The sequence below is a fragment of the Haemaphysalis longicornis genome, unplaced genomic scaffold, assembly GCF_048455015.1.
Source record: "Haemaphysalis longicornis isolate Haplotype H1 unplaced genomic scaffold, Haemaphysalis longicornis Haplotype H1 scaffold_4, whole genome shotgun sequence".
NCBI classification, from domain to species: domain Eukaryota; kingdom Metazoa; phylum Arthropoda; class Arachnida; order Ixodida; family Ixodidae; genus Haemaphysalis; species Haemaphysalis longicornis.
Window position 1 is genome coordinate 224,777,931 of NW_027526361.1, and position 144,179 is coordinate 224,922,109.

A 144,179-nucleotide genomic window follows, 5' to 3' on the forward strand; every position below is an offset into this window, starting at 1 on the left:
TAAAGCTGTGGATCCCAAGGGTGCGTGTTCGGTTCTCATCTGCGGCGGCCGCTTTTCAGTGCAGGCCATAGGCAAAAACATCCATGCGTCAAGGTTTCAATGCATGTTAAAGACCCCCAGTTAGTCAGAATTAATTCAGAGCCCTTGGCTTTGGTGTGCCTTACATCCAAGTGTAGCTTCAGTGTAAGCATGGTAAGGCATGTTTGGTAAGCTGGTTTTCGATTCCTGCGGGTTCGATTCCCGGCTGCAGCGGCCGTTTTTCTGATGGAGATGAAAAGCAAAAACACCCGTGTGTACGAGATTTCGGCGCACGTTAAAGATCCCAGGGTGTTCAAAATCAATCCCGGAGGCCTTTACTACGGTGCGCCTCATCACCTGTGTGGTGTCCGCGCGTTAATTTTGCATGTTTAAACGTGAAACTGCGCATGCGGAAAGAGGGCAGGGAAAAAGAAGCGACAGGATCAGTGCAGACTCAGCTAGTGTATTCATAAAATAAGCGTGGCTATAGCCCCTTGCTGCCTAACATGCACACAGACGTAGCAATCTGTGCGTGGAGCGCCCCAAAGATCTGGATGTAATAATGTCGGAGGTGGTGGCTTGTTCCCCCCCCTCCTTTGTGGGTGCAGACCAAGCGGGTGGAGCGGTGCCTGGAGCGGCTGCTGCACGCCCTGGAGAAGGACCGCAGCCACACGCTGCACGCGTACCGGCAGCACGGCGGGGACGCCGAGGAGGTGCGCGCCCATCTGACCTCCCTGGACCGGCTGGCCAACCAGAGCATCGAGCAGCTGCCGCAGGCCCTGCGCGGCCGGCTGGGGGCCCTGTGGGGCACCCTGCGGGGCGCCACCAGCGAGCCCCTCCTGCCGCCGGCCGCCGAGGCACCCACCACCACGCCAGGTGAGGGCGATGACGGGAGGGGCGGATGCAATAATAAAGGGGCCACAATGAAGACGAAACGTGCCTATTCGATCTGAAAGAGCGAGTCATTCGGAATGTCAGGCCGTTGCATGCCTGCAATCAAAGCCAGTGGGGTTGTCAGGACAGAGCACACGTGCATTGGCAGCCACACGATGCTTTAACTCTTTCGGGACCGCCGGAAAAAGTGATGAAAAAGGGAGGTCTCGGTAAAAAATTTTTATTACATGAAGCAGAGATACCATCCTGCTTTAGCATATACCAAAATGCAGCTAATTATATGTTCTTTGACATACAATACCGTGTTTTACTTCAACACTGACGATAGCACCATGAAAAAATCAGAAAGTAAGAACTTCGCAAAAAAACTGCTGAAGAAGATAGAAAAAAGCGTAAATCTAAGAATAATTAAAAAGAATAAAATTATTTCAGGATATGCAAAATCTAACACAATGCTTTGTTTATTCATCACGAAAGTTTGATGCGGCTAGGTGTAACTGGTGTTTTGTTTTGTGTGTGATTTCTTTGGCACTAGGGCCATGGCTACGTCGTCGCCCAGGTACACGCCGGGCTCTCGGCTCGGCAAAAACTTGATCCGTTTCTGCGCTGGTGGCAGATCACCACAATACGTAGTTAACACCCTAGCGAACAGATATAAACTAGCCAGAACATATTTCGAGCGCACATGCCTACTCCAGAGCCAATTGAAACCGAAACCAACACCCACCTTTGAGCGCGATTCATGTTCCAGGCTGATCGACACCCGAATCCTCACTTGAGCTGAAATGCGATCTCTAAAGTCGCATTTCGACTCTTCACTGCCACTCTCATCGTCAAAATCCACAGTAGAAGGCGAAGATATGCGAGATGAGACGACGCGGATCTCTTATCGCGCTCGCGCGTGAGTATGTTTACATTCGGAACCACCGCCCGTCAGAATAAAATATCTGATGCGTTGCCGCCTGGCGATAAAAAAAGAAACTTCACAAAAGAGAAAACTATAGTTTTCAAACTATCTCCTAGATGTCGCTAGGTGTTCCATCGAGCGAAAATTTTTATTCTGCAGGCTCGCGAAACCATCGATCATATGTGACCGATGGCCTATAGGAGCGGTCCCGAAAGAGTTAAGGGGGTACATGGGGATCAGATTGCGAAAAGTGACCAGAAAAATCTGGTTTTCAAAAACATCATTTTTGGATTGTACGTTTTATATTCTGTGTGTTTACAAAGTTTCCCTGCCGAAAATGATTGCGAAGTGTGAAAGAAAAACATTTGTCAGCTGAAGTGACAAAATATTTCCGCAAAATGACGAAAACACGGTTATTTTTGAAGCGCTGTATCTCCAGAACAACGCCACCAGGCGCCGCCATCTTGGCCTCGCTAGATCAACTGACTCTTTAGCTGCCTTTTTCTGGTTGCTCCTTTTGCCGTCGCTCACTCGCAAACGCACAAACAGAAAAAGAAAGTGAAACGAAGAAGTCGATAGATTCTAACACGCGATTGGCTATCAGGCAGCATTCGCTGAAACGGCTCTCCTGATTGGGCGTTGCCATGACAGCAAAAACATGGCCGCCGGGCTGCCGCATCACTCGCACTGCGCTCTGCCGATGTTTTCAAGGTTTCCCAGTTGACTCGGTTCCAGTTTTGCCGTTTCATCTGCTGTGGTACTGAACAGTGATGTTATTGTTATCATGGTGATAATGCTTGAGATTGTGCACCAGATAGGGAAGTGCGTGGCTTGAAAGACACATCGAAAACGTGCCCGTGACATCGCCGCGGTCCGTTCTTTGAATGGGAAACGCGGTGCATGCGTGCATTCTTGAAGTGAACTTTTTAAGTTGGAAATGCGGTGCAGGGGAACTTCTGGACTCATTGCCATGTTATAATCTCTGAGCTATTGCTGTGTTTCACTGCGAGCTCGCGAGCTTCTTGAATGGAATGATTGACTCGCCAGAAGTTGCGGCATGTGCTTCATTGCCGCAATGTGTCCGGGCAGCGGCCGATAGTGGGATTGGTTGCTGTTGCAGTGAAATTTAGTGGTAAAAGTCAAGTCCAGGTTACTTAAATTATGATCGTGGTGAACGTGTGTGTAAGGGATACTAGGGGGGGGTGGGGGGGCTGTTGCAACGAAGCATCACCCAGCTTGGTTTGAGAAACTTTTGCCGTGGCTCTAAACTAGTTCGTACAGTAAAGTCTGGGATTACAAAATATTATCTTCAGCGTTCAATTATTTAGAAAATACAGTCTACACTCGTTACAGCGGATCCGGCAACAACGGACTTTCGGTTACAACAGACCATTTCTGTTGGTTTGTCTGGTCCCCATGCATTTTAAATGGAGTCCACTCCGCTCATAACGGACCCAGCTAGAGCAGACTATCGGCTACAACAGACTAAATTTTAGGGGAAAATTGTGTCGACTGAATGTTTATAGCGGACTTCTGCGGGGCCGGCACCCGATATACTTTCTTTTGTTTATTTTGGCAAGAAAACTTATGTCTGGCAACTTTGCTGGCAGCCGGGTCGTTGGCGCAGCCAAGCCAGTGCCAGTGGCTTTTTTTTTGTGCGACCAGCGGCGTAAGCGTCAGGGAAGCTGATTTCACTGTCGGATAAATTAAGCGTAATTAACGCTGTCGAACACGGGGGAAAAACAGGCCGACATCGCCAGAAGTACAGGCCTGTCTAAGCAGATGGTCCGCTCTACCGTCAAGAACAAGGCCGCTGCTGATTAACGCGACTCCGGCGAGATTGGAAACAGGGCTATCGAATACTCAAAGTTGTGCACCCGGAGGCGAGTCTTCTCTCGTCAGTTTTTTTATGTAATAAAAATCTCGGGTTCAGTGAAGTACGGTCTTTATTATTCCCACGCATGCATCGTTCCCGTTCCGTTCGGTGAAAAAGGTAAGAAATGCCTCAGGTAGGGGGGTTGTTTTCCATCCATTGTGTGCAATCTGCCGGTAACTGTGCGCGGTCCAACTGGTCTATCTTCCGATTTCACAGCTGTCCGTCATCAGATTATTTCATTACAGCTGTTTCAATGGCCAGACTAAAATCGCTAAAAATGTGGAAGCTTCCTCGGGGGAACGTCAGGCAGCGATCCGGTTTGATTGACGAACGGTTTCGGGAAAACCTGCCACGTCGTGGAGGGATTTAAAAGAGCCTGGTTAATTCAGATGGCCACGACTGATGTTGTATAGCTGGTTAATAATTGCACCTAGTTATACTCTTGCTTTATTTGCTCAGCTTATCATGCGTCTTTACACGCTTGACCACATGCGCTAGGCCTTTTGCAAGGGCCGGTGCTAAGCTTTGGAAACGGTGTTTACGCGATTTTTTGCCCTTGTGCGAACACTGTGCAGAGGTGCTGCAGGCGTGCAGAAAGAACAAAGTGTATGTACTATGCATATGCAATATCGTCAAAGTACCCACTTCAGGGCTCATCCCCCCCCCCCCCCTTCGGTTGGATACTGCATACTTCGGCTATAGCGGACGTTTTTTTTCCGGATTCACGGATTCAGAGGGTCCGTTGTAACGGGCGTAGACTGTACACTGTAAGGTAGCAGTGCTTTACAATTTGATATTTTTAAAGGCATATTATGTTGTCTATTTTGGCAATGCTGCAAGCATGATTGTTTTGCCTGAAGGAGAAGAGCATATGCTAATAATAATTAATGTTGTAACTGTGTAAAAAAAGTATATATTCTGGCTTTCAAATAGTTCATCTTATGCTTGTGATGCCCTGGTATAACCCTTTGACACTGAACTGCCCCATGTACTAAGCTGTAGCTTCAGCAAGGCTGCGACAGCTAGAAATCAGCTGAAAGTCTGTTGGCACATTAATATAAAAAAAAAAAGATCATGCCCTCATTTTCATTTTGGAGACAGCTATGCATTAGACATACATCAAGCAGGTACCCTAGTAACCCATAGTAATCTTTTCGGTACACTAAGCGTAAAACTGGTGCTTCTTCATTGTGAAGGCCTGCTCATAAAAACCTCCTATGAGCCAGGAAGACATTCGAGATGCACCAAATCAAAGGGCAAGGGTCTGCGAGGTTGTCCCTTAGCAAGGACAGCAAGGACTATGCTGCTGGTGCAGTTTGAAAATCAGGAAGTCTCCGTAAACTTTAAGAGCAGTTTTCTCAGAAGTGCATTTTACGAGTTCTTCGTTGCTCATGGAAAGGATAGCATGGCAACCAGTGTGCACATTTTGATCCTGTCTGTTTTATTTCAATCCTTGAAGAGCTCTGCAGGGTATGACATTCTTGGATTTTCATTTTAGGGCCTAGTTATTTTTTAGTGTGATAATTACGGCCGAGTCAGTTGCGTACGACTGGGTATGGGTGAAAATATAGTTCTCTGTAAAAAATAACGGAGGGTTTTAAAAAAAATTCTAAGAATGTCATACCCTGTAGTGTTCTTTTGACTACAACTGTAAAGTATTCAGAACATCCTACCGTGTGTCAATACGTTGCTAGGCTTCCCACGAGCGGGCAACATGTAAACCTCTGTAACACAAAAACTACTGAAGGTATCATCATGAAATTTTACATTTCATAATTTGGATGGTTTTACAATGTGCCTACCAAATTTCATTACTCTGCGCCAAAAAACAAAACAAAAAAGTTTGCTCCGATCACCACCTCCCCCCTTAATCAAGTCTGTCATTTTTCCACTTTGCATTGTTGTCGCGACGGGAATGCCTGAGATGACGAGCCAGATTGCGGAAAGTTGTGTGGCTCGAAAGGCGGAGGGTCAGTCGAATGCGCGTCGTGCCCGTTCGAGCGGTCACGAACGACCGACTGTTCACCTTTCAGAGGACTCTGAGTCTGTGGAGGACGAGAGCATTCTCCCGGCAGCGACCAGCAGCAGCACCCCCGCGCCCCCTCCCCCCGCGGCCCCCGTGGTGGTGTCGTCGGGCCCGACGGCGAGACCCGCACACGCCCAGAGCCAGCTGCTGCAGCACTCGGAGGCCGCCTACACCCTGCGGCGGCCCTCTCACGCGGACGCCTTGGGCCGGCTCAAGTGGAGCGGCAGCGTCTACATCACACTCGCCTTCGCCGGTGTCGCCCTGCTCACCGCGCTCCTCGTCGGAGCCGTGCTGCTCAGGCGCCAGCGCTCCCCCCACGCACGCGGATTCGTACAGGTCGGCCTCTCGGGCTCCTTTTCTCGGGAGTCGTAAAGACGCAATGCAGCCGTGTTCAGTCTTAGAAGAACTGGCCTCTGGTCACTCACTCGGGTCCGTTCCAGCCCCGAAAGATGCTTTTTTAGCCGAGGAAAATGCGAGAAATATTGCAATACGGCTAAACCTGGATGTAATGAATTTTATGTAATGAATTCCTGGATTTAATTAGATTTAACGAAGTATTTTTAATTCCCCGTTGCAAGCCCCGTTGAAGTCCGTGTGTTCGCGTTGTGACGAATAACCTTGATGTAACGAATTCGCCATGCTGATGAGTAATTTTTTTACGCTTTTTCTCTCGAAACATTGGCTGGAGAAATGGACTAATTTAGCTAATTTCGCCCGCACCACAATCTACCGTGCGTTTCCACGTGAGTGTGGTGTTGATTAGGTGCTGATTAGGCCTGCTTGTCGGCGTGTAGTTGCGCGTCTCCACTGCTATCTGTGATGTCGGTGTGTCAGTGGTGAGTTCTGCTGAGCGAAAACAAAAAGTTTGGTCTTTTCAAGAGAAGCTCGAAATTTTAAATGGCGTCTCCGCCGACGAGAAAGAAGGATGTCGCCGACCTGTACAGTGTCCCAGCTAGCACCCTCTCACCAATTTTGAGTGCGGAAAAGAGCATGAATTAAGCTCGTGAAATGGCGCCCTCTCAGTATAAGGGCAGTCCTTCAAAACGTGTTAACGCACCGAAAAGTGTTAATAAGGCCAAAGTGATATCAGAGTCCTTCAATGCTTCTGTGGTCTGAAACTCCCGGCCAAGTTTCGTACGGGGACAAAGGCTACCGCGAGTGGCGTTACCGCAGATCGGAGGGCATCGGGTGGCCGCCCCTGCTCTGTAGCCAGACCGGCAGGCAGGAACGCAGCAGCAGCATGCCCGTTTGCACCTAATTTTTTCGCCACTCACAAAATGATAAGTCCGTTTGAGTGGCCCACGACACGTAAAGTGAAAGCGCACTGCTGATAAGGCGGTGAGCGTCTGTTTTATCTTACTCCGTGGTCCGTTCCCTGCCAAACACGCTCTGACCACGCCCCCGGCTGCCCTCCGATCAACACCAGCGCTGTGGCGTGGAGCGGCAGTGTACGAAGCTGTCCCATAGTGTGATGGCGAAGTTTCATGACCAGAAAGGCATTGAAGGACTCTGGTGATACTTATGTTACGTTTGTGCACACGGGGTAAGCAACCCTGTTTCTTTGGAGTGTCGTGTAGTGACTAAGCTCGTGGCAAATCAGCAGGCGGAAATCGCGCAATTTTTCACTCTGAAATAAATCTTTCAAGGATGAGTTCACGGTCACTGATGTCTAGCATTTCGGTTTCGTTTCTGCTTCACTCACACGAGCCTTAACTTGAAACAAACCTGCATATAATGAAGAATTGCGAATTTTCGTCAGTTTTCTTATATCCAGGTTTAACTGTACTTTAACTGTACCGGTAGCGCCCGCGTTGATTTAGTCGGGAACGCTCTTTGGGTTGGCTTTTACGATAGTAAGTGAAATAAAGTGGCAGTGCAACGCCGGCACGCGTGGGAGGAAAAGCAAGCACAAAAGGAACAGAACTCCACTGGTGGAATTTCAGTCAGGGGGCGCGCAAGCACTGAGAAGGCGGGAAATTTGAATTGCATTGGGTGGTAGCAGTGAGCGGATAACGGCGCTACAGCCTGTTATGGCAAGTCACTGCTCTGCACTTGCGACAGCTTTCACACTGAATGGAATGGCTTTAATTTTTTTGCTTCTTCCTCGCAGGTGGGAGGGGGCCCAGCGGCCTCCCCTGAGGAGCGCCACCTGGCGGCCATGCAAGTGAACGGCTACGAGAACCCCACCTACAAGTACTTCGAGGCCAACTGAGTGCGGCGGCGTCCCCTCTTTTCTCTACCTGTACATAGGCTCCATTTGCGGCCGCATAGGCGTCTTTTTCAAAAGTCCGGGGCTGGCGCTAAAGGAACGCAGGCCACAGGGGGAGCACCCACAACATGGCACCCCCCCCCCTTCCTGCCACTTTCGGGGGGAGGAAACAATGGACCCCTGAAAGTGTGCATGGGATGCGAACACCAGCAGGGGGGGCAATGTTCGCCCCCCAAAGAGGGGAACCATCACTGACCGCACTTAATTTAACACGCAGGTTGTTTGTAGGCTGGAAGCTGGGGTGGCCACACCTAACCGTTTTTTTTTTTTTTTTTTTAGCAGCTATGCGTCGGCAGCTTGTGTATGTGCATATAAGGTGCCCCCAGCTTCCACCCGTCTCGCGCCATGTCGGGCTGCCGGAGTGTAGCCCAGTGATCAGGCCAGTAGGTGTCAGTGTTGGGGCTTGCCCCGAGAGAAGATGGTGGGCGGTTGCGGGCACCTTAGGTGTCAGCTCTCGGATTTATTTCGTTGAGTTGTGTGCCTCTACTTAACAGGAGAGTTTCCTTCCTTCATTCCGTGTTGTGAAAGAAGCGAAATGCACGGGACCTTTTGAAGGGCAGCTTATTAAGGGAAGGGCAGCTCGGCTGCGGTTCCCACTACTACCGTTTCCGTAGCAGCACTGTGTTTATCATCGTTGTGAGATGACACACACACACAGGAGTCCAGTTTGTACACACGTTTACTGTAAAGATGATGTAGCTACAAGGGTAAACCTGTCACTCGATGTTTGAGCGCTTGTGTCACTCCCCTCTGCTCCTCGTTTGGTCGGTGTTTCTGTAGCGCCAGTGTCTTTGTTTTCGTTTTCTTCTCTCTCTCTCGAACCTCCAGGTGTTTTCGCACCGATGAGCCCAGCTTGTGCAGCATTGGCTTAGGCATCTTTTTGTACAGGTTGTTGTTGTCCCCCCCACCCCTCGGCGTACTGCATGCCTCTACCCCCCCTCCGACATGACCTGAAGTGCGTGCGTGCGTGTCTGTTGATTTTTTCTTCGTTGGAGGCCAGCGTAGCAGGGCTTGTTGCAAGGGCAGTTTGTGTGGTCATTTTTGTCTCAGTGAACATATCATACGTCGAGTGTTGTTGCCACCACCACCACCCCCGTATGGACCTCCTTCCCCCTGCCTCCGTATCTCCCGTACGGAGCTCCCCCCGTTTCCCGTATCTCCGTTTTATTTCTCGCACACTGCCGCCGCCGCTGCCTGCTTTTGGCTCCAGTTGCTGTGCAAGTGTTCCCTTATTTCGCAACACACACAAGGTCACAAAGTGTAGCCCACTCTGTGTAGTGTATTTGAACAACCAACTGGCTGAAATAAAACTTCGCTGCGGCTCGATCGACGCTGGCTGGAGTGGTTTTCTTTGTACAGTTGAACCTTGTTATAACGAAGTAGTTTTGGTATAGCAAATTAGTTCGTTATATCGGATATTTGTTATAACAGTAGAGGTAAAAATCGGCAGTAACAAATCGTTGATCTGGCTCGCGCAGAAATACTTGATACAAAAGTGCATTTTTTTAGGCTTCGAAAACCCAGTATAAACAAGGTAACCCTTACATTTCTCCGCGTTGCATTTCAGGCTCAATGAACTGGAAACATGAGTACGTGTAATCATCGCGAGAGAACAAAGTTTGCTTGACAAAACAGGCCTGTGTCCTTGATTTTTTGATGAAGGATGTGACCTTCACCTCGTGGCTGCTCGCCCCACTGAGCAGGATGTTTTCCAGTGTCCACGAACAAAGGGCCCTTTATGCTTCTGCAGTTTTGGATGCCGGAGGGTTTTTGCGAGTAGCTTCTCAAACTCCTGGTCAGATATTTCTTCGTTACATCCGATATCGCACGTGGCTTTAACGGTTTCAGTTCCGTTATAAAGGAATGAGTGTCGTTGAAATAAAGCGTGACCAACCAAAGTTCGTATTCAGTTCGCTATAGCCGATAATTTGCTATATCAGTGTTCGCTATAACGAGGTTCAACTGTAGTTGTTCTTTTCAAGCAGAAGCCTCGAGTGCCCCGTTGGGTGAGCGAAAAAGCGGCGGCGTCCAGTAAGTGGCCATCTCTGCTGTTAAGAGCAAAAAATGTAAAAATGTTGGAATTTGTAACAACGTGTGGATGCGGATTAATTTCAGGAGAGTGAAAAAATGTAAAAATGTTGGAATTTGTAACGTGTGGATGCGGATTAATTTCAGGAGAGTGAATTAGTTTGAAAAGAAAAGTAGATACGTTGGAGTTCGTATGAGAATTGAACCTGGGTCTTCAGCTGAGTGCGTTATCGCACCAGTGGAGTAAGCTACAGCACTGACTCGTCATGTGACAGGTGAACATAATGGACACATGAGTGGAGCAGGTGTGCCCCAGCTGCGCAGAACTCCAGATTCCCGGGAAGTTGCACCCTGAAGTGTTGCTACTCTGCCTGTCGAAGGAATTTACGCCGAAAGGCTAGGAAACGAATGTGAAGGAGGCGTAAATGCATTGTAGGAGTAAACAAGTCTGAAAAGTGTCGCCAGGCGGTCTTCCTTCAAAGCGTGTGAGCAAACTTGAGTGCGCTTAAAAACTCAAAGGCTGCTCGTCACTTTTCAATGGTGCTAATCGTGGGCTTCACATTTTGTCGCCATAAGCCCAGCCAGCCTTGCCATTCCCATCTTTAACCTTCCCTCCAAGGCGGTACTAGCTGTTGGGTGCTTGGCCAACAGCTTGGATACAAAGCTGAACGTGTCTCAGAATCTGCCAAAAAACGCTGGTCGAGAATGTTATTGCACCAAATAATGTATGTAAGTGCAGTTGTGGACAATTAAAATACGAACTGCGGAACGCACGGCTGAAGATACCAGTTCCGTCACCTGGCAGTGACGATGGACAACACACGGACATGCGCAGTAGAGAGATTGGGAGTGAGGGTGCCTGTCCCACTGCGATATGTTGCCCTCTCCTTGCTCGCGTGCATGCCTTGCCGCCATGCCGCAAGAGCGCTGAAAACAACTGTTAGCGATTTGGACACTGCGCGCTCGGAACACACGAATGCCCACTCCTCGTCTGTGACGGTGGCACATAGTGTTGCATGTGTGGTGCATGGATACTTGAGCTAATAATGGTGGACAGCTGGGTCCCGTCCAAAACCATGTTCAGTGCTGCCTGCTTGAGTTCTACAAGAAATGAGGTGTCTGTGAAAAAAAACAATATCGGGCCGCCAACCGTGTGGTGCAAGGGCAACTGGCCTATAGAGTGGTTGGTGCTGCCTAACTTGTGAATTTTTGTGAATATTAGAATTCTGCTAGTAATTATCCCAGCCACACAATGCTTGCAGTTAATGTATATCATTGGAGGCGAATTCTGGTGGTACATTTATTGTTTGCTACAAGCACCGAATCCGTGAAATGACTCACCATTCCTGCGTCAAACAAAGGTGAGTGCTTGCTGGCCAGCTCATGGTTAAATTCTCAAGACCATGCATCATGAATGCAAAACAATACAGTGCCATACAGTTAAGTTAAAGTTTAAGTTAGTTATTGGTTTGTTAAGTTAAAGTTAAGTTAAACAATACAGTTAAGCGGCATGCTTTTTGCCTCCATTTCTGTGTGCTGGTTTTCTTCAAGAAAGCAGGGTTAACTCTACAGTATGCCTTCCGAGAGCGTGCTCACGTTTCGCATGCAAGCACTGGCTGCAGCTGCAGGCAATTGTGTGCCGCCTTGCTCTCCGCATGACCAACACCCTCAGCTATGGCAGCAGTAGTACTTGCAGTGCTTGCAGTGCTCTTGTGGCCTGGCGACAAGGCAAGCATGTGAGTGAGGAGAGGGCAACGTATTGCAGTTGGGCATGCAGCCTCGCTCCGGACACCTCTACTGCGCATGTCCGTGTTTTTTCCGTGGCCGCTGCCAGGTGACAGCACTGGTATCTTTGGCCGTGCATTCTGCGGTTCGTATTTCAGTTGTCCATGAGTGTACCTGTACATCCTACATGCCCAAGCCTTACACCAGGCCTCATTTGCAGGGTGTTGGAACGAAACGAAAACCAGAACTGAAAAATGAAAAAAAAAAAATGATATTTTTGGCCAGAACGAAAACGTAACCGGAACGTTGCTTAATATTTCGTTAGGGAGCAAAACCGAAAAAATTTCATTTCGTTTTTCGGTTCCAGTGGAAAGTTCAGTTATTTCGACACTCATTCCAACTTCCATGGAGCGAGGTGGGAGATCGCCGCTGGTTCGCTGGTATATAAAATCGCCTTTCATTTCGCTGGCGAATCTTTCCTTTGGCAGGCTTGCTGTGTGCTTCCCTACTCTCTCCATCTGTCACCACGTTCTACAACTCTCTAGAACACTATATGTGTCTCAACTGTCCGTGCTTAGCTCCCCACTTGATCACCGCCCACAGTTGTGGCCCTGTTTACATGTTACGGCCCTGTTTATTATTTATTTATTTATTTATTCATTCACTCCTTTATTTATTTATTTATATAACCTACATTCTCCTAAAGCATTGTTGTAAGTGGGTGCTATGCTTGAATAAACAAGAATTTGTAAGCACGGCGTAAAATAAAAGAAAAAGATAATGCAATGTTAGGCGGCATTACAGCAGCATGCACTGATTGCAGGCAGAGTGCATCAAAAACTCAATTCGCACTTCTTGTGGGCTACCACGAACTGTTGTGTACCGTTATGAACCAATGTTTTTTTCTTTCCGGAGCTGAACCGTAACGGAACTTATTTATGAAACGAAACAGAAACCGGAATGAAAAACATTTCGTTCCGACACCCTGCTCAATTGACATACCACAGAAAACTCCCAAAGCACTACGAGGCTACAGGGCATCACATGCAGCACAGGACACTGTGAATTCGAAAAAAATTTAGGGAAAGCCACACTCCACATGGCTTGCACCTAAATCTAAGATCAGCGCTTTTAAATTCCCCTTTCTTAGCAGTTGGGATTGCGAAGCCTTCAGTGGAAGCCATGCCTCAATCAACTCCACATCCCACCTTTCTCCCAACAGATCTCCAGCCATGGCTGCTTAATGTCCTTCTCCTTTTTATATCTTTTGGTAAGTGCTAGCCAGTGCAGGAAGTGTGGTTAAGTTGAGATACACTGGAGAGCCTGAGAGAATACCACATTTCGGGGAATATCTGTAGGAGCAGCAAGTCGTCCACCACTGATAACTGGTGCCCACTTTCGCTGGTATAGCAGTGTAAAGAGTGAAGCAGAGTCTTGAATTAACCATTAACGTTATGATCTGGCTAGGCAGAAAAAAGCATAATGACAAATTCTCTGCTGGCTACGAACGAGAATACTACAAACGAGGGAGAAATATAAATTGGAACGCTCCTTACACCACTAGGGAGGTCAGTCGACTGTATCCCAGCATTGTGTACAGGGTAGCATCTCTAGCGGAATGCGAGTCGATTCGCAACTAGCCTCGATCTTTGCGATTGTCCTTGAAATTAGTTACGTGGCGCGGGAGATTTTGACTGCCACATAATTGGAGCGTCTTCTGATACCGTGGTTCGAAAACAGTGGCGTTCGCAGACGGCGAAGGTTTATCCAGAATTTTGATTTTGGGGGGTACGTGTCAAAGTCCTCCTAGGAGGGGGGAGGGGGTGTACAAGTCTCATGGTTGTGCAATATTTTTGGGGGGTGTAGAAATCTTTTTTAGGAAGTATTGGGGGGGGGGGGGGAGGGGGGTATAAATTCATGGGCACGTTGATCCCGAATAATGGGGGTATGGTCTGGTACCTGCCAACTCCAAGTAGCGGGGCCCCGTAGGAGCCGGCATTGACTCCAACCTTCCTGCAGGATCAGTGACCGGACTATGAGCCAAGTGGTAACGTTCCGGGAAGCTCATTTTATACCCTTCCTATCCCTGCGTTCCTCGTTATAAGCGTGCTGCAGTGCATCGCCCACTAGTGGCTCTATCGCCAACCGGCAGCGCCCGCCTGATCGGCGGCTGGCTGCACACGTGTCCGTGAAGTATTTGCGGCGTAGTCTTTTTCCCGGGAGGGAGGAAAAAAAGGCATTACTGTCCTCTTCGTTGCGTTTTGTTCCCGAAGAACACTTTTTTTTTTTACTTTGAACGGCACATGTCGCGGCTGTGTTGCGCTTATTCTCTTCTTGGCTTGTGTTTCCTTTTTCTTCTATTTGTTTGCTTTTGGTGATTGATTTGCCGTCATGGCTTCGGCGCCCACTTTTGATCGAGTATTACAATGCCTGCATCTGCGTTGTTGGCCGAAATCACGCGATTTAGCGCGGCTCATTTCACGACCGGGAGGGCCTCAAACACTGTTTTAAATATCGCGCGGTTTCTTCGTGCAAACGTCGCCAGCATATCATAAAGAAATCGCGGTTCCGCTAGTGTTTCAAAAGTACAATGCATTTGAAACGTTGAGTCGTGAATATTAAAGCAAGACTTACATTTGCTTATTTTTTTTGTTACACTCTGCGCTGTTGTAATGTTTTAGATGCAATAATAATGTATTACCAACGCCGCTCAGTCGGCGTTGCTCGCGCATACTATCACCATCATTGCAAGCAAAAAAAAATAAAAAAAAACGGAGATCGCGTTGTATTGGTTGTACGGTGTTCCGCGCATCGGCTGTGGCTGAAGTTCAGTAACCTTTCAATCCTTTGAAGTGCTTTCAACGTCTGTTGTGCGTGGTTGTGATTCGCATTACCAGGTACTGCGGAAGTTCGTCGTGTTGCTGGCAGCGCGCGCACCAGCGTGCGAGGCTGGAAAGTGCGAGTGCCCGGTGAGCCGCGCACTCCAACAAGTCCACCATCATGGAGCCGGCCAAGGAGAACCCTCTGAGCATCTCGTGGCACGACACGGCCTGGCTTCCGGCGCTGGACCCGTCGAACGTGATGGACTACTTCTCCGAAAGGAGCAACCCGTTCTACGACCGCACGTGCAACAACGAGATCGTCAAGATGCAGCGTCTGAGCGCCGAGCAGCTGACGCACATGACGGGCCTGGAGTACATGCTGCTGCACGCGCAAGAGCCCATCCTGTACGTGGTGCGCAAGCAGCACCGCCACTCGCCCACCCAAGTGACCCCGCTGGCCGACTACTACATCCTCGCGGGCGTCGTCTACCAGGCGCCCGACCTCGGGTCGGTCCTGAACTCGAGGCTGCTGGGAGCCGCGCACTCGCTACAGGTCGCCCTCCACGAAGCCATGGGCTTCGCCCGGTACCACCCGTCGCGGGGCTATTGGTGGCAGTTCAAGGACAACCCGGCCACCACCCCGGCGGTGACTCCGACCCCTGCGGCCGCCACCAGCTCCACCGGGGCCAGCCTGTTCCAGCGCCGGAGGGTGGACATGCTGTTGGCGGAGTTGGCGGCCAAGTTCCCGCCCGAGCCGCCCAAGCCGGAGCCCGCCGAAACGAAGCCAGCGAAGACGGAGAAGAAGCAGCCGCGACCAACCTCCTCGTAGCCGAGGCTGCGTGATCGTAAACAGTGTTTGTAACGTTTGCGGGACAACGTTTTGTTGCGTGTAATGTGCGTTGGATTCATAATGTGGTGGCTGTGCAAGACTGAAAAATAAACTGCCGGTTTGTGTTCCCCACCTTCCCGTTTGCGAGGGGTGTGCTGCTCTATCATAAATTGGCGAATATTGGGCCCGGGCCGTTTCGATTCACCTGCGCCACGTGAACTAGCTCAGACATTGAGCACTTCGTTCATTTCAGACTAGTTTCAAGCAGTGCAGACGAGTTGATGGCTTTGCCTGAACTCCTTACCGAGTAAGGGACGATGCAGATGAAGAATGCACAGGTATTGTGGCCATTGAAGAATCAAAAGCGCACTCTTCTCCAGGGTATGATGAAATCCTGTATGAGTTGTTCAAGAACTTGGAGGGGGAGGCCGTGGACGCACTATTTCATTCGTTGAATGATGTGTGGGTGAAAGGTGTCATTCCACCCGAGTGGAAACGCTCCGTGGTAGTGCCTATCCCCAAACCAGAAAAACCACCCAAGGGTATTAATGAACTCAGACCTATTTCTTTGACACCGACAAGATGCAAGATATTTGAGCGAATAGTGGTCACTCGATTATCCTGGTGGCTTGAGCACAACAGGATATACCATCCTGCTCAGATTGGCTTCAGACCGCACCTAGATACAGAGAATGGACTCTCTATTCTGGCTTATATCTTGCATGTTTCACCCCACAGCCACCTTGTGCGTACTGTGGTGGCCACCGACATTTCCAAGGCCTATGACAGTGTGGACCACAGGACGATACTCGGAAACATGGAGTCCTTACGGATTCCACTTCATGTACTCAAATTGGTACACTCCTTGCATTGCTCAAGGACGTTTTCTGTAAAAGTGAATGAGAAGCTGTTCGACCTGTTTACATCGAATCGTTGGGTGCCGCAAGGTTTCGTGCAAGCACCGCTACTCTTCAACATCGCATTTGCACCCTTGGCATGGAAGTTACAAAACATCCCTTTGTGAGATTTCTCATCCACGCGGATGATGTCACACTGTGGTCCACAAACCGAGACCTCGGTTTGCAGCTGTGTCATCTCCAGCAAGCCCTAGATGTTTTTCATGCCTTTGCGGAATCGGCCGGTTTAGAAATTTCATCTGAGAAGTTGTGCTACGTACAAGTGGCTAATAAGGCAGGAAGGAAGGAAGCCTCCATGGCTAACTTTTAACTTAAATAAAATTGGTTCAGCTGCCATACCAGCCACAGAAGAGCTGGGGGGGGGGGGCTCGGACTTCTGATCCACCAGTCGGGTTCTGGTATTAATTGGCACCGAAAGGCACAGAAGGACTCCTCGAAAACCTTTCACTTGATGCGCCGGATAGCAACGCGTAGTGGAGGAGCCTGCACGGAGGTGGCTAGACGACTCGTACGTGCTGTTCTCCAGCCGCGCCTACTCTACCAGGCACAATTTCAGACCATGCAACAATGGGCGCAACTTGAGACTATAAACAGAGAAGCCATGCGCACCATCACGGACGGCACTTCCTCGTCTTACCCCGTTCCCACCTTACAGGAACACGGCCAGCTCAATACTATAATGGAGTTTATAAACCAGCGCGAAGAAAGAAAGAAGCTCAAGCGTTTATATATACCAATGGCCGCTGCGCTTCATTCACATTTTTGTAATGAGCCTTTCGTCACTTCAATCTTAGACGATCTTCCAGCGTGGCGGTACACAACAGTGACAACCAATGAGACGACGAAGCATCGTTGCTGTGACCAGCCAGTGCCAACCTCCGATACCGCAGCTGTTCTGCTGGACGGAGGACGGACTGCTTTTGTCAGTGCCACGCACCCGGAAATTAAAGGCTCCGGACCCGCTGCTACTGGAGCTCCAGGTTGTACATGGCGCAGTCAGTGCTGCAAGTGCACTCCATAACATCACAGAGCTGCATCTATACACAGACTCGCTCAGTGCTGTGAAACATCTGAAGCAAGTAAAGAAGACACCTCTGATCTGCCAAAGATTCACAGCCTCCACAAAACATCAGAGTTAACGATCCGTGTACATTGGGCACAGGGGCGCGGTCAGAATATACTGAACCAATTAGCGGACCATCTTTTCCACTCTTATTCCCTCCCTGAATCCTCCCCTAGCCCCCTTCCTTGTGACCCGCGCTCCCGTCTCTTGGCCCGGAAATCTCTTTGTAGAAGGGACACACGTGCCTTAATTCCCCTTTGTGTCTGCTCTCTGCCCCCTAATCTTTCCCGGGTGGAGGAAGTTTCTCTCAGGAGGCTTTGGGCTGGGGCGGCCCTCACACCTTCAGTCACTTGGACTTGGGGGCACTCACAAGACGAACCAGGAACGTGTCCCAAGTGTCCGGCGGCTGAAGCTGATGCCAAGCATCTTTTGTGGACGTGCGCGGGAACAAGGACAGCTGGAGACGACGTGCTCAAAAAGGTTGGTCTCCGGTGGGATAAACTGGATGAAAACCTATCGGTTTCGTGACCATCAGTGCATTTGGCAGCCTCTCTCTCTCTACTTTATTCTCTTTCTCTTGTTTTCCTACTTCTCTCTCTTCCCATCTTTGAACCTCCTCTCATATGCCGTGCTGCAAAAACACGAAGTTAAAAAAAAAAAAGGTCTCGTTCCACTGTTTACGCAGGGTGGCAGAACCGTGACCGGCTACAAAATATAGCCAGTCGCAGGCAGAATCAAATGGACCTATTGAGTGTACAGTCGCGATTGATGTGAAGGTGATCACTGAAGCGGTGATCGAAACATCCGGCAGTGCAACATCAGAGTAGCTTCCCTCTCTCCTTTGTTCTTCCTTGAGTAGCTGTCACTGCCTTCTACCGAGCCGCAGCGTTTCATTGTTTTTTTTTTCTTCTATGAATTACTAGTCTGCTGCGTGTTGGCGGTAGTAACAGTGTTATTGAAACCTGTGAGTGCAGAAAACCACAGCCCGGTTCTTCAAGCAACACTGAAAGAGCTCAACAGCTCTTGCCCAGAGGAATTATCGTTAGCCAAAAGTCGAGGCAACACCATGCACACATGGTTGCCATGAAAGGGAAACAAACTCAGAAAAAAGGTGCTGAATCAGTTACGGGGTGATGGTTGTAGCCCAGAAGAGCTCACGAGGGGGAGGAGGCAGCGGGATTTTTATCTTCGCAGTAGCTGGAAAGGCCAGCCAATCAATGCTGAAGGGTTGCACTTGTGGTATACACTTCCTTCGTCTTCGTCTGAGTTCGCGCTGGTTTTATCCAAGAATGCCAATCGATGCTCCTGCGATCACCTTCAAATCGACCACGGCTGCATGTCGCTGGCTCCGTCACCTTATTGGCAATTGGTGAAGTGCCGGTATTCTGCTGCTGTTGTGCCGGCACTATCCCCCACTCATTCAAAACAGGCCTGGCTATTCCTCATGTTTGCGAATTGCTGGCACACTGCGTAAAGCCCCAGCACAGTGCCTTCGTACAAAGTTGCAGTGCTGTTGCCACACCGCTGAAATGGCTCAAATTTTTCTTACAATTAACCTTATGCAAGGGTTAGCACGGGGACCAGCGAAGTTGGTGGCAAGAGCCTTCTTGGCGTTGACACAACACCCTCCAACTCGCACACGTTCCTTGCCCGAACGAAACCTCGAACTTTTGCACTACTGCGTTTGTTTTTTGCAGTAATGTTCTCAAACAACAGGCCAAGACACTGGGTTGCAGTGCATTTTCCCAGGTGCTCAGAAACACTGCTCAAGGAAATCATTATCATCATCAGCCTACTCGGGTCCATTGCAGAAAGAGTGCCTCTCCCCTTGACCTCCAACCCCCCCTTTCCTGCGTTAATCGAGTCGACCGTTTACCCCCGAATTTATTTCATCGCTCCATCGTGTTATTGTCCATCCCCTTCTTCTGGACCCACTTCTTGGTACCCAGTCTGTTACCGTAACAGTCCACCAGTTATCGGATCGCCTCACTGCATGGCCAGCCCAAGTCCATTTCTTTTTCTTAATTTTGAACTATGATATCTTCTACTCAAGTTCGCTCCCTAATCCAGGAAGCTCGTTTCCTATTCTCAAGCATTACTCCTATCACTATTCGTTCCGTGGCAGGTTGGGTGGATCTAAGTTTGCTTTCTAGTTGTTTAGTAAGGCGCCAAGTTTCAGCTCCGTATGTCATCACCAGCAGGATGCATTGATTGAAGACCTTTCTTTTTAGGAATAGTGGTAGCTTGCTTTTCATTAGTTGGAGTGCCTGTCGAGTCGAGTGCTCCCCAACCCATTCCTACTCTGTGCCAGATTTCTTTCTCGTGGTTGGGACCATCACTGACCCAAGGTAGTTTCCAAGGTAGTTGTATTCTCCTACTTATTCCGGTGTGTCGTTACTTATGCTGAAAAAGACTTGTTCAGCATGTTTGTTTATCACTACTTTATATTTATTCATATTTATCTTTAGCCCCACAGCAAAGCTCTGTGATTTTAGTTCCTCAATCATTTTTTGGAGTTGCTGTGCATATTCACTGAGCAAGACTATGTCATCTACTAACCTCAAATATCTCAAGTATTGCCTGTTTATATGTTAACCTAAGTTTTCCCAGTCAAGCCTCCTGAATTCCTTCTCCAGACATGCTGTAAACAATTTTGGTGAGATGGTATCTGCTTGTTGTGCTCCCTTTCGCACCGGAAAATTTTCACTTTGCTTGGGAAGGATTATCCTGTCCGTGCATTCCTCATATATGTCATCCAGGAGTCCTATGTAGGTCTCCTCTGTTCCTTGGTCCTTTAAGGCGTCCATCACTGCGGCGGTGTTTACTGAAGTGCTGGTGTAGCATCATTCCACTATTTTTATTAATTCGCCCATATTGTGTGTAATGTTACCCTGTTCGTCTCCGAGTACGTACATTCTGTCTCTGCTGATAGCCGGTGTCCTTTTCGTTGTCTTCAAGCTTCCTCCTATTTCCAACGTTTCCTCGGTGACTGCCACGTTGTGCGAACGAATGTCATTTGTTTTATTACTTCTGTTCATCAATTTTGACAGCTCCGCTAATTCAATTTGATCCACTGTACTCGAAAAATTTCATGTTCTTACGGTTCCTATTAAGTTGCTGAGTTAGTTTTCCAATTTCTGCATTACTGCTGAGCACGATGTCGCGGTTCGATTCCCGGCCGCGGCGGCCGCTTTTCTGATGGAGGCGAAAAGCAAAAACGGCCATGTGTACGAGATTTCGGCGCACGTCAAAGATCCCCAGGTGGTCAAAATTAATCCGGAGTACTCCACTACGGCACGCCTCATCGCCTGCATTGCGTCGGAGCGTTAAACCGTATAATCAATCAATCAATCAGTTTCTGCATTAGCTGCTGCTTCTCCATTAGCTGTTGCTGACTCAGTGTTTGCTGTTAGATTGTGTCAACGCTATCCTCATTCTCACCATCTAAAAGCGCGCATTTGTTCTGAAGGGTGTTTTTAAACTCCTGTGTCCTTTCTCTGACTTGGTGCTGGGTTTCTTACTTTTTGAGTTTCCCTCTTTTTCTTTTGAGATTCAGCCTTACTTTGCACCTAGCCATCCTATGATCACTGCACCAAATCTTGCTTAGAACCTTCACATCCTGCACAATACCTTGGTTGTGACTTAAAATGAAGTCAATTGCGTTTTTTTGTCATCTCATCCGGATCTTTTCATGTCCATTTCCTACTCTTTCGTTTTCGGAAGTATGTGTTCATTAGCCTCAGGGTATTGCTCCCCACAAATCCAACCAGTGTATCTCCTCGACTGTGGTGGGTGCCTATTCCGAAATTTCACACTGATTTGTCTCCTACTGTGTTTGCACTTACTTCTGCTCTAAAGTCTCCCATTACGATTGCGAACTGTGTTGTTCCCTTATTCACTGCTAACTCGGCGTCGTCATAGAAACTGTCTATGGCTTTATCATCGTAGCTTGCTGTTGGCGCATAGTCTTGTACCATCGTTAACCTGTATTGCTTGTTTAGCTTGATCACGATGACTCCGACACTTTCGTTAACACTGAAAAATTCTTACACGCTCCCTGTGGATCGAAAATCCCACCACATGCTCTTTCTTTTCGTGAGGTCCTCGGTAGTTCAGAATATGCCCACTACTCAGTTCTGTGGAGCTGTCTCCTGTTCTTCTGACCTCGCTTGATGTCCTATTTACGTCCATGAACTAAGCCTAAGTACAGCTAAGCTTCCCTTGCTAGACAGAGTTTGTGCATTGAAGGTGCCAAGTTCAAGCTCCAGAGGTGGCCCAGAGATTCTTAGAACCCAACGATTCTTATACCCTCTGCTATACGTATCAGCAGCAAGGAAATCAGCAAGAAGCCTGAATGCGCGAGCGCCCTTGCATTTCTGGCTGATGTGATGTCAGTACTTCATCCGTAGCCGAATGTCAGCACTTCTCCGACTTAAATGGCCTTGTTTGCTTCTTTTAAAAATATATTACTTCTGTAGTGGAGTAACGCCTTTTTGCAGACAGCGACTACCATCTAGTGAAAACTTGTGCAACTAAAACATGTTTCTTGGTTATTTCAGTACAAAAGTAATATGTTTCTAAAATGAGCAAACTAGCCCATTAGGAACATTTTCATGGATTAGTAAAACTTTTGGTACTGGTGCACGGTGGATTTTAAGCCCTTGGGTCATGAATTCATCAGTCTCATAGGAGTGTGGTCAGGTGGGTCCCCTGTAATTGACATCGTGCATCACACTGGGAGTGTCTGGCCTTTACCTATCTTGGAAAGGAACCAGTATCCTTTTAAAGCGAAAGCTTCCTTAGTGGGACGTTCTGTCAAAGAACTAATGCATTTCTCGATAGACCGGTTGGTGGACCCAAAAGCCCCAATATGATCATTGAAAACACGTCACGTGCATGAAAACATGCTTCCAAGGTGTCTAAACAGTTACTTGAACATCGTGAAAAATGAACGGTTCTAGATAAGACTACATGCTTTGAACATGAAGGAGTACAATACAGTCAAACCTGGATATATTGAATTATTGCATATATCGAACAGTCCAAACATCACCTTGGAAATCCTATGCAAAAGTATAGCACTTTCGTATGCATGTATCGACCTCTCGTTCACCGTCACGTTCCATATATCGAACGCCGCGCCGCAAGTACCCCTGAAACTGTGCTTCTCCTGATGTAATTGTCGCCAATGAAGATGACTTACCGCCCGTCGCGTTGCTTTGGGGGCCTTCAGTACTTACAAATTAACTCTATGCCTTCAACACCTGCTCGACACACTAGCATGGGATACCCTCATGACAACGAGAGCGCAGGGTGTGATTGGATGTGAAAAGGGAAGGGGATACCGACCAGAGGCCTATGACCCATACAGAGAAACTATGTTGTGACCCAGCGGCGGCTCTGCTGGCATAGAGACTGGCGCGGCGTGGTGCGGGTTTGTTTTGTTCTCGGCGGCGTGTCTCCGGAGACATGGTCGCGGAAAGAACATAAGATTTTGGATTTAGCGATGAAGGCGGACATCATTAGACGGGCAGGAGGCCAGTCAAAAGTAGTCGTTTATTGCAGAGGCATTTGAAATTCCTCGCAGCCCGTTTGGGCACAAAACTGCGCAGCAAGCCGATGTGAGGCGAACACAGTGCAGAACGGCCGTCCTGGAGCGTTTCGTGTGCGTGTTCCTTCAGCTGGTTCTGCAAAGCAGCTTCGTTACGGCTCCAGACAAGAGGCGTTCAGGTACAAAAGACAACGGCATTGAGTACCCTGAGTGACTGAGAGAGCTGTCAGCATTACCATGTGAAATCCCGGGTGCCACAACAGCATCTAAGTTCGAAAACTGTTGACGATGACGTGCAAGCAGTGGTTGATTGCGACGATGAGGCGATCGTGGCGGGGATCGCCGTTATTGAAGAAGCAGACCTTAGCGACCCTGACAATGTTACCAACCGCCTACGGCAGTTGAGCTGCGTCTGCATTCAGCGTGATTTGCGGCCGTGGCAGTGCAGTGGACGGCGACGAGCTTTCTTATTTGAATGGCATTGGTAAGCTTGAAGACAGTTTGGTGAACTTCATGATGAGAAGATAAAGCAAGCGGAACTCACGGAATTTTCTCGTGCGAAATAAAGTGCGAGGGTCATCGCGCTGTGTTTCATATTTTCTGTTACCTTGAAGAACAAATCGAGAAGCTGTACCGCTTGTCGCCGCCTCTCAAAGCTCTCAGTGATGTGCGGAGTTTTCAGACAAGCTCCAGGTGGGCATATTTTATATTTCGAATTATCGCTATATCAAACTATTTCGTGATCCCCTTGCAGTTCGATATATCAGGGATCGACTGTAGTATACCTTCATCTCATAAACCACGTATCAATACACATTTACCTCGTTCGTTTTACTTGGTGCGCAAAATCGTAGCATGGGTTCGTTCTCCGTTTGCAACTTAGGTCTTTGAAGGTTTGTCGATCGATTGGACGCACTTTCAGCGAAGGTTTTGACATGCTCTTGATGTCGGAAAGCTTTTGCGCTCCTCTCAACTTACTTTAGGAAGGGACTGTAAAGTTTTTCTTTGAGTTTCTTTTTTCAATCACCCTTGTTAGGCCTGTATCAACAATTCACATTTGATAGCCCTCATGTTATGTCCAACAACATGGCAAGCAACATCAAGCTCGTTGTACATCAAGCTGTGGGCACTGGGTGACGATGTTAAACGGCTCGACGTCGAAGTGTAATTAATGTTAGGCCTAAAGTCAGGCCGCCACATACCATGCATGCTGTTAACTGTCCAAATGAACGCTGTGCTGCTTTTCTTTGTGCTGCCTTCACAGCCACATAACATGTCAGCCAACTGGGAGGTGAGGCTAAGAACCACTATTCTATTTGATAACCAACAAGTACATATATTATGGCATGTTGCTTTCGTACCGTTAGCCTGTGTTTTAAGAGTTTGACTGCAAGGGTCATTTTGGACGATGAACAGATGCAGCAGGCTGAGCCATTACATGCAGGAATTAAATCTAATAAATCTTTCATTGCTGCACTGACAGACAGACAGACAAAAAATTAAGTCCAAGATATGCAGCTGTAAGTGGGAGAGCTGTGGTTTCGCTATCTTCCAAAATGAGCTTGTGTGAACATAGGTAAAAAAAAAATATACAACACTGATGTCTGCACAATGGGCACGTTACGATTTTGTTGCATATTTTCTAGCAGTTGTGAGAATCCAGATTACTGCACAGCCTTTTGGTGCAATGTAGGCTGCAAACAGATGCTGAAATAACAAAAAATTAAAGCAACACGAAGCGAAGCTAAGCATGTTTTTGGCAGAAAAGCACCTTTCTGTTCGAGGCTTTTAAAGCTAAGCTCAATGTGGCTAAGTGAAAAGAAAATCCGACACAGTTTTCTTTACGCAGAAAACTCCTTCGGCGCAGCCCAATGAGCATGTATGGAAAAACAGGTTGGAGAGGAGTTTTGGTCAAGATGAGAGAGACTGGTTGGGTTTATAGATGGTGTAGATACTCTCTCGCACCTATCAATGCTGTAAGTGGGGACGGTGCATCGGAGGGAGCGAAAAGAGTCTCTCTCTCTCAGCCCAGCGTGCGTACAGCGAGCTAGCTACTGTGTGCGGTGGGCTACAGCTCTGCTGGTTAACCGTCTGTGCGGAGTGTCCAGGCGCATTTTTAAGGGGGCACGTGGCAATTAAAACTATTTTTGTTATTTTTGACCAACTTTGGTCAAATTAGGAGTTATATAAAGTTAACTATCCCAATAACAAAGCTTAAATCAGCTTAAGAATATCTTCCACACTTCTTCAGTTAGAGGACTAATTACCTCCACAAAGTTGCCCCAAGATTAATGAACCAATCAGGCAAGAATTTTACAAGATTTTTATGCCAGTGTGATCAGTAAGGTCTTTTTTGTGCCGTGCAGCTACTAATTAAATCATTGCTTTATTTCCTTTAGGTATCCAGAAAGAAAGTGGGAATTTTACTTTCTTTTTGACATCCAACTATTTCTGGTTTCGAAAGGAAGGTGTGCAACTTATCTTAGTAGTAGTAAGTTTATTTTCCATAAACTGTACAAGGTTGTCAACTTTACAAGCTTATGAGGAATCTTGTTGTTTTTTTATACCGAAAGAGAATAAAACAATGATAACACCTTCTGGCTCTCCGAGTCTGGCTCTCTCAGCCCAACCCACCCCCGAGTAGGCTGTTGAAGATGATGATGCCTTGCACAGAAAAGACATTCCTGACCACACTGACATAAAAATCTTGAGTTCTCGCCTCATTGTAGTTATTTATGCTTAAAGCAACTTTCAGATAGTTAGTGTTGCAACTCAATAAGTATAGAAGATATCCTGAAACCAATTTTAGTGTTGTTAGCATGGTTGGTTACAACAAAGCTCCTAATTTGATTAATTTCGGTCCATAAATACAAGTCGTTTTACTTGCCACGTCCCCCCTTAAAACAAATGCTTCCCTAGTGGGACCGATGGCGTCCTGTCAAAAAACTACTGCATTTCCCCATAGTCCAGTTGGTCGACCGAAAAGCTCTGAGAAGATCTCCGCACACACGGCGCGTGGGTGAAACCGGGCTTTCATTGTGTCAAAATGGTTGCTTGAAAATAGCAAAAAAGGAACGGTTCTAGGTTAGACAACACACATCGATCATGAAGGAGGAGTACAATAGTATGCGTTGTGGGGATCGCGACTTTCACGCGAACCCCTTTCTAGCTAGCTTCTCATTGCGGCCGGAGTGACAATACGCCTCGCTCGCGCGACGGGAGCCATGCGGCAGGGCGCCAGCGACCGGAGGGTTCGTCGGCGCCAGGGTGGAGGCGTTGACCCTTTTCCCCTCTGCCTTACCCGAGAACCAGTTCTTCCTCTGCACTAGCGCCACGGTTCGGTGAGGTCTGGTGGGTTGTCGCATGACGAGGGGACGGTCTCTTGTCGCTCTTGTCTTGGGGATGCGGTCGCGCGCGGACCTTTTGGCGCGCCGGTCCGGACCTGGGGAACGCGCCACAATGGGATGCGTCCGGGCGAGCTGGGAGACTGCAACCGCGCTCACATGCGCAGCGCTCCGCTGCTCCGGTATGCCATTGGTGAGTCAAACCATCTCGATCTCTAGCGTTGTTTAATGCCTTGCTCAGTGTTACCGTTATGCCTACGATCAGTCTGTATGCAGTGTATTTGATTCGCACTTTGCAATAAATTCTGCCATTGATGTTTTGCCCTCGCCGCCTCCTGCCTTTCTCTGTCTCCGCAAACAACGAACCCGTGCGCAACCGGCGCTTGCAAGGTATGTTTGCTGAGTGCGGATGGCTGCGGGGTGGGAAATCACCAGTGTGTGAAATGTAGAACCCCACAGCCTTTACCTCCGAAACCGCGTATTGGCGTACATTTACACAGTTTGTAGATGCGCGTACTTAGTTCGCGAAAACAAGCTGCATGGGCGCATTCTTTGTTTGAGATTTGTGTCTCTGAAGGCCTGACGATCGCTTGGACTCGCTTTCAGCAAAGGTTGGATGCACTTTTGAATTTGACACAGTTTTGACATCAGAAAACTTTCGCGCTTCTCTTAACTTTCTTTAGGAAGATGGCAAAGCTTTTTATTCCCAAGTCTACGTTTTCTCCTAAGTGCGTCTCGTGATGCAGACGCGTTCACCCGCCACAGCTTCAGGAACGCCTACTATAGTGTGCTCAGTTCGTTGGTCCCATGTAACGATGCCAACGTATGAATTCAGCTGTAAAAGATGTGCACTAATTCTTCGGGAAGGTAAGCTCGGGATTAAGCAGTCGGTCTCCACGAATCTGTCACTTGCTTCCAGGGGAAAGGTCACTTCGGTAGGACGTCAACTTTGCAGGCGTCTGTTAGCTGGCCCTGGTAATTGCTTTGGTGTTGCCACACTGTTTCTGCATGCAGAGTTACTACGGTAAAGCTCCCAGCTCATTTTTACAGAGTCCACCGACGGACCTAAACATGCTGCACTCAGTTGCTCTTATCACACGACATGGAGGCGACACTGAGCTAGCCTGTCACCTCTTCTACAATAAGACTTCCGGTTTGTTTCTACCGAGTGTTTAGCATACTAGGTATTGTGTTTCAACCTGGTACAACCCCCTGCAATACACACTATACTTGCCATAAACACAACCTTGACATTTTTAATTGTGCCTCCACCTGTACAGTATAAACATTTATATTAGGGGTGTGCGAATATCAATTTTTTAATTTCGAAGCGAATTCGAATAATAAAAACAAAGTTCGAATCGAATCGAATATTTTTCGAATATTTTTCGAATACGAATACTTATTGTTTTTGGTAAAATTAGAGTTTTTACCATCTAGAGACACAAAAACTGCAACTTTATTGCACAACAAATCACACAAAGTAAAATTAGGAATTACACAATGCCACTGCACTCAACAGGTTAAGGTCTGCACTCACTTAAATGTTAATATGGAGAAAGGTTAGCTGCTCGACATGTTCGGGGAGCAGTGTACGGCCACCCCACTCCCTTTCCCCTCTTCCCCAACTAGGCTAACAAGCCCCCCGTATCATTAATAAAGTTTCATTCATTCATTGCTCTGCTCGCATTCATCGACGCGCAGCGAGGCATGCCCGAGCCCGTGCACATTGCCGCGCGCTGATACAGTAAAATCTAGATGATACTAATCTCGCGGGACCGCGAAAAATATTCGTATCATCCGAAATTCGTATGAACCAACGTTAAGACAGACCAAAAAATTGGGCACTGAAAAAAGTTTTCGTTTATTTCTTTTCTTACTTTCGCGTGAAGAAATTCGTGATTTTTTTCTGCTTTTTTTTAACCTCCATGTCGCAAAGCAGCCCTTTCTGGAGTGGCTTCGCGCTCGTCTCCTCAATTGCTGTGCCCAAGCTCGCTACAGGCCGCAACAGTCAAGCGTGAACCGCATGGTGCGTTTTTGCACGCGATTCGCTCGCCTCGACTCGGTGAGCGCTGTATTTTCACGCCCGCATCGACGATTTCGCGCCCGCGGTAGCGCCTACCTCGGTCAGAAAATGACGCACGACGCGCGCGGCAGAATGGAGGAGCCTGACTACTTGCGATGAGATCAAGACAGCCGGCTTGGCTCCGCCGGAGATGGTTAGGTTTAGCACCCCGGCAAATATTTTATGGGCGCTTTCACTAGCGGCGCGGATGATGTTTTATATAACCGTTTTCGCATGCATTATCAGCTCCTTTACCACACAATCAACTTCGTGTCTTCATTGAGCCGCATTTTAAAGAGCGGTTAGAAGCGGTCGATCGAGCGCCCGCACCACTTCGCGGCTGAAGCCGACGTCATGTTGACGCCGCCGGCCGCGCCGCGCGCAGCGTGGGAGTGGTTTCGCGGCGGTGTCAGCGCGCGTTGGGCGTGCGCAGAGCGTTTTCGCGAGCAGAAAACAACAGCCCGGCCGTTTCTGGAGAAAGAGTGACAAACAGGGGAGCGAGAGCCGTCCCTTGCTCGTTCGGCAGTCGCGTGCCTCGCCGGCTCGTTCGTATCTTGCGCCGGGCCGCGCAGGTCCGTTCGTAACAGCCGAAATTTTTCCCATTGCAAACAATGCAATTTCGCCGGGACTTTTCGAAAATTCCTATCCTCCCGAAATTCGCACCCCCAGAATCGTATCATCGAGAGTCCACTGTAACTACGAATAAACACCGATACAGTATGCGAAAGCACGTGCCGTTCGCCGTGTATATGCTTCGCGACTTTGCTGCTGAGACACGCTCTCAACTATTTTTTTTTTTTTAGGTTTGGGTGGTTCGAATATTTCGAACAATAAAATGCCGTTCGAATCGAATCGAATACCAAAAAATTCGAATCGAATATTCGAAGTTTCGAATATTCGCACACACCTAATTTATATGTATCAACTTTACTGAGTAAAGGGTTTTAAAAATATAGACACCAACACACCCCAAGATTGCTGAAGTGGTACATTCTTATTGCCTAGACTACACTAGGAGTGGTGGGAGAAAGGTAACTGAAAATGGCAATTTGTTGCAAACTATTTGACACCATATCGTGATCAATGAACATTACGATGAAATTATATATTGAATTATGATTTTCGATTACTTATATTCAATCATTTTTCAGGCGCACCAGGGCATGTAAAAATGCTCTGGCAATTACCAGGAAAACTAACCAATAAGAATAGCCGTAACAGCCGAAGTTCTTGCGCACGCATTTGCGACGCGCGGCCACTCTGCAAAGACAATCGCGCCAGACCAGAGGTCGGAGAAAAATATTTTATTGCCCTTAAATTACAAGTCTATGATTTCGGCTCGCGTGTGTGTGTGTGCGCGCGCAAGGGAGCTGGGGGAGGGGAGAAAAACGACAGGCTTTGGCATGGCAGCTACGCTGAGTGGACGTACTTTGAGGCGCACACACACACCACACGATCCAGCCAACAACGCGGATAGACGGGGGAGAGAAAAAACCCACAATAGTGCGCCTCCTAGTGGCGGAACAAGCGAGAGGGAGCGAGAATACTCTGCGGCGACCGACCGAGGAGAGCGAGTGCCCGACAGGCCAGCTGTCGGGACTTGGTCGGCGGAGAGAAGCACGCCTCGCTTATTGGCACGAGCCCGGTCGTCGTCATTACTTTTGAGGGGGCACAACCGCTTTGGGCCCCCTGCACAGCAGGGGGCGCTATCACAAAATGGCCGGTGGGGTGGGGGAGGGGCACGCATTCACAGGAGAGAGAAGCTGCCCGACTGAGGAGGACTAGATGCCCAGCGACCGACGCGTCATAAGTCGCCACCGGCCGGCAGCGGGGCGACGCCCGGTGGATTGTGGTCGCCAGCGGCGACCGGAGGCGTGGGCGGCCGGTCGATCTGCAGGCTTTTTTGCAGCTTCTCGAGCGAGGACTCCATCTGCACGCAAGCGGCAAAAAGGTTGGGAGCAGTAAGCGGCAGCTGCTAGAAACGGTTCGACTAGAGCATTTATGTATGGAAGCTACAGCTGTGCTAGTAGATTCTTATTTACGCAGACTATTCTCCAGGCGGGTACTCCTGTACAAGTTTCTGCACGGCGACTGTCCCATCCCGGAGGGTTACCTGCGGCGTTCAAGACGGGACCCACTGAGACTCGAGCAGCGCCTCGCACGCACCACCAGTGCCTCCTACTCCCTCTTCATCCAAGCCCCTGAGCTATGGAACTCCTTGCCAGTTGACGCTACGAGGGCCCAAAGTGTCGGTGAATTCAAAGACTTGGTGCGGTACAGAGATGCGAGACCAACTGCACTGCATCTCCCCTCACCCGTATATACTACTGTATATATAACTATAACTCCCCTCATCTGTATATATGTTATAATCGTTTTCTCACGTCCTATTCATTGTTAACATACAGCTGAGGAGGCAGCCAGCACTCTGGTATATGGGCTCCTGCCTTTTTTGCTGCCTCTGGCTCTCAGCTGTATAGAAGTTATGGCAATAAACTCCTATTGAATCCTATTGAATAGAATGCTACAGATCCAAAACTAGGATCTTAGACAGATTCCTAAGCTATGCTAAACTAATACGGCCTCTTCTGTTTTTATTTTTCATCAGCAAAAAGATAGCCACTGGGGCCAATTTGTGACCTCATGTTCAGTAGTACAGTTCTGACGATGGCTCACTCCCATTGTGCTTAAAAGGGTACTGCAACAATTTCGATGTGATGCAATTAACACCACGCATCCGTTTCTGCAACTTCGCAGAACGCAACGGTCAAAGACAAAAATAATTTGGCAGGCGCAAACAAACATTTAAGGTACCTAACTGAAAAGGTAGGTTGCTCTGTGGCTTTCCTTTCTGACGTAGTAGTTTGTCAGAGAAGAAATCAGTTGTATGATTATCTGGTCCACACTACCTATATCTATACTCTCTGGCAGTGAGGTCATTGCCATGGTAACACAGGATATATACTGCACCACAACCACATCGCATGGTTGCCTTTTGTAACACTGAGCTTGCTAGGTGTACTTAACGCTGCACATTTACTATTTACTTAACTTGGAGCTCAAGTTAGGGAGTGACCAGCAAATAAAATCTTGTTTTTCAGTCTGTTCTCACTCAAACACGTGCTATGTTAGTAGGTCTAATAGGTACATACGAATGTGTTTCCCACAAGTTGTCATAACGCGCGAGATCTAAGCCAAAGTCATGGAGGCAGTGCCTGGCTGACAATTGCGTTACAACTACACAAGACACATTCGAGGCACAGCAACACTGGCACCATCACAGTAAATTAAAATATTGAGCATTCAGAGCTCAGTGCTGCTACTAGCTGCACGGCAAGTAAATGTCAAAATGAAAATGACACGGTAAATCTACGTTTCGGGGCCCCTTGAATCCCCACACAACGGCCAACTACCAGGAATGGTAACTGAGTGGAATGCCCGAGAGTTCTATTGCAGAGATGGCAGGAGAGTCCCATCAAGGCAAACGGGCAGATCAAGTGCACAAATGAAAATTGCATGAAAAATCTACGTTGCAGGGCACCTTGAAACCCCACACACAGCAGCCCACAACCTGAAATGGGAAGCCAACGGAACACCCGGGAGTTTTAGTGCCGAGACAACCGGACAGTTGCATGAAGGCAAACAGGCAGATGCAGTGCACAAATGAAAATTGCGTGGAAAATCTACGTTGCAGGGCCCCTTGAATCCCCATACACAGCAGCCCACAACCTGAAATGGGAAGCCAACATCACGTCCGGGAGTTTTATTGCCGAGACAACCGGACAGTCCCACCAAGGTGAACAGGCAGAGGAACTTACTGAGCGCAGCAGGTGCCGCAGTTCCCGCACGGTGCGTTCCCAGGCGTCAAGCCGCTGCCGATGAACGGCCTCCTGGTGAGATACCAGGCGGGCCCATTCCTCCGGGCTCTGCGGGGGAGGCCTACGCGAAAGGGGGGAAGCACCACTGAGGGCAGGGACTGCTTCTGGTGAAGGCTACTCGATTAAAAGGTTTCTAGGGGAGCACACAAGATGACACAGAAACAACCGACGGAAAAAAGAAAAGCGCCCCCTGCCAGCAACTCACTCGAGCAGCCAGACGGGAGGACTTGCAGCAGGTGACGCCGCACTCCAGAACCAGTAGAGCAGCACCATGTTCAGCAGGAGAACAAGAGTGACCCTGCACGCATTCAGTCACAGTCCAGTTAATCAATCAATCGATCAGTATACACTGGCAATTCTGCCCCACACATAGCTGGGATTCATGACCTTAATATTTTGCTCTTCACCTTCAGCAAAGGAATGACCTTGCACTACATCTTTTCAGTACAATGTAATGATAGCATTAAGAGTGAGAATATTTACTTCCACCAAGTGAAATGAAATCCTGTGGAAATTTTCAGGCGGCAGGCTGCATACTCACAGAACAAGGAGGAGCTTGACAGCTGTGCTTGTGGCTAGGCGGCGACCATCAGAGATTCGGGACATCCCTGTAAGCAGGTTGGCATGTGGCAGTCAGAAACACTATATTGGGAGAATATGGTTGGTATTCACCTGCAACTCTAAAAAAGCGGAGCTGACATCCCCAGCCCGTAAGCATGTGTTTTACAGAAAAGAAACAGCTCTAGTAGAAAACACATCAGAATCGCCTTTGCGGTAATGTACGCCTGAGTGCTGCCGGGGTGTGGAAAAATTCGGAGCAGTTTTGCTTTTTTTAAACCGGACATGAATGGCAATAGGCCCAAAAGGCCCAAGCCTACCGCTATAGTACTTTTTACCATTAGGAACAATGTGCAATTTGCATATATTGTGCAGTTTCTAAAGGCCTTTGTGTTTCTGTTAAAGGCCTGTCAATTGGAGATACAGTGCAGAGCACTCAGTAAAGTGCAATCAACTAAAAGATTTTCGTCATGCTCTCAGTAAAACTACCCGAGTCCAGTGAATAGCGGTCATTGAACATAATTAGGGTTGTTCGTTTGAGTAAAACCCGATTTTACTTGATTCTTACGCCCTGAACATTGTAGCAGGTGGACCGCGTTAAACATGATTTCTCCCCGAATGGACCCCGTAAAAGTAGCGGTCTGCACAATCGTGCGCCAACGGTCCGCCATTCTCAACCAGTACCTGCTGGAAGCAAGCTCCACAAACACAGCTTCCGAACTCATTGAGTGTTGGCGTCAGCCTACCGCTCGCTACCTCAGGCTAGCAGATGGTGCACTGACATTATTGTGTCTAGCTAATGGAAGCTCTGATGTCCAGAGAACTTTCTCCAAGTTGAGATATGTTCAACGACCGGACCGGTCTCGAATGAAGACTGACAAGTTGCGGATGGAGATAGTAATAATGTATGTAAACAAGGATGAGCGAAATATCGATGACCAGCTTTTCATGAAAAAAAAAAAAATGTTTCATTTCTCAGAAGTTACCCATCAACGCTCTTTACTGTCGTCATTACTGATTCGTTTCCAAACAAATGCCAAATTTTGGAGAGCATTTTCTAGAAAACCCTGTTGCGACTCCAATCACCAGCTCGGAATAAACACCAGTTTTAACGCGCCAGAGTTAAAAAGCTTGTGGTACCTTCGAAAATGTACGCTTAACCCAAAAAAACCTGAATGTCGGAATGGTTTTACAAAAAACCCGATTTCTCCCCCGATTATGCGTTTGAAAAATAGCACGCGATTTTTACCCCCCGATTTTAAAAATATATATATAGCCGACAACGAACAACCCTAAACATAATTACCGTAATGTTCCCAGAGAAGCTACTGAGGCATCAAGTAAAAAAAATTCGAGGTGGGGGAACTTTTGCGGTCAGTTGTGCCAAAAACCACAAAAATGTGGTTGACAGTGACATTTCTTCCTCACTCGTCATCACCGAGCACATTGAAAGAGGCCTTCAGTATGGAACAGAAGATGCAGCACTTCACCCGCAATCTTTTCCCGAGCTTGCAGACCCATCGCCGGTTCACTGCTGAATTTCTTGTCTTCAGAGCCGTCGACAAATGCAATTATGCCACGGCAATCAAAGGACCCGACAGAGACACCCAAGCCTTGGACGCTAAGTGCATATTGCCGATAGGACTGGCAGGACGCAAAGTTGCTATCAGTGCAAACTGCTGACTTCATCGTAATCTTCCCCTTATCTCTCGGCTAATCTGTTCTTCCCATGAAGTGCCCCTCCCCCTAACCTGGACTCCCATTGAGGGGGCAATTATCATTGTGATAAACTTTCCATCTCTTTCCAAGATAATAACTCTCCCCCATCTCTCCTTTTAAACCGCACAGTTAATAGGGTGGTGGTATCTCCTCTTTTGTTCGATACTTAGCCTTGATTGATTGTAGGGTTTAACGCGCCGATGCAACGCAGGCAATGAGGCTCGCCGTAGTGGAAGGCTCTTTAATGAACGTGTGCCGAAATCTCGTACACGCGGCCGTTTTTGCTTTTCGCCTGCATCGGAAACGATACTTAGCCTTAGGCGGTGTTCACGGACAGATCATTGAAGGTTTTTCTGTAAGGCCCACTCGAAGTTCTCGTGGAAGGTGCTTCCCAGATTGTAGTGGTCACAGATAGGGTCACAGATGGACACCACAGGAACTATCTGAGGTAGAACTGATTGATTGATTGCTTATGGGGTTTAATGAACCAACAATACACAGCTGATGGGGCGCACGATAGTGGAGAGCTCCGGATAAATTCTGACCACCTGGGGATATTTACGGTGAGCTGAAATCTCAAACACACGTGCATTTTCGCTTTTCGCCTCCACCAGAAAAGCGACCACCACGGCCAGGAATCGAACCCACGTCCTTAGGCTCAGCAGCACAAGGCCTTAGCCACTGAGCCACCGTGGCGGGCATCTGAGGTAGAACAAGCGACCTTTTGAACCCCACTACGATCTCTGCAGATGCCAGTGAGTAGCCTGTATGGCTCAAAAGGTGCTCGAATCGTGTGCTGGTGTGAATGACCCCCCTCCCCCTTCCCCAAATTTACCATTCGCAGACGGAAGAGGGTGCTCACCGAATGAGGAGACGAAGCCCGCCTGCGAGCTGCTGGAGCGGTCGCGGATGGCCCGCTGGTTCCCCTGCTGGAGCCTCCGCCTGCGCTGCTTGAGGGCCTTGCCCCCTGCAGGCTGCAGCCGCTCTGCCTCGCGCAGAAGGGCCGCCTCTGCACAACGAACACAGCGGGGCACACAACAACACCTTGGGGCACACCGCCACGGGTTATTCGAATAATAACTTTGAAGGAAAGCGACAGCATGTGAACGAGAGGGCAGGAGAAGTGAACAAATGTACCGTATTTACACGATTGTAGGTCGACCCTTTTTTTCAAATTTGACAATCCAATGTTGGGGGGTCGTTTTAGCATCGAAATCGAACCGTCTACTGCTAGTAATGGCAAGAGAAACGAGAACTAGGAGGTGCTACGAGGTGGAGACAGCTTTGCACCCTCATTCCCATGGTTACGGTCTAAAGTGTGAACCGCATGGGGTGTTTTCTGCTCAAGAAAATGCGCCGCGCTGACGCTGCCGCAAATACCACCCGCATGCTGCGCGCTACGCAAAACGAAGACGTTTGTGCCGGAAAGGAGCTGATAATGTGGTCGAAAACGACACTATAAAGCACCATCCGCGCCACCAGAGAAAGCGCCAATCAAATATCCACCACCGTGGTAAACCTAAACATCTCTGGCAGCGCCAGCCGGCTGTCCCGAGCGCTTTCTAACTGCCGCCATGAAGAGCACGCCTCCCCATTGGGGCAAGTCGTTAGGCTCCTCCCACTGCCGCGCTAGTCACGCGTAGAGCTTAAAAAGCTTAAAAAGCAGTAAAAGCAAAAATCGCCCGCGCAACGCCGACGTGCATGAATCGCGTGCAAAAATGCGTCAAGAAGTGTTTTATTCGTCTCTAATAAACAAAATGAGTATTAGCGAATCCCTTGATTCAATGTGCGGCGCTAACGTAGCCAAAATAATATCACATTGTTCAGTACACTTCCGAACGCGATGGTGGGAGGTTAGTTGCTCAAACGTAAATTGCGCGCGGCCGCTTCCGTCAGCTGCCATGCTGTTTGTTTTGGTATCGCGCGGCAGTGGCCGCTGCTGGTTGCTTCGATGGTTGTCATCTCGCCGCGAATGCGTTCTTCCCACTCAACCCACAGCGCATGGTTATTCCGCGTGCTTATACAAAAGCTTTTCTTTTTTTTTAACATCCACCGCACATACCGCGAGCGCACGGCTCTCGTGGGGGAGCATCGATCATTGATGGTAGAACCGCCATGTGGGCTGATGGAAGCGCTTCTCTTTGCGATACGATTTTATAGGTGGCGCTCGCATTTTTTTCTTTTTTTGAGAGATGCAATTTTTTGGGGTCGACCTACATTCGAGTCGACTTACAATCACGTAAATACGGTAAGTGCAAATGTTTGTCTACTTTTCTTCCCATCCCGTTTGACACGCTGTTGCTTTCTTTTTCAAGGCTACGTACCAACCAGCCAAAGTTTCAACTCTTTTTAAAGAATAGCCCCTCACAGGCAAGCGGCTCAAGAACACACAGCAAATTGCTGTGTGCACCATGGTTAATATATCACAACACATACGTGCCTTTAACGACCTTCTGTAACTCCTATGGCTTATGTTTTAATCATGCTAATGGTTGTATACATATTTTTGATTTGCAAAGCCGGAGCTCACAATTGGTTGACACGTGCATGGGCTTTTGTGTATTCTGAACTTTTCTAAATCGCCAGTGACTTTTCCTTTACCCACATTATTTTCACTACACTGCCGGTTATTCTTACGAGGGCTAGTGCCACATCTCTGCAGCAGGAAAACAGACGAGACTAACTCACAGGCGCTTTGTACGCATCAAGCTAAAATATCTCTCTTAAGGATATTCCATTCAATTAGTGGCTAGCTTAGGCTCTGCACAAGCCAGCACCGATGACAGGCACAACAGTACGGCTGCTGGAAACTCACCGAGATCATTGCAGAAGCCATCCAGCCCCTGTGAGGTGTTTTTCTCTATCACAGCTGCAAACAAACGAGAAAAGTTTCAGCGTCGACCCTTCTTTTGAAGGAGCTGCCAAAGGGCAGTTGACCTTGGTGTGCGTGCGTGCACAGTGCCCACCTTTGACGAGCCCCCAGACGGACTTCTTGTAGCGGACGCAGCCGAAGACGCGCAGGCGGCAGCGGTTGTCGGACAGCCGGCAGAGGCAGTAGTGGGACTTGACGCAGAAGGCGTCGCTGTAGGGCACCCCCGTGCTCTGCACGTCGCAGTCGATGGCGTACACCTTGCCTGGCTGGCTGCTTTTGTGCAGTATCTGCGAACAGGGCCCTCCTCCTTGTAGAGCGCACACCCAACTTCCGAGGGCTCTCGTGAGACAGAGCCAGAGCAGTGCCTGCCTCCTCTCTCACATACACGACTGCTGTCACTGCTCATCAGTTAAAACAGAAACAGATTAACAAATGAAAACAAAAAGACGTGTTAGAAACGGCGCCAAAGAGAAACGAGATAAAAGCAAACATCGAAACGAAAGATGTCGGCTCGGGTTAGTCCAAGCACAAGAGAAACAAGAGCTGCCAACAGATGGCATGCGAGCGGTGTGTGAACGCAAGAAAATTCAATTCAGGAAACCTCCACTGCATTCATCACAGGAGCAGCGACAGGGGAGATGAACATGAGGGGCGAGGGTGGGAGAGAGGAGAGACCGTTACATCGCACAGGCAGCAGAAGACTATATACAGTAGCCGACAGATTTTTCAGACTTGAAGGGGAACGAGAAATAGCCTGAATAAAAGAGAAGTCCAAAAAATCTGCGAGTCGCAAAAATGGCTTTATTTTAATTTATATAGGAGTGAAGAAGTGGCGAATCCTTCCTTGCCTTAAAATCCTCCATCGTATGAGAATGTCTGCTTGCATGCCTGCAAATGTCATGTTTTCTTCGTAAACACTGGACAAGAACGCCAAAACGTTGGCCATATCGTGTTGACGGTTGCAGTCGGTCACGAGTGTCTTCGTCGGAGTCAGAGTCGGTTTGCGGCAGCGCGTTGATTTGGCGCAAGATCTCATTGTCGGTTAGCTTTGCTCACAACACTAGGTCGCTGTCCACTGCAGCTACAAGTTCAAAGTTTGTTACCCTGGCGGGGGTGAAGCCAATCCCTATCCAATCCGACTAGCCACGTGGCTTAAGGCTCAAAACGGCGTCATCCAGAAGTCGCACAGCGGCTCGGTAGCGGGAAATTTTGTCTGGAAATTCGAACTGCGGCTTTAGTTTGTCTGAAACATCCGTTGTTCAAATACATTGCTTCTATGGGACCACTGGAGGTTCCTCGGGGAAGTCCGGAATGTCTAGCAAGCCCGAATTTTCAGAGTCCAAAAAAGCGGTCGGCTACTGTAGTCTGTCGACGACATTCACCGCAAAGTAAGCACATATGCGGCCAATTTTTTTCCCTAAGCGTCTCAACAAACACCCCACAAAAGGCGGCTGGCGAATATTAACAATTTTGAGTACTTTATTATGAATTTTTTTTCGGAGTGCCTCCAATAACACTGCAACAACAAAACCCCTCGCGCATGGACAGCAACACGGCCCCACCCCCCGTCACCTGTGTCTCGGTGGTCTGGGCGGTCTTGGCCATGGCGTGGTTGAGGGTGACTGTGTAGGTGAGCTGTCGCAGCTTGTGGCCCGTCTCGGGGCAGGGCTGCCAGTTGCTCTCGGTGACGTCGTAGGTCTTGCGCGAGGTCAGCAGGTCGTGGAAGAAGCGCGACCCCGTGAACAGCAGCGTGAACAGCTGGTCCACCGACAGCGGCAGCACCAGCGTCAGGGTCTCGCGGCCCTCGTGCTGCGACGGGCAGTCTGCGGGCGGCCCTCCGCTCTCGGCCGCCGCGTCGCCGCTCGTGTCGCTCAGGTCCGTCGGAAGGTCCGAGTGCTGGACGGCCTCTCGGGCGCTCGCAAACATCTCTGGCCCCGAGGCCTCCTCCTCTTCCTCCTCTCCGTTGTGGAGTTCCTCCTCCTGTGCGAGCATCGCAGTGGGCGTGTGAACTTCACGTGATATTCCGTTCCAGCACCCACAACATGGGCGCTGCTTTTTTTGTAACTTGGAATTTCAGCTAAACGTTCGCAAATCATGCGAGAACATGCTAAATATAGTAGTTTAAATAAGTTCACAGCCCTCCTGTCATGCGAGACCGTTTACTATGCCGGCATCTATCTGCACCCCTGTTGTACGACACCCCGGTCATACGACGCTTTCTCGCGGTGCCTTGAAAGTCGTATTAGCAGGGCTTCACTGTATTTTTTACGTGAAAAAAAAAAAAAAAAAAAAAAGAACTGCCTTACTCATTATTTTTATTTGTTAGGGCTGAATACTCAGAAATTTGTTAACAGTGAAAAAACTTTGATCCAAGCAAAAATGTATTATTTGTTTGAATATTAAAGGAATAGTTGCATACGTGCCAGAAAACACATAAAGTAGAACTGAGTTTGAATTTCTTGTTCTGTTTGACAATGAAAGGTAAGGGGAGGGGGGCCAAACAGTTTCACGTACACTTATTTACCGCTCGTTATAGCTCCAAGCTGCCCTTGCACCCTAGCATGCTTTTTAGCAGGCGTAAATGTGTCGGTTTCCTAATTTACCTTTTTTCCTAATATGCATTAACGATCTACCCAACAACATCTCTTCCCAGATCTGACTATTCGCAGGCGATTGCATAATTTACCGAAAAATAACTAATACGAATGACTGCTCAGCACTTCAAACTGACCTAAACAGTGCTTCCTCTTGGCGTGAAGATTGGTTAGTGACACTGAATGTGTGTGAATGAAAAGCTACGACAATTACACCTAACTGCAACAACAGCATTCCCTACTGTTACCGACTAAACAATAGCTCTCTTGACGTGGTTAAATACGTGCAAATACCTTGGTGTTCACATAAGCAACAACCTCTCGTGGCAAATGCATGTTGATCACGTAACCAGTAATGCTAACTGCATGCTTGGCTTCCTCAGCCGTAACTTTTCTCTAGCCCCTCTTTCTTTAAAACTACCGTTACACAAAACCTTAATCAGATCTAAACTAGAATACGCCTCTTCTATTTGGGACCCGCATTTATTATTCTTGTTTAACTCCGTTGAATCCTACGCTACCCGATTTATTGCGTGCAGCTACTCTCAAACATCCACTGTATCTTTAATTAAAATGCATTTACCGTATTTATTCAAATCTAAGCCGATAGTTTTTTTGAAATACTGATATATCAAACTCCAGGGTCGGCTTGGATTCGAGGATTTTGAAACACTCGCCAATTTCCAAGTGAAATTGAGGGAAGTGGCGCGCAGCTAGCGCCACCCAGAAAAGAAAGTATTGTAGCCATTACTAGACGAGCCAGTAGCCACTTAAGGGGCCATAGCTGGGGGCGATGCCGCCATTTTGAACTGTGCGGATAGTCAGTGGCCTGCGTGTGTTGTGGCATTTGGTTTTGACAGCACAATGGCCCCAAACAAGCGGTGCCATTTTAGTGCCGCTTTTAATAGAAAAGTTGTTTTAGCCGCGAAGTTGTCGTCGAACATTCAAGCCGGGCGGGACTTCAGTGTGGATGAAAAAAATGTCCGACGTTGGAGGACGCAACGAGGATGACATTCACCGGACCACGAGAAGGCCGTCACCACGAAATGGAGATGCCATTGGCTGACTTCGTTCGGACGCAGCGAGCAGCTGCCCTTCCAGTAACGATGGAAGTGCTCCAGGCAAAAGCAAGGGAGCTTTCAAGGGAACGAGGCTTATCGCGGGCACACTTCAAAGCCAGTCGGGGCTGGCTGCAGAAATTCATGAAGTGCTTCGGCTTTCGCCTCTGTCGTCGAACCTATCGCCCAGAAGTTGCCCGGTGATTTTGAAGAGAAACTGATTGAGTTCCAGCACCGCATCTTCATGTTCAATAAACGTGTTTTCTTTTTGTGAACGCTGACCTCGCCTTTTTGTTCAGCCTACATTCGAAGTTTTTTTTTTTTTCGTGGCTTCGTACTTTCGGGGGTCGGCTAAGAATCGGGGCCGGCCTAGATTCGAATAAATACGGTACACCTTCCTGACCTTTCAGAAAGAAGAAAAATAGCCTGGTTGTGCCTTTTTCATAAAATTTATTTTACTAACCCTGACATCAAGTGCAACCTTTTTGCAGTTCCTTCATATGTTTCCTCACTCATTGACCACAAATTCAAGGTTGAAGTGCCATCCTGCCACACAAACTTGTTTTTTAATTCCTTTGTACCAAAAACTGCGTCGGAATGGAACCACCTCCCCGCTTCCATCGCCAGCGTCACTAATCCTTCATCATTTAAGACGGCCATATCAAACTTAAAAAAAAAAAAAACTTGTATTACCTACTCCTCTCTGCAATGCCCTCTAGGTCCTGAGAGTATTGTAATAAATAAATATAGCACCCCGTAAAGTGCACGCCTCGAGCCCAGAGAGGGCGCCACTCACAAAGGGGCTGGGTGACTGGGGCCCGGCCTTGAGCGCGGCGGTGAGGCGACCGCGCCGCGCCTCGTCCTCCAGGTAGGGGGGCGCCACGTAGTCGTCATCGTCGCTCGTCAGGCCCAGCTCGTCCCCATAGCTGTAGTGCACCCACTGCCACAGCTCTTGCGTCGACATGGGCTGAGCCAGTAAGTCACACACCCCCAGGGCACGCTGTTTCACACCCGACACATCACAGGTGCCGACAGACAACACTCCTGCGACGACGCCTTTCAGCGCAGCATGCACTTAACTCCAGCTTTGCAGTCAGTACATTACAGCCAGATATAAAAACTTGCAGGTTAATTGCTTTTAGCATCTCAAACATCTCTTACACCATTGGCCTCCTTGACTACCAGTCCTGGACCACCGCTCCGAAGGTAGTCCTCAAACTACCTCCACACTATCCAGGGGCGGAATTATATTTCATGTCCGTTTCAAAGTCTCCGTTTTGAGCGAGCCCTGATTGGCTCAAAGCAGAAGATCAGGTGTGATGCCGCTCAAGCAAGCCTGCGGTTTTCTGCGTTTGGTTTCTGCGGTCATCATTGATCAGAGGGCTCGCGAGTGCACCTGCGTCACAGCTGAAATGGTCATGAAATGGACTCATTTGAAAGAAACACAAACTCAGAATTTCGGCCCTGGACTGGTAAATCGAAAAAGCTCCTTGCAGTATGATGCGAACAGTGTGCGCTCTAAGGAGCTCCCTTTGGGGCTACCCTGTCAGGCTGGGCAGCTCGCTACCCAGCAATGGTGGTGGTTAGTGTCACTAGATAAGGTTTCAGAGTATCAGCACTCTTTTTTTCGTATTGTTCCGCGCTGTCGCCATAACCATTCGTCAGTTCGCATAATGTGACATTTGTTTACACTGCGACGGTTCATGGACGCCGGTATTTTGTTGTTTATGCGTTTTAGTTGGTCAACTCTTGTAGGCTTAGCTTGTCCCCCTGCTCTGGAGCTGTGCATGACTGACGTTCGTGCCGAGCGAGAGTCAAAGATAACACGTGTAGATTCTGCTGCTAAACACGTGTCCAGCAGCAGAAGTGTGTCTGAAGATGGCGTTTTGCTGTTGTTAACAAACGACCCAGTCGAAGTTAGCGGCGAGGCCGTAGAAGTGGCAATCTCGCAACACTCATCGACACCAAAGTGGCCGCCGTTGCTGACTTGCGTGCCTCAGTGGCGGTACCCTGATACCACATCTAGTGACACTAGTGGTGGTGGTGGTGGTACCTGCTCCATGAGTGCATTCTGCCAGATGCGGAAGAGCATGAGGTAGGTCTTGTCCCGTGCCCCGAAGGAGGTGAAGAAGTGCTTCTCGTGGTCCGTGCACACCTGCACCGCATTGGGGATCACGCGCGCCGTCTTCTCCTTGGTCATGCTCGTCACGTCCCGGCACCGGATTACCACCTGTGTGTTGTGGGGGGAACAGCGTCAGGGCCAACCAGCCCACTTGGGTGCAAAGAACCGCACAGTGTAGGGCAGAAAATTTGGGCTTCGGGGGAGGAATTTTGTAATTCAAAAACAAATCCGTCCCCCCAACCTAACCACCACACATGCATTTTCAATTATCAAGAGCGCTGTACCACTGAGGCACGTGCACCAATGACGCAACCAAGGTGTTAGTTTGGATAACCTGCTAAGTTATCACATTGAATTGTACTTTCAGTGGCAGAGTTCAACATCTGACACGATGGTACTATCCGACTTGAGATTATTTTTTTAGTCTTTGTGAACACGCTAGGATGGTACTATCTGACTTGAGATTCTTGTTTGTTTTCGTCTTTGTGAACATGCTAGGATGGTACTATCCGACTTGAGATTGTTTTTTTGTTTTTGCTTTGTGAACACACTGTTGCTCCGTATTTCACACGGAATGAGGGCACGTGTTCAGCTGTGCACTCACATTCGTCTCCCAGCGAAAGATGTTGGCGTAGAAGCAGATGAAGTTCTGAGTGACGTAGAGACGGCCGTGCACCAGAATGTCCCTCTGCAGTGCACATGAGTAGTCTGCGCAGAGAATGTCACAGTGGGGCCAAGACGAAACTTCCAACTTGAGAGAACTATGTAAATGGATCCTTGTGTATGCAAAAAAATTTCCCAAGAAACTTGAACTGTAACTGTTTTGTAAAACATACTTTAAATAAATTTCCATTTTCGTATTCGCAAGACAGCTGCGAAAGGAGCCCCTTTCAACACAAGTGGCTTGCATGATGTTACTAAGGCTTGGCAGCTGAACTGTTCTGGTTAGGCCTTACGGACCAGAGGGGAAAAAATGGAATACGAAAAGATTGTGCTGGATAAGTTTTCCCGCATACACAGGAGCACCGGATTTTAATATCGACTAGCATATATAAACCTTCACTTTAAAAAAATCGATGATTATTATACTCTCTTATGTGAAATTTGTGCGAGCATGAACTGTAGTCCTCTTGGTCAGTCATCGCGTGATCAGTGAATGCACTGCAATGCGCGCTACTCTGCTGTTACCTCACAACGCGTCGCTGCCACCAAACATGACATTGGAAATCATGTTTGAACCTCCCACGCAAATGTCACGTGGTTCAAATGAGCCACAAACAATGGAGGCGCAGCTTGATTTATTTCTATTATTGGTAACAGCTGCCATATTGTGGATTAACGGAGGGATACCAACATCGTCTTTGCTGTTAGATTTCGCGCATGTGGTGAAAGTGTGAAGGGGACGGCGCTCTTTGGCGGCGACACATGGGCAAAGTGTGAGGAGAAGGCAGTGAGAGAGACGTCACAGCAGCGCGTGCCTCTTTCCCCCTCACTTTTGCCAGATGCTCCGACGAGCGTCTCACGCAGGCTCAGCATACTGCCGCCCCCCTCACACTTTCACCACACTTTCTTCCGCCATTTTTGTTTCTGTCTTCACTGGCTCGGTTAAAACACCGTCACCATCACCGCTGCCAATTTACAGTAGCAACTGCCACAGTGCTGCACGCTAGAACTTTTCAATCACAAGGGGAGACATTCCCAAAAGGAACCCTGGACGTACCTACGATGAGTCGCTCCGTCTCCGGTAGATCCTTGAAAAGTCGCTTGAAGTCTTCACTACGCGACTTGTACGTGGGATTCAGCATCTGCAGAGCACCCACACAACGGTCACTGCCGGATGCAAGTCCATCATCAACATAATAATTTACAAACAGCATTTTTATTCCATCTGTTTTTCTTGCACCACCGTTTCAATGGAGCAGTTGATTCCTGTAAGCCTTACAATTCCGGTACGGCAATGACACAGCAAAGCAACAGCGTCTAGAATAGTGACAAAAATTTACAAAATAGGCGCGAGAGCCAAGACCGGCTTATTCTGTGTTATCAGGCCTGCAGCTGTCGGCAACCAATTAGGGGGAGGTAATGTATAGCACAACAGTTCACGCGATGAACACGAGCATGCTAATAGGGCATCCTTCCCACAAACTGAGAAACAGAATCGTTTGTTCTGTGGCAAAGGTTGTTTGCTTAAAATGGGTCAGTCGTGGGTGCTCCGCAAGGCACGTCATTCCAAAATAGCTCGCTAATCACCTTACACAGTGAGCCTGCAAATGCAGGATTTTTGTTAGGAAAGTGGGGTGCTTCAAAGCAAAGTGGAATAGCGAGTTGGGATGAGGTGAGTGGGTGCCTCACAGACAAGTGGGGTGAGTGATATGTAGAGTGGGGTGCCCAAAGCTGTAGGGTAGTGAGTTGAGGTGGAGTGAGTGGGGTGTGGAGTAGGGTGCCTTAAAGACAGGTGGGGCAGTGAGTTGGGGTGGAGTGAGTGGGGTGTGTAGTAGGGTGCCTCAAAGCCAAGTGGGATGGCGAGTTGGGGTGAGGGGGGCGTGGAATGGGTGCGTGTGGAATAGCAAGTTGCTTGGGGTGTTTCTGCACAAAGCGGAATAGTGAGTTGGCGTGGAGTGGTAACGTGTGGAACGGGGTGCCCCAAAGAAGAGCGGAGCATGCACTCACGTTGTACCAGGAAGAGGTCTTCTTCTTCTTCTCGAGCAGCTTGTTGGACACCTTGCCGTCCGACCCGGAGGACTTGTCGAGGCTCCGCCCGCCAAGGGGCTCGCGCGTGCCCTCCGGGCTGGGCCGGGGCGAGGTGCCGCCCTCCGACGGCGGCGGGAAGCTCAGCAGCGACGCAGGCAAGGCCAGCGGCGGCAGCTGCACACCACAGCCCAGTGCGTGCACAGAATCCACGCACTGTCCCGTGCGCCTTTTATTCACACGCACACACACACCCACACACGCACTCCCACACGAATAAAAGGGGAACACACGCTACACCGACGCCAGCGGTGATTGCAAGATCAAAGTGCCACAGAAGCAGCCGTACATGTGCTTCAAGGATGTGTGCCTCATGAGGCGACCTTTGGATGAGGGGTCATTTTTAACCTGCCGTGTTTCAAAGCATTCGGTGTGTCATTGAGTGAAAATGCCGCCATCCCCGAAAAAGTAGCGCATAAATGAATTCTAATTGGCTGCAACATGTTCAGCACTACCTGCCTTGGAAATAAAACGTCAGGAGGGGACGCTGGAAGGCAACACGTGGGCATGCACAGAGCCGTGTGGAAAAGTGGAGAAATTCGCTGCCAGAGTTCCACGTTCCGGCCGTTTTACGCCCCTCACCCGGCGGCGCAGCAGTCATGAATGAGCCAGCATGCTTTGCGAAGTGCAGAATGCCTGGCGTTGAGTTGGACACTCGACAGTGTTCATTTATTATTGCTCTCGCATTCGCAAGTCTTAAAAACTGCATAGATGTCTCAATTTTTTTAAAAGCACCGAGAAGACTTAAAATTTGAATGGAAACTGCTGTATTCCACACTGATACTTTCAAACAGGAATTTCAGCTAGACTTACTCGCTTCTGTGCAACGTTCATGATACCCGATTGGTTTTTGCTAACTCTTCATGCCACCCCCCCCCTCCCCGGTATAAAATCCTGCATATGTACGCCGCTGCACGATGTGCAACAGATAGGAGTTCGATACCGGAATTAATAGTCCATCCGCTCCTAGATAGAACATTTACTGAAATGCTGGATATGGTGTTATTTCCACAACTACCAACTGAAAAACAGCACCACTGTACCGCGAAGTATTATTGTGGCACATTTGTATGCAAGGCGAAGGCTTTTTAGCGCAACATATTGCTTTTGAAAGGTGGTCCTATACACGGTTCCACAGTGCTAATTCATAACGCGCTATTCGAATCACCTGCAACCACTCCTAAAGTATTCCACAAGGCATCTTTTTTTTTTCGGTGTTTAGTTTTCGTTTCTGTTTCAAGCGACAAGCTTGCCCTGTAACGAATGTTGCCTTGGACGGTTCCTACCACAATCGTGCCAAAACAGTGCCGAAAATTAAGTACACGTAGCCAAACAGCAGCGCGCACTACAAGTCGCCTGTTGTTTTCAAGGGACGATGGACGGGCCGGCCACGCTCCGTGTACGGAGCGCGCGTGCCCACAGAAAGCAGGTTTCAATGCGAGCGTGCGGGGGCGAAAGCGAACGCGAAGAGCTCGGCGGGCGCCGGCGTTGCGTTGTCGCCCCAGAACGCCGATCGGCACCGTACCGTGCCGACTCGCCGGTCCCCGCGCACGCGATAAGCGCATAAACGTGAGTGCGCATACACAACCACCAAGTGCATACAAGTGCATACCTGGGAGGAGCGCGATGAGTCGGAGCCCCTGTCGAGCGAGCCCTGGCTGTCGCCCACGGCGGCGTTCTCGGAGGAGGCCTCGAGCGACGGCGGCCCCGTACCGGCCGGGGAGGGCCGCTCGGACGCCGCCGCGTCGCAGCACGGAGACCGGCCACCGCCCAGCTGCGGGCTCTGGCTCGGGCTCGTCGGAGACGGGCACCTGCGCGCGCAAAGGGGCTCTGCTAATCACCCCGGGCGCGGCGGCGGCGGTAAGAGCCATAGGTCGGCGTACTCACTCGTGAGTACACTCATTTGTACTCATTTGTACTCAAACTCACGAGTGAGTACGATGATGAGTGATCACACACCCAGAAAAAAATAGTGAGTACGATGACGAGTGAGTATAGGGGTAAGTCCACTACTCGTGAGTACAGTACTCATGAGTACACTACTCATGAGTATGAGTACTCATGAGTACAGTATTCATGAGTATGAGTACTCATGAGTTTGAGTACTAATGAGTATGAGTACTCATGAGTACACAGTACTCACGAGTACACATCACTCATGAGCACACAGCACTCATGAGTACAATACTCATGAATACTGTTTTTGCGAGTGCTTGCACTCTTGAGTATATGCACTATTGAGTACAGTAGTGCAAACAGTAGTGCAAACAAGAAAACGGACGACAAAAGCTGCCACCCGAAGACACGCAGATAAACGCAGTTTACGGCCATGGCTGCACCGACAACCCCCGAGCTCCCCTGAGCCCGACCTGGCCTGAGAACAAGAGGAGACACCAGACGCAACGCGAGTGCTTACGTTCCGTTTTGCTTTGTCACATGTACTTGCCTTCGCGCAGTAAGTCGCCCAACAACAGTGCACCGCGTCAGACGTTTTCTTCCTCTGTCCTGATTTATATGTAACCTGTGTTTTTCTAATCAATTAAACAATTTATTTTTTCTACTTAGTCTTTCATTCGAGCGACGACCTAGCTAACAGTGCAGATAAGTTGATTATTCGTGAGTAATACAAATTGAGTACTCATGAGTACAGATTGAGTACTCATGAGTGCAGATTGAGTAATACTCATGAGTGCAGAATGAGTAGTACTCATGAGTGAAAAATGAGTAGTACTCATGAGTACAGATTGAGTACTCATGAGTACAGAGTGAGTACTCATGAGTACAGATTCAGTACTCATGAGTACAGATTGAGTATGAATACTCGTGAGGACAAATGAGTTTGAGTACAAGTGAGTACGATTACAAATGAGTATTTGATGAGTGAGTACGAGTGATTTTGTGAATAGACGAACTTTTTGAGTCTGAGTTTGATTGAGTACAGCGTGAATGAAAAAAATTGTGATTGAGTTTGAGTGAGTTCTTTCTGTTTTGCCGACCTATGGTAAGAGCTGGCGCCCATTTGGTTTGGCGCCTCTACAACGCTACCCGTCTCCCCGCAACACCGCTCGCCCTTTCCGCAACACCGCCTTCATTTGCCGTCATTACGCGACACGCGATATGGGGGTGAGGAAAGCGCCCGACGTTGGGAAAGGCCCCGCACAGATTTTGCCAACAGCCGGGTTTCCTCTCTCGGCAGGCGGCGTAGAAATCAAAACACCGAATGCACGTTCCCTTCTCGATTACAATATGAGCACGCAACTGTTTGGTGCCTATATGCGCAAGTGTTTGTCTCTTTCTTCCGCTGTTCCGCACCCACGCGCTCACACTTTCGAAGCTAAAATTTGTTTTCTTCGTCCTTCAATTCCTTTTCATTCACTGACCCCAATGACCCTAACAGCCGTTACATACTTGCGTGGGATGGAAGTACACAAACGTGACAACATAAGAACAGGAAAAACGTTAACAAACGTATTCAAGTCGGAAGTTAGTACAATAAGCACATAGATAACGCGACAGTAAGCGTCACACAAGTCTAAAATAGATACATGATTGAAACGGACACAAACACTGAGGAACAACTAACTTCTCAGAGAATGAGCTAGTGATCGATGATTTTGGTGATGTTATCTGGGAGCTGATTGCAGCGATGATAGGAAAGAGAGAGCGGTGATAGGAAAAATACATTAGTACGCGCGAATACAGGCCGAATGCATGGTCCAGGCGAGGAAAAAGCGCCATTAGCGGGTACTGTTATGTTCCGGGATTCTTTGATTGCTGTTATGGTTGATCGTCATGAGTATAGTTTCCGAAAATAAATCGGGATGCTTTATTTTGTAATCCTTCAAAATTATTTACGAGATACGACTGATGACAGCTCGAAGTAACTGCTGCGCATCCATCTTTTCTATATTTCCGCGTTCTATATCATACGAATAGTTTGTACTAATGTTGTACTAATGACATTATGTATACTAATGTTTGACAGGCCAGGATCTTAATGGACTTGCTGACCAAATGCAGATGCCTAATAAAACCAAACGATTTGGATTCCCCGCTGGTTATGGTATCAATGTGTGCCCAGTTTTCTGTACTGTGAGCGAAACAGTCACTCACATCTTATAATTTATCGAACGGGGGCCCGTAAGCATGCCTGCCCGAAATAGGCTCTCGATTAGTATTTATTATTTTTAATTCCTATTTTAGCCTGTTCTCAATCGGAAGGCATCACAGTGAAGAATATTGCGAAGAAATGGTTTTCTATCTTGTGGGAGTTGTGTGGACGCTCGTAGCGCAGGCGAGAATCGCCCCACCACAAAAGGGGGACCACGTGTCATCGGGCCAGGAGGCTCATGGGAAGAAGGCACCCACCTGACGACGTCGCCATGTCTGTGCAGAGTAACCTGCAGCGTTGGCGAGCCACCTTCGGGTTTCCTCCTGCAACACCACGGACGGCCTTAATCGCACCTTGCAAACTAAACGCGTTGGAGTCAGAAAAGAACCCATGCAGCTCCTTGCGCAAGACGTGACCGCGAGAATTCTATCATTGCCGCGGCTACGTCGACGTTGCCGACGTTGGCCTCAATTGCTTCCGAGAGGCGTCGTTTGCGTCTGGCCTCCGCTGATTGTAGACCCACATCTTCCGTAAGCATGCACACCGTATCACGGTGAGAAAATGTTGGAGAGAAAAAAAAAATGGGGGAGGTTTTGCTCAACGTTTAGCGCTGTTATATGACCACGAATGCTTCGTTCCACGGCTTATCGAGCAAGCGTCTTTTACAATAAAATGTCACGGTTGAAATGATTTTTTAGCCGTAGTGAACTCGCACACACGCACGCTGCGGAGAACATAAAACACGATCTCGACATGCAAAACGCACCACAAAGATTGCGACATACTAGAAGAGTCATGCACATACTTGAAACAACACAATCACCACACTGCACATACACACAGAAGTCATCACAAGTAAAACTCTGTAGCGCCGGCGTAGTAAGCGTGGATGCCGCTTAATCCACAGAGTGGGCCTGATTTCACTGTTAAATACAAGGGGCTGCACTGAGGGATCGTGGCACTCAGTTCCCTCAACATGCCAGTTAATTGGCTCGGGAAACGCGTTTGGGGCGGGCACCGGGCGCGAATGGACTGTTAGGATTTTTGTCTGGTACTGCAAGTTTCCTTGTATAAACGCGGAAAGCTCGTTTCTTTTTAAATATTTGAATTTCGGAGGGCTACTTTTTCGCCAACCTAACTGCAGAGCTTTCCTTCAAGTCATCATGCAGATGGTTATAGAAAGAGCAACGGTTCGGGGATTCGCAATGCCACACACAGCCAAGTACGAAGGCTGTGACTTCACAACCCGCGGTTTCCCGCGTTCTTAGCCTATCCTTTCCACTTCGGTATCGAAAAGCGTGGTCCACCGCAAATGCCGCTGTGCAAGGCCAGCGGCCGTCCAATGTCGCACGGTCTAACGGTCAGAAATACGGGGGCGACTGCGACTTCTGTTTCTGCTCGGCAGTCAATCGAAACGGTTAACAGTAGACTTCATTCACACGCATATTTGATGCGCATTTACGCGGTGCTGAGCTTTCACTGCCCAGGAAAGAGGGAGGATTTCGACGAGTGAGGTGCAGAACGAGGTCATGCGTTAATTCAACACCGACTGGATAAAAACGCCATGCTAGCTTTCACGTGATGCGCTTCCGTTGGTTACAGCTTAAAATAACAGCCTCTACCAGAGACAACGGCCAATCGGAACTGCGGGATCTGCCTGTTATATAGCGTCATATTTATATTACGGAAATAAGGCAGCTCTCAGGCCTTCTCTTTCCGAGAGGGTGAACGTTGCCGATTTCTTCGAAGTACGGACCTTCGCGATCACCTGAAGTGCGCAGTTGTTTCCTGTCGCGGACGCCACAGTTACTTCTACCACTTTCCGCGCGGTTTCGGCGGGCGCGTACCAGGGCGTTGTTAACTCCCTTTTCGTTGCTGAGGGCGAGGGAGATCTGCGACGAAGCCACGGCCAGACGCACCTCAGTTTCCGCTTTGCCACGACCGACCGACGCACCCGCGTTTTCAATCCGCCTGCCCAAAAATGTAAAACCAATCCGAAATAAGATTGCGCCGGTTGAGTTTTCTGCGTACACAGGACCACCGCGTCTTCATTTCGCCTAGCCATCTAAAGCTTTCCGTCTACGCGTTAGTGCTTCGAAGATACCTCGTTATGGGTGTTTTGAGCAAAGCACGCAAAAACAAGGAGATTTTCTAAAATTTGTTTCCCGCTGACCGCAAGGCCAGTGGTAGAGTAGCGCGCATCCAGGAAGTGAGCCCGCATCGCCCTTTCAGGGACCGCCTGGACGCACTCACTTCTTGCGGCGCCGGTTACGCTGGTTGGTGTGCTCGGCGACGACGCTGCTTCCGGTGCCACTAGTGGGCGTGGTGGCCTCCGGTTCAGCCAAGGCTGCCGCCGCGGCCGCTGCCGACGCCGCCGACGCCGCGGCCATAGCTGTCATGGTGGTCGCCGCCGAAGGCGTGGACAGTGTGGCGACTCCAGCGGCCGGCCTCTGGCGCGACCGGTCCGCTTCGACGACCGCCGCCGGTGCTGGGCTAGGAGGACGCAACGAAGCGACGACTGGCGCTCAGAGCCTCCCCTTCCGCATTCGTGAGGCAGTTAAGCATATCCTCCGGAGGGGAGCACTCTGGAATCTTGCGCTTACGGTCTCCAACAATGACACAATGAATCGGCAAGCATACGAGTGACAAGAAACACACGGGACGTGCAACACGCTTCAAAAGACACAAAACGCAACGTCCACACGTCCACTCAGTAGTTGGACACTGTGGCAAAACATGAACATTGAGAAGGGCCTGAAACACAAGTGAACGTCTTTTGCGTGGTTACCGCTATCTCTGTCCGAAACCGTGCACGAAACGTGGTGGCCCTTTCCCGGCCCAGCTATAGATACACGCTCCCTACACCCTCTTCCACCGCACGCAGACAAAATGACTGGTTTTCCTCCCCTACCTATAGCTGCGATCTAACATAGGCTGCTGAAAACAGCACGGCCACCGACTTCAGTGGCGTGCTCGAACACATTGCACCGCACGATCTGGCGGCCGGCCGCGAGACATTGATCCGGAAGGGAGTGTTCTCTGGCACAGTCATTGTTTACTTTTGCCCTGTCGTCCGCCACGCCATGTCGCGGGCGCGCCTTTGCACGCGGATCATCCCTGGCGCGCCGCGCGCACCACTGTCACACGAAACTTCAGGAAAAGACAGTGCGGAAACTTCCTAGGTCGAGAGTCGCTAATTAAGAGCTAGAACAACAGAAACTTTGTCGTTCCGAAGTGCCACCTGCAGGGTCACGCCAATTCTCGTCTCGCCCTATATATAAGGTAGTAGTGCAAACACTAATGGGGTAACTCAAACTACTTATACCGAACCAGTAGCAGCACTGCGGCTCTGCAAACTCGAGTGACCGATGAGTAGAGTGTCCAGGAGACGGCGCGCAGAATCGGCAAAGGGCACAGATTCTGCTGACAACGTGCTTCCGGGTTTCTTAACGAAGTCACCGGTGAAGAACCCTGTACCACTTTTGTAGCCACACAAGGTATCCACACAAAACAGTGCTCTTACGCTTCATTGAAATTGTAATCAAAACCTTACCTTACAACGGGCAGCGCGCCGTATCAGAAACTGTTGGGAGAAGACGAGGACGCGCTTATACGACGCGCAAAAAATGAGAGAGAGAGAGAGAGAGAGAGAGAGAGAGAGAGAGAGAGAGAGAGAGAGAGAGAGAGAGAGAGAGAGAGAGAGAGAGAGAGAGAGTGTGTAGAGCACACGACGGTTGTTTCACGTCAGCGTTGCGACTATGTAGGGCTGGATCCAGGCGCTGCATATGCCTCGCTACTGGGTCAGCGCTCCTGTTTACCCGCGTATTTTTCAGCAAGCCCCAGCATACCTAAACGACACTATCAAAAAAAAAAAAAAAGAAAGAAAATCTTCCATCACAGCGCAGAGTCGAAAGGGCCGAACACACGTGCGGAGAGCGACGCGTTTCCGCACGCGTTTTCCCTCGCACAAAAGCGGTCCGGCAACGGTCAGGAACAGGGAATGCAAGATACAGAACCGGTTTCGGAGAAGAAAAAAAAAAAAACGCGTTCGAAAAGGCGTCGCTCTCCGCACATGCGTTGGGCCCCCAAAACAAGTCGGAACGCGCCAATGTTCCGTGCACGGACACAGCCGCAGGGACGCGTCTCTGGACGAACGGGCGCGCAGTGGTAAGCGAGGTCAGGGTTCGAAGCGCTCGAAGTAGAGGCCGTTTTTAAGCAACGGTGACTGATCGTAGAATTTGCTAAATGCACCAGCGATTGTTGACCCAAGCTGCGATCTTAGGTGCAGTGCTCAGTGTGACGCTAAAAATGATGCACCGCTCCGTCTCACGACGGCGATGGTTGAACGCGAAGCCTTCTCGCGAAGGACTCCTCTGTTGATACGAACACCTAAAGCAGGCTTCACATGTGAAAGAGTATATTTGGGGCAGAGTACGCTTTACGGGTGGAAGTTGGCTTTCCTGCAGCGCGTTTTGAGGTGGACTACAGGCGTCTTGAGTGAGAGATAGAAAGCTTCGCTTTAATACCCTTCTGGCGTCTGTGTGCACCGTACCAGGTTGGCGACAGATTGCGACGTGGGAGCTCGCCGCTACGCGGTGGGTGAATACACCATGACGTCATCGTTGAGGGTGAACATGGCGTCGCCGTGCGACCATGCCGTCATGCTTCATAGATTATTTTCAACGGCTAGGCTCTGTACGCTGTGTAGGCTACAACTCTGACATCAGAACAAGGGCAAAAGAATTCGAACACGAAAAAAAAAAAAAAAAGACAGCGACATAGGACGGACGCTAGAACGTGCGTCCTGTCTACTTCTCTTTTTTGCGATCGCGTTCCTTTTCCCTTAATAGGAGGACAATGTTCGGTTATCACCAACTAGCCCAAACTACTGCGTTGAATACAACTGCTGCGCCGCCAACTGGCATAGCCTACATGTTTGTTAACTGATACATAGACGGGAACGTGGACGACCTTTCGCTAACCTTTTGCACATGCCTCTGCTTTCGCCCTTTTCGGCGTGACGCCCGCGAGTAACGAAAGCGAAATTTAATACACGAATCGGCCTGAATTTGGCCGCACTTTTATGTAGTCCTTTTTCGCGAAGACAACAGTACGCAGAACAAAATGTAGGTCATTTCGAGGGCAGTACGACCTTGGCAGTTTGCCAGCGCTGAGAAGGATGTATACGTTTCCTGCAAGCACAAACGTTGGTTCCGCACGCTAGAAGAAAAGAATACAACAACAACGACAACAACAACCAAACAGATCGACAAAACTTTTGACGCACGAAGTTTCGGTGTGGCACCGCAAATACGGACGGAGCATCCGTTCTGAGATGGTTCGTGTAAGTCATTTAAAGCATAGGGGCGAGATGAACTAGTAGTTTATCTCATAGAAGGCCCACTCGGCAAGATTTGTCCATCTCGCTCGTCCAGTGTTTTTACGTTTCTACACGAGTGCAGTCTATAGTCCACTTATAACAATATCCAAGTGCCAAGGAAATCCCATCGCTATAACCGATAATCGTTATAAGCGGGTTGCGAAATAAAAAGACGGAACAGAGCTCAAAACATTTTATTCGCATGCCAGCAAGGCCGTACTACTACTAATTTGCGGAAATAGAGCCACAGTAGGTCACCTTTGTTTGCCGCGTGTGAAGCTAGCGCAAATCTTTTCCAATAGCATCTATAGGTGAGGACGAAGATGCGGTCACTGACCAAGTCAAGGTGAAAACACAGACGTTTTCGGCACACGTTTCGGAGACGTTTCGGAACCCGTACGGGTTCCTTGATCACACTCCGAAAGAGACGTTTCCGAAAGAGACGTTCCGAAAGAGACGTTTCGGAACCTGCACGGGTTCCGAAACGCCTGTGTTTTCACCTTGACTTGGTCAGTGACCGCATCTTCGTCGTCATCATGATACCTGACCAGACGAACTTTCGTCGAACTCTTGACTAAGCATCTGTAGGTGCTTCAACTAGCTGAGGTAAGTGTCCTTGGCGGAAACAAAGTCCCCGAGGGACTGTGTCACGCATTGGGCCTCCTACGAAGACACTACCTGAATATACTACGCAACCGCGTCATTAGCTAGAGTCATCACTGTTGCACTTTTGGTGCACAATATAACCGGATTCAATCGTTATATCCGATATCGTGGCACAGGAGCAGTGTAATAAGCGGTTTATTTTACCAGAGAAAGAATACAAAAGTTGACGGTGCCATAGCTTTTCATCGTTATATCAGATATATTGTTGTAAACGGTATCGTTAAAAGTGGACTCGACTGTATTTTCGGGGAGTGGAAGGGCGGAAGGGGGGGTGGTTCGGAGTTTCTACAGGGCAGTTTCCCCAAATAAAAATCCTTCAACCGTCCGTCTGACGACAGCGACGGTTGAACGCGACGCTTTCTCGTGATGGAATCTCCTTGGTTGTCGTCTGAGGCCTTTGACTCGCAGACGGTTTGAACTTCGACTCGTTGAGCGACGACTTTGACTCGCACGCAGCTTGGACTTCTGCTCGCAGCGGCTTTGACTTTGATGCTTCGCCATTGGGTTTCGCACGAAGAAAGCTTCGCGTTCAACAACCATCATCGTTGGACGGAGTGGTGCATGATGTTTCCGTGTAATCTATAACGTCCATGCACCCCTCTCCAAATCCAAACTGGTTCGACCGTACCGGAATGACGCAATCGGATAGACGTGGGTTTCATAACGCGAGGGACCCACGTTCGATTCCGACCTTCCTTCACCCACAATCTTCCCCTCACCCACCATCGTCAGAGAAAGTTGGCTTCCTTGCAGTGCGTTTTGGGTCGACTACAGGCGACATCAGTAAAAGGCTGAAAGCTTCGCTTTAAAAAATCGAGAGGTACTAAAAGGATGACTATCCTTTCTGAAGCGAAATGAAGTTGAGAGAGAGAGAGAGAGAGAGAGAGAGAGAGAGAGAGAGAGAGAGAGAGAGAGAGAGAGAGAGAGAGAGAGAGAGAGAGAGACTGAGCCATGAAACACGAATGCACAGTTTGATTGATAGTAGAGTTTAACGCGCCGACGCAACGCAGGCGATGAGGCGCGCCGTAGTGGAGGGCTCCGGATTAATTTTGGCCACCCGGGGATATTTAACGTGCGCCGAAATCTCGTACACACGGACGTTTTTGCTTGTCGCCTCCATCACAAAAGCGGCCACCGCGGCCGGGAATCGAACCCGCGTCCTCATGCTCAGCAGCACAACGCCTTAGCCACTGAGCCACCACGGCGGGTCGAATGCACAGTTTTCTTTTAAATCCAAGGTTTCACGAGACTATTTCTGCAGCTTCCTCTAAAATATCTAGCGCCATAGATCAACTGATGTCTTATCATCATCCACACAAGAATGCAGCATCTCGAGGGCTCGGAATTGTTTAGTTTTGAGGCAGCCAGGGCCATTCTTTGACAACCAGCTCGCAGGAAACAGCACTGGTACCCCGCTAAAAGAGCTATAGCGGCAACCCGATAGTCGTTCCCGAATCTCTCCCCGCCGCCCCCGTTTTCTCCCTTTCCCTCCTGAACGCCTGAGAAACCGGGAATCGATTTCGCAGTGGCTGTACGCCCCGCGCGATGCGGTACGTGAGGAGGCTTCCAAATCGGCTCCCCAGACGCCAGTTAGGACCGCAGCGACAACGCGTTCCGCAAGTTTTCGCCGGGGGCGCCGCATGCAGTGCAGAGCGAATTCCCTTCCCGACAGCAGTCCAATTCGTCGAACTCGGACGCAGCTATATGTCCAGAGTACACGCAGTACGCGCTTGGCATAAAATACTTCGAGGCTCTGAAAACTTTGTACGCCAAACATATTTTTTTAACACCCCAGCCGTTTCGGAGAACCCCCCTTTTTTATTGGCCCACGTTTAATCGTACTGCATCGATACGCGTCCACGGCTCCACAAGAGTCGGAACTCGTTTTATAATGCATGCTTAATGGACCTAATTAAAAAGGACGGGCCGCCCGTCCTTCCGTCTAAATGCGTAGCTTAAACCTTAAAGCTAACTCTGTTGCAGGAGACACGTAATGGACGTGTAACGTCAGAATATTTGCCAATGACAAAAGCGGTGACGTCAGGGAATTAAGTCGGTCGACGTCTAGAAGACCAGCTTCTTTACCTTGCAATAAGCGAGTAAATTTGGATGTACAGTGACAACAGCTATATATCGACAAAAAAAAAAAAAAAGGATTGAGCGGTTGCGCGTTTCGTCGCCTTTTCCTCTTCATGAAGAGGCCCTCCAGTTCAAAACGAGGTATATGGAATCGCGCACCTTTCAATGCTCGCGACCTCCTTTTCACCGAGCGGCCGTGGCTCGGCAGTGCACCCTCCCGACTTGCCCCCTCACGTACTCTGTCGCGGACCTATCTTTGAAGCAGCGCACCCCGTTAGACCGACCAAAAATCCCGGGTCATCACCACGCAAGTGAAACCTGAAGGGCGAAGAATGCACTGTATAAGTCTATTCAAAGATTGTAACTCTCTCTCTCTCTCGATGGTGATTGATAATGGCATCCCCTTTGTAGCGGGGTGATAACGCGTCATCTTACAAAAAAAATAAAATAAAATAAAATAAAATGAAACTAACATACCCATGTTTTACACTCTTCGTTTAATACTACCGATGCTCTTAGGGCGGGCACAAAAAATTTATTAGGCACAAAACACTTTTTTTTCCCCCTGCTACAGGTGGTAACTGTCCTAGGCAATATTCCCCTCTCTGCTTTTCGTCCACCAGCATTCTAATCTTCTTTTCGTCTCCTCGACAGCCTCGAAGTTAACTTCCTCTGTGCTACCCTTAAATCCTCGGGCTTCTGGAAGCCGAATATTTCCCTCTTGTAGATTTGGATGGAAACCCTCGCATTCTAACGCTATATATATGTGCCGCATAATTTCTGCTTCTTTTCCGCAGACCACGCATACCACATCATTTTGTGCATCTTCCCCACAAAGTTCTTAGTTCGCAAGCAACCTGCTCTAGCCTCAAAAAGAATTATCGTAGAAATTTTCCTGTCTGATGTCTAATTGCTCAGCCCTGTACACCTATAACGAAGTTTTAGCTTCCATTTAGTCCTTTCTACCTGCCTTGCATCTTTTTTGGTTACCGTGGCTGTTTTGGATTCTCCACTGTTCTTTCCGTATTTCATCGTCAGCCGTCTAGTGCGTGTCCACGCTTTTCATATATGCGTACCTAAAAACCTTAGCTGCCCACCTTCGTTGATCCATTAATGCTCTCAACCTCCTCTCAAAACATGTTTTACTCTGCGCTTCTCGAACTTCAAACGACGCCCAGCCCATATCTCCCTGCACTGCTTCGTTAGTTGTTTTTCCATGCGCTCCTAAGGCCAAACGGCCTACCGTTCTCTGGTTCACTTCAAGGCCTGCTAGAGCGTCTGATTTTAAGCAGAGTACAGCATTCGCAAATGTGAGACCCGGAACCATTACTCCTTTTCCACATTCCTCTTACTACTTCATTATTGTTATACCCCCACCACGGCCCCTCGATCAAGCGCACGCTTGATCGAGGGGCCGTGCCCCCACGGAGCTCCATGCTTCATTATAGCTGCGTTTCGCTTTCCCTTAACCTTAAGTTGCTCCTCGAAAGTTCTTAAGTAGTTATCCCCTTCGTTTATCCACACTCCCAAATATTTATATTCCTTGACTCTGGGTAATTCGACATGCTGGATAGACACTCTCTCTTGCCACACGGCGCGCACTGATTGGGCGCCGGAGAAGCGCCAGTGGGGGGAGCAATAGCGCGCTTGCTGAGGCGGTGGCGCCCTCTCTCGCAATGAAACGGATTGAAGCAATTAAATGAGACAGATTGTTCGTAAGTTGTCTTCGCGTCACACGCCGCAGAATGCTAACAAGTATGCGTTACAGCAGAAAACCTGGAACTTGAAAACAATTTCGAGACAGAATTTAACAAATTTCTGTTATTATTGCAATTAAATTCTGTTTATTCCTGTATTTTAAATTAGTTTAAATCATGGTAGTTTGTTTTGAACCGGTTTCATCCATTATACACTTGTTTTTTGACCATCGTTTGACAAGTTGATTTACCGTGACGACATGAGACGACGACGACAGGAGACGCCAACAGCCCGAGCCCCTAAAGTTCGCACCTAAAAATTGCCAAAGCCTAGGCAAATGACACTTGGATAAAGCGCATGCGATGCACACAGTACCGTGCCCACTCGCTACGCAGGTAAACGGAAAACTTATAAGAACTGGCGATACCCGACTATAAATGCGTGACTCAGAAATTTGAACAAAACTTTATTGTTCGTCCTGGCGAGTGTTGCAACGGTTCGTCACTATTGTTTAACCGGCCAAAATCCTTGCCAATGAAAACAATAGGAACAGGCAGCAGCCAGTCAATATATATATCTCTTAGGTCGTACGTGTACAGTGAATAAGAGTTGAAAAAAAAAAGTTTAACATATACTTAAGGGGCGTTCATTTGAAAGCCACATTTACAATACAAGTTCAACCGACAAGGAAAATGTCCACGCGGAACAATAAGTATGCTGATCTCAAACTTCGCCTTGACCACGGCGCAAACTTAACCTCACTCAACCTCAGAGCCGTCAGCTGAGCCTGAGGTCGCCATCCTCCAACTCGGCTCCTGACCTCACCGGCCATTATGAGGTCGATCGATCACGAGGCCGAAACCCCGTAAGGTGAAACCCCATAAAGTTTCGTCCCTCCTGCTTCTGCGTGGTAACATATGCATCGCGCGATATAGACTCGAAGAAAACACTATCATTTGCAGATAAGACGAGTCGGGGCAGAACATACTTTAGGAATGCGTCATCGGATATGAGTCGAGTACAATGTGTGCCAGCAGCAGCGACTTTTGGTTTAACGCGTCGAAGCGTTTGAAGGCGCGCTGTGTACATATGGGCGCAGGATACATCCAGGGATCGTTCGTGCATATTTTACACTGTTTTACGGTTCTCTCTCTCTCTCTCTCTCTCTCTCTCTCTCTCTCTCTCTCTCTCTCTCTCTCTCCCTCTCCGTAAAACAGTAAAATATGCACGAACGATCCCTGGATGTATCCTGCGCCCCTATGTACACAGCGCGCCTTCTTCAAACGCTTATATATATATATATATATATATATATATATATATATATATATATATATATATATATATATATATATATATATATATATATATATATATACATAAGCTGCCGCCACGACCTGGAATCTAACCTCGGCTACTGCGGCGGGCAGAAAAAGGGAGGTATGTTGGTGAAGCTATCGGGCAATAATTTGCTTCGTCACTTTGTGCAGCTTTCAAGGGAATCTTCACAGGATTATTTAGTCTATTTATTAACGTCAAACCAACTCGTCTAAAATCTTCACACCGCCCTCTACAATTTTACCGAAATGCACGCGTTGCTGATTAATCAGGTCTTGAGGAGCTGTAAAAATGCTTCGGCATTATCTCTCATTTTCTACCTTCGGCGGAAGCAACACCGCAGGCGCGCAAAAGCCGACCTCACTATCGCGTCCCTGCAGGACGCCAAGGCTTCGCTTGCGCTCTATTGTGTCGTCACTCTCACCCTTGTGTTACGCATTGCGACCCCTTCTACAAGCCTATATCGCCTGAGACCTGGGTAAACAGGGGCGCATGTGCTTCGTATATTGCTAAGCCGTTTCACCACAGGGGTCTATTTGAACGATTTCTTTTGGTGTCAACAGAAGTCACACACAGATAAGAAGGCATGGGACGGCACAAGTGGCTTCGGACATCCGTGCGGGATATGTTTCGGGCAAGCGTTTTTCACGCAAGCGTTTTAAAGCAAAGCTTTTTACCTCTACCCCCCAAGGGTTCTTTCGCGACCGTTGGTGTCACCAGAAAACTCCAGCGAACAAATAAAAGAATTTACTGGCACCGCCGGGAATCGAACCTGGAACTAATAGACTAACAAGGCGAGAGCCCGTTGTCTTACCGATTTAGCTACGAGCCCACGCGAAGACTGGGAAGACAGGTGGTGTACTCACCAAGCACATCTACGGGTTTACCCCCTGCGTTGTCGCTGAATGCCACGTCAAAGTGTCACGCGACCACTCACGCCCGTCAAGCGGCCCTGTGCGCACCCTTCGATGTGCTAAGTGTTACAAAAATTAAAGGAAGCTCACACCAATGCATGGCATCTCACTGCAAGTACGCCAATGTGCTAAAGCCTGTGGCCTCCCGTGTTCACGCAAACAATCACAGATCCTTGTCGTTCGCCCTAATGCGAAACCAAGGAATACATTCAAATACTCCTTGATGGCCAGGCCATCACTTCAAGCCCCAGCATCAAGATTCTGGGCCTACATCTCGAGGCTAACACCAAGAGTGATGTCTCCCTGCAGCGCCTCAAAAACAGCATTAATAAAATCCTACACATGATCACGCGAGTTGCCACCAAGCAGCGAGGCCTAAAAGAATCCGGTACCTTTCGATTAATTGAAGCTTTTGTCCTCTCGAGGGTCACTTACGTCAACCCCCTGTCTTCTTCTCGACAAGGAAGACATAGAGATGCTTTATATAATGATTAGAAAGGCGGTCGAGCAGACCATTGGTCTTCTCATGAGTGCGTCCACACAGAGGCTGCTTGGCATGGGGCTCCACAACACGGTGGAAGAGCTGATGGACGGCCATCTTTCTAACCAGAAGGTCCGACTCAGAACTGCGATGGGTAACCGCATGCTTCACCAGATTGGCTGGGCAGCCCAGAATGTCACTCCGCTTGACGTACTCCCAGACTCTTGGCGACTAAAACTAAACATGGTCCCTTTGCTTAGAAATATGAACCCGTCACATGACGAGGGTCACCGAAAAGCACGGGCCCAAGCGCTAAGCCCCACCAACGGTGGGGACAATGCAGTTATCGACACAGACGCCTCCAAACATCGAGGGCAGCAATACGCCATCATCGTGGCTACCTCCAGAACCAACCTCCTTGCGTGTACCTCGCTTAGGACCCAAGAAATGACGACAGCAGAAGAGGCAGCCATCACCTTGGCTCTCGCTCAACCAGGGGTTCGGAGGGTAGTCATCGATTCCCAGCAAGCCTACTGGAATTACCAGTCGGGTTGGGTGTGTTGACCTACACTGCGCGTGCTAAAAAACCACTCCCCAAACGGTTCCATTCAGCTCATCTGGACACCGCCTCACGCTTCAATGGAGGGCAACAAATACGCCCACCCAACAAGCCTGCGCTTTTACCTCCCGTGCTATGGAGCTGCACGAGGACAGTCACCCGCTTGTCACGTTCAGGGAGATAACCCAGCATTATCGCCTTCTGAGACAGACCGTACCTTTGCCTTACCCTGGCCTTTCCAGAGAACAACAAACAACCCTATGGCTCATACAATCCGGGCTCCTTCCCACAGCCTACGCGTCTTCATTTAATGTATCCGAATCGCTACGACGCTGAATGTAAATTTTGCTCTGAAGTAGGAACACTCCGCCCCATAATCGGGGTGTGCGACTTTAGCCCTGAGCACCCTCCTCTCTTTCCGTCAACTACCCAACAAGAGCAGTGGGAGATGCTGCTGTCTAGGCCCTCTCTACCTACCCAGCTTCAGTGGGTGGACAGAAAACAGGCCGCGCGGACTGCATATGGGCCCCACAGAAGAAGGAATCACTCCCCAGGGCTGCACTCTGGGCCGTTCAGAAATCTGAACAGAAGTATTTCTTCCTCCTCCTCTTTCTCCGCCGCAAATCTCGTCGCCTCCGTCCGCGGAGCAGAGACGGAGAAAACAGATCGTCTAACACCGGGTTGGAGCTTAGTTTAGTTTTATAAAAAAAGTTTCCACTCTTGTGCTACACCAATACAACTCAACCAAACACCGTTCATGCTTCATGCATTGCTTTAACCTTAACAAGAATACCTCTTTGAAGTAATAAATGGTGTGGTTAAGTGAATTTCACTTCTCTCTGGTTTTGCTATTTGTAGAGCGATGTGAGTGAATTTAAGTGACATCGCATGGGTAATCGTTATGGGTGCCGTTTACAGCTTTGCTTTCCAACCACATTCACGGGGTGGATTGGCGCGATTTTTTTCAGTGCGCGCTTCTCACGCTGCGTCGGCGCACCTGCTCATGCAACTATATGCGATAGCAGCGCAGTATACGAGACGCCAATCGAGGAAACCGTGCAGTTTTGCACTTGGGCGCAAGCCCGAAGAGAAATGCGCTAAGTCCCGAATAATTCGGCATTCAGGAGACGTTATTGCGGGCATTTTCTCAATCGTAATTCCTCCACTATGCACACCCGAACCATGAACGATCATCATTATAGTGTTCGGGCCTTCTTCGTGAGTATTTCGCTCATCAAATAAACGCCATCCACCAAGCTTCCTTGCCTAGCCTCCAAAGCTGACTGGCCTCTCAAAAAAAAAAAAAAAAAAAAAAGAGAACGATTTTGAAAAAGCTCTAAAAGTTGGGCGTTATTGGCGAACCTCACCCAGTGGTCACACCTTCAGTGTTCGCAACATAACGCGTTAATACCACGGAAAAAACCCGCTTAAAACTAAATAAATAGAATCCAAGCTTCCAGTGAAGGGTACACGAAATAGAAAGGACGAAAAAGAAAAAAAAAAAAAACTATCGACGGTGACGCAGCGCGCGCCCCATACGTAGACTCCTTCCCACTACGCCTGTATACCTCGGAGATAAACCTAATAAAACCGCCAATGACCACCAACGCTAAATTGACGCGCCTAATAGGGAAACTACCGCAGGGACCATCTGGTTTGACACTGTTGGCAGAATTGAAGCGATTCACAGGTCTCCGCGAAATGCCCACGCGGCCGGCGCCCGCCAGTACACACGTGTGAATGCTAGGCCCTTGTAAAAAGCTGGGGACCGCCAATCGCGCACGGCAATAAGTGGACCCGCGAATATCAAACCATGGGCGCTCCAGCCACCCGATACGGCGGAAAGCGAAGTTCACTGCAAACGGCGTGCAGGCTGCGTGCAAAGCGTGCACTCACCGGCCGAGAACACGCATCGACTGCCCCAGAGGTGTGCTTCCCTACATCCACGCGCACCCCGCCGGCCTTTACGGGTGACCCATATTCCGGTGACGCAAACCGCCGGCCACTTTCGCGGCGGCCGCCTCGGACTCGCGCTCCAAGACAGAGCCGAGCCGTGCTGCTCTCTGGGCCCCCACACCACGTCAGCAGCGGCGCAGGGCGATCGAAACCGAGTGCGCGTGAAACAAATGTCCCGACACGGGCTTGACCCGCTCGCGGGGAGGGAATTAGGGAAGAGATGAGGCCATCACTATTCAGGCGGCGGCGGTGCCTGGCCGCTCCACGCACCGCCGGCCAGGCAGGCAGGCAGGCAGGCGCGCAACAAACATGCGCCTGGCAGGAGAAGAAGGGCTCAATGGCGGGTGTCGGCAAAGGTTAGCCTTTTAATCATGGAATGTGATGCCCACCGGCGCTCTTCAGCCAAAGCTTCGCCCCTTGGCACGCCATACTACTATTCCCGTGGTTATCACAAAAAAAAAAAAAAAGGGAAAAGAAGAGGAAAGAGTTCCACTCCCTGGAGGAATAATTCGCCAGGGAACTTTCCACCAAACGGCCTTACAGTTCCAGGATCAAAAAGATATGCGAGCACGGTTGGAGCACCACGGAGCGGCGGAATGTATGCTGCTCATCAAAACAACAAGCGTGTGTGAAAGAGGGGCGGGGCTTTACACGGATACCTGAGGCGCGCGCCCGCCGAAATTTAATACGCCCACACGCGTTGTTGTATTAGGCCTCCATCAAGGCTTTTGCACTGCCCGAAAAGGTTCCGCTAAATCCACTGCTCCCTATAGCCGCACAGGTCGGACGCTCCCTGCTAATGTGAAGTCAGGATGTAACCGCAGACTATCAGGCTGCCGTCGATTAGCAGTACCGCATGGTCCCACAAAGGACTTGCAGGGAAGCAATCCCTGAATTCAGGACTGTGTCATGAAACCCTGTCCTGGACGGAGGATTCGGAATCCTAGGTTACGATGTGTTATTACTGACTGCGAATACAGCCCGATACTACTAAAGAACACGACACTGCGCACCCTCCCCTCCCCCCTCCCCCCCTCCCCCCCATATTTACTTTTTTCTACGAAGCTGCTTACAGGTAGGGTTTCGTGCATTTCGGTTCGGCCCCAATAAGAACACAGTTCACACTGCGTTTGTCCGCACTCCAATCCCACGTGTGGCTAGTTTCCTCCGGTTCCGACAAGGTGGCGGTAGTCGTACCCCGGAGGCGCGGGCTGGCTGCTTGAGAACTCGAACCTACATGAGCAAATATTCGTCCCAGGATGAGACATGTGTTGTATGTGGCAGGGATAAAGAAACAATCGACCACATAGTAATAGGATGCCAAAAGATTCAGCCGGATAGAATTGGGGGGAAAGTCCTACTTCCTGAGGCACTGGGCTTCGCAATTGATGGAAGCATTAAAGGGACACTGAAGTGATTTGTAAACATTGCGGGATTACTAGCGCAAATTGTAGTTTGGAGTCCGTAGGCATTGTTTCGACCACTCTGGCCGCGTTTACGCGAATTTATTTAGTAGAAAAATCAATTCGAAAATGCTGTCCTCCTCTCTTTACGCTCGCCCATTTTCTGTGGCGTTTTCGTGTGACGTCAGCAGGAGATGAGCTGGAAAATGGCTGCGCTACTGCGCGGTTCGCCGACCAGCCGACCTACCGATCGAGTCAGTCGGCCCAGCGTTTCGTCCGCCGGCGGGTCGTCGCTATTCGCTCGCTCAATTGAAACTACGCCACAACACCTTTGTGAATGAAAGAATGTGCCTTTCCTTACTTTGTTAGTTTGTACACTGTGTCAAACTCAGAGTCCGGGTCGCTCCACACAAGCACTGCACAAGTGCACATGCGACGCTTCGCTGACTTTACGCTAGTAGGAAAATCTAAGGCCAATTGAAGGCGGGAGAAGAGTCAGCGAAGTCAATATAGGTACTAAGAAAATAAAATCACCCGAAACTTTTACCGTACAGCGCAAAACTAGGGAGCAGGAAGCACTTTTTGCGCTGGGTAAACAAGCACAGCGGTCAGCAGCACGACCGCACATCTGCGAACGCTTTTCCGTCAAAGAAATGCAATTGCTAGACGTGAGATATTGTGGAAGTTTGGGGGACACTTACTGCAGGAGTGATATACAACAAATAGTCACATAAAGTACCTAAAATGATTAAAATAAATAAAAGTGTAAACTGGTCATACATTATAAACCTTATATATCGAAATCGGCCAGCGCCGGCTCGTGGCCTAGCGGTCTGAGGCGCTGGAATTTGTTTCGAAAGTCGCAAGTTCGAATCCCCGAGGGTACATGTATTTTTTTTTTGTAAGTTGATTTTTTCGTATGCGGCCGATGTTTTCTGAACTGAGTTCACCATTTTTGGGTCGTAACATTCACTGCTCCACGAGTGAGATCGCAGAACGCGCGCATACTGTCAATGACGCGTTAGCGAGTTCTCGTTGGCGTGCTGTTGCCACAAGCACCGACTGCTGGCGGGCAGTGGGCCCAGGCCTGAAGCAGCACACCCTTGGCCTGGTGCGAACTAGCTTTTTACGAACAGACATGAGTGAGGCAAGCTTAGAATATGCGGTAAAAGCGCATGGCATTTGAGAGTCTGCGGTGACGCGGAGGGCGTTCATCCACTGCGTAGGCCTCGTCTAGTGATTTCTACGATTCCAAGCCGCCCTGGGAGGTTTATCTTAGACATTTGACAGCCGACAACATGGCAAAAGCGCGGTACGGCGATAATTGAGAAATCGAGAATGCCCATCCAACAACGCCATCAGATGTCAAGCATGTTGTTTTACAGAACCGAAACCGAAACTTTTGATTGCTAACCTTGGGCATCGTCCAATCACGGTGCCCCCCCACCCCCACCCCCTCCTGACGTCACAGCCTTTAGTTGGTGCGGCCGCCGCAAAACGCGCATATTAGTTTTTCTTCTTTCGCGCTTTGTAAAATAATTACCGATTTGTCAACCGGATAAACGATGAATAGTGTGTTAATTTGAGCTAGTCTACACAGTGCAAGGAAAAGCGTTAGCTTGACAAATTCACTTCAGTGTCCCTTTAACTGGTCAGCAGAGGTATTACGAAGCAGCGGCTAGAGTATTGGTGGAAAAAAGCAGGGAAGTCAATAAAATAACATCCCAGCCAGGGGTAGCGGCAGGGCAGAATTAGAAAGAAATCTGAGTTGAGGGACTAAATTTAAATTCAAACTACTAAGATAGGCTAGATGGCGCACGTCGTCACCCCGATTCAAAGGGGAGGCCTTTAATCATCATCATCATCATCACCACATTACCTAGTCTGCATCTGTCTTTGAAGCGCAAGGCCTTCCCCAGAGCAAGGCGTTGGTGGGTGAGAGCTTTTTTGCGTGCTCGCTCGCTTATAGGCTGCCGCCGCCGAAGGAAGTGTATAGAAATGAACTGCCGAACAAGTACGCGACAACGGCGCCTCACAATTGGAGTTATCGTCACCGCAAATTTCCACATCAGTACAGCCCACGTGCTACTGTTAGGGTTGGTGTGATTCCCCGATTGCAATTCCAATAGCACGGAAAAAAAAAATCGGCCTTTCGAGTTCGCATATTTTTTTTAGAAATTCTGTGATGTCAGCTTCGCTGGTCACCCACCTTTAGAGAGTAGAATGCCTTACACCCCTCTCTCAGCAAGAAAGAGGAGCGCTACTGGCGTCTCCTGCAAACGAACATCTTTCCCCATCCTACCAAGCCGCACTTTATCTGGCCTACGCAACACGACCCGCTGTGTCGATTCTGCAAATAACCCTGCACTCTATACCACATGGTGTGGGAGTGCCAGCTCAACCCCTCACTTTCCGCGATTTCGAACCCCTCGGTTGAGCAGTGGGAAGGAGAACTGGCCAGCTCGAGCGCCAAAGAACAGCTTCGGCTAATTCACCTGGCTGAGACGGCTGGACGCTCCAACGGGGTCCTGGACTGGGGAAACCGACCACTAGGCTCTTTTAAATGCAGAGCATTTCTTAGGCTCGCCTCTTCCTGCGTCGGACGGTGTCAACAGCTCCGCGTCCGCAGCAGGTGCGCCTCTCCTCCTTCCCTCCTCTCTCTCAACAGCAGCTGGCGCGCGCATGCGTCGTAGTCAGCCCGTTCGCTCCGTCGCGGTCTCGGCGTAACAGGTGCGTGATAGCAGCGCGGTGGGGCGTGGAAGGGCGCGCGCTGCTTGCGCATGCGCGCTCTCTCCCCCGTACTGCTCTCACTCTACTGCGCGCGCTGCAAATATAAAGCGTCTAGCGGTCGCTCGTGCTTCAGTCACTGCGTTGCTCCTTCCTTCCTTGGTTGACGCTCGCCCCCACGTTTACTCGTGTCTGCTACTCCAGCATCACGGAAGAAGAGATTGAAGTTAACACTGCCTTCAACCAGTACTGAGGCCCCAATGCTCTGCATTTACTCGTGTTCCCCTCGCGGAAAGGCGCGGGAATTTTTTTTCTTTAATAAAGTTTACTCTCTCTCTCTCTCTCTCTCTCTCTCTCTCTCTCTCTCTCTCTCTCTCTCTCTCGATTTTTAATCGCCCAAGAGTGACAGAAACAGAGCCTTGGGATGAGCCCCTGTATTATTACACCTTAAACGAAACGAAGTTGCGCACGAACACAACTGAGAAAAAGAAATACTTGCGGCTCCACAAATGCCTTGGTGGGTTCAGATCGACAAAACAGGCATGTTGTTGACCTATGACGGTTATGCGTCTATACTTCCGGCGAGCGCCTTCTCCAGAACACGACCGGCTTTATAGATAGCGTCGAACCACCGGCTTAAAGGAACTCTGAAACACTTAGGATAAACCCTTTCACTCTTTCCTTCGCGTCTGGGCGCACTGCGAAAGCTATATCGCCAGCACGGAGCGGCACGGCGTGATTTGCTCGTCGCACCAGATACCCCTTCCGCTTCTGCTTTGGTCTTGTGCCTTTTTAAAGTGGCTATTTGAAGTCGGCCAATAGCCGCTACACCGCTGTAATGACGTAATTCGAGCGGCCGATGAACGCCAAGACCGGAAAAGGGAGAAAAATCTGCGAGCAAGTTTCTAGGTTACCTGATGGGCGTAGAACAGTAATTTTTGGCTGAAATTTACCTTGCGACCCCCTAATCTAAGTATGGATATGTTGGTTGACTACGTTCTGCAAGCATTTACGATTTATAAAAAAAAAGTTGAAGAAGGTGTTGCAGGGTTCCTTTAATTTTCACAACGAAGGATAACCTTTGCAGGTCGCTAATCCCGGAAGTCGAAGCACAACCCGTTTTCAAGAATCGTCGTTAACGGGGCTTTACGCCGTAACCCATCTCGCACGCCTTTATTCATTGCCGCTCACAAAGGGGCAGACGTGCAGAGCGCGGTTAACGACTCCACGCCCCGCGAGACAATAAAGCAAAGCCACGTCAGCAGCCGCCGACGAGCGCAACTTCTATCGGGGAATTCCGCAGCGCGGTTCCAGAGTTCCTTGCGCTCAAACTTCGCTAAAGGACGGGGACTGACTCGCGATCAATCACCCGAGCTCTTTTAACGTCTCCGCCGTCGCGGAGGGCGCGCCTGTCGTCTGCATCGGGGGCGTGGCCCTGGGAAGGGCGGGGTCAGAGGTCAGGGTACTACTTCCCGAAACTTCGGTCCCCACCCAAATTCATTCATCGCTTATCACATTCTCACGCTGAGCTTTAAAGGGTCTGTTCTGGCGGTAACCAATCCTTCACGCTCGCGTAAGTGGTTTGGCAGATGTAAGATTAATTGCGGAAACACTTCGCTTGTGACGCATGCAGGCTGTAGAAATGCAGCGAGGACTCATCTCACGACATATACACCAGCCCCGTTGCACGAATTTTTTGCATCATATGTTTATGTATACGTGACTGCGGACCGGCCTTGGAAGATGTGCTTCCATGTCTATACTATACAGGAGGGTGAGAATATCGCACACAGCGCTTCGTTCTCTTGATAGCTGCACGAACATATCCTTACTCGTTTTCTTCGAGAAGAGAAAAACAACAGAAGTCTTTGCCGCCTTCAAGAATATGCTTGCTGCGCAGCGAACATTCCATTAGCGACGTTTCCAAATCCGAACGTACGACGCAAACATTTACTGCGGTCTCTCCCTTCTGTGCAACGTGTTTTTCTGCAAGGTGCTCCTTTCCACGCCAGCGCCTGAGAAATTGCCAGTCGCGAAACCGCGGCGACATAACGTCGCTCGCGGGCGACCTTTTCTACCGGCGCCGCATGCAGCAGCAGCAGCTATAGCAGACGCCGCGGCATTATCAAATGTCGCACGCGTCCGACAAAAGCAATCTGTAACGCAGCGTAAACGGTGCCTGCCCTTCAAATTGTTTTTCGACCCGCGCGACATTTGCCTTTGCTTCTCATCTAGAGATGGCGTCCACAGCGCGGCTATAAACAAGGACTGCGAGGGAAGCCGGCGTGTTTGCACGTTCCCCTATCATACGCTAATGTGGCGGTGTCCGTCCCATGCCCTTTTTGCGAGGGCTGAAACGAGGTAGGCGGGCCGTAATGAAAAGCGTGTTTGTTTCCCCCAAGTCATTTGCACTTATTTAGCCCTAGCGCCTACACCTAAGTGGTAACGATTCTTCTACACTCGTGCATGAGAACGTACGGCGCATTTCCGCCAAATTTTCATCAGTTTTTGATTATAATATGTGTTAACGTTGCGGTGTTCGTGCATTTTCGAATACGATAGGCTTCTTAAAACAGCATCTTTGTTCCGCTGCATTTAATTCGCTTATTACAGTACACTCGTACACACTGAACCAAAAGACTGATCCAGTTTTTCTTTCGCTAAATAAAGCACGTGTACGGCAGTTTGTTTTTACTTTAGGAATTTGGAAAGCATCGCGTTGAGTCTCACTAACTTTTCCTGCGTTTTTTAATGCTTTAACAAGGCCGACTACTATTTCCTCGTTGCCACCTGACGTCTCAAGTCTACACCTCCCTTTTCTTCTTAAATGCACCACAAAACTCACACAGCCTCGCTCTGGGCGTTAGAAAGATTGCCTCAGAGAAATAAAACTCGTGTCAATTATAAGGGAAGCTTTAATCCGATAATCTTGATGGAAAAAGCGTTAAAAAAACGCACGAAGACAAACCGGGACAACACTGCACCGTGTTCTCCGCTTCTATCCTCGACCACCAAGATAAATCGATACCAAACAGCCCAACTTTCCGTTCTGTTTCATTCCAGTTCGCTATACAACAAGCAAAACGGACGAAAAGAGCATGCCGGCTTACCAGCTTCTTTCCCGCATTCAATTTCTGTCGCCGTAAAACCATGTTCGCGACTTACTGATGCCCGCGAAAAAAAGAAAATCGAAACCACAAATTAGGATGTATGGTATCACGGGCGTGCAGTTCGAACTCAATGCTGTTTAGAGCCAAAATACCATTATTTTGGGAAAATAAGGCGATTAACCAGCGGCTCCGGTGCGAAAACGCGCAAGAAATATAGGATTCGGAGTCAAACGACAGCAGTGCTGAGTGGCCCTGATAACAGCGCCACAGCGTTTGAAATATAAGTAACAAAAATAATGCCATAATTCGCCTGTATTTTTCTAAGTGGAATACTAAGAGTTTCCGGGTGCTGAGCCCGTCAAATACGAACCAGTTTTGTCGTTCGAGGCAAGAACACTATCCATTACTACGCCAGCTCTCATTGTTAGCCGCTTTCCCTGTGTATTCATCGGTCAGTATACTTGATACGTCAGACTATTATAGAGAGAACGGTTAAATCGAAATGCAACCCTCGATTTGATTAGTCCCTTTGATTAGATTGACACTTGGCATTCAATTACAGCACCTCTGTGTACGCCTATATAGTGGTACCGCCAAAGTGAGGTGCAGATGGGGTAAAAAGTATGGCATCTGGAGGCTGAGGGCACTGCTGCCTTGCTAGGCGCCTCAGTTTTCTTTTTCAGGTTTCTCCTTAGCCGGCGAAAAAAAAAAAATTCTTACATTCGAGCCACTTGTTCAGTTAAAACGAAATCGGTGCGGTTGCATTTGCTTTAAGGTCATTTGGATAAAATGTGCGAACGAAAGGAACGACTGATGGTTAGGCACGCGTGAGCAGCCGGTACCCTTTTTCTCGCGAGCTTGTGACTCGGCCGGCGGGATACGCACGCCTAGACCCGGCTTTAAAAGTTCGCGACACGGCGGGCCTCGCAAGTTTGCTCGCTTGCTCGCTTTGGCAGCAGTATTGGCTGCCCGTCGGTCCTTTCGTTTTAGATGCGGAGCATCTCATGCTCGGGGCTGTGTCCCTCCCTCCCTCGTTGCCGTTGTCCGCACTCTACTGCGCATGCGCGTCTCTACAGCCCCGTCAGCGTTTGGGCTGACGTCAGCGCAGTACACTATAAAACGAAATAGTTAGGAGGCGCCCGGTTTCGGTCCCACGACTCTTTGGCCGCAACGAGAGGTACGTGGCGCTCTTCCAACTGCGCTACAAACCGAGACGGAAACATGTGCTACGGACGCGCCTTATGCCCTTCACTCATTCAAACTACTGATACAACGAAGGCACGCGAAGCTGAACGTCAACTGAAACGACGAACTGAAAACTAACGGGAACTTCAGTCGACCCCATGGCTGCTTCGCATACTACTCAAGGGAGGATGGTGTAATTTTTCCTAGGATCTATCGTTTCTGCCTTTTCCTCGTGTTGCATCGCTTACCATGGAAAAGCACCGCGTTCGATGGAATAAATTAGTCGGGAGTCGGCGCTGCGTCTGTTCTGATTTCCGCGTGCGGGTTTAATTGGTGTAATTTTTTTTTTCACCAGACCCGGAATTTTGTCGCCGCCATTCCCATTCTTTCCCCTATGGCCGCCCTGCACTGGCTGCACACTCATTTTACAACGCCCACAAGCGCTACTTTAGTCACGGTACCCGTCTAGTCGGCATCCGGCGGGCGCATCAGCAGAGGGCGGCGTCAAACCGCGCCTCGACTTGACGTCCCCATGGCAACGTCGGCAGCGGAGTGGAGGCAGCGCCAACGCAGCCACGCGCTTTAAACAGAGGAGCTGTTGTTGCTGGCCGCAATGTGTGCGCCGTCATCACAAAGCCCTGGTCATAGTTACTCTCACCGTTTACCGCGCACGTGAGCACGCGTTTTAAGAGGAACGCCCGGCGTCGTCCAGGCTTGCGCGTGGCGCTCGCAAATAAATGAATGAATGAATGACATTTATTAAAATGGGGGAGGCCACATGGCCGTAGTTGGGGAAGGGGAAGAAGGGAGGAGGGGGGAGATCATCATTCAATCGTTAGAGATGACTCGTTGAATATAGATGATCAGTGGTTTCTTTGGGGAGGGGGGGGTGTAGACCCCATCTCAAGGGGGGCGCATAAGACAGCTCGCGCTACGGACGCCCAGTTCGCAAAGCCACTTGCCGCCGGTTCTAGCGCGTGCTGACGGGTTGCACTATGGGAGCAATGTGAAAGCCTGTGGACAAAACGATCCGGGCCCACCAGTCATGCATGAAGAAGACGATATAGGGTGATATGACGATGACTGCTACCACCGTGAAAAGCGACGACGGAACACGTAAAAAATTACGCCCATCTTCCCGCGAGGGAACCCTGATGTGATGCGACGCATCGGGGGGGGGGGTTCAATTAACGTTTACATTGGGTTGATTCTCTAAATCGCGTGAAACGTGTTGTGGACGCGTATGATGCATTTCCATCACATGCAAGTCAAGCACGGAGGTATCGTCAAGCAAAGTCAAGTCAAGGGCGAGAGCGAGCGATTGACTGTGACTGATCCGGCGCCGTGCGCTCCCCCGCTTATATTCCCGCTTTTGAAAGGAGAGGAGCCGGGGGGAGAGTCGCGCGCATGCGCACGCTTGCGCGCCGGAGCAGACACAACGTAAGCGAAGCGCGCGCACACCAGCTGTTGCTATGATAATGAGAGGGAGCGACAGCACTGCGCACAGCTGTCGGAGAGAACGGAGGAGAGTTGCGCATGTGCAGTGAGCATGCGGACAACGCCGCGACAACGACGCTGGAGGGACATACCCGCGAGCAAGAGATGCGTCGCATCTAATAAACAATTTCGAACCTAATGCAAGTCGTGGTGGTGTGTGTTTCAATGCGTACATAGAAAGAAATCCTCCACCTCTGCTATGGCTCAAGCCTTGCGCGACATAGTGCAAGCTTCGTCAATTTCTTTCTCGTTCTCTGTTACGTCGCTCTGCGGTTCGATCGACGGTAAAAATTTTTTTGCCGAAATGCTCCAAACATTGATCACGCAATAAAAAAAAGAAAAAAGAAAATCGTGTTCTCGATTTCTGCAAGCACCGAAAGCTTTCTTTCCTGCAGAGTTTAGGCGCCATGAGGAAGAGCCATCGCGTTGGCGCGTATACAGCGGTAAAGCCAGAAGGGCGCATGTGTTCTACGGCAAAGCCAACTTTCATCGCTTTCATCACTCGAAGCCCTTTCATCCACGGCTTGAAACAAAATTGAATGCCTAATCGTATCCGCCAATCTTTTAATTTGTCCAAACTTCCCTCCGCTACATTGCTCTGACAATAAAGTGGCGATGAAGAAAAAATACAAGTTCGATTCATTAACAAGGACCGCGTTGTCCCAATAAAAAAAAAAACAAAAAAAAAAATCAGAGGAACTTGCTGCTGGGCGTGCTGGTTACGGTCTGAGAACATGGTACGATGTTCCTGTTATATTTTCAGCCCCGAGCAAGCTCGGCCAGCCCTGCCCTCGTATTGCTACCGATAGTAAAACGAGGGCCCGCGATAAACGACGTGACAAGCCATTCGTCCATTGCGCAGTAGGGATTGTTTATGAAATCCCCCTATCCTCTAGTACGTCCTATACCGGTCAAACCGCAAGGTGTTTGAACGACCGTTTGAGGGGGCACGCGCAAAACTTGACTAATAATGGCATACGTTCGACCACGCATTGCAAACCTCGCAATTGTGAGCCACGATTTTCTCCGAAACCGAGATACCGGGCGAAAGCGAAAATCAGAGGGCTAGAGAATTGTCAGAAGCACACGGCGTAAGATTGAAGGGAAACGGTTGTGTTAATGAAACTTCGGCGCCTTTGTTCAACGGTGAAGTGCGGTTTTAGATTTTTTTTTTCTTCAGTGACGCATGTTGGCACTTCTGTGCTGTTTTCTTGCGCATGTACGTTTGGGTGTTGGTATAAATGCACGACGCTTGTGACGTCTGCCCGTGTCCTCTCTCTCGTGCGTCGGTTATTTGCGCTACTTATCACGTTCGAAAGAAAAACAATCTAGATATGGAGGAAAACGAATGAGGCAGTGGCGACTCACCGGAAACTTTCTCGCCCAGTTCTTACAGCGACAGGCGGACTGCCGACCGCGGACTGCGACACGCGGACTTCATGCCGACCAAAGCCCCTGCCAAGACACGACTTTGCGAATGCAGTGGGGCCCCTAGTTAAGTTTTATTAACGTGTGGCTAATACACTGGTGACTGTTTTTAGTATTCACCCTATCCTGTCACTGCTGACGGCGCGCAGAGCGAAATTTCTAAGTTTCAAAATATTTATTATATATTTTTTTGATGAGCACCTTTCAGGGCTAGAATGGAGTTGCGCGAGTTTCGAAATGCTAGTTAAAAGGAAATAAACAACGCGCACACTCACAGTTCCCCATTTTCCGCGTGGCTACGCTTTCCCCGACATTTCCCACTTGTTCGACGCCATAGGTTTCCGAAAAAAAAAAAACAAAAAAAAACATAGCAGCATTAAAAAAAAACAGCTTCATTCACATTAAATCAGCAACAATAACAGTGAACAATGCACGCTGTGCGACGTAACGGCTTTTATAGGTTTTGATACCGACACTAAAATATCCATTTACACGATATTTCGGTTCTCGGTTTCATTCACCCCAGGAGGCATAAACCGGCTCGCGAGGCCAGCGACGTTGCCTGGAAACATGACACTCCAGGTTAAAACTCCTGGGTTGCCTTCACCGTTGGAGAAACCGAAAACAACAACAACAAAAAAAAAACGCAACTTCGCGTCCTGGCTTCGATATGGTAATCAATCCGCACATAAGCGCACACTCTAAAAAAAAGTGGGGGGGGGGGATATTGCATTTTGCCTGAACGGCTTTATAGAAACAACGACCCTCTGAAGTTCGGTGATCGCTGGACGCCACTTTTCATTGTTTATAAGTGTGGACCAAATGCAGCGCTAGTCGGCGCAGGGACGTTGGAGGTAACTAAAGAAAAGCTAAACAAGCTGAGTGGTGTCCGCCCCCTGCTATTCGTTCGCTATGCGCACTTGCTCGCCCAGCCGCAGTGAATATTTCATTCTTTGTCTCGGGTCACTGCGCTTAGCCTTTTGCTGGTTCTCCACGCAGACGTGCACACAAGGTATAAATGAAGCTTTTTTCTTCTTCTTCTTTCGGAACCGTAGTTTCACTAAGCACATTATCGTACGCGATGGTTTATTGAATTGCGTTGCGTACTGCTGTGCGAGACCAGTAGCCGCACGGCAAAGGTTTTCACGGCTTTCCTGACGCCACGGCACGCTTGCAGCGGCTGAAGAGGGCATCTTGAGGATGGCTCTGCAGTTCTCAACGCAGTCATCGACAGGAGTTGGCAATCATGCCCAACTGCCATTGTTTAGCGTGCAAGCCACCCCGGAGGAGCTACTCCCCTTCTAGTGAAGGAGCGGCAGCCGTTGATAAAGTTCGGGTCCCTAGTGGTACCTTCTCTGAAAAAAAAAAAAAATCCTTTCTTCTATTTTTCTGCAAAAATGATGGGGTTGCCCCCGCAGAGAATGGCCCTTTTGAAGCCGCTTGCAAGCGAATTCGCGAGGCCATTCTTGTCAAATCTCGCACGTGGACAGCTCCTCAACCCGAAGCCATATTGTGATAGGTTCTCAAAGTTTGACAACAAAAGAAAATTGCCGCAGCTTGCACTTGTGGCGGAAGGCTGGGGGAACAGCTGAGCTGGCGGCCCCTCTCCCGTCGTCCGAGACCCGGCTTTCGCACCTCACACGGGTTTCCGAACTCGCCGCTGAAAGTTCTCCATGACTGGCAGGCTCGGATCGTTTCGTCCGCAGGCTTTCACATCTCTCCCAAAGTGGACAGCGTTAGCACGCGCTAGAACCCGCGGCAACCGGCTACGCCAACTCGGCGTCTGTGCTCCCCACTTAAGCGCAAACGCACGTGAACTGGCGAGAAGAACAGCACGAACGCTGGGCATGCAGGGTGTTCTCGAAGGTCGAGCGGGCCGACGCCGGGCGCTCCTTTAGAGGCGAACGCTCACGTGCGCTCGGTATTTTCCTTTGTATTTTTTTTTGCGAGCACCATGTACACGTGGCGTAAGCCGACGCGCAAGCCTGGACGACGCCGGGCGCTCCTCGCGAGGCGCACGCTCACGTGCGGTCGGCTGGGCTGAGTTTTCTGGCAACGCTTAAACATTCCTGCTGCTTAAGGAGTATTTGTTGCCCCCTGGGCTTTAAAAATATGCTATATGAAATGAAATGAAATGAAATGAAACGAAACTGCCACAAAATGATAGAACATCCAGTGGTGGATCCTCAAGAATGCACGGGAACCTCATCCCTCTCTCTTGTGAACTTGAGACTCCACCCGATGCGCACGCCTTGCTTTAGCTCTAGGAAAGCCCGCAACACGGCGTTTATCGCACGTCCTTCGCACACCGTTCCAACGGTGCTTTGCCTTCTGTCTCAGTGGTCACACTTGCTAGCTTTAGCAGTTGCATCATGAGCTGCCTGTCGCTCTTTTTGTCCAACAGTACCAGCATTTCGTCGCAGTGATTGCCATCTCATCCGCTTTATCAACTTTCCCGGGCGTGTAATGGGTCCGCTCTCAATTACAATGCATACAAGCGGTAGCTTCCGGGACGGCTCGAGGCACCGTGCAACGACGGGCTCGTCGGGAAAAGTCAGGCCGCGAGCCGCCACGCCACGGCTTTTAGTTCAACGTCCCACTAGCCACCAGCTCAGAAGCGGTGCGAACGCAACGCCATCGCAGCCAATGTTGCTGCTAGCTTGGCTGACGTCACAACTCGCAGGCGCTCGCTTCTTCTCTGTTCTTCCGTCGCTCTCTTGTTAGAATTTTGTTAGAATGACATAACTAATGACCACGCAATAATAAAATATGACAGTCGAGCAAACGAACATGACCAATACTGTACTGTACTGTACTGTACTGTAATATACTACAATATACTGTATACTGTAAGCGAATATATCGACTTAGGCCAAGTTGTGACTCCGGATCCCAATTATGAGGCAGAGATAATTGGAAGGATAAGAATGGGGTGCAGTGCATTCGGCAGGCATTCTCAGATAATAAATGGCAGCCAACCACCGTCCCTGAAGAAGAAAGTGTATGACAGGTGCATCTTACCGGTACTCACATACGGGGCAGAAACTTGGAGGCTAACTAAGAGGGTTTAACTTAAATTGAGGACGACTCGGCGGGCAATGGAACGGAAGATGATAGGTGTAACATATTAAGGGACAAGAAGAGAGCGGAGTGGGTCAGGGAACAAACGCGTGTGAAGGACGTATTAGTAGAAATTAAGGAGAAATGGGCGTGGGCAGCGCATGTATTGCGCAGGCAAGATAACCGTTGGTCATTAGGGTAACAGAGTGGATCCCAAGAGAAAGAAAGCGTACCAGGGGGAGGCAGAAAGTTAGATGGGCAGATGAGATCAAGAAGTTTGCGGGGATAAATTGCTCGCAGTTAGCACAAGACCGGGATAATTGGAGATTAATGGGAGAGGCCTTTGCCCTGCAGTGGGCGTAGATAGGCAGCTGCTGATGATGATAATACTGTACTAGGCCCTGATCAGCAAATAGGCACTGACCGGTAACGGTCGATACTGAATTTGGTATGACAGCTACGTTTTACGGCAGCAGTGGCTGATCGCACTGCGGGCAAAGCGAAGGTGGCGAGATGATGATGATGATTAGTGGCTCTCTCTTTGAATCGGGCGTCGGTTGTCAGCAACCGACTTGCCTGTTTTATTCCACTTACTTGCCCTACTCCTAGCTATCCTAACAGATTTGCCTCCCCCATCTCCCCCTCACCCCTGTTTTAAACTCACATCCCTCCCTCCCCCCTTTTTCCTCACCCCCGCTGCTCTAAATTCTCATCCGTATGATTACTCCCCCTGCGTACCCATCCCTTCCCTACTTTTCCTCCATTAACACGCCGGCCGCCTCTTCGTCACCTCTACGGCCCTAAAGTTGAGGCTCCCCCTCGCCCCAAATCCCAAAGCCTCCGCCAGCGTCGTTTCCTCATCACCCCTGGATGGTCGTATTTCTGTGCAGCCCCTGACAATCTGGTCCACAGTTTCCCGACCACTGCCGCAGCATGCACATGTTTCATCCTGCAGCCTGTAGCTACCCGTGTATGCCCGGGTTCTCAGACACCCCGCCCGTGCTTCGAAGAGCAATGCACTGCCTCTCGTATTGCCATAGAATCCCTCCTCCTTAATTTCCCGTTTCTCTGCCCTATAAGTCTCCAGGGTTTTTTTCGCTTCCATTCTCTGTGCCCACTTAGTCGTCTCGGCTGCCGTTACCTGCTCTTTAACTGTTGTCTAAACCACACTTCTCCCTACCGACTTTCCGTACCGCTTGGTCAGCTGCCTGGTCTTCCGTCCCCACCACGTGTCCATACTCCTCATATACAGGTACCTAAACACCCTCGTGGTTGATTAAATTCACCGCCACCTGACGGCGCGAGCCAGGAATTTCCCGGAGCGTCGTCTCACGTGGGCTGAGGCTGCGTGAGCAGGTCGTTATCTATAAAGCTGACCGTGGCCTGAACATGGCCCGCCACAATGCCGGCCACAAATGATATTTAAACGTGAGGATCGATTGTTACATCAACGCAAAACAATTGTCGAAAAAAAGACCAAATTATTAAACTTCTCCGATGCCATTCTGGAACGAAGCGGAAGCAAGCTGAGCCTCTCATTTTTATGTAACAATCAGAGCTTCTGTCCGAAAGATACAACGAAAGTGTAACCGATATTTGCCCCAAACAAAGGGGAGAGTTTACGGACGGCATGTACGTTTTCGGGTTAAAATGTTCTAAATGAATGAATGTTCTAAATGAATGAATGAATGAATGAATGAATGAATGAATGAATGAATGAATGAATGAATGAATGAATGAATGAATGAATGGCTGCTTCCCGTAAAGCTCACAAAAACATTACGAAGGACGATTTAGGAAAAAAGTTGTTCACAGTCCACAAGACTCGCTTTGTTTCTCTCTCTTAAGGAGGCGGCTGTGATTGAAAGCGGCGCAAGCGCTTGGCAGAGGTCCCAAATCGATCGCCGGGAAGAAACAGGAAGTTAACGCGACCGCATACATGAAACGTGTACGCGTACACGCGCGCTGGATCCACGCCGTGGTTACCCGCAAAAAGGCTTTCCATTAGGGTCGTCGTTAGGGAGAATGGGTTCTGTGGTAGATTTTCATGAACCTAGCAACGCTCTAGTTATTCGCGCGAACGGCAACAGCGGCACAAAGCCTTAAGAAATCCTCGCTGCGTCTTATCGGCGTGTATGCATCCGCCTGTGGCTTAGCGATCTGATTTGTTTAACTGCAGCAGCATGCAGCAGCAAAAAAAAAAAAAAAAGGCTTTTTTTTTTTGCAGGAAGTATTAGTAGCGGCATTGTCCCCGTGAATCAGGGGGCACGGCTGCCGGGAGATGGCTTAGACCGAAGCGCCAGTATTGATTCGCTACATGAAAAATACCTCGGAGCTCCGCTTTCTGCGACGTGCTGTGAATGCAAATCTCGTCGGTACACGCATACATAGCCCTGAATGAAATTATGAACCCAAATCGGCCTCCACCGGGAATGACGTAGGAATTACCCTTCCCACCTGCCGATACGTCGGAATCAAAGGGGGGTAACGATGACTCCCTTGCAATAACTCCCCGATGGTGATCTTGCAATCCAGAGTGAGCGGAGGCCGCGCTGTAGGCTTGTTTCCTGAATGAAAGTACGAACCCACAGGTTTCTACGCCGCATGTGACGTAGGTTGGCAATACTGTAACCCTCTTTAATCCTCGCCTTTATTGGCGGTGAGATGTTTGAGTGGCGCCCCCTGGCTCTGACGTCGGCTTAGGGATTCGCGCCGCTGTCGTCTGCTACACTCCGCTTGTGAGGGGCAACAGTGCCTGGGCTAGACATCGCCCGCTTCGTTTTTGTAGTGCGTTAAAAAGCGTATTTCTAGTGACTCAGTTATTTTGCCAGCTTCTGACGCATCTGAATAATTCTAAGCTGTATCCCCCACAAGTTTGCAACAAACGAAGAGATAGAGAACAACTTTCTTCAGAGTATCGGTCAGAAGATCGTGTGTAACTCGTCCTTTCTTGCTTATTCGCGAGGATCAGCGATCAGAGCTTCTCGATAAGTATTCAAAATGCGTAGGCTTCCCTGCAGTATTTTTTAGATGCTCCTATGAAGACTCAACAGTCTAATACTACGTACCAAGCAGCGGCCTCTACACGCTCATCGCACAGCAGGAACTAAAACGGCTTTCTTCTGTTTCTTTCGTTGTTGTCTTGTATCGGATTAATGTTTCTTGCTTTTTTTCTGCCCAACGCATTAATTTTTCTGCGCCGTCACCAACTTCTTATTAGGAGGTTTCTGGATGTTTGGGAGCCTCACAAAGGTCGTGTGGATATTTCCTTCATTTTGTATGGCATACATTCCCTTCTTCACAGATTGGCTTTCATTACGGCTGCGTGCAAGAAGGTGAATATCCGCAGCGTGCTTTGTTTATTCACATAAATATACAATAAGAAAGTTTGTGCTACGCCACCGCGATCGCGCCCTAAACAACGTGGTCCACACTACTCGAAGGCGGCTTTTGTGCTCCGAATTTCTGTCGTAATTATATCGTTATCATAACGAACTGACTCTCAACTCGAACAATGATGACATGTTTACGGTGTTGAAGGCATGATATATACGCTAAATAACGTAATAAATAGTATACCTGCATATATTACAAGACTCGAAACCGATCCAAGTAGCTCATTATTGCTTTACAACCCTTCCAGGCGCGAAGAACAAATCCTATTTGTTCTTCGAAAACAAAAGAAAATTACTTCTACTCTCTTGTCCTGGTCTGAGGACCTGGCCCACTAACCAGATCGATTTAATTGTTAAACAAAGTTTTCCCCTCCTCCTCTTACTCCTCCTCCTCCTCTTGAGTGCAGTTTTCCTATAACGCATATCCGAATATCGGGAAGATATGGCTGTGCAAAATGTTCCGAAATATCCCTCTAAGTTATAAAAAACATATATGTGTTACTATAAATTTAACGAAGACGTGACTCGTTTTGCTCAATAAACCTCCGTACTGGTTAGATGCCGGGTATAGAATCAGCACGCGCGTATATACACACTGGGTTATTTGGAACTCAACCTACAGTTTTTGCAGTCTATAGTGCATGTCGGCAAACTTTCATGCCTTTAAAACGTAAAGTGATGTGACAAACGCGTTCGAGCGTTCGGCAAAGTTGCAAAAACTGTTTTACCTTACATATGATTACCGGGAATCGTGATGCCTTCTGCCAAAGCCGACAGCCCTGAAGGCCTAGAATTTGTTTTGGTCTTCCATTTTCGCTGTTGTCGGTTATTAGCAGCTGACTGTTCCTTTTGTTCGAATGCTTACATGAGAAGCTAACGCCTAGCTCCAACTCTTCGCGCTCCGCACAGGCGCCGGCAATGTTTCTGCCGTAGCGGTATCCAAAACTATACTTTAATTGACACCATGAGCTAGTGTATGCGATTTTAAGCCTATTATTATGATAAAAAGTTACCCACACGCCAATTCTGGTGCGGACAAGCATCAGACGTTGACCGACCGCAAAGAAACAGCAGGGAGAGCGATCCTGAGTGAAGCAGACGACAAATGCGAGAATCCCTAAGCTGACGTCACGGAGGCGCGCTTCGCAGCGCCGCCTGTGTTCGCGCTCACCGCCAATATACGCGAGGCTTAAAGAGGGATCCAGCGTCAGACTGCACCCTGCCAGTAAATGGGAGTCCGCGGGGAGTAACTCTGACTCTCTTGCTTCACTGGCAAAAGTGTGGCAATAATTAACTCCCTATGGGCGAGGGTCCTTGTAATCCTGTGTGAGCGGAGGAGACCGGGTGTAACGTTTACCTTCTTTGCATTTCTTAACGTTTTTTTTTTCATTCTTTCACAGCAGCCTTAGATTGGAATAAAGATGTGAAACAAACGTGTTAAACAACAGCAACTACGGCAAACAACACGAAAAACCTTCCGGATGTCTCATCATCATCGTGCACCCTATAAACCCCCTACACACTATACGTACACCCCAACTCCCCGTATACGATGGGACACAGGTCCCGAGAGAGCCTGAAAACGGTGTTGGCCCGATTTCACCGAGACGACTCCCCTCGTAACCCGGCCACTAGGAGGCGCGGGTGCCGATATTACGGAGGATGGCCTTCCCGGTCATCCAAGATCTCCACGGGGTTCTCGCGGGGGAACGGCTAGCGAAATTTTATAACCTAGTAGGTACAAGCCCGTCGCTTCTTGTACGCACCCAGCGCCCCCTAATTGTTTGCGTATAACGCTCCTAAAGGTTTGAGCAAAACCCCGCAGCATGCTCGGCCTTAGTGGCCTAGTGCAGTGCTTCTCGAATGGCGGTTCCAGATGGCACTTCAGGGGACCGATAGGTCCTCCCCGAGCATCCCAATCATTTTTCCTTTTTGCCAAACGTTGCTGGAAATGGGAAAGGGTAGCTTCGCTCCATGACTTGTTCATTTAATTTCTCCGCGTAGCCCATGTTTTAACACTGGCTTTCTGTGCGACACGCCAGTTAAGCAAAAAAGCCAGACACACAAAACGCTGGGTAACTATTAACTGCAACCGCAAGTTGCTTGGCAATATAACACGGATAAGCGTAAAATTCAGACATAAAAAGCGCGCATTAAATAAGTATGTTGACGACTTCACCTGAAAGTGCAAATTGTTTGACATTATGACACGATCAACATTAGTACATCGTGCGGGAGGGGCGCAACGCGTAGAGGGGAGGGGAGGGAGAGGTGTGTATCGCTGTCAGAACACTCCCGGAAATTTTCTAATCGCCGTATCTCCACCCCCTTTCCGTCTTTTTTCCTCCATACTCACACGCCGAATCGACATATTAATATGTAAAAACGAAAACAAAAATCACGAGGATGAAATAAAAGCGACAGACATTGTTTGGGACAGGTTTTAGTTTTGTTTTTACAAGTGGCATATAAAACCCCCCGAAAAATCTTTCTGGCTACGCCACTCTCGAGGGGTCAAACATCACTTGCAAGACCGAAAGGGGTCTCCGGCTCACTCATCGTTTACAAACACCGGCCTAGTGGGTTAGACCAATTGTTTCAGTGGGAACGACCTGGGTTCGAGCCCTAGCAGTGCAATAAATAGAAAGACCCACGATTTTCTTTTCCTGCAAAATGTTCTCTCGGCTCGATTCTACGCATGCTTTTTTTTTTAATAAGGGTGGTTTGGCATCTTCTAGTTTAGTTTAGAGACGCGGCGCGGCATAACAGCGCGTTTAGTTAACGTCCTTAAATGGCGGGAAAAGCCTCCTCTTGCGGCCCAAGAAGAGGCGCTTTGTTGCGACATGGGGCTGATCAGAGGTACGACAAACTTATCGCAGATGGGACGAAGAGAGGGTGAGTTCATAATTGACTAAACACACTTGTTTGGAAAGATACTTCGGGGAGCGTGTTGCGCAAACCATGCCGGGGTATCCACTGAGGCCGGAAGTGGCGGGCAGGGGGCGAAACTAAGCCATCCGCTTCAAAGAATTTAACAATTAGGCAAGAAAGAAATTGGCATGATTTAACGGGATTTATAAGCAATGCGAGCAGTCAATCAGACTTACCGCTCAACTAGAAATCTGTAAACAGCCTATACTTTCCTTGAGAGTTACCACGCTAAACCTCTTGGTACGCAGTTATAATCTTGTTAATCTGGACTTCGCTTTACGAGGGGGCGCCTTAATGACCAGTAGCAAGACGAAAAAACGACAAGTGAACAAATCACGCCGCAAGTACGCCGCGGCCATCCAAAGTAATTCACATTAATTTATTTATTATAAATTCATTCACTTAAATTTATTCAACTGCAGAGGCGCTTGAAACATTCGGAAAGCGAGTGGGCTTAAAGGAGCCATGAAGAAAAAACACAAGTTTGGTTCATTCAAAAGATTGCCTCATTAGAATCATACTGACGCCAACTTTAACGTAAACTTCGCTCAAATAAGTTACATAATTAGGAAAAAAAGGGAATGGCCATGAGACCCACTAGCTCATTTCCCGCAACAGAACCTATGATGTCATACCAGCCAGCTCTGCGATTGGCGGAGGGCGGCGCAAGCAAACGCAAATTAGACAGAGCTTATAAGCTTGCCGAACGGCTATTCGTGCTTAAATTTCGGGCACATTCTTTTTAAAGCAGTAAGAATGGTGGGACAAACAGTGGAAACTACGAAAGCGTGTGTAAACATAGAAGTACCGATGCGTACTGCTGTTGGTACTGCGCGCACTATGCTTGGTTCAGCTGCACAGCACTGCGGGGCCTTGGGGTTGTCTCAGACGACACTTGCCGATTGACGCAAGCAACGGTGTCTTACGTGACCATATTTGTTGAGCGAGCACTATGTTTCACGAAACGATTATCTCCCTGAACAAAAACAAGCCAGGTTTAAATACGGTCAAAAACAAACCAAGGACCGAAAACGGCTTGCCACGGTATGGTGGCGCCATCTAGGTTCACTAACGGTAAACAAGGCTTCGCAATCGGCTGCAGAGCGGTCGGTTAGCGTGATGACATTGCAGACCACGAAAACGCAGGATTTAGCGGGAAAATCGAAATTTTAACTTAAACTAATTTCTCAGTGAATAAAGCATCGTTTGCATTCGGACAAGCGTTGGGGGCACTATAAAACACGAAATCTTTCGAATAACACAAACTTGTATTTTGTCTTCATGGCTCCTTTAAGGAAGCGCCAGCATTTCAAAGGGCAATGCCTTTGGGAGGGGGGGGGGGGGGGGGGGGGAGAGGTCGAACAGACCACCTGCACCTCCGGTGTGATCACCCTTTCATGATGGCCTGAGCTCGCAGGTTGCGCATTAATTTTTTTTTTTTTGGTTTGTTTTGCGTTTCCGTTTCGGCGCGTGGAGTGCCGATATAAAACCCCATTTTCTTGTGAACCGAGAAGGACTATTTCAATTTCGGAAGTCGCCGTGTAATTTTTGAAACCTGCAGTGTTGCCCGAATCGTCCGTCTGTACCAGAAACTTGTGCTACGAACGGCGATTCACTTCTCGGAAATGACAGAGATAATTCCCTCGTGGATATAGCACCGTCGTATTAGCGGTTAGCAAATCACTGAACGCGAGCGCGCTGATTTCGCCGGAAAGACCGCAAAATTCTCGGTCCTGCTTCATTCGCCTGTAAACTATCACCCGCGAACACCTCAATTCCAAAGTACAGATGTTTCGGGTCAGAGCAAAGCAAACTTCATGGGGCACTAAAGATCACTTCCGTTCAAGCCCCTGGAGACTTTTTAACGATTCTAGGCTTCCTGCTCGTTAAGGTTAACCCAAGTATAGCCGACAGACCGCGCATACTTCGCACATGTTTATATACGGTTAGCTTCAGAACAAGACAAAACGCGTCTCCTTCGGGACCCCTAACAAGAAGCATCCGTCGTTGTCAAGCGCTCGGCGGGACTCTGCCGACGCTGTGTCGAGTGACAGCGACTTGCACGCGTGACACATTCACAGTGCCAAGTGTTTACGCCGCGGCAGCCTCCCGTCCTTGCCGACCGCACGAGCGGCTTTTTCTTGAATAGGAAAAACAGCCGCGGCGGCGGGAGCTGAACACGCGCGCGCGTGCGAGCCGTGCAGCGAAGCGCCCCCAACGGGGCCAGCGGCGCGCTGCCCCCCTGGCGCCCGCGATGAGGCGGCAAAGCGTCGCGCAGGCGGGTATCACACGCCGCGGCAAAACGCCATATCCTCCCGACGCGGCGCTAAGGCCGGCGGCTGTTGACCCCCTCCCCCGAATCTCTTCGCGCTGCCATGTCCAGAAAGAGCGCGCTTGGACGAACGCCGCGTGCCCGGGAAGTCGCTTCATTCGACGCTCGTTACGTTAGCGGCGTCCGGCCGGTTTTTCTGCCCGGAAAAGGTCGAGCCGCTGTCGAGAAAGGGTTGCGGGGCAGGGGGTGGTAGACCGCGCGCGCCCACAGGTTGGGCTTCCCCGCACCGCTGAGCGCGCGGAGGGGCGAGCGTTGCGGAGAAGCAGACTCACCAGGCGGCCGCTGCTTCCTCGGCGGACGTGGGCTGGGGAGTGTGCGGCTGCTCGGGAGATGCGGCAGCGCGGCGCGGAGCGGCCGCCATCGCGGCCTCGGCGGCGGCGGGTTGCGGGCTGCCGTTGCCGCCGCCAGGGGCGCCACCCTCTGAGGCAGGGGCGGCCGCCACCACCGCCGCTGGCGCCACCGTCGCAGGAGCGCCGCCGCCTTCTGCCGCCACCGTCACTTTCGTCGATGGAGGAGAGACTCGACGGCCACTGGTGGAAACAAAAAAGAAGAGACGACAGTGTGAAAGGCACGTTAGGCTGTACAGCTCAACGGGCAACGACAGGGAAACAAAAAAAAATTGGCTGTACAAATACATCGTGTTATCAAAACGATGTTTTCTCCGCTGTGACTGCAGACTGAAGTGCAGGCTATTCATTAAAAAACAAGCAAAGAAAACGCGTCAGGCTGTTTACTGCACACGTGGATGAAACTTTTGGCATAGTTTCGTTATCATCTATAAATTCATCATCGATCAAAAAAGGATGGGGATTGTAGTCGTACGTTCTCAGAAAACGTGACACACAACACTGCTAGCACACTGCCATGGCTTGCAAATGAGTGGCGGGCGAACGCCGTGTTTCGATCACGTGGTCGCTGGAGGGTTTCCCGCTGGGCTCATGCTCGCTACATACGCCAAACAGCGTCGGTCACTCCCTTTCTCCTACCAAAATTTAAATGGAGTCGTGGCCGAGTGCATATGGCCACCCATTCTACAATCCACATTTATTTGTCATCATAAGTATATTCCCCCCCCCCCCCCTCCAAGGAAAACAAAAATTAGCAGTGCTTCGCTCGGCTATGCCAGGATATACGTAGCGCGAGTTAAGGTTCAGCTGGTTATTCTTAGCTTTCCTGGTTGTCTACGATTAGCTTGACTATCATGCTTATTGCTGCTTCAATGACACACACACACGGTATACGCATTATGTGACACATGTATATTCATCAAGCGGCTCCGGCGTAGCGTCACCAATCGCCCCAGAGTTAAGCTGGTTCCACAGGCGCACGACGGTGTTGCTGCGACGCACGAGCCATCGGTTCCATACCCGGCCACCCCTCGCGTGATCATCAAGTGTACCGGGCCGCCACGTGCCACGCTTGCGCAGCACGGCTCTCCAGGAGCCACGCGAAACTGCTCAACCTCGGCCAGTGTAGCTCACGCCCCCCCCCCCCCCAAAAAAAAAAAAAAACAGAAAAGAGAAAGAGGAACACATCGGAAAGACCTCGGACCAGCCGCGATGCCAAACCAAGCATGCTCCCTGTCGCACCCCCAGCTCCAACCCCCAAACCTGGACTTTACGGCTGATTTCCATGCGCAAGCACTGGAGGTCGTCAAGTCCAAGCACATGCTGTTATCGTAATGGCAAGAAACATGATGTAATAGCAAAAGAAATCACCTCCACTTGCACTACTAAAGCTAAAGCTTCCTAATGGGGCCAACGGCGTCCTGTCAAAATAACGCTTTCCCCCATGGTCCGGTTAGCCGACCTAAAAGCTTTGATGATCGAGATCCCCGGACACACTGCGCATGCGTGAAACCGGGCTTTCATAGTGCTAAGACGGCTACTGGAATATTGCAAAAAAGAACGCTTCTAGATAACACAATACACACATCTATCACGAGGAAGGAGAACAATAGTATACCTCTATCCTCTAAACCACGCATCGGTATAGATTCAGATCATTCGCAAATGCGTTTAGTAATTGCGCGAAAATTCGTCGCATGGGTTCGTTCTTCGTTTGCTATTTGGGTCTTAGAAGGTGTGATGATCGATTGGAGGCACTTTCCTTGGATTGCACGAAGCTTTCGCGCTTTTCTCAACTTTATTGAGGAAGAGGTGGTAAAGTTTTTGTAATGGTAGAATGCCTTAACTTCACCAATTACACACTTTTGTGCCAACACAATGCGCTACACGGTCGTTACTCTGAAATAGTCGGCAAGGAATGCGTACGCACTAAAAATGAATCGTTTTCCCCGGTACAACCTCCTCCGAAAAGCAGAGTGACACATAAGCTCGCACACTATAGGAGAGGATCCCAGAACCTCTTCTAGCCAAGTGGCGTCCGCTTCATGCGACAGGCTCCACCGCGCGACATGAAGCCACGGGGGAAAGCTAGCTTGCGGGTTTCATGACGACACGAAACACGGTCGAAATCTTCGAAGCCAAAAACCAGGGCGCAATCATCGCGGTTCCCAATGTGTGCAAACCTTTTCCAGGATGGCGACCGAACAATCACACTTTGGAACAGCTTAGGCTCAAACCGAAATGAGCGCAGGTGACGTGACACTAGTACCCTGTTGGCGGTACAAGCGCGAGAGGAGCGAATGACGTTTCGCACGCATGGATTGTCTTTACCAGCCCCGCGGTGAATTGTAAGGCGAGCAAACACTCCAAGCGCGAACAAAATCGGCCACCTTCGCAGTTGACATGCGAAGACAGAGGAAACAGCGAGCTGGTGGTCTTCCCTAGCTTTCACTCGGCTTTTCTTAGGCTTGTCCCTTTCTAAAGAGAGAAATCGTTAAATAGCGAAGCCTTTTACATGCAAACCGAGTTAAATAAAAATCCACAATCCACCCTCGTATCAAGTCCAAAATCTTGACTGCCAAATTCTGAAGCCAAAGTCCACTCCAACTCAGCCAAAGGCCAAGGCCAACTACAACGCTGCGAACCCAGAGCAAATGCTGCGGGCCCCGAATAAGATGATATTGCAATCGGATAGACGCCGGTTTCATAACGCGAGGAACCCACGTTCGACTCCAACCACGAGAAGCGTTTTTTAGGGGCGAAGTCCTTTAGGGGCTGGGGCTGTTGGTGTCTCTTGTCGTCGTCGTCGTAATCGTCTCAAGTAGTCACAGTACTAAAACACCGGGAATCTCGTTTACGCCTCGCGCTAGAACGTACCGCGTACTAAAAAAAAAAACACCTGGACGCTCGTTTACGCCTTGCGCTTCGTACTTCAAAGACGCTACCCTTTTACAGCAAAGCTGCGTACTTCTACCCCCCCCCCCCCCTTTCGGTTTCATCATCTCCGCGAGCAAAAGCGCCAAGGCGCCTACAATACACTTATACGCTCCGTGTTTTGCCCCTCCCCACGTTTCACGTTAGTGGAGATGGGACGGGATGTTTTTTTTCTTGAGGCTAGCACTCCCAACACCCGCTCGTGGGTTCCTTTCCCCCTCGCCACTTTCGCTCACACTTCTTGCCTAGCATTTCCCCCTCTCCACTTCACCAAGCGGAAATGTCTGTTAACGATCGGCACGGACAGAAGAAAGCTTAATCAACTCCGCTGTTAAAAAAATTATTAATCGGGGCACACGCGTGTTTGACGGCGAAAGCCTGGCAATACTTATTAACCTCTTCACTGCTACATCGTTCGTGGTGTGTCCTTGTTCTATTCGCATAGCACCAAGCTCAGGGGTCACGTGGCACGCACCAATCTTCAACTTCAGCGTTTCCGATTTACAGTTTTGTGAATCTTGGGTACTGCCACATGGGCATTGGGTATTTCGTCTTGGCTATGTGCCACGACCAAAGGAGCAGCAACAAAGACAACATTGATTGATTGATTGATTGTAGGGTTTAACGCATCGACACTACACAGGCGATGAGGCGCGCCGTAGAGGAAGGCTCCGGATTAATTTTGACCACCTGGGCATCTTTAACGTGCACCGAAATCTCGTACACACGGACGTTTCTGCTTTCCGCCTCCACCAGAAAAGCGGCCGCCGCGGCCGGGAATCGAACCCGCGACCTCGTGCTCGGTAGCACAGACAACAGTTTCAGTTCCACCGTTGGCAAAGTGTGGAGGCAGCGCATCGGGCTGCTAGTGTGGAGAAATCAGGCGGAGAATTATTCCGAGCAGGTGCGCTAACGAACACTAGTTACCCGAGTTGAAAAAAAAAAAAAAGAATGGTATGCAACCCACGCGTATACTTCCATTGCTATTTACGCTCGTATAAGCCGCTGCGCCAACACCACTTACGCTTAAGACACACGCAGCGTGTTTGTTTCCACGCGCGGCCGATACGCGCCGATCCCTCCGCACGAAACGTGCTTGGCATCTGATACCGGCCGTAAGAGGTTGAGTGATTTTGCGGACGCAGTGGAGAATGCCCGCAATGCAGACGCACGCATTCCTGCACTGCGCAACGTAAGCACCAGCTTGACGAAAAATCTGCGAGCTTTTAGGAATCCCAAGACGTGAACTGGCAGACCAAAGTCCCGGCGATCAACGCCTGCCACTTCGCGCTGTGGAACATTTTCTACCGCAGAATATTTTGTGTAACCCATTCTTTAAATAATCCTTAAGGCTGAAAGTTGGGCTAGTTGGTATTGACTTAGAGCCATTTTACCGACGAAAAAGAGACGGGGACCTAAAGAGAAGCAAACAGGACAATCGCTGGACTTCAACCCAAGCGAAGTCTAGACTTCAAGCAAAGCTGAAGTCTAGCGATTGTCCTGTTTGCGATTGTCCAAGCAAAGTCTAGACTTCAAGCGAAGCTGAAGTCTAGCGATTGTCCTGTTTGCATTTCTCTAGGTCCTCTTCTTTTATTCGCCGGTAAAATGGTTCTAAATGTAATCCTACCCTAGTTAAGGGTCGCAGCCGCTGGCCACCATCCGACTGGAGTAGCATACACTTATATGCACACACTCAAAAGTGGAGAATACAGCCGACCTCGAAAGCTCGACTGGTAAAGTATCGGACACCTTATCCCAAGGTTGTTTGGTTCGGCTACCACCGAGGGCGCATGTTTTTTTTTTCTACTGTATTCTTTTCTATAACAATTCAACATTGATGTTCTCGCTCTAAAAAAAGACGAACTTCTCTCTATAATTCCTCCTCGGGGTTCCCAACCGCTGGATTTCTTTTCAGCGTTAATTCAGAGAGCCCCCATTTCCAATTTAACATCCGTATATGCGTCTTCGTTTCCGGTTATCCCGCAAGGTCCCGTGGGCCTGGTTTACTTCAATTGTATTGGTCCTACGAGCGACTAACGAAAAATCTTTACGGGCGTTCCCAGGGCAGTTTCGCGATAGATAATGGAGGCAGTAAATAAGCTACACTCAGCAGAGACCATACAGAAGAAAAATAGCAAGGTAAATAATACGGGGAAAAAACAAGGCGGCGCTGTGATGACCTTAACCGGGGTGCATCTCCAGTAAATCAGCTACTACGGAGGCACCCCGTTTTAATCCGGGACTCAGTACTGTTCAGTTTGAGGCAAGAAGCACCCCAGTCAATACACTCAAGCGAAAACACTCAAAATGAAGAGCAAAGAAATAATCGCAGAGTTACAGCAAAAACTGGGCTTCACAAGCGAGACATATTGACGCACACAGCCGCAGTGACCTGAGCGCCACTTTGACATGGACTTTAACGCCCATAGAACAGTCTTCTGATTCGCATTCAGTTTGTAGGCCAACCCCCTGACGGCGCTCGCGCCATCGGTGTCTTTTGTTATTAACGCCATCAACGAGTTTTCTTTTTTTTTTTTTTTGCGAATAAATCCTCCTCGAAATTAATTATGGCTGATTATGTTCTTCCCAGCCGTGCTTCGTGAAGTTGACTTTCCCTCACAGTGCATCATAATGCAGTGAAGCACCCTTTACAGGCATTTGACGCATTTGTTACTGCGCACCACACTGCAGTCCCGAAAACCCTTGGTCGCCCTCCGGTAATACTTATCACTGTAAAAAATTCTTGAAATCAAGTGCCCGCCCTTCGTGCGCAGTAGCAGAACGGCTTGATAAAGTCTGGACTGGTGCAAAAGAGCCCAGAATTCGCCGAGTTGGTACAAATTCACGGTGTTGCCTGACCTTAGCCATCGCGCCAACACGGTGTGTACTTGTTTAACGTTCAGCCGTGGAGTGATATTGCGGCCGCCGTACACGTATTTTCTGGGTGGTGCAAACCCCAGATCAAAATGTGGTGGAACGGAGAAACAATGCGGAACGTTGTCGGAAGATAGAAAATTAACTGCATTCGATTGGCTTTCAGTGCGAACACCACAAAATGGAAATCGCAGAAAAACTACAACCATTTTCGGTTGCAAATTGCGTACAAATTAAATTGAAACGTTCAGGTGCACATTTATTTTAATTAGGTTGAGGAGTACAGCAGTTTATGACGCACGGCGTTAAGTGCTCAGGAAAGGGCGATACGCATGTAACAAAGAAAAAAGCAGTTAACGGCAGAGAAGAAGTGCGCCGTCCCTTAAGGGTGGCGTGTTTGGCTTTTTTTTTTTTTTTTTGTAAGGCGATAAGTTGTTGACGGTCAGTATGGAGCAAAACTGCGGCGCTGTCAGGAGACGCTATTCATTCAGATACGCACGACGGAACAAAGCGTCTTTGGGCTGTCTTACGATGTCACCACATCAGGGGAGACTAGAGAGCCGCTGTTCGCGAACAATCGACGATTCCGAGTAACCAATCGGGCTATGTATACCTTTCCAGCTAACCAGGAGTGCTGCAGGCAACGTGCACGTGTAAAGAAAGGTTACCTCTCACCGCGAGAACGCGCTAAACCCGGCACGTGCAGTCGTTCTCAGCGTGGCCGATAACGCCCGCTTGTATGCGCGTGATAATGCCGTCGAAACTAGTATAAGCCTAGCTTTAAAAATTCGCGTCGACTTTTTCATGCCATTAAAAGGTTACGTACATTGTATGTACTTTTTCAGCCGTGATCCAAAACGGAACTTGTAAGCGTTGCAGATCTGTGCGATATAAGGCTTTGGTAGGCAAAAAATACAAGCAAGAGCCAGCGAGAGACTGGCGAGGAAAACTTCGCAGCAAGCTCAAGCCGCCTTACAGCTCAGATAGGCCAAGATTTTTTACGCGAGATGTTAACTGAACGTCACGAGATGTAATAAAAGAGAACGTAAAGCCAAGCACAAGTATGTTTGGTAATTAGGTATAATGCATTTATGCAGGGTCCGAGGCGCTTCATCGAACACCGTTTCGTCGAACGCCGTTTCATCGAACGCATGTCCATTTCATCGAAGCCGTTTCATCGAACGCCGCTTCGTCGAAGTGACTTCACCCGTTTCATCGAATGCCGTTTGAAAGTATCGGGAACGGTATTGCTGCTAGAAAATTTCAAGCCATTTTAGTCATTAAGGGATGCATGAAGCACGAAATAATTTATAATAGAAAGGTCACAAAAAAGCGCTTTTTTTTAAGCCTTCAAACATTCGTCACTGCTGCTTTCTGCGGCGATTATCGGCAATGTGCCACAGAACGAACGCTACATTTTGGGTAACCTTTACAGAAGTTTCTCCTTATCACCCTTTTTTGGGGGGGGGTAACCATGTTTCTGCGAAGCATCTCGTAGTTGGATTAGCCAGAAGGCACGCATTTTCAGGATGCATTGAAAATTCAACAGGCCGGCAGTAATTTAAACGAAGTTTATTTTGCAAGGAAGAAATCAGTTGTACAAGTATTTAAATCGCATAGAAACGTACAAGAGCGCAGTCACTGTTTTACCTGACGAGCGATCGCCATCAAAAAGCCTTATACTGGCATGTTTCTTCCGTAGTTGGAGATGCGCTTCAGACCCGCCGCAGTGGCTGAGTGGCTAAGGCGTTTTGCTGCTGAGCACGAGGATGCGGGTTCGATTCCCGGCCGCGGCGGCCGCTTTTCTGATGGAGGCGAAAAGCAAAAACGCCCGTGTGTACGAGATTTCGGCGCAGGTTACAGATCGCCAGGTGGTCAACATTAATCCGGGGCGCTCCACTACGGCGCGCCCCATAGCCTGCGTTGCGTCGGCGCGTTAAACCATACAATCAATCAATCAATCAAATGCGCTTGAGGGCCTCTTTTTTGGCTAATACCGCCTTTCTCTGATATATGGCGGTTTCTGGCTTCAAAAAAGTTCTTCCAGCCAGTCGCCTCGAAGATTTTTGCCGCTGTTGCATGCGGCCGAGGAGCCGCCATAAGCCGGGATATGCGACTCCGAAAACTTTTGAAACACTGCTGCGCCAGTTTTCTACGGATTTATTTCTCCGTGGCAGCCCTTGTTGCCTTGAAGACTGAACCGGCAGGAGGTATAGGGGGAAACCGAGGCGGCGCGCGGACCAGTAGTTTACCAGGCAGCTGGCGGGAACTCCCCTTTCAGATTCTCGAAACCCTGAGAAGCTTTTTAGCAATGCACGAAGTAACTCTGGTCAATTGATTCAAGTAACCGTCAAATTCCAGGACGGGGTTGGAAGGGGTGGTAAGGCGAAAGCGCGGTAAGGCAAAAAACGTCGGACAGAGACCGAACAATTGGCGTCGCTTTCATAACGCATTTGCAGCCCAATCTTCTACACGCGCCTGTAAACATTTTAAGATAAAAAGAACAGCTGAATACGTACTCTAATACAAGATATAAACACAAAAGGCAGTCAGTCTGACGATAGTAGCCTGCGGTTAAAACCACAATCACTTATTTTTGTCCATGCACGCCAAAGGCCCTGCTCCACAGCGCACGTCATGACTCGGCGAAATGTCCTCGATGAAACGCCCTTCGACCAACAACGGCGTTCGACGAATCGTCTGAAACCCATTTATGTACTACTGGCTACAAGTTCCCGACGGCCTTTGGCGAGCTTTAGGACGGCGGAGAACAGAGTTTCAGGCAATGTCCCCAGAAAACAATTCAAAAACAAAGCAGGAGTGTCGCTCCACGCTAGCAAAATTTCCCAGTTTGGATCCTGCGCTACGCATTTCTGCGCCGACAAAATGCTTCGGAGGGTCCCGAAAGCGACGGCCGCGGTCTGCGATTCTCAAGGTGCACCAGTTACGGTAAGTTAATGAAGTGTATTTCCGAAAAGCCGCGCACAGGTTTAACAGATTTAACGGCCGCGCATGGCAGGTAACTGACCTTCACTGACGGCAAGTGGACTTCGTGAATGTTAAAATTTCGCAGTACTTTCAAATGAGCACATATACTTTGCCCTTTTGCTGTGCGTTTCAATATGTAGCACGCGCTTAACAAAAACGCATACACGCTCTACTTAGACAGTTAAAAACACGAGGCGAAAAAAAAAATTCCCGCTCCTTCCCGCGAGGGGAACACGAGTAAATGCAGAGCATTGGGGGTCGTTAACGCCGCGTAAAGTCGCGTTAGGGTGGGTAGTTGGGTCGTAGTTGCGTTGGTGTTGGTTTGGGGTAGAGAGAGGAGAGTAAAGTCGCGTTAGGGTGGAGCGAGCGTCAACCAAGGAAGGAAGGAGCAACCAGCGCGCGCAGTAGAGGGAGAGCAGTACGGGGGGGGAGAGCGCGCATGCGCAAGCAGCGCGCGCCCTTCCACGCCCCACCGCGCTGCTATCACGCACCTGTTACGCCGAGACCGCGACGGAGCGAACGGGCTGACTACTACGCATGCGCGCGCCAGCTGCTGTTGAGAGAGAGGAGGGAAGGAGGAGAGGCACACCTGCTGCGGACGCGGAGCTGTGGACGCCGTCCGACGCAGGAAGAGGCGAGTCTAAGAAATGCTCTGCATTTAAAAAAAAAAAAAAAAAAACGAGCGGGCAAGTGTGCTGCGCTAAGATATGCCGAGCATGCGAAACCGCAGACAGCTTGTTGCGCTGCCGCATCGTACGAAAGGTCAATACGCGGCAAAACACGAGTTCGGGCCCGACGAGCATAGCCACGCATCAGCGGAAAGTGTATTAGCCAAACCAGAGAAAAACGTCGATGTTGGGCGTACAAGCAAAATCGCAGCATACGTGCCAAGAAAGGGCAATGCATGCGTCAGCTCGCTGTCGATTTCATCAGCACGTATAGGCAGTCCCTCCCGCAGGTGAACAGGCTCGCAGAAGCGCATAAACTACCATGACTTGACACTTCACTGGTCCGTTCGAGTGATCAGAAAGGTTATGACATTTGGCAACGGACAAGAAAAAAAAAACACACCAACAAAACTTCTTAGTTCTTTTTACCAAATCAAGGGCAACCTTTTTGGTGCAGTTTAAATCTCGCTGCTGTTAATGACGAGAAAGCTTATGTGATGTGCTCACGCATGTCCCCATTACCGCCAACAGTACCCACAAAGTCCTGCCCCTAGTATCCGTAAAATCACGACAATGAACGAACGTGGGTTATTAGCTTATAGTACGTGTTCGCTTCCGTCCTGCCTTGATCGTGGACCTCTTTTCTTCATAGTAAATTCGCGAAAAGCTACATGGGCAAAGTGCACCGATGAATATTGATTCATTGCAAGGTTTAACAAGCCGACGCTACTCAGGCGATGAGGCGCACCGTAGTGGAGGGCTCCAGATTAATTTTGACCTCCTGGGGATCTTTAACGTGCTCCGAAATCTCAAACACACGGGCGTTTTTGCTTTTCGCTTTCATCAGAAAAACCGCCGCCACGGCCTGGACTCGAACACGCGTCCTTTTGCTCAGCAGCACAATTCGCCATAGCCACTCAGCCACCGCGGCGGGTGGGTTCAATGAATATGTGACCACTGCGTGAAAGGGACCACTCGAACACCACTCGAGTTTCCATAACGTCGGGTGGGTCATGGCGGTGGGTGGACACGACATGCATACTATACTACGCTGCAGCTTTCTCTCCGGGACTCCGACAGCAGCCCACTTCAGCAGAACTATACTAGCACACCAGTCTACATATACACTGGTCACAACGGCTGGGCAGGAGTGAGCGCCGTGGAAACGAGAACTGGAGTCAGGTGATCCGCTCCGTTGAAGCGTGCCGACAAACGAATCATCCCCTCTGGAAACCGAATGACAAACATTTCCGTTGCAGCGAAGAAAATTATGTATGCGCATAAACTATTATTCCTGGAATGTAAAAATTCACGTTACCTACTTCGTTAGTGTCAATTTATCCGTTGGCTGTGAATCGCGACAGACAACATGCTGACTACGCGCTCACCTCACGACAATGATGTTTAGGAGAAAAAGTTTCCCCCGTGCATTTAACTGAGCTTACGCGCTTCGAAGGCAAAATCCTGGGGGTTTATTCATCAGAGGCGTCTGCAGTGTTACATCGTTCAAAAGGACGTAGAATGGTGCTAGTTGGTGATGTTTCATATCGAATTGCGCTACGTTTATAAAGACAAATGGGACGCTAACAGCTATAGGACCGGGGTTTGCGCCTCATCCGAGTCTTGTTAGCGTCCCACTCGTCCTTGTATTCGTAGCGCAATTTCTTACATCGTGGCTGCGTCTTTCTTCGCGTAGAGTTCTTCGCCTTTTAACGCGAACCACTCCGACAGACAGACCGGCGATACTTCTTTCACGCAACAGTTTCCCTACAATCAGAGCTCGCCGTGATTGGCGTGCGGGTCTAGTCACGTGCCGTCGCGTTCACCCGTCACGCAATATAAAAAAAAAGCCGTTCCACTCAATGTGAAAGCTGTCACAAGTGCAGAGCAGTGATTCGCCATAATGGGCTGTAGCGCCGTTATTCGCCCACTGCTATCACCCAATGCAATTCAAATTTCCCGCCTTCACAGTGCTCGCGCGCCCCCTGCCTGAAACTGCGCCAGTGAGAGTTGTGTTCTTTTTGTGCTTGCTTTTCCCCCCGCACGTGCCAGCACTACAATGCCACTTTTTTTTTTTTCGCTTACTGTCGCAAAAACCAATCCGGCGAGCGTTCCTAACTAAATGAACGCGGGCGCTGGCGGCTAATTACGCATGTTTCGCCTCAAACGTACCTGCAGTTTCCTTTGCGCTAAACAACGGGGGGATGCAGGACAAGCGGCAGCGGTTCACGAGTTTCACACGGTTATGACTATTTAAACCGCTCGGCTTTCGAAGCCTCTGGGTTACGCCGCGACGACGGAACGCCGTGTGGCTCTACTTGGGTCCAGCGAGCGAGCTACGACGACAAAGGGCGGCCCTAAAGTTCCCCCATTGGCAACTTGCGGAGATGGCGTGGTGGTAAAACACTCGTCTCTTACCCTGGATAACACAGTTTGAATTTTAATACAAACAAATATGTTTTTTTTTTAAGGGAACGCTTCCCTAGTGGGGCCCCGATGGCGTACTGTGAAAAAAGTGATGCATTTTCCCATAGACCTGTTCGTCGACCGAGAAGCTCTGGTGAGATCTCTAGACACACGGCGCATGCGCGAGCCCGGGCTTCTATTGTCAATTTGTGCCAAAACGGTTACTTGAAAATCGCGAAGAAGAAATGGTTCTACATAAGACAATACGCGCATCGATCATAAAGAAGGAGCACAATTGCATACCTTTATCTCAAAAACCACGTACCGGTATGCATTTAGATGGTTCGTAGATGCGTTTAGTTCGTGCGCGAAAAATCGTCGCATGGGTTCGTTCTTGGTTCGCGATTTAAGTCTCTGAAGGTTTGAAGATCGATTGGACGCACTTTCAGCTTTTGCGCTTGGAAGGGATTGTAAATTTTTTTTTTTACTCTCTACTGCGGCAGCCATTCTCCGTGCCGTACAACAACAACAACAACAACAACAACCCCCGCAACAACGACGGCGGTTTATCGCACTACCCAGCACTAAAAGATTTTCGCCTTAAAAAAATGTCTTTCCTGTCGGGCTTCAACAAACACTCCAAACAATGCTGCGCAGTTACAGTGGTCTTGTGCCACCGCTTTTTTTTTTTTTTCTTACTGCCACATTCCGTCAGAGGGCGTCCAAACAAGGAGGAGGACCGGGAAAATACACTCATCGAGCAACGCACATGACGTAAGCGACTGTGCATACACACGCAGGAAGCTTGTATTTATTGCCCGTATCCTTTTCAAACGCTGGAGGTGAGACGTTCCTTCCACGCAATACACGTGCGCGCACGAGGAAAATGCCACGGGTATGTGCTGCGGCAATGGTATATCGACGCCGGCAACGAGCATGCAAACTAGACCGTAAGCGTGCAACGCTACCCGCGCTGTTGGTGTATTAACGATGCCCGTCACGCACCTCGGCGACTCTCACAGAGAGCCGAGATAGGAGGATTTGCGCCACAGCGCAATACATTCCCTTTGTGACACTACTTTTATGGCACTGTATGCCTCGGAAGCGCCAAAGATCGGAGATTTCGCGCGAGTCAACAACTAAAGACGTTCCACGTGCGGACTGGCGAGTAAAGCGCAACAAGATCACACGAAGGACGAACGAAGGATGGAACAGCGCAACACAGACGAAACGCAAGAATAAAGTGACAACCACAGCGCTCGTGGTTGTCACTTTCTTGTGTTTCGTCTGCGTTGCGATGTTCCCGTCCTCCTAATCATGAACCAACACGCCCAAGCCTTAACCCTTGCTATAGACGAAGAAAGACAACACATTACTCCCAACTGACACTTATTCTTAAAATATATATATACAGAAAACGGGCGCACATCAGCACGAAATTGCGTTCTACAGCGCATATAACCGTTCGTCGTATTGTCACGAAGACAAGGACGATGCAGTTGTCTTGAATGAGAAACACGTTTATTGGAGCGAACTTGTGCTCGCCTAACAACTCAAAAGAATACAGAGGCGGCGAAGCAGCGGTCAACAAAGTGACTTGCACAGGCGAGTGTCGTCGAATCGAATGCCCCGGCGTCCGCACTGCAGGCTTTTTATCTTTTGGCGCACGTGGTTCTCGAAACGTCGATTCGCATCGAGAACATAGTAGATCCAAGAAGATTATTCTGGGCTGTTCACGTTACATCGAAATGCTCTCCCTATCACAACAGATAACACATGCGGCACAGAAAGAAAGAATGGAACACGCGCTTCCCTTGGCGCAGAGATAACACAGACCGGCGCAGCCGGGCGGTAAAAGCAAAACACAAATAAACAAACCCAATGTATGGTTCGCGGCATTACCCCCCTCTAAGAGTGCATCGACCCGATGCTAACATAAGCGACAGTCCGAAAAATGAAAATAAAAGTTCGTCATCGTCCGTGGAAAGGTTTTAAGCGAACCACGTGGACGACTTGGACGTGGACGTGGACGTGGAGAAATATTACTGCACCGAAACCATGCGTGGCGCCTGGGACGGCTTCCTCAACTGCGCAGGGCAGGCGAAAAAAAAAACAAAAAAAAAACGGGGCGTGTCCTTTTATAATCCCCCTAGTGTGGTGTAGGGCCGCCCCTACACCTAGCGGCCGCTAGAGGGCGACGCTACTAAAATTGGGCAAAGGTATCCGTCCAGGTCTCAGTGAGGGAGCCATCCAGCTTCCAGAAGCCCTTGGCTTTAAGGTTAGCGGAAAAGTGAATTGGACAGCAGTAGAGGTTAGTGAAATGTTAGAATGTTGGTGGTAAGAAGAGCAGAGAACAATCTGGGAAGACATGCGAACAAAGAAGCCAGACTATACGCGGGAACAAGTTAAGAACGGCAATAGCTCGTGTACGGTATCACTCCGCTCAAGCGACGGACCCGGATATCAACGGGCGCGCACGTTTTGAAAGGAGATTACTCAAGTAGTTTGTTTGTCGTCACTGCAGTAGTTTATAAGCATGTCAAGTCCACAAAATCATCGAAACGGCTCGTACCGTGCTCAAAATATTCCCAGTAACGCACTACTTGCGCCGCGCGGAGTAACATCCGGCTGCGGTGATGAGGCACAGCGGCAACTTCCGTTGCCGTTCTTAAAGGGACACTGAAGTGATATGTAAACATTGCGGGATTACTTGCGCAAATTGTAGTCCGGAGTCCCCAGGCCATGTTACGACCACTCTGGGCGCGTTTACGCGATTTTATTTAGTAGAAAAATTAATTCGAAACTGCTGTCCTCCTCTCTTTACGCTCGCCCATTTTCTGTGGCGCTTTCGTGTGACGTCGGGAGGAGCCGAGCTCGCAATTGGGTGCGCTACTGCACGGCTCCCCGGCCTTCAGACAGAGTCAGTCGGCCCAGCGTTTCGTCCGCCGGCTGCCGACGGGTCGTCGCAATTCGTTCACTCAGTTGAAACGAAGCCAGGACACGTTTGTGAATGGAAGAATGGGCCTTTCTTTACTTGGTTAGTTTGTACACTGTATCTAGTTCCAAGTCAAGGTCGCTTCACACAAGCGCTGCACAAGCGCACATGCGACGCTTCGCTGACTGGTACGCCAGTAGGAAAATATAAGGCCTCTTGAAGGCGGGAGAAGAGTCAGCGAAGTCAATATAGGTACTAAGGAAATTATATCAACTGATATTTTTGCCGTACAGCGTAAAAATAGGGTGCGGGAAGCACTTTTTTGCGCTGGGCGAACAAGCACAGCGGTCAGCAGCACGACTACGCATCTGCGAACGCTTTTCCGTCTACGAAATGCAATTGCTAGACGTGAGCTATTGTGGAAACTAGGGGGACGCTTACTGCACGAGCGCAATACAACAAATAGTCACCTAAGCTGCTTGAAATGTCAAAACTAAATGAAAGTGTAAACTTGTTGTACAATATATACCTTATATTACCAAAGTCGGCGGAGCCCGTCCCGTGGCCGTGTGGTCTGGGGCGCTAGGTATGTTGCCGCAAGTGTTTTGCAAGTCACGAGTTCGAGTCCCCGCGGGTACGTGCTTTTTTTTTTTGTAAGTTAACTTTTTCGTTTTCTGCCGATGTTTTCTACATTGAATTCACCTTTTTTTGGGCCGCAACGTTCATGGCTCCACGAACTAGTTCACAGAACGCGCGCAGGCTGGCACTGGCGCGCTAGCGAGTTCACGTTGGCGTGCTGTTGCCATAAGCTCCGACTGCTTGCGGGCAGTGGGCACAGGCCATAATGAACAGACCCTTGGCCTGGTGCGAACACGCTTTTTACGGTACAGGCATGACTGAGGCAAGCTCCAAATATGGGGGAAAAGCGCATGACATTTGGGCGTCTGCGGGTACGCGGAGGGCGTCCATGCACTGCGTAGGCCTCGGCTAGTGAATGCTACGATTCCAAGCCGTCCTGGGAGGCTTATCTTTATGCATTTTTACAGCTGACAACATGGCAGAAGCGCGGTACGATGATTACTGAGTTATCGAGAATGCCCATCCAACAACGCCACCGGTTGTGTTTTACAGAACCGAAACCGAAACTTGTTTGGTTGCTCACCTTGGGCATCGTCCAATCATGGTGCCCGCTCCTCCCAACGTCACAGCTTTAGTTGGTGCGGCCGCCGCAAACCGCGCATGGTAGTTTTTCTTCTTTCGCGCTTTGTAAAATAATTACCGATTTGTCAACCGGATAAACGATGAAAAGTGTGCTAATTTGAGCCAGCCTACGCAGTGCAAGCAAAAACGGGAGCTTGACAAATTCACTTCAGTGTCCCTTTAAGTTGTAACCGAGTATAGCACAAAAATTTCATGAAGTTTTTTTGTTTAACTTTTTGGCGAGGTGATTGTACAGGCGCGTTACGACTAAGGTCGCTGTGCAACGCCACCCCGCTACAAAGGGGAAGCCGCTAAGCATTATTGGTAGAAACTGTGCATCATAGAAACTTAGGCGGCGCATCGTGTTGGAATGTGTTGGATGGGTACGCAGGCGGAGTAATCATACGGATGAGAATTTAGAACAGCGGGGGGAGAAAAAAGGGGGTGGGAGCGATGAGTTTAAAACAGGGAAGAGGGGGAGATGGGAGGGAGGAAGCAAATCTATTAGGTTAGCTGGGAGTGGGGCAAGTAAGCGTAATAAAAACAGGGAAGTCGGTTGCTGACAACCGACGCCCCGATTCAAAGGGAGAGCCACTAATCTTCATCATCATCAGCAGCAGCATCGCGAGTGTACCCATCCAGATCTGCACGAGAGAAATATTCGACTTCCAGAAGCGCTCGGATTTAAGGGTAGCACAGAGGGAGTTAACTTCAAGGCTGTCGAGGAGAATACAAAAAAGATTAGAATGTTAGTGGGCGAAAAGCAGAGGGGGGAACATCGCCTAGGTCGGCTACCACCTGCAACAGGAAAAAAGTATTTTGAGCCTGCCCTATGAGCAGCGCTGGAATCCTTTGGTAAGATGACACGTCATTACCCCGTCACAAAGGGGGTGCATTAGCAATCAATCAGTTGGGTCCATTACGTCACCGAAATTCCCGCGGTAGACGCCGGTGATTGGCTAAACACGCCGGCTGGAACATCGTTGGGTGAAATATTATGCTAAAACACACCCATGCCGTCTGCTGCCGTGGTAGCCTAAACGATAAGGCGAGAAGACTTCGGTTCGAATTCGAAGTGGTGCCGCTTTTCTTTTCTTTTTCTTGCGGTTGTCAGAATTTGACGAGTTTTGGCTCATTGGGCTATTGGTGGCGCATGGTTTACAGTGATGTTACTCCTACAATTATCGCGCGATCCACGTACAGGACTTCCGCCGGGTTGGGTTGGGTTTAATTTACGTTACGTTAGGTTAGGTTAGGCATCCACAAAAGTGAAGACAGCCGTGAGAAATTTCCCACGGTAATTCTCACGGCACCAGTGAGAAAAGAGACGCTCCCTTTAAACATTCCTTACATCGTAAAAACGACAGCTTCGAATCACATCTCCCACGAGGCAGCGGCAACGCAGGAACAATTAGTTCAGGCAGAATGTTTCGTTTTTGCGAAGAAATGGACAGAATTTCACTCGATTCGCGACCCGCACTTCCATACGACATCTCCTGCTCCAGGAGATCTCTTGAAAATTTTCCGTTGAGCACACAGCGTGCCCACAGGAACTTTTCGAAGAGAGGAAGCGATATACTTCCGCACCGTGCGCTTGCACCACACGGCAGACATCGTCGACACACCTTCCAATGTAAGTCGGCAAAACGGAAGCGCATTTGCGAAACTCTGTTTCAATTCGTCACCGTATCGTCACCGGAAAGCGCGTCTGTCAAAGCGCATGACGCCATAGAGTTTCTTACAATATACACTAGACAGGAATCTGGCGATAGCGTCTATGCGGCTCACATCAAGGCCGTCAGTGTCGTGATGGACCGACATTACATCATGCGCTCGCCTTAGTTTCATCATAGGCTTGGGTTGAAGCGTTATAGTGACCGCAAATTTAAACAAAATGTCAGAAAATTAGGTAAGTTGAAAATAAAACAGGCTGTTCCAAAAAAAAAAAAAAAAACAAGTAAAGCGTATTTTTGCCGGAACGGTTGTGCCTGCTATTCTGCGCGGTCAAGGTGGTAGTTACGAACACTTAACATTTTGGAGGGAAACTCACTATAGACTTATTTTATTAATTTTATCATTATTTTAAATAATCGTAAGTTTTTTGAAGAGTTTGTAAAGTTTTTTGAGCATGCCTATGAAAACGTCGCCTTCGGGTTGAACCGGTGCACCGACCATCAGCTACAGTTGAACAAAACTTGCTGCTGAGCGAGTTTGTTTATACTTGAAGGAAAAAGAAAACGTCGCGTTAAACAGTCGTGGACGATGACAAGATAGGACGGATATAGGCGCCCGAATCTGTCATCGAAGTACGTTTTGGTTTCTTTTTTTTCGTCAGGTACAAATTTGATTTGTTTGATTGTAGGGAATTAACGCGCCGACGCAACGCAGTCGACGAGGCGCGCCGTAGTGGACGGCTCCGGATTAATTCTGAGCACCTGCGGATCTTTAACGTGCGCCGAAATCTCGTACACACGGGCGTTTTTGCTTTTCGCCTCCATCAGAAAAGCGGCCGCCGATGCCAGGAATCGAACCCGGGACCTCGTGCTCAGCAGTGAAACGCCGTAGCCACTGAGCCACCGCGGCGGCGGGTAGCTACAAATTTCGCGGCGGCATATTACCCGCTCAGTCATACACGTCCTTCGACTACGGCACGACCAACGTCAGGTGCGATCACGCACTGCCTGCTGTTTCACCCAACACGGCTACCACAGAACAGGGACGATTTCGGCTTCCTCGTAGCTCGTAGGCGTGTTAACGCATAGCGAAGAAAGCAAATCCCAAAACCCGCTTAAGGATCCAATTGTCACAGTGCCAAGCCCAAGCCAGAAGCGGGGGTCTTCCCATAAACCCGCACGACGACATGCCTTACCAGGCGCAGTTTCCTCTCTGGTATACTTACTAAAAAACTCTACGCATGGTGCCTCTTCGTTCATACTTATATAAATATACATACACACCGGTCGCGCAGTCATCTCTATAGGTGACTGCGCGACCGCAACACTTCACAACTGAAAGCTATACCCGCGCTGTACCGGGTCGTCAAACGCGAGCTTAGCGGCACGAGATATCAGCGCAAACGCGGATAACGGCGCGCACGCGTGATGTCTGCACGCGAGAGGCTAGTGTCTGCAATGCGCGCGATAACCGCATGCAATGCGCACATGCGCGGGGTTTTTCCTTCTTTCTGCGTCGAAAGGCTGCACGCAGGGTATACACTCCGGCAGCACTTGCTGTCATGCACGCCCGCGTTCACAAGCACGGCCCATACTGTAAGACATGTCACCTGAACACACACAAAAAAGGCAAGTTTTCGCGGCCAAGGTACTCGGCAATTAAAGGACAACCAAGGAGTCGCAACCCTTTCACCGCGCAAAAGAGGCGTGGTACTGCACTGCGCTTGTTACAAGCAATCATTCTTGGTTTTGTTTTAGACTGAGCTTTAGGACATTCCTTCGAGCCACCCATGCACAACCTCCGGGGCAGGATGCAGCCGAAACGGCCGAAACGCCGGAGAAGATGCGTACCAACTTTTATAAAGATTTTTTTTTTTAAGAAGATGAAATTGGTTGTCTGTTCGACTAATCTCCCATTCGCGTTTTAAACACGCCGAATCTGCAATAGGGCTATACGACGGCGGCCGCATTACATGTTCTTAGTGCGGAATCCAACCCGATCGAACTATCCCTCTACGAATAAATGCCGACATTTGCGTAAGAAAGCATCTGCGTGGACGCCACCCAACGAACCAGCCCACTCCCGCCACAAGGAAAGCACGTGAAAGCTCTTTGACCTGAACCTACCAGGTCCCCATTAACCGCTCGGACGGCAAACTCTTTCTACCAGCAGCACAACCGTCGAGTTAAATGTGCACTGAGGGCCATTACGCTCAACTGCGGATGGCTCCGCTTCTGCGCGTGAGCGTGACCTCAGTCCGGAAAGACGCGGGAAATTCAAAGCGTAGAGAAGGAGAAAGGCGCTCACCGTACGGCTATGGCTGCACCCTCTTTGAAGACCTCGATGATGCGCAATGCCATGCCAGCGGCAACCGGCCCCCTGGGGATGGGGGCCTCGACATCGAGCCACTCCGAGCGCTGTTCGAGCTCGGTCATCCCGGCGGCCGCTCAGCGCCGCTTGCGTTGCGCGCGCAGCGCACACAGTTTGAACAACAGCGACCGCACTCACACTTGGACAGGCCGGGCACCGCCGATTACAAACAACGACAAAAGAAAAGTGCCGCGTAAGCCTGCGAGGGAAAGCCCCGGCCGGTAGCTAAGCAGCGGAGGTATAGAAGAAGGGTTCGAAATAGCCAATGAGCTAGACGAGAAGAAACAAAAGGGCCCTATTGTCTCACGCGGCTGCGCGGCGGGAGACCAGATGTCTTTTTGTTCAAGGTCCGAAACAGGGGCCCTGCCTGTAAAGAGGAGGCTACCTCTGGTGCGCGTCTTTAGGAGGGCAGCGCACGCGACGTTGGGCGCGCGCGTCTCTCTCGGCGTTAGCGCGGAGCGCTGAAGACAAAAGGCGAGACGGCGATATCGACGACGGCGTCGCGGGCGACGCGCCGGCGGGGCTGGCCGGCGGCAATTACCCGCCGAGACGACGGAAGTTCACCGACGCCGGCAAAGGGGGCTCGCCGCTGCCGCGAACGCGGTAGTAGGCGACGCCGCCGTAAGTGAATACGCGGCGACGGCCTTCCCGGATACTGCTGCTCCCGGTCTTACGCCGCTTCCCGAAAGGCGCGAATGAGGTGCGCTCGGGTTGGTAGACGTCGCGGGGCGCGGCGCGGAACAGCGGCGATGAAACTGGGCGGGACCGATGGCGACGTCGCGGTTCCCTTTCGGTCGCGCCTATACCCTACCCTCTCTTCCGAACAATCCCGTAGCCTCTCCAATTCAGCTACTTCCAGCTTTGCTTTTTGATTCCGCGTTAACGGCTAATAAGATAAATTGAAGATCCGTCGGTCGGTCTTTAAGTATGCCTGAACAGTTTATTCCTCACCAGCGGGAACTTCAAAAGTGGAACCGATGCGCACGCCTATTCCCGGCCGCAGAAGTGTGCGCAACGCGGCGTTTCTCACACATCGCTCGTACACCGTGCTAGCCGTGGTTTGCTCTCTAACGCTCTCAGTGGCCGCGTTAGCTCTCTTTAGCAGAAATGCTGGCAGCCTGTCGCTCCCTTTGTTGTCTACCGGTATGGGCAGTTCATCGCCGTAATTTCCATTCTTTTCCTCTTGCTACCTGGCAGCATACTCGTTTCTACAACACGTGCAAGCGGTGGATGGAGTCAGTGACTATAGCCGCGCTTCGACTGACGTCTCCCTGGCAACGTCGCTCTCTCTTCTCTCGAAGGCAGCTCTCTCCACGCGCTCTCTCTATTCCAGAGGTCTGTGGATTCTGTCGCTCGCTCTTCTGTTGCGGAACGACACGGACAGACGCGAAAATTTTGCCGACGCGCCCCATCTATTGCTCAAGAAATAAAATTTGAGAGAAATTGTTGTCACCATGCATTTACTTGCCGTTTACGCGAGCCCCACAGAGCCGAGCCGAACGTGTTTCGTCAACAAGGTCTACGCACTCTCACAAAGAAAGCAGCATTTTCAATAACGATAATAAAACATTTCCATAAGCAACTCGCCAAAATCACTTAAAGGGCACTTAAAGATATCAGAAAAAAAAAAAACGAAGTGAAAATGACGCGGTGCTACTACGCTTGTTATTCGTCTTTCCTGCAGATGTTGCCAGAAACAACGAATCCGTCCACTATACAATGTCGTGATAAACATCTGTAACAGTTTACGCGCACCAACAATGCATTGCACCTTATTTAATTACCAAACAGCGCTGGACCGAAGCACCTGGGGGTCCTGACCGCTACGCCGTGTAAAACCAATAATTAGTAGCACAGTCGAACCTACCTAGTTACAACAAAGTAGCATCGGTGCAGTAAATTAGTTCGTTACATCCGATATTTGTTGTAACAGTAAAAATCGGCTCTAACAAATCGACAGTCTGGCTCACGCAAAAATTTAGCCGATTTAGCTTTACACGAGGTAATCCTTAGCTGTCGCCTTTTGGCATTTCAAACCAAATGGACCGATATATTGGCAACGCGAAATTACAACAGAACAAAGTACGTTTGGCAAAACAGGCCTGCGTTCTAATTTATTTGAAGAAGGATGTGATGTTCGCCTGCGGCTATTCACAGCACTGCTGGATCAAGTTTTCCGCAGTGTCCACGCACGAAAGAGCCTTTTCTACTTTCGTAGTTTTACAAATTGTTATCTTCTATATTTTATATTTTGCTTTCTAAAACTAGCCTCGCTGAACAAAATATTTTTTCGTTATAGCCGATATCGCGCGCGGCTCTGGCGGTTTTCGTTTCGTTATATAAACAATAAGTGTCAGTGAAATAAAACGCGACCAATTTAGTTCGCTATAGCCGATAATTCGCTACATAGTGTTCGTTATAACGAGATTCGACTGTGCAGTTAATAATCCAGGTTTGATATTGAGTGATGTTGTCTAGACGGGGGGGGGGGGGGGGGGGCAGGGGGGGGGTTAAGGGGGCTTTGAAGTTAACCAGAGAACGGTAGGCCGTTTGGCCCTAGGAGCGCCTCGAAAAAGAACTAACGAAACAGTGCAGGGGGATATGCGCTGAGCGTCGTTTGAAGTTCGAGAAGCGCAGAGTAAGATGCGTTTTGACAGGAGGTTGAGAGCAATGGATCAACGTAGGTGGGCAGCTAAGGTTTTTAGGTACCCGTACTTGAAAAGCGTGGACACGCAGTTGTTAAGAAAGACTAGAAGGTTAAGGATGAAATACGGAAATAACAGTGGAGAATCCAAGACAGCCACGGTAACCAAAAAAGAGGCAAGGCAGATAGAAACGAATAAATGGAGAGAAATAAATGGAAGCTAAAACGTCTTTATTGATGTACAGGGCTGAGAAATTGGACACCAGAAAGGCAAATTTCTACAATTCCCAGTGCAGTGCTTTGCTTTTTGGGGATAGAGGCAAGTTGCTTGCGACCCAAGAGCTTTGTGAAGAAGTATTCATAAAATTATGGGGTACGCGTGGTCTGCGGAAAAGAAACAGAAACTATGCGGCACATAGTGTTAGAATGCGAGGGTATCCATCCAAATCTACATGAGGGAAATATTCAGTTTCCAGAAGCCCTGGGATTTAGGGGTAGCACAGAAGAAGTTAACTTCAAGGGTGTCGAGGCGACGAAAAGAAGATTAGAATGCTGGTGGACGAAAAACAGGCAGGGGGATATTGCCTGGGACAGTTACCAGCTGTAACAGGAAAAAAAGTTTTTTTTTTCTGCCTAATAAGTTGTTTGTGCCTGCCCTAAGCAGCGCTATAGTATTAAACCAATTGAGTATAAAACATGGGTATATTAGTCCTCTTTGCTAAGATGACACGTCATCACCCGCTACAAAGGGGAAACCAAATGCAATCGTCATAATCATCATCAGCGGAACGGGCGCGCACTGCCTTCCGTCATGATCAGAAACAGTAGCGGGGAAGGTGGCGGCGCCCACAGGATTCAATCTGGGTGCATGTGCACGCGTGTGAAGGTGCGGCCAATGACGGAAAAGAGGAGTGTGGACAAAGAACTAAAACCCTTCAGGAGGCAGTGGGCGCTTTCTACATAATCTCACTACGATATCGCGGTTGTTCTATAGTTCCTGGTTGTTTTCTGCTGGGGCACTGTAAAAAAAGGCTCCCAGCGGTAAACGGCGAACTCGCGTCAGCTTAGCGCTTGTGGCAGAAAAAAGAAATCGCAGTACCGTAAACGTTCGTTACAACGAAATCGCTTTATTCGATATTACGCTTTATTTTAAGTTTCGTAGAGTAAGCTATACACTGGAGGAGGTTGATCCGTTTCGCGTGGACCTTGAAGGGCCCTGCTTCGCAAGCGCGAGGAGCGTTGGATTGGATTGGACTGAATTATATTGGATTGGATTTGGATTGGCTTGAATTTGGATTGTATTAAATTGGATTGAACCAATCCGGTTGGAGTACGGGTGTGGAGAGAATTGGGTCTTCACATGCGCCGGTCTGCGCATTCCAGAGGAGCTATGTCATAGCCGCGGCAGACGCACTGGCGCCGGCGCGTTCCCATCTGTGCTCCTCCGTTGCGCAGATGCCAAGTCTGACGCTGCACCGGAGCCGCTTGATAGCCGTTTCGCGCGGCTCCTGGAGAGACGTGCTGCGCATGTGCGACGAGCAGTGACCGGGCTGGACTGGACTGGACCGGGCTGGATTGGATTGGACTGGATGGAATCGGATTGGATTGGAAATCGTTTCAGCAGTAAGCATGATAATCAGCTAATCCTATACAACCAGGATAGCTAAGAATAACCAGCTGAACCTTAGCTCACGCTGCGTATATCCTGGCATAGTCGAGCTAAGCCACTGCTAATTTTTTTCACGGTCCGAACTCTGGTGCAAGAAGTCCGCGCTTTGAACGACGTTAGTTTCTGTCCCTGGTAGTTCGTTATTTTGTTGTATTTATTATGCCGCTAGAATAAGTGACCGCACCCCCCCCCACCCCCCCGCCCAACCTGCCTGCAAAAATTTGGGGCAGGAACGAAATGTATAGAATTACCGGTTGTATAGTTCAGCAAGCACGTGAGTAGAACGGATGGATGGCGTTTGAATTAGCCACTGCCACTGGCTGGTGTTTTAGTTTTATTTTATGCAATGACGACTAGTTTTTTCTTCCATTACGTGGTCACGTGGTTCAAGGTGGCCAGACGCAAACCGAAGAAAATACACATGGCGCAGAATATTGCAGAGCAGAAAGATATCAAAAAACCAACGAAAAGAACACTTAGAAAAGCTCCGCAAGACAGCGCTAACATAAACACGCACCCGTATATGCCCCGCCACCCACGGGAGATGGATCGACGTGGCACAGAGAACGCCAATAACATGAGAACACATTTAAATGACATGAATTCCGAGACACGTGTTTAACAGTAACACAAACACTTCTCGATGCGCTTGTTTCGAAGTAGGAACAATGGGGTGTGCATCTGAAGAAGCGCATCGCTAATACATCCGCCCTTTCTGATAAGGCGAAAAATGGGGACGCAGCCGCGCTTCACGTTTGCGGAGCAAAAGAGAGAGAGACACGGATAGCGGAGCAGGGCATGCGTTGTGTGCGAAAGACAGCAGAGAAAAGGACGCGCTGACGACGCGTGTACACGCCCCTCCCCACCACCCAGTTGTGCCAGGCACACGCCTGCACGCTAACCACTATGGCCTTTGCGGCGCTCTGTGCTATTGAAGTTCGCTTGAAGACCCGTCCTGGTGACGCCATGGCAGACGTCACGAAACACACGATTTGGCAGGAAGAATGAAAATTTTAACTTAGATTGAATAATTTCTCAATATCGTTTGGTGACGGACAAGCAGCTGGGGCACCATAAAACACCAAATCTTTGGAACAAAACAAGCTTGTATTTTGTCTGCATGGCCCCTTTAAAGGTCCCTTGTGGGGTATTACATAAGGGTAGGGGGGGGGGGCGAAAAAAGGGCCCATCTCCCCGCGAGGGGGACTCGAGTAAATGCGTCGCATAAGGGGTGAGTGTATTGCGTTAACGTTTAGTGTTTGGGGAGTTGGTGGTAGTGAATGCGTTGTATCAGCAGCTTCTTGACGTAGTTTGAATGAGTCAAGGATATAAGGCGCGTTCGTAGCCTTCCATTCTGTGTCGGCTTTGTGGCGCAGTGGGTAGAGCACCATGTACCTTGCGTTCCGCCCGCAGGTAGTGAATGCGTTGTATCAGCAGCTTCTTGATGTAGTTTGAATGAGTCAAGGATATAAGGCGCGTTCGTAACCTTCCATTCTGTGTCAGTTTTGTGGCGCAGTGGGTAGAGCACCATGTACCTTGCGTTCCGCCCGCAGGGTCGTGGGATCGAAACCAGGCGCCGGTAAGTATTATTTTTTATATAGTGTAGGGGGAGGGGTGCGGACCTGTTGTTGAGAGCGAGGAGGGTAGCGTGATGCGGGAGAGGAGGAGTGGGGGAGAGGGCGCACCTGGAACGGCTGTTGCGGACGCCGAGGCACGCCAACGCCGGGTGACATCGTGAGTTAAAGAAATGCTCTGCATTTAAAACAATGGCGCAAAGTAACTACAACTGAAACTTCTTAACTTCACGCGCAAAGTTCGTTCTTTGGAGTAGCTGTTGAGTTTGGTACGTTTCTTAATGCGTCCAATGACTTGGCGCTTTGGAAGCAGCCACCGAATACTAACCAGGACCTGTCTGAAATTCGGCCCGGCGTGCCCACAGCAACCGTCAGTCAGAGCGACGACTTCGATAAGAGCGAGCCACCAAAAATAATGGCGGCGCCTGCAGGCGCATGCGCAGATAAGGGTCCAGGAAAATGTCCATTGAATCGAGCGCCACGTTCTAACAATCTCTGGATAGATTTGCTCGTCTGATTTGCGTGATTTGCTCGTCTGCCTGCCGTTTGTGTTTTGCTTTCAATGTGTGGCGATTTTTATGGGCGAAGAATCTACGAGCCTGTTGGCGTGTCCGGTCGTAGTCGTAATCGTCGTGTCATGTAGTCACGGTACTAAAACACAGGGAAACTCGTTTACGCCTCGCGTTGGAGCGCTTCGTGCTTCAAATCCAAGGGACTTCTACAGCAAATTTGTATACCTTTACCCCCCAACGGTTTCACCTCCGTTGGCAAAAAACGCCAAGGCGCCAAGAATACACTTATACACTGCATGTGTCGCCCCTAGATTTTACGTTAGGGGAGATGGCCCGGGATTTTTCATTGAGCAACCGAAGGAAAGCCGGCCAAGGAGCCGCTACACCGATCTAATGACATCATTCGAGCGCTCAAAGAACGCCAAGATCGGAAAAGAGAGAAAAATCCTTTCAGCAAGGTTCAAAATTATCTGACGGGCGTTGAGCAGGAGTTTTTCGGCTGAGGTAGTTGCGACCGCCTCCTCTAGGACTGGATGTGTGAGTACGTTCTGCAAGCATTTAGGATTTTGAAAAATATAGTTCGAAAAATTGTTGCAGGATCTGTTTAAAACGCGACGCGCCAATCTGAAAAACATGGTCGGGCCACTTGAATCCACCAAGACCAAGTTCCGTTTGCCAAACCGCCGTGTATGCGCCCCGCTCTGGTGAGTTCCTCCTGAAGACTCCTCTAGCAAAGGCCATTGCTCCAACTCGCTGATTATCCCCTGCCAACTGTTCTGTGAACCTTCTTCGGCCGCTTGTTTTGGAATGGGCATGCTTCAAACTCTCCGCGGGTGTTCGTCGTCGGTAACATGTGCCTCTCTGGACGGCCACGTCGAAGGCGTGTTCTACCTTTTCCCGTGCGAACGGGATTCCGTGACGAGACCCTCGCAGTGCAAGTGTTTAAATTTCTCCGAGAAGAAAAACTTCGGCCAGCACAGATAAGGGCCACTCGACGGAAGGATCTTTTGTCGGACCACATACTAACTAAAGTCCCTCCTCAACGAATAAAGTGAATTGGGTTGTAGCGTATAGCTTTGGTGCGACACACCCGCCGCGGTGGCTCAGTGAAAGGTGTTGCACTGCTGAGCCCAAGGACGCGGGTTCGATTTCGGCCACGGTGGCTCCTTTTCTGATGTAATCGAAGAGAGAGAGAGAGAGAGAGAGAGAGAGAGAGAGAGAGAGAGAGAGAGAGAGAGAGAGAGAGAGAGAGAGAGAGAGAGAGAGAGAGAGAGAGAGAGAGAGAGAGAGAGAGAGAAAACGTCCGCGTGTCGATATTTAGGCGCACGTCAAACATCCCTAGGTGTTCAAAATTAATCCGGAGCCCTCCACTACGGCGCGCCTCATGGCCCAGGTGTACTTTCGGAGCGTTAACAATAAATCAATCAATACTGGTTACGGCACGTCGTCATTGGCTAGCATTCCAGTAAAGTGAAATGCGCCGCAGTTCGAAACCTAATACGAACAAAGAAAAACGTTAGCCTTCGGCAGGAACGCCTATTCCATTCCAGGGTCGGTTATTACTATTCCAAACAGATGAGGCAAGTCACACCACTGCCCTTGCGTTTATTATGACCAGTTCGTCTCGTCTCCCCGTTTATTGTATACCCGCACTGCTCGCCATGGCTCCTCAACGGGCGGCCTCGCTGTCATATCGGAGAGTTTTAGCAGTCCGTCTGTTCCGTCGTGTACGTAGTTACCGTTTTTTTGATGAGCGAAAAAACAGCGCGAAGAACGGGACAAGGAAGGACAAACGGACGAAGCGCTGCTACACCGGACGCAGCGCTTCGTCCGTTTGTCCTTCCTTGTCCCGTTCTTCGCGCTGTTTTTTCGCTCATCAAAAAATGTACCAACCAGCCCAAATTTCCACCTTGTTGAAGTAGTTACCGTGTTGACCGGGACCCGACTGCGCCTGCGCGCGCGGAAGGGCGAGGAGGCGCACTCCATCGTGACGAATGCAGGGGCATGGCGACGGTGGGCCCACGGAACCAATTCCCCCTACCTCGACTAATGCGCAAGTGCCCAGACGGGTCCCGGTCAACGCGGTAACCACGTGCAACACGGAACATACGGAGCGCTAAAACTCTCTGGTATTGCGGAATATTCTCCTATTTCCGGAGTTATGTTTACCGGGATCCTGTTTGTAATCAACGTAGTGGTTTCCTCCAAACTCACTTCAGAGCCGCTACGCACTTCCAATTAGGCGGCGGAGTTTCCAACGCTATAAGAGACTCGTCCCCTGCAAAGAGGACAGGCCTCGCACGCCCCCTCACGTTAATGAGGTGCGCGGATGACACACCTTGTTGACGACAACACTCTAATTATGTCGCTCCTCAAATCCCGCCGCTCAGGCGGCATACTCGTCGACCACAATAGAACCGCTGCCAACCAACTTGATGACGTACCAGTGACGACGAGCGCGGCATCGTGATACCGATCGAATTCAAAACAGCGCTAATAGACGGGACGAGCTAGGGACGACATCACGCGGCGCTGTCTATTAGCGCTGCTTTCAATTCAGATAGTATGGATTAGCTAGCCTAAATCAGCGTCCCAATGTCGATCGAGCTTGGGCTGCTCGCATGGCGAGGAGCGGCTCGCGATGATTACTACGACTGCTATGGGGATGCTGTGATCGCGCGAAAAAACGGACGCTCCTTTTTTTTTTTTTCTTTCTCGAAGGCACGTTATTCAACTGTAAAAGGAGCGCAACTTTGGCAGCAAGCAATTAATCAGACCTTTCACTCTCTAAAGAAGGACGGAAGCTGTGGCGTGTTTTACATCGATCGACGCATCTACGCACGGAGCAAAACCCGTCTGTTTGTAATTTAAGATTGAACACACTTCCTAATTAATTATCCGAGGGAGTTACTTCGTTGAACTATAGAGTCGTATTCTAGGAGACAAACACGGGGCATGTCCGTTTCCCTCCCGTAGAAGCCCCTGTGTTGCCAACAGACGGGAGTTACACGATATTTACAACTTACGTAATTACGACGACAGAATGAAACACGGCATAATGTTTGAGTCGTCTTAGCAGCTAATTGTCGTGTTACCTGTCTCGGGATAGTGTTATTTAGGGACACTGTTCTTTGTTTCGGGATCAAAGTTACGGCCGTTTTCTGTAATTATACTCCTCCTCCGACAGACACGCATGTACTGACAGCATACGGGAACTCTGCAACGTTTGCTACTCCACCATGAACTAACAATGAAAAGTACAGGAAACTCGGCGTGATGACAGAGTCGTCTTAGCGACGAATTACAGTATTTTTTCAAGTTACCTACGTTAGGTTGCGAGCTACAAAAAAATTCGCGAGAAATTGGGGGTTTATCGCGTAGACGCGACGCATAGACGGACGGACATCGACTGCCCGCGGCGTGTTTAGAATCCCGCCAAGACGAAATCGAAGTGACCTTGAAAATTTGCTCGCATTGTAAGAAATTCGCCTTAAGCCGGTTTTTTTTTTTTTTTGCACCGTGGACGTTACAAGAGAGGAAAAGTTTCGTTCGTCTTAACCGGAGTCCGCTGTGTATACAGACATCTTCGCTGTAAAAAGGCCGCCAAGGCCAGCGGCTATGCGATCAACTTTAGGAGATGCCCCCGCACAGAGCACCTATCCGTGCGTCAAAAGTTCACTTGCACAGCGAACCGAACAGCAATCTTCGCTACGCAATGTCCGCGTGGCTCGTGTGCCAGCGAAGGTCGTCATCGCGGGAGGACTTGGCAGCCGGGGTGCCGCTTTTCCAAGACTGCTGCTTCATTATCGCCCCCGGCCGCTTCACTGACCTCCCGCAACGAAGGCGGCAATGCGCTCGGGGACCGACTTCGGTAACAGCGAGGGGGATGGGGGCGGAAATTTATTTCTGGCCGTCATCCGCTCCGTCGCCATCCTCTTCCGCAATGCCTCCATAGAAACGGCTCTCCACGGCCGGATCTCCGCGGGCTCTCATTAAGAACCTCGGATAGAAGTTCTCCAAGTTCTGTGGATGCTGAAATTGCTTCGGAGAAATGTTGGGAGCAGAGGATTCCTCCCCTTTTCTTCAAAGAACAAACTTCTTAGGCCACTGACGCTGTGACGTCAGTGATGTGTGACCCGACGCTGTGGCTCAGTGGCTATAAGGCGTCGTGCTGCTGAGCCCAAGGACGCGGGTTCAATTCCCGGCCGCGGTGGCTGCTCTTCAGATGGAGGCTGATGTAGAAAGCACCCGTGTGTCGAGATTTAGGCGCACGTTGCAAAAGATCCCCTCGGGTGTTCCAAGGTGAATCCGGAAACCTCCACTACGGCGCGCCTGATAGTCCCGATGCAGCTTCGGGCTTGTTAAACTTTTTGCTGTGTGTGTATACGTACGTGGGCTTCTTCGCAATCAGTACAGTTCATCGCACTGGATTGTTTTGCTACGGGGAGTGGAAAAAAAAAAAAATAAAGCACATGAGATGCAGTGAACGTAATAAGTTTTCACATTGAATCAGCAGTTGCGAATGATCCAACCGCGATAAGAGCCCACGGTATCACTACAGTGGCTAGAGTATCTCCCCAGTAAAAGCTAGGCGACCAGCTTCTCACTGAGCATGCGCCGTAACGCGGTGCCGGGCTGGTTTGGTACCCAGCTTTGGCGGCAACACTAACCCGCATTGACGTAAACGCGTTGGCAAAAAAAAAAAAAAAAGAGGGGGAGGGGGGAATCGAAGCCCCTTTATTAAAGGAGCCATGAAAAGAAAATACAACTTCGCTTAATTTGAAAGAACCATGATTCAGTATCTCACTCAGCTCCATTACAGCCACAAAAGATGTTTTTTTAACAAAAAAAAAGCAAGAAGTATTTAAAAACTTTCAAATTTTGCGCCAAAGTGACGTGTTATGAGCAAGAATGACGTCATACGGGCTAACGATAAAACAATTTTCAGTGCGTTAACTGCACGTTAGCATTCAAGTGATGCGGTCAAATCGAACTGGAGGCCCCATTGCAGACGTCCACTCATGTGTCGTCGCGACAGGTCAGTTAGGCGGCCGCCAATCACGCAAACAATTAAGGTTCCGTGACGTCATAGAAAAGTTGCGGGAAATTGGATAGGGGGTCGCGACTGCTTCACACGTTTTCTTTAATATCTCCGTTATTTGTTCGAAGATTGCGATGATATTGGTATCATTGTTATCGGGACTAAGCAGTCTTTCTAATAAACCCAACTTGTATTTTGTATTCATGGCGCCTTTAAGAGAAAGACGGTTAAAACGCGAAGCTTTCTCCCGTGCAACATGAGTCAAAGTCCAAAATCCAAACTACTTCGACCGTGTCGGAGTGGCGCAATCGGATAGACGTCGGACTCAAAACGCGAGGGACCTAGGTTTGAATCCGGTCACAAGAAGCGCTTTCTTCTATTCTTGAGGCGGCTGATGTGCCTTATGTGGAAAGCCCCTTGCGTAAATAGGCTTTCCTGCGGTGCGTTTTGGGCGTAACGACGGACGGCAGCCGTGAGGCTTAGCAAGCTTCGCTTTAAAAATCAGGCGTGCGAATTTTCGTTGGTTGAAGGCAAACTAACAACACGGTTTTGAAAATGCGCCGTCCGAACTAAGATACAGAACGCTTGCGCCAAACGGTATACGTTCAAAAAATTCAGTGTCAATTCCACTTAGAAGGACGTGTACCGACGCACGCACACACTATTGTTGCGCTTTCGCTTGTTCTTCAGACATCATGTGGCAGCACAGTGAGCAGACGATGGGGCCATGATGATGGCGATGACGATTAGTCGTGACGGACGCTGGTAGGGTGAAAATTACACAGGAATACATCTCATTTTATAATATAAACTTCACCTGTCCAGCGCTCCGTCGCAAATTTCCACGGGGCGTGCCGACAGCCAAAGTGCCTTCACGAAGGTGTGCGGAAGGCATACGCGACGGCGTTCTAATTTAGAAACGGTAGGCGTGGGAAAGCGAGGCTGCCGGTACCGGTCGCGGGTGCTCCATGAATGCAGTGAGCGCCGAGAAGTTGCCACACTCTGCCGTCGATGTTGTCATCCGTTCGTTGAACGTGCACCATGGTTCCAAGAGACGGCTTTTTTGCTAGCCTCACCTCGCAGAACGGCCAGCGATGAAACGTATGATAAGAATTCCCTCTCCTCAACCACAACCCGGGTTTGGATGAGGAAAGCGTAGAGTAAAGTAAGGCTAAAGTAAGGAGTAATGCTAATAGCAATTCGCAATGCGTCTTCCCGTAAGACGTGCTCGATCCTGCCCTGTGTTCTGCTTCGACAGCGTAGCGAACGGCTCAGAACGACGCACTGTTATGGCGAATTCCATTGGGCGAACAGGAGCAAGTGGAGCGAGCAGCCAGAGCAGCATACGGGAGTAACGGGGACGTGTGCTTTCGTTCCGCGAATGAAACATTCGCGCTGCTCCGGGAGCAGTGAAAAGAGGGGGAGGGCGAGATGTCAAGAGTCATGTGACCAAACGTTTCCCGCGTTCGCTTCCCGGAGCATTTCGCGCGCTTGCGATGTCCGCACGCAGTTATTCCTCGCCAGTTTTGCCAGATACGTGCCGGTGGTTTTGTGTCAGCCTTCCGCATGGCGACGAATGAAGAAGCCGAGCGGATGTTCATTTTCATGATAAAGGGGTCACCATCGTGTCTCCCAAAAATTAGCTGCGAACGATAACAGCGTCCGCCGTCTTTTCCAGATACGACTCTACCTTCGGTCGCTGCTCCGGCGGGGTGAACAGGTGCTCGAACATAAACGCATGCAATGTCAAATCGTCGTCGTCGTCGTCGTCGTCGTCGCTGCTGCTGCTGCTGTCCGATGATGAGCTTGCGCTTGAATCTGTGGTGCTTTCATCATCTAAAAGTAGCAGCAATTCCTTGACCAGACGGCCGCGCTTAGCTGCTGCCGTACGCACTGAGCGACTACGGCGGCTGCTGGATTCCGCCATTTTTCCTCCGCCAGCCGGGGATAAAACCAGAAGTGACGCAAAAGAGGTCATGTGACTTCCTTGGCGTTCCCTGATACTCCGCCGCTGGCGACGGAGCACCGAGAACTGCTCTCGGCTGCTCTCGGCGCCAAAAAAGTGCTCCTCATCGACCAATGAAACACAACGCCCCTGCTCCTGCCCGACCACTGGAAGACGCCAGAACTCGCGAGAGCACTTTGGGTGCAGTTAGAAGTGCTCCTGTTCACACAATGGAAAGCGCTATTAGAAAAAAGTAGGCCGGCGTTACACATGCCACGTGGCCCTGCTTTTGTAGCAAATATCCATGCAGCAAGCACTCATTATAACTAAGTCCTCTGGACGGAACATGCACTTTGTTATAAGCAGTACTACGTTAAACCCGGCGATAATTTGCTCTCCCGGCGCTGCAGTCGGGGCCATAAAAGAAGCTTCGAAATCACGTTATCACGAGAGCTAAGCGCGCGCGCGCACGCACGCACGCACGCACGCACACACGCTCACGCACACACACACACGCACGCACGCGCACACACACACACATACATTACATACATACATACATACATACATACATACATACATACATACATACATACATACATACATACATACATACATACAGTAAATACTCTACATGTAAACCGCAAAGAACAGTTGCACGCGAAGTAACCCCGCGGTTTGAATGATCAATTGATTCTCATAGCGAATGATCAACATCACGGCGAAAGAAAACTGCTCTATATACAGTGCTTCTGATTGTACGGTGGAAACAGGTTTGCGGTCGTTCTAGGTGCGTATAAGGAAGATTTTTCGCGTAGCGAATTTGCAAATGCTCCGAATTTTTCGTTCCTAACAATGATTTCACAACGCAGATATGTGACGACGCTATGCCCTCATGGAATTGAGAATATATAATGCGCCGCAATTTTGGATTCCAGGCCTTCTCTTATGTGCATGAACCCTCGATGTAACGGAATCGCTTTATTCGAATTGTCAAATAAAGCAAAAGAAACCTGTACATCTTATGTCTGTACTACGCAGCAGCGATTGATACACTTGAACGCTCACGTACAAATTCGCTTATGTATTTGCAATGTGGAACTCAATAGACAATTGATTCTAAGGCTTTCGGAAGGCCTTTGAAACGGCCGCGTAGAACAGGCATTAAGTACACCAATTACGCTCTCGTCCCTTTTCTGCAAATTCAGTTTCTCTCTCTGAAAGCGCAATAGACGGTTCGCTGATGCCCTTCTCATTTGCTTTTTTTTGTTTTTTATAAAGTACTCTTCGACAATTTCTCGCTTCAGCTTATCGCCGGCTCTGCGCAGGAATCTCGTCTGCTCTACCGTCGGAAGGCAATTGGCACCTTTTACAGTGTTCAGACATGCAGCCTCTAGTACTGCTTCCTATTCAGTCCGATTGTGTTCTCGCGCCCTGTGATTAAAGCAGCGACCTGTCTGACCGATGTAAACTTGGGAGAATGTCATGGGGACTTCGTACACGCACAATTCCTGGAAAAAGGGACCAGAACGTAATTCGTGACGTCGTGTGTGGTTAAATTGCAGTTTTTGTTTTCGAAACTTTAAACCCTTTTCACTTACACCGCGAACCAGCTCGCCCACATCAAGCTGTCGCTGTCTAACAGGGCGTGCGCGCACGCGCAACATAGCGAAGCATTATAATACATCACCCGCAAGGCACGCACACCGCAGGTGCGGTGTACAGGTTCCGTAAAAATTAATTGGAACACGGTCTTGTAAATTTATAGTAATTTATTCCGGAAACTGCCTGGATGCATTGGGGTGCGTTTAAAGGAGCCCTCCCTAATAGAAAAGGCTTCCCGTAAACCGGTAATGGCTGTCATAAAGCCAGTAAGATAAATATTTTGTGATATCCCCAAATTCTTGTTCCAGTTACTTATGATGCCACCTGTACACACGGCGAGCTGGTGTGAAGAAGTGACAACTGGGCTAGTTGGTAATGCATATGGGACATCTTGAAGGTAGCGCACTTAAACACGGACACTAGCGAAAGAAACTAGCGCTGTGGTTTGTCGGTTCTTTCGCTGGTGTGATCGATGGTTCCCGACTTGACGGCTGACACTTCCTCGCGCATCACGTTGAAAGCGCAGCGTTCGCCGCACCCGTCCTCGTTTATAATTGTCGCAGCTGCACCGACAGCCATTAGACGACAGGCTGGGCGAACGCGCTATCGGTCGATACTTATACACTGGCAGATCCGTGCCTCCGCGAAGGCACGCCGACGAAGAGGTCACGCGTAAACTCAAACGGTGCTACTGATATAGGGTCCGGGTTTCATTATCGGCCAAGAGGCCGCATTTATGCGAAGGTGGAACAGAATAAAATGTCCATGTCTGCTTCCCGTTAAGCCACACGGTATGGAATCTCTCCGGGGAAATAATCCTGAGTTGTGACCGTTTCAAAAATGTTTATTTATTTATTTATTAATTGATAATACCCTCAGGGTACATTAAAGTACACTGCAGAGGGGAGCGGCAAGATACAATAAATATACACGAAAGGTATACTAGGAAGCAGATGCAACATTAAAAAAAAATCGACAGCAAGAGAGAAAGTAAATAAGAAATAGAGAAGTGCATGATACATGAAGCAACTAAACCAGGTTTGACAATGCATTTTTGAATAGTATGGCGTCGGCTATGCTCGTTGGGGCGGCTGGTAGACGATTCCACTCATCGCTGGTTCTGGGAAAAAAGGACTGTTGATACGCTGATGTGTTACATGCAGCGAGACACGTTGACCTTTTGTGAATGATCGCGTCGAGATGATATGAATCGCGCAGGTTCAATCCAAAGGGAACGCAAAGAAGGATTGTGATAGAATATTTTGTGGAAGAGGAGAATTCGAGACTGCTTCCGGCGGGTAGCAAGCAATGGAAGATGTAAAGTCGCCTTTATGACAGTTACGCTATAGCTGTACGATGATAGTGAATTCAGCGCCCGTTTCAATCGTGACTGCGAGGCTTGTGCTGCGTCATACCTCATCCCCTGCCTTAATTAAGCCGATAGGGGCTAGCTTGAAACGGACACGAAATGGACAAAACTGGGAATTCGGCTCCAGTACACATTGCAAAATGTTAAGGTGAATTTTCACTGTCTGTAGATAACGCTGTCTGTAACTAACAGCACAAGAAAAACATCCCTTTAAAGGGTGTCATAAAGGACAAAACGACCCCCTGTAAAAGGACGTTTTCTTGTGTTTTTGCTAGGGCGTAAGGATGCTAGTTACAGGCAGTGAAAATTCCCCTTAAAGGTGCATTTTCCAATGCACTGCCCGGTATCATGCCTTTGCCCTTTGTCCTTGCTTAACAACAGGGGTACCTATGCCGAAACTAAAGGGCGACCTTACCTTAGTTTTGGCATAGGTACAGTAAACTAAAAGAGGCATAGCCGGCAGAGGCACGGCCGCTGGAGAGCGCACCTTTCATCCAGCGGCCGTGACTATGAACTGTGTATGAAGGGCTGTCTGCGCAACTGGATTGCATGGGGTATAATGTATGAAGTTTGTACATTGCCCTATCCAATCCAGTTGCCAATGCAGCCTTTATTCTTCGCTAGAGTTAACGAAACGGAGAAATTTGCACCTAAACGGGCATTTTGGCGCGCAATTTAAACGAATTTCGTGGTTTTGGCGCAGCTGTTGCACCCCTGAATGCATGGGACCGAAACCTTACATCAGCACACAATTCTGCAGCGACGAGTGTGTGCGTCGCCAAGTGATAATCATCCCTTCCAGCTCCACCACATTCCAAAGGCTCCGCTAGGAACTTTAATGGCTATATGTATGCAGTGAAGACGAAGGCTTTTAACGAAGAGGAAGCCGTCAGCGCCCGCTGCACCACGAACGCTTTGAATGAGAAGGGGTCAGATATGCGGTCCGTTTGATCCTCGTATATTCCCGTAAAATAAGGGGGACGCCAAAGTCGCCCATTCGTGAGTGCACTTTCGACAACAGGGGAATTGCCGACCTCGGACGTTTGCCTAGATATGGCGATCTAGCATGCACGTGCCCTTAGAGTTTTGGAAAACTATACAGCCGCCTCGTTCGCTTAGTAAAAGCGACTGCTGTAGAAAGGCGGTGGTTCCGGTTTCGAACCATATTCAATTTCTTTCAAATTCCAATTTTTCTGAGAAAGCAGCACGGCTTCCCTTCGTAACCGTGTGACTGCATTTCAGGCGGGTGTCAAATTTTCCGACCAGCGCCCACGCGTTCTGCCGGATCTGTTGTTTGGCCTGCTGTAATTTCTCGTGGAGGCTCCGGTACTGACGTTGCTGCAAATCATTCCCCTATGCGGCAGCAAATTGGACGAGTCTCCGTAAACTGTAAAGCTAGCTTTGCCGCAAAGCTTCCATTCACCGAGGAGGCATTTTGTCGACTACGAACGCCACGGCAGGGGAATAACCTTAGCATACAGAACACAGAACGATATTTATTTGTAGGTGCGCCGAAAATTTTCCTTTTAGCACCCGGAGCGCCTCAAGAGGGTAATATGGGACAGGGAAAGACAGCTTTACAAGTTAACAATTATGCACGCTAAGCCACGCTCGATGACGTGTTTATATGTGACGTGGTGGCCTCCTTCGGCGTAGACGTGCGTCGGAAGCGATTCCAAACCTCCCTATTGGTGTTTCCGTTGCCGACGTGCTTGCAAGCGAGACTCAACACATCGGAAGCGGCGTCACACCAACAAAGACGCTTCTCAGCGGAAGGCTGGGCAGCGCTGCGGTCGTCGCTTAAAAGATCGCAGGCGCATGGCGTAAGGGGCCGGGCGGGAGGCTGTACGGCAAACTACTTTTTTTCTAATTCCTAGACGCTAACCCAAATGTACGCAGGATATGCACGCCCACACTGTTTTCTACAAATGCGTCCGGTATCTAAGCCTAAAAATCCAAACCGCGGTACACTGTATAAGTCACCAAGAGCCGATTCGAATCCATCCATCGCAACCCTATATATACACAAAACTTTACAGGCGAGGAAACGTCTCAGACACGGATGATCCCTCCACGGTTACTTCTGTGTCTACGGGCGATCTGTGCCCAATTAGGAAGGTTAATTAGGACTTCATTAGGCTCATTAAGAAGCGCAGCCTAAACGCTATTTCTGACGGCCCCAAACAAGCTCGCAACTGCGTTCTCTCCGGCAAAGGATCTAGCGCTGTCCACGGGGTGACGCAGTCACTGCACGAAGGGCATGTGTGCGGCGTGTTCCACTCAGTCCCCTTCCGTCAAGGATAACTGGAAATTAAATCAGGGGAGAGAATTAAACGCACCCGACATCTATGGGCACCACTTCCTGCATAGGCAGCGACGTCTCGCCGCAAGTGACCGGTCGCGCCGGCGCGCGCTGCCCGAACGCGGATGTTATGGCGGCGGCCGGTTGTGGGAAGAGCGGATGTGGCGCACGTGCGCACCGGGGGCCAAAGACCCGTGGCCGCGCGACTTCCGACCCTGCGGGGTAACCCTCTCCCGCCTTTGTTTACGAAGGGCGCCCATTTCGCTTAGTTCGCTTTCCGCATTCGCCCAGTGCGAATCACTAAAAGCCATCTTCCAGCGACCCAAATTCAAACTTGCGGGGTTTAACGCGCCGATCGATCGAAGCTATACTCGGTGACAACTTAAGAACGGCACCAGAAGTTGCCGCTGTGCCTTATCACCGTAGCCGGATGTTTCTCCGCGCGGCGCAAGTACGGCGTTACTGGGAATATTTTGAACATGGCGTGAGCCGTTCCCGTGATTTTTTGGACTTAATATGCTTATAAACGACTCCAGTGAGGACAAACAAACTGCGTGAGACAAGGCAGACGATATCACGCATTCATAGCAAACCCCTTTCAAAACGCGCGCGCACTGACGTCACGGGTCCGGCGCTTTGGCGGAGAGATACACTACGTGAGGTGCTGCCGTTCTTGAGTTGTAACCGAGTATAGCTATGAGGCGCACCACGGTGGAGGGCTCCGGATTAGCTCTGACCGCGTGGGCATCTTAAACGCGCGCCGAAATATCGACACACGGGCGCTTTCGTTTTTCGCCTCCATATTTGAAAAGCGCCTTTTTCGCTGCCGCGGGATCGAACTCGCGTCCTCGGGCTCAGCAGAACAACGCCTTGGCAACTGAGCCACCGCGGAGGGTAGCCTTACGGTCTAAAAAATATTTTTCTTATATTTTAGTTTTGCACGAGGTTGCGCGTTCGATTCCCGGCCGCGGCGGCCGCTTTTCTGATGGAGGCGAAAAGCAAAAACGCCCGTGTGTACGAGATTTCGGCGCACGTTAAAGATCTCCAGGTGGTCAAAATTAATCCGGAGCCCTCCACTACGGCGCGCCTCATCGCCAGCGTTGCGTCGGCGCGTTAAACCCTACAATCAATCAATCAACCAATCAATCAATCAATCAATCAATCAATCAATCAATCAATCAATCAATCAATCAATCAATCAATCAATCAATCAATCAATTTTAGTTTTTCAACATTTCGTACCCGACCAGTTATCCCCATTTACGCTATTATAGCGACTACAGGTGGAATTTCCGCGATATCTGCCTTTTTTGTGAAAATGCAGGGCGTTACACGCCCCTGGCTGTTGGGGTACTCGGCAAAGAATGCTACGCATTAAAAAAAAAAACAATATCGCGGACTTCCACCTTACCTGGCGCTCCGTACGGTATTTCAAGCAGGCCTTTGGGGTAGGTGGTGCTGCGCGAACCTCAAAATTAGCAGCCCGCGCGGAAAATGGCACGAGCGCAAATGAAACGCACACGAACAGGAAAGCCGCTTGTCACAAACTGAAGCGTTTATTCGCGGAAAAAATCCAGAACGCACAACTGGCGAAAACTGATCGAGCGTTCTGGCGGCCGTGTGTGCGCTTTGTTTTATTTTGCGTGCTATTGCCATTTTCGCGCTAGCTAATGATGTCGAAGTTTGCCCGTATTCCGGCGCATAGCAGTACGCGCGTGAGTGCTTCGCCGGCGCCAGGCGCACGACCCTGACTATGAAATGACTTATAATCAGAATTTTATGGCAGACAGGACTTTCTTTTTGAAGCGAATATTTATGTGGCTATAGGCGACGCAAAAATCCCGCGGTCCTGTGTGCGCAGAAAATTACTCCGGGAAAACAAATGCGCATGCGCGAAAAAAAAAAAAAAACAGGTTCGAGATACTGGCAGGGTTTATAGATGACGTATTTACACTTTCGCATCTACCGACATTGGTAAGTGGGGAACGGCGAACCGGAGGGAGCTCACAGCAGAGCGAGCGCGCAGCGAGCTATATATACTGTATTTATTCGATTATAAGGCGGTCACGATTATAAGGCGAGGGTGCAGTTTCGACAGTAAAGAAATCGCCATGTATATAAGCACGCTGCGCTGATGCTTGCCTCGCAAGCACCAGCGCCGTTTTCTATATCCTGGCGGTTCGGGGGGTCATTTCTGTTGTAAAAGATGCCACGCATATATATAACGGGCTCGGTTCGTAGCATTCATATTACGTAAGTGTCGGCGCTCTGTCCCAGACACCAACAGCCGGGATTATCACGAGTCACGCACGGGAGCCCACACAAAGAAGGCATCTAAGGTAACGTCATGACAACAAGGCCGATGTTTAAGAGGCGCAGACGAAAATACGCTATACTCGGTGACAACTTGAGAACGGCACCAGAAGTTGCCGCTGTGCCTTATCACCGTAGCCGGGTGTGTCTCCGCGCGGCGCAAGTAGGGCGTTACTGGGAATATTTTGAACATGGCGTGAGCCGTTCCCGTGATTTTTTGGACTTAATATGCTTATAAACGACTCCAGTGACGACAAACAAACTGCGTGAGACAAGGCAGACGATATCACGCATTCATAGCAAACCCCTTTCATAACGCGCACGCACTGACGTCACCGGTCCGGCGCTTTGGCGGAGTGATACAATACATGAGGCGGTGCCGTTCTTGGGTTGTAACCGAGTATAGCTGCTGATATTTTAGCCGACCAGTCAGATCGCAGATAGTACAAATGGCGGGGAGGAACCGATGCATTCATCACGGCCGTCTTTCTTTACACCGTGTCTCAGTGTCAGCCCCATAGATTGTTGGCACGGCATGCTACAGGCAGTGGGTGATAACTGCTCGAGAAATCGCCGCTCCTTCATCGATGCCCTAGCGTGCGCTGCAGATACAACGGGTCGCTCTGCGTCCATCCTCTACTGGTAGCTCGCAACGGTCCTCCATGCAGGGCCGTTATCACCTGCGGCGTTCCCAGGAAATTACCTCGACGTGGCCAGGCCCCCTCGGCGTCCTTCGACACACCCCCCGAGTTGCTCGCGAAAGATGAAAGAACCGCACGCTCGAATACTTTACAAGGTGGCGTCCTTGCCGAATTCCCCGTTACGGGCAAGGCTGCAGCCATGCTTGCTTTATCAGGCGTGTGACGATGTTCTGTTCCACCTTTCTCCATCAATCTGTGCGCCCCTATTCTCGCATCGTCCAACTGTCCTCAGTTCCTGCCAACCGAGTACCCTTTATAACGACGGGGCATGACGGGAAGGTCTTCCCACCACAGCCCCACTTGCACTTATTTACCACAGACCCATCGACGAAGCGTTCGAGCGGTGGTTTGGGCTAATTGGTGCATACGAAATCAATTCGAAACAGCGCTGTATTAAACGACGGGACGAGGAACAGCGACGTGTGTTGTTCCTCGTCCGGTCTTTGAGCGCTGTTTTGAATTCAGTCACAAAGTGTTCCCTGCTCTTCGCCGGGACCTCTTGGGTGACAGCTTTCGAAAGGACGAAGTTAGCTAGGCTTAAAGGAGCCATGAAGAGAAAACAAAAGTTTGTTTTATTCGAAAGATTAGGTGTTTCATAGTACCCCAAGCGCTTTCCCGGAAGCAAATGATGCTTTATTCACTGAGAAATAAGGCAATTTAAGCCAAAATTTTAAATCTCCCGCTAAAATTGCACATTTGGTGACGTGAGCAATGGTGTCACACGGGCCGGTCCATGAAACAGATACTTAGTATGTCGACTCCATATAGCACCCACACGCGGGAGTCGACCGAGACGGCGGCCATTTTAAAAATGCTAGTAAAACCTAGTGCACCCGCAGCCCTAGTCATGGAATCGCCTGATCCGGAGAACAAAACTCTCGCCGAGGAGCTCGGGCTTGCATTTAACAACCTCACACCACTTGAACGCTCAACGCTTCTAAGTGCACGAGCGGCAAGAGTTGTGGGATACGCGGTGGACGGGAAAGCGACCATTCCGCGATAGCCACAACAGACGAACGCCCTGCCGTCGGCACCGCTGCCTCGTCAGCGCCGTCGCCACGGACGAATACAGACTGGTACGTATGTGCCGTATTTTTATTACGGTTAATAATAGTTCAACTTCAGTAGCAGTATCGCTTATGCCAGTTGGCCGGTGTCGTGTATGGAAAGCCGTTCGCGCGAGCTCTCTGCTTCGACCAGAAAGATACGAGCGTCAATGCGCGGTGTTTACGGCATTTTTCCTCCAAGGTCAGAGCGCCTCGAACCCGAAAATTCGTCTGCGCGACGGCGAGATGTCGAGCTCGGCCAGGCGGTTGTTTCGTACGCATTGGCGCACACGCTTGCGTGTTCGTTCGGAACTTCAACCGTTTACTCCACCGTTCTTTGTCATAAAAAGAATGTGCAGTATGTTTCACGGGCATTTAGCTCGTTATGCAAACTGTAAGCCCTGCCTAACATGCGTTTGCTTTTGCCGGCCTCCGCCAATCGCAGAGCTTAGCCCATGTGACGGCATAGGTTCTGTTGCGGGAAATGAGCTGGTGGGTCGCATGACCATTCCCGTTTTTCCTAATTATGTAGCTTATTTGAGCGAAGTTTGCGTTATAAGTGGTGTCGTTATGGTTCTAACGAGGCAATCTTTCGAATGAACCAAACTTGTGTTTTCTCTTCATGGCTCCTTTAAGAACTACGCGAACAAGAAGAGTGCAGCAAACGCACAGTATACCATAGACGAGGAACGTAGCGGGTGGTGAGGGGGCGAGGGTCAAGTGCCAGCACGTATGAGGAAAACGGTAGAGCTGGCGGTACACTGCACTCGTATCGATGGTTGTAATTTTGCTAGCACGACGAATGATTTACGCAGTATACGGCGTATTATTTACGAGAGGGTTCATAAAAACGAGCACAGTTACAGGCACTCCCGAGTGCGTGACTTCGAAGCGACGGGGTCCATGGTGTTGCTCAGGAAAATGGTCAAGTATCGCAAATGCCGGCCGATCAAAGCCGTTACAGACAGGCCGCTGCAGTCGGGACAATGGATTTCCTCCCATTCACTCCCCGCTAATCCAGATACAAACACAGGTGGACGGCGGCTGCGCGCAGTCGCAGTGCACGCGTGTCACGGTCAACACTTTGTCAGTGCCACGCGTTGTCGAGGACGACAGACGCGCAGCTGCAGGTGCTGCAGCATACTGCACAAGTGCGCTCACAAACAGAGGTCGACGGAAAGGATCGTTTTCCTGCTGTGTGTGCGTGTATATATACATATATCATACATATACAGTACGGAAACAAAAAAAAATTAAAAGTTTACTGACGTTTCAGGAAGACGGGAAGTACTCTTCGTAAAACGTCAGTAAACATTTATTTTTTTTTGTTTTTCTCGTGTGTCTCTAAATGAGGGGGAGGAGCTCGTTGAAGGGAGACAAAAAGAAGGGGCAACAGTCAAGAACGCCAAGGAAGGCAAAGGGGAAACGGTGGTCCATCATTTATTCCTTTTGAAATAGATACAGTTCTGAAGTGTTAGAGAGATGGAAAGAAAATGGAGAAAAACGTGCTCGCCGGTTGGGGACCGAACCCACTACATGCAAAATACCGTTCTGCTGCGATACCAACTACGGTACCGGAGAGGCTGTGCTCCCCTCGAATTTCTTGGCTATTTATGTTAAGGTAATTGATACCTACACTTGGGGGAGGTAGCCAGCTCCACTCCGACAACTCAGAGTTAAAGGGAACCTTCATTTTAACCCCCCGGCCCCGACTCGAGCGTCTACGACGTGTCGGGAGCGCTCCACCAACGCTGAACTCTATTAAGTTACCTATGGCACCAAGACTGCCAGAACAGAGGCCCCCATTATGCATGCAATGAATCAGAATTGGAAATCCGGGACTCGTTTAATGAAGACGGGAAGAAAGGGCAGCAGTCAAGAGCGCCACGGAAGGCAATAGGGAACAGGCGGTGCGTCATTTATTTTCCTTGACTAATAATAATAAAGGTGAATAAATAAAAGAGAATAAATGACCAACCACCTGTTCCCCTTAGCCTTCCCTGGCGCTCTTGAATGCTGACTCGGGTTGGGCGTCGGCTAAAAACTTTAGCTCGATTAATTCGGCTGGATTTAATCGGTTAATGAATCGATTAATTGGTTGCGTTGGTTTAAGAAGAAAAAATGACCAAAAATAATATTGTAGTAACATTAATAATACCATATAATAAAACATAAGATCAATTTGCTCGTCGGCCTGTTCCTAGACATTCCGGATGAGGTAAGTAGGTCATCATCGCGTAACTCATGCCGACGAGACGCTTATTACCGCGTTCGTCGGTCACACTTTTCTATAGAATTAGAATTATCAGCACACGCCGTAATTGCAGGAGGCGCCGAATAATCGTGGTTTACTTGCTACAGAAATATTTTATACAACGCCCAAACGGTGTAATCCCATCATATATGAATCCCGTTTAGGCGCCCAGCACAACTTCTGGAAAAAAAGGGTTTTGATAGGATAGAGGCGCCTCTGTCCTATCAAAATCCTTTTTTTCCTGAAGTTGTGCTTGGCGCTTAGACCTGATTCATATGATGGCATACCAACTAGTTTGCATCGACACATTGATTCGGTATAATCCCCACTCGCTGGTTTTTGTACCTTGTATATTTGTGTTTTTTTATTCGAAAGTTCGCCCTGTGGCGCAAGCATACAGGAGTTCAGAGGTACACGAACAAGCTCACTTCGTGTGTTAAGTCCATGTTAAGTCCAACGTCCCAGGGGTTAAAAAAGAAGGTCCCCGTCACCCCGTGTTGTCAGAGTGGTGCTTGCTACCCCCAGATAGTTGTGCTAAACATAAACACCTCACGAAGTGATTGAGAACACAGTCACCCAAGCAGCCTAATCGTTAAGGCATCCGAGATTTAATCGGAAGGCGTGGGTTCGGTCCCCACTCTCCCACGATTTCCACCCAAGCGGGGAAATGTCCGCGAACAGAACGCGTCTTTGTCGGGAAAACCGGGTAGGGAGAAGGGGCATGGCGCTGGACTGGGGAAGAGGGCGTGGCGCGGCAGCAGCCGTGGCGCAGGAGAGGGAGGGAGAAGGTGTGGCGTCGAACGCGACACAGACGCTCCCACCGCAAATCGCGTGCGTATCGCGGCCTGCAAGGCACTTTCGTGCGCTTCTTTGGCCGGTCAATCGTGTTTCGTTGCGTAAATAGAGATTTTTAGCAGTTCGTCCGTTCCGTCACGTACGTAGCTAGCCTGCTGACCGGGACCCGTTTGGGCATTCCGGCATTCGTCACGGTAGGGGAATTAGTTCCGCTGGCCTTCCTTCGCCATGTCCGCGCTTCCTCGCCCTTCCTCCTCACCCTTCCGCGCGCGCAGGCGCAGACCGGTCCCGGTAAACCCGGTAGCAACGTAATGAACGGAACGGACGGACTGCTAAAACTCTCTAATGTGTGCAACCCAACGAAACCGAAACAGCTTCTCTGCGTGAACCGAGAGTACATGAATGGTTCGGTTCACCTATTTTGTGACGCTAAGCATGCCAAACTTCGTGCGTCAAACATATGTGCTGTTACGTACGCTGGCTCTTTTTTTCTAGTTTACAATTTCACAAAAGAGATGCGCTCAATGTATTGATGTTTGCGCTCGAGCGAAAGTGAACTCGCTGCGAGATGCTGCGTTCTGCCACTACCTTTGGTATTCTAAAACATCATTCCATGGACGGCATTAAAGAAAGTAAACATTACTTGGTTGCCCTTTCGAACTAGATCACGGGATGCTGAATTATTCCTGCATTCCCCCCCCCCCTTCACTCCTGCTTTCCGGGCTTCACTCGACTGTTGACGGAAATCGGTGTTTTTTGAGCACGGATTTAAAAGCACTCAGATTACCCGTGTGGGGCCATGGGTTAACAAAATACCGTGGCCCATGGGTACAAGTGGCAGTTATGAGCTGTATGTTTGTATTACCACGTTTTTTTTTCTATTTAGTAATAATCATGAAAGTGGGCTGGTGCCCCGTATTATAAACAATTGCTTATACCTGCGCATGTTTCGAAAGAGGGCACTTGAACCTTTGGTCGCGCACACTTATGAGGCCGAAATATTTACTTAAATGCCAAAGAATGCTTATTTAAGCGATGATAAGTGAACGCCCTCTGTGTGCAAACAAATGGAAGCAGCCACAACAGCCGAATGGAATACTTTACCCTTTAATACGGTTGACTGCCCCGCTGTACTTGCATTCCTAAAAAAAACTCTGACAATCTTTTTTTTCTTTCTGTTTCTACTATGGTAAAAATATTTCACATTTCTGCATTACGTTGTGTTGCAATGAGAACGACGTGTCCCCGCTTTTTTATTATCTGTATAAGTTTCTCACTCCAAAGTCTTATACTCAGCTTTTGTGTACATGCAAGTGCGTGTATACATATACAAACATTGTATAGTATACTTTGCTATTGCTCGTTTGATTTCCAATTGAGCTGTCTTTCTCCACGTTGCCATGCGGTGAATGTTCCTGATATCCCATACATGTTCACCCACTTTCGCTTAAAGCCTGGCACTCGGGATAGCAGTATGTAAACAAATAAATAAGCGTGAAAAAATTCCCCGACTGAAATCTATCTTACACGCCAACTTCTCGACTGCAGCTCTTTTCTATCCCTTTCATTTTTTGTTTTGCTAGCTAACAACACACCATTTGCCATACGAGGCATCTCTCCCATTCGCAGTTATGTGAAGGACCCGACATTCTGGCTAGCAGCAGCTCCCACCGCCCGATGGGAGCCCCAGGTAGCAGTCGTCGCCATAACCGACGAGTGCAGACGAGCAGATGCGTCACCGCGCAACCGAAACCCACAATCGCGAGTGTCGAGGAGAGAACGCGAGGGAGGCACAGCTGCGCAGTCAGCTCAAGTGTTTCCTCTCACAGACACCGGCAACGCCGAGGCATACGGCGGAATCGCACAATGAATCGAAAGCATCGTCGTCAGAGCAACACTACCTAAACTGAGGAGATCTGAGAGAGTTGAGGCACGATCAGAACTTCTAGCCGTCATATTCAGTGAAAATAATTCAACCAGGTCACCGGTTCACTTCCCGGCCGCGGCGGCCGCCTTTCTGATGGATGCGAAACGCAAAAACGCCCGTGTGTACGAGCTCTCGGCGCACGTTAAAGATCCTCATGGTGGTAAAAATTAATCCGGAGCCCACAGCGCGCCTCATCGCCTGCGTTGCGTCGCCCCGTTAAACCCTACAATCAATCAATCAATCAATCAATCAATCAATCAATCAATCAATCAATCAATCAATCAATCAATCAATCAATCAATCAATCAATCAATCAATCAATCAATCAATCAATCAATTAACCAATCAATCAATCAATAAATAAATAAATAAATCAATAAATAAATAAATACATAAATAAATCAATCAATCAATCAATCAATCAATCGAAAATATTTCAACCATGCAAGGAGGCTCGAATTTAAATATTTTAGAATGGCGCACTCCAGGATACCGACTCGTACACTTTGTAATTACTAATACAGCCGTAGGAATTGCTTCGGAACATGACCGTGTTGATGCTCAGCCACTGTAAGTCTACGACCGCAGAACGTAATCTGGCGAAAGTGGTCACCGTATATACTGCACAAGGCGCAAACCTCTCAATACTCCAACGAAGAAGTTTCGTTTATGACAGAAGGGAAGTTTGTCTCTTACGAAAGACGTAAACTAGGACGTAAAAAAATAAATAAATAAATGGTATTTATTTATTTAAAATATTTTTTTGATTTTTTAAATATTATTAAAAAATGGTATTTAAAAAAATAAAATAAAAGCACGGGCGATCATTCGGATTGAGGCAGAGTGGTTTGCGCTGGCAGTTCGGATCGGGTTCTGTAACAGATTTGTGTTATACTCAATTCCCTTATCCCTCCTTCCAGACTCCTCACCGCTCTGTCCTTTCGTCCACTGTCGGCAATGTTTCAGAGTGACAAAGACGACGCTGCCGGTTTTTTTTGTCGAAAGTACACCACTATGCTGACCGCAATACAAGGAATACGACTTGCAACATTCCCAACCACACTATCTGAATACCGAACGGGCTAGCACTACTAAGCACGACATCCGCTTTTTCCCCACCCAGCTTATCGAATACCCCGTTTCTTAAAGGAGCCACGAAGACAAAATACAAGTTGGGTTTATTAGAAAGACTGCTTAGTCCCGGTAGCAATGATACCAATATCATCGCAATCTTCGAACAAATAACGGAGATATTAAAGAAAACGAGTGAAGCAGTCGCGACCCCCGCGGCAATTTCCCGCTACTTTTCTATGCCGTCACGGAACCTTGTTTGTGCTATCGGCGCCCGCTTAACTGACCTGTCGCGACGACACCTGACTGGACGTCTGTAATTTGGCCTCTAGTTCCATTTGACTTCATCACTTGAATGCTAACGTGCAGTTGACGCACTGGAAATTATGTTTTCTTGTTGGCCCGTATGACGTCATTCTTGCTCATAACACGTCACCGAGGCGCAAAATTTGAAAGTTTTCAAATACTTCTTGCTTTTTTTTTTTGTTAAAAAAACATATTTTGTAGTTGTAATGGAGCTGAGTGAGATATGGAGTCCTAGTTCTTTCAAATTACACGAAGTTGTATTTTCTCTTCATGGCTCCTTTAAGCAAGTTATCGCTGCACTAGACGAAACAAGAGAGAAAGAGAGAACGCGGGATACAATAACGTGCGCTTTACTTGAACAAAATGTAAAGTTGGAAGCACACAACACCTTGACGAGGCCGATGAACTTTACAACAGACTGATTTAACAAAAAGAAGTGTGGTCAACGTACTAGACTCAGAAGAGTACAAAAATAAAAAAAAGGACACACGCTTACACACTGCAGAAAATAAACGTCACTGTGAATAAATAGATGAGAGATGATATATCTATACAAGCGCAACTCTAACAAATCCATTATAATTCCGGAACACGACGTAGATATCACAGTGCAGAACGAATGGCGTATAGGACTCCTATTTGCTATCCGTATAATTTAAAACATTTACGATACTGAGGCTATCGCCAGCGAAAGCCATTTCAAAGCTGCATCTGTGCTAGCAAGCGATTAACAAACGCTATAGTACCACCGGCCAAAACCCGCTGAAAGCTGCGTCAGCGCACTTGCAAAATGACTCAAGGAACATAACTCAAAGATGTTACAGATGGCTCAATTGTATACTCGGCTACAAGTTAAGAACGGCAATAGCTCATGTTCAAGGCGGAAATTTGGGCTAGTCGGAATACGTTCATCTTGCACAGCGTAAAAGTACGGGGCACTAGTAATTAAGTAAAGGACACCACAAACAACGTTCGCGGTGTCCACTACTTACTAGTGCCCCGTTCTTTTACGCTGTGCAAGATAAATAGCTCATGTAGTGTGTCACTACGCCGACGCGACGGACCCGGATTCGCGTTTTGAAACGAGATTGCACCCATTGCGTGACATCGTCTTTTTTACAACACTTAGTATTTTTGCAATCGCTGCAGGAACTTAAAGGCAGATTAAGTGCGAGAAATCACGCAAACGACTCGTGTCACGTTCAAAATACTCGCAGTATTTGCGCCGCGCGGAGTAACACCTGGCTGCGCGCGGTGATGAGGCGCATGGGCAAATTCCGTTGTAGCTCTTAAGTTGTCCTCGAGTATAACAGGTGATCTTTCCGGTACCACAGTTTTCCTCTCGCAACCCAAGACTCTTACCAGCTATTAAACAGCGCCTTGGGTGCTTTTCTTCGACGTCAGAGAACTGACGGCGACCGGCCACCTTTGCGGCTCGAAATTCGGCGTTTATTTACTTCTCTTTTTGCCGCGACAGCTGTGCTGCTTCTCCGCCACCGCGGCGCACGGAGCATGCGCAGCCGAAAGCAGCGGGAAAGGGTGTGAACATCGCGATGCGCCGCTGCGGTTGAGCAAGCGGTTCCGAACAGGGACCCGTCGTAGCTAAAACAGCAATCGGAGGAAACAGCGGCGCACCTCCGCCGTCCCCATCAGTTTACTTAGTGCGCGTAACGAGGAGACAGACCACGTCAGCTGCAACGTCACCTGCAGTGAAAGGGCGCGGATGATATTGCGCTAACTGAGAAAGATTCTCGCCGAACCCGAGGCGGAGTACGGGACCGGAAGGACGCACAGATATATGAGCAAGACGTACAAACGCAGCCCAATGTAGCATCAGGTACGTTGTCGCGGGCAGGCGGGGGGCAGCTACTAGAGAGTTTTAGCTGACCGTCTTTCACGGTCCGCTCCGCTCCGATAGCGAACGGGAGCGCCATGGCATTGCGCATGCGTGGCGCGCTCGGCCGCGAACGGCATTGGCTCCGGTTGTGCTGAGCGTGCCGCCGATACAGGAGCGGACCGTCGAAAACAGTTAGCTAAAACTCTCTACTGTAGCCGTCGGTGAGCTACCGCAACGCTTGTCGTAACCTGCATTTATTTTTAAATTGACAAAGCTGTCGGCAACCGCGCGCGCGGGAAATTACGAGAATGCAGATTTTTTTTCCGCGTCACGTTCAGAAATAAGTGCGGGAGCAGTGTTTTTTTTTAATTCTTGTTAATTGCTTCACACCTTTAAAGAGAAGGTTGCTATGTATATTCTCCAAATGCAGCGGTAAACACTAAATGGGGTTACACCAAGAAAACTAACTATTCGTGGGCAATTATTGGAGCCAGTTCGAAAATTGTGACTCCGTAGTTGTGGTACAGTGCGTGTGTTAATTGTATGGAGGAATGTGCAAACACGCGAGATGCCGACTATGACACTTTGCTGTTCCGCACCGAACGTGATTGATTGATTGTGTGGTTTTATACGCGCCGACGCTACACAGGCGATGAGACGCAGCGTAGCGTAGGGCTTCGGATTAATTTTGACCACCTGGGGATCTTTAACGCGCGCCGAAACCTCAAACACACGGCGTTTTCGCTTTCCGCCTCCATCAAAAAAGCGGCCACCGCGGTGGAAATCGAACCCGCGTCCTTGGGCTCAGCAGCACTCCGCACCGAACGCAAACGAGTACGTCATACACGCGTAACGTGCTAGCTTAGATCAACTTTTAGAAGCCCAGTCTCGAATACAAGGGTACACGCAGACGGTTGCAAATAGCCACAAAACCAAACGCGTCACACATACAGAACCGGGACATCCAAAAGGACGGTACCGACCCGGTCCTGACAGGCCTGGGTTACTGCCACGTCTATATTGCGACTACACGGCCGTGAACTGCTAGCGAAAAGTCATCGCAACTAATGTACCGCAATCGCGCGGCAGCCTCATTGAATTTCAACTCCTGATGGCCGCCTGCCAGTCAGCGCTATGCATGATGGGATAGAGTGGTTGGCCGAAACGATATCGCTTAATGCGACACCAACAGCTGCGCTGTAAATATATTAATGGTATCTGTAAGAAAATGAAGAGACGTACAGGTTGAAGTTATTTGCGTCGTTAGAACACGGGTGTTACGTTAATGAAACTACCTGAGCGGCGCCTGTTCATGAAGCCGCGAGTAACGTCACTGATATCTGAATTACCTCGGCTAATTCACCAGCCTTCATATATAGTGGAACTTTGTTCAGAAAGACTTTTAACAAACATCAAATTAAATATTTTACCAGTCGCAGGTGGGTACAGCACTACAAGAAAACCGTAGTTTCATTTTGTTGACATTATTTTTTACCAATTTACTGCGCGAAATTCTGAAATTAGAACACATTTGCAACAGTTTTCAATAGGTAGAAACAACACATACAAGCCTGTATTATTTGCAACCGTCATAATCTAACGTACAACTACCACGGTAGTACAAGAGTAGCCATCATTATGACAAAGCACGAAAGGTAATCGGTTCAGAAAATACGATAGGCTATCGTGCTTTCTCGTGCAGGATGGGCGTTGAAATGCAGAACAGCGCTAGGCGATTTCTTTCGAAGATCAATTCAATGTGGCAAGGTAACTATTACGACATTCGTTTTCCAAAGAATCGCTATCAGCATATCTGCACGACAGCGACACTTTAGCGCTTATCGACCCAAGGTCCCCGCGCTTATCTCTTCAAAGCAATGAATACCCTTCTGCTCGACAGCCCTGCCGACAAGCTTTCGATTTGATTAGATTACGAGGCTGAACGCGCCGACGCAACGCAAGCGATGAGGCGCGCCGTAGTCAAGGGCTCCGGATTAATTTTGAACACCTGAGGATCTTTAACGTACGCCGAAATATCGAACAGACGGAAGTTTTCGCTTTTCGCCTTCACCACAAAAGCTGCCACCGCGGTCGGTAATCGAACCCACGTCCTTGATCAAGCTCAGCAGCGCAACGCCTTAGCCACTGAGCCACCGCAAGGCCATCCCGACAAGCTCGTTTCTTTTGAAAATTTTAAACGTGAAAATGAGCTTTCGTCGCGAAAATTGCCCGAAAATATTATTTCACAGCACGGATTTCGCTGCGCTCAGCACAAGCAACAAAATTAACAGCGTTTACGAGAGAATATATCGAAAGCTCGCCTTTAAAACTAATAAATGGCAAGTTTTATGCGACAGTTGATAAATAAATGCTTACTGATAACACAATATATCTCAACTGATCTGCAGTTCCGTTGTATCTTCTTGGTTCCCCTATACCCACCTTTCATTACAGCGGAACTTGACTTATACAATGAACAGGTCGCCAGAAATGATGACCGCCGTTCTTCTGTACACAGCTGCGCGCGCTGAACCCTGAAGCAATTTGAAGCCCAATTTGCCGGCTAGATTGCAGTTTTGCTGCTTCCGCCAGCACAACCAATCTCTACAACTATCAAGTTACTATCTGTGATGCTCCCAAGCTCGTTCCTATCTATAATGTCGAACATTTGCCATAGGCTCGAACGTCGTTTGTCTTCCTCGTCTTCAGTCTATCAGTTTAACCACTTGACAGCCGGTTTAGGTACACAATCATTTCGCAGATATGCCACCAAACCTACACCCATAAGCACTTGCTTCATCCTCTGTTCAAGCATGCGGTTATCTACCTCGGTGAAAATGCAGGGTCAGCCAACGGGTCTTCGCGCCGCAAATGGGCAGTGCAAGCATTAACTTTCGGTGAGGGCGGCACCCATAGGTTAAAGCGACGGCTTTTAATAGTAGAAGCCCGTTGCCTTGCTTTTGAGCCAAGAATTCCTTCAGCGTAAGCAGACGACTACCAGGGGTGCGTATCCTGCCAACAACTCTTGCGCATGAGCAGCGTCTGCAATGCAAGGTTCTTCCACTGCGTGCAATACGAGGTCATCTCCCCCGCCCCGAGCTACTGCGCACGTGTAAAGTTACTTAATTGCAGAATAGCTGCATACCTTTAAACCACCGGATGCTCCCAGTATACGCGCACGTATACACCACTATGGTATAGCAAGAAAGTCCGCTGAAGTGCTTGTTGTCAGGTAAAAACACATGACGCTTTTTATATTGGCGCGACAAACATTTGGACAACTGCACCTTATTAATAAAATTGAACAAGAGAATAAGCAGCCTTTCCTAGACATCTCAAAGAAAAACATTGCGGGTTTAACGCGCCGAAGCTATACGCCTCGGCTAAGAGGCGAGTCGTAGTGGATGGCACCGGATTAATTTTAACTCCCTGTGGATCGTTAAGGCGCGCCGATATCTCGGCACACTGGGGTTTTCGCTTTTCGCCACCACCAGAAAAGCGGCGGGCCGGAGACAGGATCGAACCCGAGCCCTCGGGCTCACCAGCAGAACGCCTTAGACACTGAGCCACCGTGGCGGGTGGGTTGTTCAATATTACCTATAGCTATTTTTCAGCGAGTGGTAAGCGAATATATCTACTCAGGCCAGGTAGTGACCCGGGATCCCAACCATGAGGCAGAGATAATTAGAAGGATAAGAATGGGGTGGAGTGCATACGGGATACATTCCCAGATAATGAATGACAGCCTACCATTGTCCCCGAAGAGGAAAGTGTATGACAGCTGCATCTTACCGGTGCTCACCTACAGGGCAGAAACTTGGAGGCTCACTAAGAGGGTTCAACTTAAATTGAGGACGACTCAGCGAGCAACGGAACGGAATGTGATAGGTGTATAACATTAAGGGACAAGAACTGAGCGGAGTGGGTCAGGGAACAAACGCGTGTTAAGGACATATTAGTAGAAATTAAGAAGAAGAAATGGACGTGGGCAGGGCATGTAATGCGAAGGCAAGATAACGGTTGGTCATTAAGGGCAACACAGTGGATCTCTAGAGAAGGCAAGCGTGGCAGGGGGCGGCAGAAAGTTAGATGCGCAGATGAGCTCAAGAAATTTGCGGGGATAAATTGGACGCAGTTAGCACAGGACCGGGATAATTGGAGATCTATGGGAGATGCCCCTGCCCTGCAGTGGGCCTATAGACAGTCTGACGATGGTGATGCTTTTTCAAGATATCATATCCCACCCCCGTCGGCATTATGTTAGTATAGGATCGATTTTCAGTGAAAATGCCAGTGCACTATTACAGTACGGTCGACTGCCCACAGGACGCGGCCACTGCGACAACGGAGGTGGACGTTACCAGCTACGCCACGGCCAGGGAGTCTCTTTTCGGGCGAGCTGGACTCCATCTTTTTGAGCGAGAAAGATGCAAAAAAGACGAAAAAAAAAAATGTACGAGCGACGATTCTCAGCGCCCCGCGCTCGTTTTGCTCGTTTCTTCTCAACCCAGCAGGGCTGGGAAATGCGCGCTTAGGAAAAAAAAACAAACAATGCGGCCGGAAACAAAGAAAGAAAGAGCTCGAATAGACAGGAACCACACATTTCGAGGGGCCCCCGAAGCCCGAAAAACAACCCTCCGCAGCATAGCTCCGATTTCCGGGTACTATTTGTAACGGAGGTATACATATACGCCGGAACCAGCTGAAAACAATCGTCCCCAAACAACAGCTGGACGCGA

The 144,179-nt window shown here is 49.2% G+C and overlaps 3 protein-coding genes across 4 annotated transcripts in view; 2 read left to right on the forward strand and 1 right to left on the reverse strand.

The window, feature by feature from the left end:
- The window catches only part of Appl (amyloid-beta-like protein), a 26,019-nt gene extending 16,699 nt beyond the window's left edge, over positions 1 to 9,320 (forward strand). The window contains exons 6-8 of the mRNA XM_077708102.1: positions 627 to 894; positions 5,729 to 6,057; positions 7,832 to 9,320. Coding sequence (XP_077564228.1) covers positions 627 to 894; positions 5,729 to 6,057; positions 7,832 to 7,933 — 699 coding nt within the window. The 3' untranslated portion in view covers positions 7,934 to 9,320. The remainder of the gene's footprint in view (positions 1 to 626; positions 895 to 5,728; positions 6,058 to 7,831) is intronic.
- Positions 9,321 to 14,505: 5,185 nt separating this feature from the next.
- Med6 (mediator complex subunit 6) lies at positions 14,506 to 15,526 on the forward strand. Its single transcript, XM_077708103.1, has one exon. It carries the CDS (start codon positions 14,744 to 14,746, stop codon positions 15,392 to 15,394), a length of 651 nt encoding a protein of 216 aa, XP_077564229.1. The 5' UTR covers positions 14,506 to 14,743; the 3' UTR covers positions 15,395 to 15,526.
- Positions 15,527 to 29,623: 14,097 nt separating this feature from the next.
- On the reverse strand, positions 29,624 to 109,169 carry LOC144179661 (protein Aster-A-like). 2 transcript variants are annotated; one of them, XM_077708100.1, is made up of 18 exons: positions 108,467 to 109,169; positions 88,406 to 88,663; positions 52,248 to 52,487; positions 50,252 to 50,317; positions 47,496 to 47,694; positions 45,806 to 46,039; positions 44,856 to 44,940; positions 43,740 to 43,843; positions 43,067 to 43,243; positions 41,810 to 41,980; positions 38,934 to 39,341; positions 37,456 to 37,648; positions 37,305 to 37,358; positions 35,352 to 35,498; positions 32,754 to 32,820; positions 32,418 to 32,510; positions 32,153 to 32,273; positions 29,624 to 30,264 (listed from the first exon to the last, which is right to left on the reverse strand). In XM_077708100.1, exons 1-18 carry the CDS (start codon positions 108,592 to 108,594, stop codon positions 30,139 to 30,141), a joined length of 2,871 nt encoding a protein of 956 aa, XP_077564226.1. In that variant the 5' UTR covers positions 108,595 to 109,169; the 3' UTR covers positions 29,624 to 30,138. The 2 variants fall into 2 exon arrangements, with proteins under 2 accessions (XP_077564226.1, XP_077564227.1); XM_077708101.1 differs by having other exon boundaries at positions 45,806 to 46,000; positions 108,467 to 109,168.
- Positions 109,170 to 144,179: the final 35,010 nt, after the last annotated feature.

What these genes read in the sequence shown, in the direction of transcription:
- LOC144179661 (XM_077708100.1), bottom strand. Translation starts at nt 108,594, where the DNA reads ATGACCGAGCTCGAACAGCGCTCGGAGTGGCTCGATGTCGAGGCCCCC. An exon ending in GAGGAAGCAGCGGCCGCCTG is followed by an intron (nt 52,488 to 88,405) that starts GTGAGTCTGCTT and finishes GCGTCCTCCTAG; the next exon opens with CCCAGCACCGGCGGCGGTCG. An exon ending in CCCAGACCACCGAGACACAG is followed by an intron (nt 37,649 to 38,933) that starts GTGACGGGGGGT and finishes CCCTGTTCGCAG; the next exon opens with ATACTGCACAAAAGCAGCCA.
- Med6 (XM_077708103.1), top strand. Translation starts at nt 14,744, where the DNA reads ATGGAGCCGGCCAAGGAGAACCCTCTGAGCATCTCGTGGCACGACACG.